The 139097-nt window shown below is 48.3% G+C and overlaps 8 protein-coding genes and 1 long non-coding RNA gene across 22 annotated transcripts; 4 read left to right on the forward strand and 5 right to left on the reverse strand.

The window, feature by feature from the left end:
• The first annotated feature begins 30064 nt into the window (after positions 1–30064).
• Positions 30065–55885, forward strand: CNR2 (cannabinoid receptor 2). Of its 8 annotated transcripts, none has more exons than XR_005081193.2 (5): positions 30068–30604; positions 38425–38507; positions 45711–45850; positions 55185–55231; positions 55340–55885. XR_005081193.2 is itself a non-coding variant. In XM_037135986.2 (5 exons), exon 5 carries the CDS (start codon positions 50170–50172, stop codon positions 51250–51252), a length of 1083 nt encoding a protein of 360 aa, XP_036991881.1. In that variant the 5' UTR covers positions 30352–30604; positions 37887–38090; positions 38425–38507; positions 45711–45850; positions 50125–50169; the 3' UTR covers positions 51253–54305. The 8 variants fall into 8 exon arrangements, 6 of the variants coding, with proteins under 6 accessions (XP_036991885.1, XP_036991881.1, XP_053516325.1 ...); XM_037135986.2 differs by lacking the exons at positions 55185–55231; positions 55340–55885 and adding exons at positions 37887–38090; positions 50125–54305 and having other exon boundaries at positions 30352–30604; XM_053660350.1 differs by lacking the exons at positions 55185–55231; positions 55340–55885 and adding an exon at positions 50125–54305 and having other exon boundaries at positions 30352–30604; positions 38425–38541.
• Positions 55886–56682: 797 nt separating this feature from the next.
• FUCA1 (alpha-L-fucosidase 1) lies at positions 56683–70650 on the forward strand. Its single transcript, XM_037135985.2, has 8 exons — positions 56683–57125; positions 60013–60147; positions 62349–62486; positions 64439–64544; positions 66999–67199; positions 68746–68933; positions 70062–70161; positions 70410–70650. The coding sequence occupies exons 1-8, from the start codon at positions 56743–56745 to the stop codon at positions 70548–70550; spliced, it is 1392 nt and encodes a 463-aa protein (XP_036991880.2). The 5' UTR covers positions 56683–56742; the 3' UTR covers positions 70551–70650.
• A 498-nt stretch (positions 70651–71148) lies between these two features.
• Positions 71149–74046, reverse strand: LOC119042275 (uncharacterized). Its single transcript, XR_005081195.2, has 3 exons — positions 73634–74046; positions 73491–73549; positions 71149–73135 (listed from the first exon to the last, which is right to left on the reverse strand). It is a non-coding gene; the product is annotated as an uncharacterized LOC119042275 (long non-coding RNA).
• A 137-nt stretch (positions 74047–74183) lies between these two features.
• HMGCL (3-hydroxy-3-methylglutaryl-CoA lyase) lies at positions 74184–86497 on the forward strand. Its single transcript, XM_037135981.2, has 9 exons — positions 74184–74269; positions 75810–75893; positions 77447–77554; positions 78261–78356; positions 79520–79668; positions 81899–81962; positions 83278–83466; positions 84661–84786; positions 85765–86497. Exons 1-9 carry the CDS (start codon positions 74210–74212, stop codon positions 85864–85866), a joined length of 978 nt encoding a protein of 325 aa, XP_036991876.2. The 5' UTR covers positions 74184–74209; the 3' UTR covers positions 85867–86497.
• A 234-nt stretch (positions 86498–86731) lies between these two features.
• LOC119042272 (syncytin-2-like) lies at positions 86732–91627 on the reverse strand. 3 transcript variants are annotated; one of them, XM_053660437.1, is made up of 3 exons: positions 91205–91627; positions 90096–90213; positions 86732–89076 (listed from the first exon to the last, which is right to left on the reverse strand). In XM_053660437.1, exon 3 carries the CDS (start codon positions 88278–88280, stop codon positions 87300–87302), a length of 981 nt encoding a protein of 326 aa, XP_053516412.1. In that variant the 5' UTR covers positions 88281–89076; positions 90096–90213; positions 91205–91627; the 3' UTR covers positions 86732–87299. The 3 variants fall into 3 exon arrangements, with proteins under 3 accessions (XP_053516412.1, XP_053516410.1, XP_053516411.1); XM_053660435.1 differs by having other exon boundaries at positions 90096–90308; XM_053660436.1 differs by lacking the exon at positions 91205–91627 and adding an exon at positions 90309–90518.
• Positions 91628–91693: 66 nt separating this feature from the next.
• GALE (UDP-galactose-4-epimerase) lies at positions 91694–96167 on the forward strand. 4 transcript variants are annotated; one of them, XM_053660432.1, is made up of 11 exons: positions 91694–91777; positions 93393–93518; positions 93659–93774; positions 93858–93971; positions 94233–94409; positions 94657–94770; positions 94866–94932; positions 95034–95119; positions 95230–95307; positions 95529–95643; positions 95775–96167. In XM_053660432.1, the coding sequence occupies exons 2-11, from the start codon at positions 93398–93400 to the stop codon at positions 95831–95833; spliced, it is 1047 nt and encodes a 348-aa protein (XP_053516407.1). In that variant the 5' UTR covers positions 91694–91777; positions 93393–93397; the 3' UTR covers positions 95834–96167. The 4 variants fall into 4 exon arrangements, with proteins under 4 accessions (XP_053516407.1, XP_053516408.1, XP_036991875.2 ...); XM_053660433.1 differs by having other exon boundaries at positions 91723–91777; positions 93320–93518; XM_037135980.2 differs by lacking the exon at positions 91694–91777 and adding an exon at positions 91835–92126.
• Positions 96168–96220: 53 nt separating this feature from the next.
• On the reverse strand, positions 96221–100691 carry LYPLA2 (lysophospholipase 2). The gene is made up of 10 exons (XM_037135982.2): positions 100584–100691; positions 99051–99153; positions 98749–98780; positions 98556–98621; positions 98004–98051; positions 97842–97912; positions 97625–97698; positions 97441–97542; positions 97165–97338; positions 96221–97078 (listed from the first exon to the last, which is right to left on the reverse strand). Exons 2-10 carry the CDS (start codon positions 99126–99128, stop codon positions 97028–97030), a joined length of 696 nt encoding a protein of 231 aa, XP_036991877.2. The 5' UTR covers positions 99129–99153; positions 100584–100691; the 3' UTR covers positions 96221–97027.
• Positions 100692–102664: 1973 nt separating this feature from the next.
• On the reverse strand, positions 102665–108992 carry PITHD1 (PITH domain containing 1). The gene is made up of 6 exons (XM_037135983.2): positions 108718–108992; positions 107997–108040; positions 107541–107618; positions 104998–105102; positions 104118–104226; positions 102665–103556 (listed from the first exon to the last, which is right to left on the reverse strand). Exons 1-6 carry the CDS (start codon positions 108913–108915, stop codon positions 103455–103457), a joined length of 636 nt encoding a protein of 211 aa, XP_036991878.1. The 5' UTR covers positions 108916–108992; the 3' UTR covers positions 102665–103454.
• An 8282-nt stretch (positions 108993–117274) lies between these two features.
• On the reverse strand, positions 117275–134868 carry ELOA (elongin A). Of its 2 annotated transcripts, XM_037135979.2 has the most exons (11): positions 134537–134868; positions 128621–128677; positions 127513–127619; positions 125547–126729; positions 125059–125173; positions 124174–124329; positions 123976–124073; positions 120564–120744; positions 120138–120249; positions 119423–119601; positions 117275–117671 (listed from the first exon to the last, which is right to left on the reverse strand). In XM_037135979.2, the coding sequence occupies exons 1-11, from the start codon at positions 134609–134611 to the stop codon at positions 117610–117612; spliced, it is 2325 nt and encodes a 774-aa protein (XP_036991874.2). In that variant the 5' UTR covers positions 134612–134868; the 3' UTR covers positions 117275–117609. The 2 variants fall into 2 exon arrangements, with proteins under 2 accessions (XP_036991874.2, XP_036991873.2); XM_037135978.2 differs by lacking the exon at positions 134537–134868 and having other exon boundaries at positions 127497–127619.
• Positions 134869–139097: the final 4229 nt, after the last annotated feature.

Here is a 139097-nt window from a genome sequence, read left to right on the forward strand (position 1 = left end):
ATCAGCAAATCCAATTAGTGGTTCTCAGTTCAAACAGGAAATGTTCATGCAAACAACAAAAAAGCCCTTAGAATGGAGACCAGACACCAGTGCTGGGAGCCAGTTGCATAATAAGTGTGTGGGTGCACTTTGGCCAAGTGGCTCAGTTGGTTGGAGCATCATCGTCCCATACCTCAAAAGGTTGATTTCTGGGGAGGGCACATACCAAGGTTGGGGGTTTGATCCCCGGGGTGGGGCGCATATGGGAGACAACTGATTGATGTTCCTGTGTCACATCGATATTTCTTTACAAATAAATTTTAAAGAAATAAAAATAAGTAAATACAAGGGTATTTAATACCAAACACTTATTCAACAAAAAATGTATTTGGTGCCTTCTTTGAGGCAGGCACTCTGCCAAGATGTGGGGTACAATAATCAGTGAGACTCCTTCCCAGCCCTAAAGGACCTCAAAAGCTGTTCTCTTTACTATAAGTCAGAGAGGAGAGCTGGTGTCTAGGAGACTCGTTTCCTTAGTTTCCCCCGAGAATCAAGGACATGCAATGCCAGTTGCAAACACAAAAATCAGCCTGCTGACATCACTAAGGAGTGCGGGTCACAGACATGGACCAGACTGTGGAATGGAGGTTAAAAGAAGGGATCCCATACTTGCTGAAATCCTTTCCCAGGAGAATCTGTTTGAATTATGTACCAGACAAAATTAACAAAACCTGTTTCATATACATTACCTGCCTAATCCGTAGGTAGAAGCAGGACAAGAAAGTGTTTCTGAAAGTTCAGCTTTGGAGCACTCGCAGGTTGCAGGCCGATGCTTCGTGTATGTTAGGCTCACAGGGGTCAGGCAGGTGGGGCAATCGCCCAGGTCTGCCAAACCTGCGGAACAAGTTGCTAGTGCGACTGACCGGCTTTCAGGGTGGGTCACTTACCTCCCAGTCTGTCTCAGGCTAGTTTGGTTATTTTTATTCCTCAAGCTCATGTATGAATTCTGAGTACAACTTTGAATGCTTGCAGATCTGTCGGTGGCTGGCTTGTTTCAGTAAGGAAAAGCAAGTTCTCAGAACCTGGCAGAGTAAAGTGGAACACCTGCCTGGCCTTTCGATGTGCCTTAGGGCTGTGATCTCATTGCCAAACTGGTATCAAAACACACAGCCCTCCACACCCTCTGCGTGTTCCCAGTTGCTCACACATTCCTGAGCAACACATCAGTTCTCAGGCATTACAGCCCCTTCGGTCTGGTTACTGAACAGAGCACAGGAAGTCAGTGCTAATCTGTCACACTTCCTGTGACTCCGCCCCGGGGGCTCTCAGCCTTCCCAACCTTTGAAGGATTTCTGATGCTTGGACTCCCACTCTAGATTAGAATCTTCGAGGATGTGCTTGGGTGTCCCAATTCCAGCTGAGCAGCAGCAGACTATGCCACTGCAAAATGTGCCACTTAATTGGCATGAGGATAATTTTGAGCTAAAAGCACTTGAGAAACAGCAGGTACAAGAAAGGCACTCTGACACCACTCTCTTCTTCCTGAAAACAGGAGAGAGAAATGTCTTCCCCGTACCAGGAGGAAAGAAACATTCTTTTTTCCTCACCAAGGACATTTTTCATTGCTCTTGGAGATGGAAGAGGGGAGAGAGAGAAACGTTGATCAGTTGCCTGCCTCGTGGGCCTAGATCGGGGATCATGTGTGCCCTGACCAGGAATCAAACCTTCAACCTTTCAGTTTCTGGACAATTCTCCAACAAATTGAGCCACACCGGCCAGGGCAGAAACATTCTTATCACCAGAGGTTGGGAGTGGGAGGGAGACCCAGAAAATTCTGTACAAACAGACCTTCTCAACATAAGTCTTATGTTCCTCTAGCCTCCCCATGTACTTATTTTGGCTATGTTATCATGATTGTATTTCTTTGTTCAACCTAGTTTAAAAGCATTTAAGCGTTGCCACTTTTGGGGATGTTCATTTCCTTATGAAGGCTCCCATGTCACTTAAAATTTATATTAAATAAATTTGGCCCTGGCTGGTGTTGCTCAGTGGATTGAGTGCTAGCCTGTGAACCAGGGGGTTGCCAGTTCAATTCCCAATTGGGGCACATGCCTGGGTTGCAGGCCAGATCCCCAGTAGGGGGCGCATGAGAGAGGCAACCACACGTTGTTTCTCTCCCTCTCTCCTTCCCTTCCCCTCTCTCTAAAAATAAAATAAATAAAATCTTAAAAAAATAACTTTGGATGCTTTTCTCCTGTTGATCTGTTGTATGACAATTTAATTCTCAGGCCCTGCTGAAGACCCTAAGCAGGTAGAGATAGTTCTGCGTCCCCAACACAGCTGGTTGAGAACTACTGCTCTGAGTTCCGCGAGAGCAATCCCCTGATGGGCGGTGGATGTGCAGGAAGGGGTGTCCGCCTCCACAGCCCTGTAATCCTCAAAGTGGTGATCACACCAAACAAACAATGGGAAAAAGTAAGAAACTAGCTCCTGAATACCCAGAGTTGTTTAAATTGGGTTTTTAAAGTGTCTGTTGCACAGGCTCTACCATCAGGCTCCTTGTTAGTCTGTTGGTGTCCGTTGCTTGGTCCACCCCAGAGTCTAAGCGCTCAGTCCTCGAGGCCACAAGCTGTGTAAACAGAAAGGGGCCGCAACCTTGAGAAAAGCAACCCAAATGGGCTCAGACTGGCAACTGGATTGAAAATAAGAGGCAGTCTGGGACATCCAATACCAAAGGGGAAAGCACAGACTCCGAGAGCATCTCCTTATGTAGGAGACCATAGCAACACCTGTCTCCCAACTGTTCACGCTCACAGCGTGAAGAGCAGGGACACGCCACCCTCAGCTCAGAAATCAGAGAGGCCTCTAAAGAGAATCAAGTCAGATAGGAAAACACTCAAAGGCTACACCGCGTTTGTTTGCCGTGACAAGCCCTGAATTCCTACACACATTTTTGCCTACTGCTTTCTTGCTTTCTCTTCTGTGTGCATCATGTCGTAGCACCCAGCACTTTTAAAACGTTCTAAATATACATCATGAAAGCGCTGTCGAACTCACCCTCTCACTCCGTCTTGGTGTGAGCGCTGCCGGGCAGGCATTACCACCACACTACAGATGAAGAAACTGAGGCACGGCAAGACTTGCTCTCAGGTCTGCAACAAAGATCTTCTACCTCGAACGTTTTTTGTTGGAGTTTGTCTTCTTGCATAAGTGATATGTATTGACTATAGGAAAGGCAGATAAACAAAAATAAGAATTACTCAGCATCTTACCTCCAAGAGGTAGCCGCCGTTAGGTGTTGAGAGTGAGCCCTTCCAGTCTTTTCTCTGTGCCGAGAAGCAGTAATGGCAGGATGAGAGCACAGGCTCCAAAGCCTGATCAGAGTCAGATCTCAGCTCTGTGACTTACCAGCATGTGACCCGGCCAGCTCGTAAACCTCTCTGTGCTTTAGTTTCCTCGATCTGTTAAATGGGGACAATAACAACACCTAAGAGTTAGTGTAAGGAGTAAGTAAATCAACATCTTTGAAGTACTTAGAACAATGCGTGGCATATAGAAAGACTCAATTATGGAGCCTTTTTTTCCCTTTTAATTAAAATGATAATAAATGGGACTTCTGGCCAAGATGGAGGCATAGGTAGACACACTTTACCTCTTCGCACAACCAAAAGAAGGACGACAACAACAATTTAAAAACAAAAAACAACCAGAACTGACAGAAAACTGAATTGTATGGAAGTCGGACAACCAAGAAGTTAGAGAAAACACATCCATTCAGACCCGTAGGAGGGGACGGCGGGTGGCGAGGACTCACAGCAAAGCGGCAGTCCCACATTTGAGTGCAGATAAACTGGGAGGAACAACTGGGGAGCGGGACAGACCACACAGCCCAGGGTCCCAGCGCAGGGAAATAGAGCCTCAAACCTCTGACTGAAAACACCTGTGGGGGGTGTGGCAGTGGGAGAGACTCCCAGACTCACAGGAGAGTTCGTTGGAGAGACCCACAGGGTCCTAGAATGCACACAAGCCCACCCATCCAGGAACCAGCTCCAGAAGGGCCCAGTTTGCTTGGGGGATGTGGGGGAAGTGACTAAAGTTCTACAGACAGTGGAGCAAGCGCCACTGTCCCATCAAGGACCCCACTCCCACATACAGCGTCAAAACCCAGCAATGTGGGTTGCCCCACCCTGGTGAACACCTAAGGCTCCGCCCCTTATAGACATATAAGTGGCGCCAAGACAGAAAAAAATGGCCCAAATAAAAGAATAGATCAATGCTCCAGAAAAAATACAACTAAGCGACCAAGAGATAGCCAACCTATCAGATGCACAGTTCAAAATACTGGTAATCAGCATGCTCACAGAATTGGTTGAATTTGGTCACAAATTAGATGAAAAACTGAGGGCTACACTAATGGAAATAAAGGAAAACGTACAGGGAACCAATAATGATGGGAAGGAAACTGGGACTCTAATCAGTGGTGTGGACCAGAAAGAAAAAAGAAACAACCAGAAAAGAATGAAGAAATTCAAAAAAATGAGGAAAGGCTTAGGAACCACCAGGACATCTTTAAACATTCCAACATCTGAAATATAGGGGTACCAGAAGGAGAAGAGGAAGAACAACAAATTGAAAACTTATTTGAACAAATAATGAAGGAGAACTTCCTCAATCTGGCAAAGGAAATAGACTTCCAGGGAATCCAGGAAGCTCAGAGAGTCCCAAAGAAGTGGGACCCAAGGAGGAACACACCAAGGCACATCATAATTACGTTAGCCAAGATTAAAAATAAGGAGAGAATCTTAGAAGCAGCAAGAGAAAAGAAGACAGTTACCTACAAAGGAGTTTCCATCAGACTGTCAGCTGATTTCTCAAAAGAGACCTTACAGGCAAGAAGGGGCTTGAAAGAAGTATTTCAAGTCATGAAAGGCAAGGACCTACATCCAAGATTGCTCTTCCAGCAAAGCTTTCATTTAGAATGGAAGGGCAGATAGTGTGCTTCCCAGATAAGGTCAAGTTAAAGGAGTTCATCACCACCAAGCCCTTATTATATGAAATGTTAAAGGGATTTATCTAAGGAAAAAAAGATAAAAATATGAACAGTAAAATGACCAAAAAAACTCACAGTTATTAACAAGCACACCTAAAACAAAAATAAAAACAAACTAAGCAAACAACTAGGATAGGAACAGAACCACAGAAATGGAAATCACATGGAGGGTTATCAGTAGGGGAGGGGGAGCGAGGGGGAAAAGGTACAGAAAATAAGAAGCATAAATGGTAGGTAGAAAATAGGGGGAGGTTAAGAATAGGATGGGAAATGTAGAAGCCAAAGAACTTATGTGTATGACCCATGGACATGAACTAAAGTGGGGGAACGTGGGTGGGAGGAGGGTATACAAGGCAGAGGAGAATAAAGGGGAGAAATGGGACTGACTTGAACAGCATAATCAATCAAATATATTTTTAAATGATAATAAATGGTATATATTCTTATGTCACCTTTCATTTTTTGAACTCAATATATTGTAAATATATGCCTGTGTATATATACATACCTACATCACTGCTAACAGCATTTGACGTTACGACCACAGGGGACTTTTACCTTCACCCTACTGTTCGCTCCCCATTTTCTGCTATTCCACACAGAGATAATGCCGGGGCCCAGCCTTGGCAGGGTTCAGGGTCCCCAAAGGATCGATGGCGCAGGCAAATGAAGAGTCAGACACCCGATTAGATGCCAGAGAACTCGTAGAGTTTGATTTAGGCTTTATTTTTATAGATATTGTTGTATAACATTAAAGGAACAGGTGTATGGCGTGATCAGTTAAGCAGAAAAAACCAATACAGAAGTAACCAGGAAAAGTACAAGAATTTCCATAGTTTCAGATATGTTAAACAAAAGTTGTTTTGACCAGGAGAGTCATTAATCAGATATTTGAAGTAGCTCTATGTACAGAGTTTGAATGTCTTACTATTTATTAAAGGTCTTAGAATTTGACATGGGGCAAAAAGGTACACTAGACTGAGCAGAGGTTGGGAAATTCATTATAAGCCTTTGTGATGTCTAACTTAGCTGTCTTTCTGTCTAAAATGCTTCTTTATGTAATATGTGCCGCGGACCAGCCGCAGCAGGGTCCAGGAATTCCCAAAGGTGGGTAATGAGTTGACGATGGGTAACAGATGACAACACACCTCAAAGGACAGTGAAGCTCTGTTCCGTTTATTGCAAGTACGAGCAGGTTTTTATATTTTCATTTTAGGTAGTGATTAACATTTGCAGTATAGCATGATCAGTTAAGCAGAAAAAATTAATACAAAGGTAATCAGGAAAAGTACGAAAGTTCCCATAGATTCAGTTATAATAAACAAAGATTATTTTGACCAGGAGAGCTATTAATCAGACAATTAGAAGTAGCTGTATGTACAGAATTTTAATATCTTATTGTATATTAAAGTTTCTCAGAATTTGTCATGGGGCAAAAGGATACACTAGATTGAGTAGAGATAATAGGAAATTTATTACAAGGCCTTTGTGATGTCTAACTTAGCTATCTAGCCTTTTCTGTCTAAAATGTTTCTCTGTGTACTATAAACTCTGACTCCCTAGTAACCATTTCTACGTGTTTAGTTTGTAATAACTAGCCAGCTTTTGTTATTTCTTTGCCTGTCTAGTTGATATATATTCTTATTCAAGGTAAAGGAGGGGCTATTACTCTAACAACTATTAGACATACAGGGACTTTATTCTCTGGTCAAGTAATTATTTTGTACTTCATTGGAATTATGCGAATCGATGAACCTGAAATACAAGTGTCTAACGATTCCACCACCTTTTGATCACCCAAACAAACATGTAAGGAGAGATAGGCAGGAAATCCAGCCACAGTTGCCTCTGCCTTGCAGATGCATCTCAACCGTCCCGACCACATCAAGGGACGGTTGCAGGCTGGCTCCCAACAGATGAACATCCTTCTAGAGAAATCTTCATTTCCTTGAGGAAATTTCCTTTAGATAAATTACGAGAGTAAATAGACAGGCGAGACTTCGATTTATGCCAGCACCATTGGGATGAGTCAGGTCTCAGGCTTCTAGCTTAAGGGTACTATTCTCCCTCCTCACTTATGGCTGCTTCTCTGGCATTGAACCTGTAAGAGGAGTTGGTGGCTTTACCTACAAGGGAAATAGTTGAAAGAATTTTGAAAGGTTTTTTAAAAGATTGCATGTGATATGTGGCCCTTTTAAGAAGTATGCCTGGGGACAGCGCTTACTTCAGGGGAACGTGAGGCTAACAAGACCTACTTATTCATTGCAGCTGACAGCCTTCATAGCTGTGGGCGTGGCAGTTAATGAGCCACAGGCATCTGGCATTTTCCACTGACTCGGGCAGGCCATTGTTTATCTTTAGCTGATTGCATGGGTTTGGGAGGAGACTGTGTGTGAAACTCCAATGGCCCTGGAAGGGGAACTGAGACTCAGAGGTGGCTGTGGACTATGGTGGTTGCCACGGTGGGAGAAATGTCAAAGGGACTTATCTAAGAAAAGGAAGATCAAAAATATGAACAGTGAAATGACAACAAACTCACAACTATCGACAAATGAACCTAAAAAAAATAAAAGAAAGAAAAACAACAGAAACAAAAACTAAGCGAACAACTAGAACAGGAACAGAATTAGAGAAATGGAGATCACATGGAGGGTGTTCAGTGGGGAGGGGGAGGGGAGGAACGAGGGATAAAGGTACAGGGACGAAACAGCATAATTGGCAGGCATAAAATAGATGGGGAAGGTAAAAAATGATATTGGAAACATAGAACTCAAAGAACCTCTATGTACAACCCATGGTCATGAACTAAGGGGAGGAATGCTGGTGGGTTGGGGGTGCAGGGCAGAGGGGGGATAAAGGGGGAAAACCGTAATAGCATAATCAATAAAATATAATTAAAAAAACAAAAACAACTCCCATGTCCCAAGAGCCTGTGTTTTGCCACAGCAGGAAAAAATACAGATTGGCACACTTTTAAAAGATGATTACAATTTCCTGGCCTAGCTGACACCAAGGTATGATGACTTCCACTCATGGGGACAGCAGGCACCAAGGAAGTCCCCATTAAACCTACAACTTTGAAGGCATGGGAGGTGCAGGGACTTGCCCAAGGACAACAGTCTGATCTCTTGACTCCAGTTTTCCATGGCTGAATTTCCACATCACCTCTTTGCCTTTAAGTGGTATGTCTTTATTCTATCTCATTATAACTGTTACCTTGTACAATTCAAAGTTGTGATATTTTGCATATTCCAAATGTACCTCGTCGGATAATAGCAGTAACTCTCAAGCACTTTACTATGAGCAAGACACTGTACAAAGCAATTTATGTGCGTCGTCCTATTTTATCTCATCACAACCCTACTGAAGTCAATAGTATTATTATCCCCATTTAAGAGAGGAGCAAATTGAGGCGCAGAGAGAAAGGCTCGCCTAGAGTCATGCACTGAGAACTCAAACCTGGGTTCGTGTGATACCAAACCCTTTGCTCGCAGCCACTCTGCTACACCAGCATGGTCTGCGGCATAGTTATTCCTCGGAACTGCTCAGAACACAGCTTGCTCTGGAATGGGAGGCGGCCACCCTCTGAGTCCAGCCTATCATCGGCCCAGTAAACTTCACACATATTTTTTAACTCCTTTTCAAAAGAAAGCAAAGAAAAACTAGCGTATCTGTAGTCCCCCATGTGGGGGCGTTATTTTCAAAAGACTCCTACCCACAGGCGTGGTTCCCGCAGAGAGAGCATCCTTCCAGGAGGCAGAAGCTGTGGGAGCTTCCGCAGCAGCGGGCCTGGGAAGAGCATTGGCCGCTGCAAAGGGGCCGCAGCCTGGTGAACTCCTGAGGAGGGCAAGACCCGGCAACGGTGCCCCCCAGACAGAGAGGCAGCTTTAGTTAGCATCAAGCCAGGAAAACACAAAGCCATCTGACAAGAGCTCTGCTCTACAAGGAAGCTTCTCGCTCTGCTTTCCTTTCTTCCGCTCTGCCTGCAACCCCAGAGATATTAAAACTTATAGCAAAACAGCGGCAGGAAGAGGAATAAGAAAGAACAGAAAGCATTCAACCCTCGATGACGTTCAGCGCTCTGATTATTACCTGCACTGGCCAATTTCATCACTCCATCAGAATTGAGTTTAAAAGTTAAAGTGACATCAGGGTTCTATTACCCAAAAGAAAGGACGATGGTCAACTTAAGGACTGGATAGCACAGATAGGAGGGCCGTTGGGAGCACACTGGCCAGATGCCAGCCCCGCCGAGGGTTACCTTCCCACCCCCACTCCCGTGTTTACATCCAATGGCTGGAGAGAAACTATCAACCTGAGTAGACTTAAAAGAACAGTAAGTTCATACAGCTAATAACAAACCATCAAATATACGATGCAAAAAGTGGGTAGAATTGAAGATAGAAATAGGCATTTCTGTTCTAATTACTGGAGGCTTCAGTACCCAACTCTCAATAATGGATAAAACAACCAGAGAGAAGTAAAGGAACAGTGGACATGACCAACACAGTAAACCACCCGGACCTAACGCATATACAGGACACTCTGCCCAGCAGCGACAGAACACACGCGCTTCTCGAGTGCCCCTGGGACATTCTCCAGGACAGAACATGTTTTAGGGTGCAGATTAAGTCTCAATAGGTTTACAAAGGTAGACATTATTTAAAGTATCTTCTTAACCACACCATGATGAAGTCAGAAATCAAAAGCAAAAGGAAAACTGGAAAATTCACAAAATTGTGGAAACAGCACACTCTTAAAAATCTGATGGGTCAACGAATCTATCACAAAGGAAAGACTCAGAGGCAAGTGAAAATGAAAGCAGGACATCCCCCAACCCATGGACTCAGCAAAAGCAGTGCTAGTGGGGAAATCGACAGGCACAAACATATCAAAAAGTAAGCAAGATCTCAAAACTACAACTCAATGGCAACTTGAAGGACTAAAAGATGAAGATCCTTGTGAGGGATCCTGAGCCAGAGGACTCAGCCAGGCCACACCCAGATACCCGACATAAAGAAACTGTAAGATATAATAAGTCCTGCTGGTGTGGCTCAGTGTATTGAGTGCCAGCCTGCAAGCCAACGGGTTGCTGGTTCCATTCCTGGTCAGGGCACATGCCTGGGTTGCAGGACTCCAGTTGGGGGCATGTGAGAGGCAACCAATATATCTCTCCACATCTTGATGCTTCTCTCCCTTGCTTTTGTCTCTGAAAATAAATATAATCTTTAAAAAAAAGAGACTAAGATAATAAATGTTTAAGCTGCTAAGTTTTGTTATGCATTAATAAAGAATACAGCTGTTGCTATTTTTAGAAAAATGGTTTTAGATTGAGTATACTATTGTATCATCTGCTTACTTGGCAATAGATTTCAAAATTTATCTATAACAAAACATACTTTTCTGGGAAAAAAAAAAAACCCTTGATTTTTAAAAGCCATAATATGGATGCATAACTTAGTTATGGGGGCATGCCTTTTGTGTACATGCATTTGTTCCACCAACTCGTAAATATGGTTGAATAAACTGCATTCAGTCAAAAGACTGGACCGGCACATGGGCAGCCAGCTCTAAACGGATCTTCTGTGGGATTTCAGGAAGGAAAGCCCCTGTGTACAGAACCCGTAACTCTCAGTGTCCCATCCTTGGGAAGAAAGGAAGAGAGGGCGGACTCTGCTCTGACCCGCAGAGCAGTCAACTGGAGCTCGACCACCTTCCTGAACAAATGGGTTGGGGGGACAAGAGGCGCGAAGAATGGCAGCAAGGCAAAAGATTCTGATCAAGCTGCAAACTTTATTTTTCCGAACTGGGCATATATATAGGGGAGGAGGGAGAGGAAGGAGATTAGGTTGCTTGCTATTGGCTAGCTTGAGACAAAGGAGGGTCCGCTTATTGGTTACTTGGGTGTAACGTATACTGGTGGACACCTCATGTGCCTGTAGCTGATTGGCTTGTGGAGCGCAGGCACACAGAGGCTAGCCGGAGGTTGTTTTGAAAGTCCTTGTTGATTACAGGTTCCGGTAATCAAGGCAATGTTTTTAGCTAAAGGCCAGGTGCTGGAGACCTGGGGCAAGGTTCCCAACAGGACTCAGGTGTCAGTTTTGCCGGGCTCCTTACCAGGTAAGGGCTGCCACTGGGAAGACCTTGAGCCCCAGTATTTGTGGCACTTGTGGTCCCCAGGGCCTCACTAATGGAGCCGGCTGCCACAGGACACTAGATGCCTCCGTTGCTCTCTGTTTCATTTCTGCCAGCGTGTAGGGACGTATAAGCAAATGTGGTACCTCCTGGCCCAGGCAAGGGAGGCCCGTGCTCTGGGCACCCTCCATCACAGCCGCACGTAAGATAAATGTGTTGAGTAAGAGATAAAAATGCAATATCTGCCACGTCCACTGCCGCGTCCACTGTTGGATCCCTCTCTCCGTGACAAGGTCCTGAGAGGGGGTGTAAGACTTCAAAGAAGCAGTTTCCAACCTGGTGGACATGGCATGGAAGGCCTTGCAATACCTATTGTGATTGTGCTTGCTTTGGAGATCATGACCTTTTTGCTTTAATCATTATGAATACCCTGGCAGTGATTCAGATAGTGTGCCTGGACCTTTCCCGGGTCAATGAACAGAATAATAATATCATACTAGAACGTCAGGAAATATAGGCACAAGGAAATAATCAGAACAATCTGAGAATTCAAGCTTAATCAATAACAATCATTAGAAAAACACCCAAGATAAGATAGAATACTCTAGGAAATCATGAGATGATCTCACTACTTTCTTAGAAGGAATTAAAGTACAAAACATGTCTATAAAAGAACTCCTAGAGAAACTTAAAAGAAGTACCCTTGAAAGCCCCCTGTAACATAGGAATAGCCCCTCCTTTACCTTGAATAGGAATATATATCAACTAGACAGGCAAAGTAATAACAAAGGCTAGTTAGTTATTACAAACTAAACAGTCACTAGGGAGTCAGAATTTATGGTACACAGAAAAAACATTTTAAGCAAAAAAAAAGGTAGATAGCTAAGTTAGACATCACTAGGGCCTTATAATAAATCTCCTATTTTCTCTACTCAGTCTAGCGTATCCTTATGCCCTATACCAAATTCTGAGAAACTTTAATATACAATAAGATATTTTTAACTGTCTGATTAATGGCTCTCCTAGTTAAAATAATCTTTAACTAAATCTATGGGAACTTTTGTACTTTTACTGATTACCTTTGTATTTTTTCTGCTTAAATGATCATGTTATACTGCAAATATTAATCACTACCTGAAATGAAAATTATAAAAACCTGCTTGTACTTGCAATAAACGGAACAGAGCTTCACTGTCCTTTGAGGCGTGTTGTCATCTGTTACCCAGCGCCGACGCCTTGCCCTCACCTGTGGGACCCCCTGACCCGCTGCGGCCGGACCGCGGCAAATATCCATCACATTATCAAAAATAATTGTTAAGAATGAAATACGCAAGCAGGCGATTTTCATCCCATCTCGAAATGAATGACTCCAGGCGTGAAAAGCAGACTGTCTAAACAAACCTAATTCTGCCCGCCACAGCGGTGAAGGGACTGGTCCCACGGGTTGCTCCGCATGCTGAGAACACGGGGGCACTTCTGACACTCGGCACAGGCGCGTCACAACCCCCACATCCACTCTTCCCACTGCCACTGTTCGGGCCCCACGGAAATGCTTCCCCATGTCCTTTGTCCCCACGACCTCGAGGCAGACAGCAACTGTATCCAAATGCTATGAAAGTCTGCAGTTGCTTTTGTCATCATGAGTGTACATTTGACAAAGAAGAAGAACAGAAAGAGCATCTCTTATTTAAATGTTTGTTCGTCTGTCCCATTTAAGTATTTAGAGAAATGATATGTGGGTAGGTCTCCATTTTGTACCACAAGCCTCAGCAAATATAATGATACGTTGAAAAAGAGGACCCGCCTTTATTTTACTTCTTTTTCCCCAAATTATTTATCTACTTATTGTGGTGAGATACACATAGCGCAAAGTTGAACAGTGTGACCATTTCAAAGTGTGCAGGATGACGGTTAAGTTCACCCGCATTGCTGTGCCACGGTCCCCACTGTCTGTCTCCAGAATTCTTCTCGCAAAACTGAAACTCTGCCCATTAATCAGCCGCCCATTCCCCAGCCCCCACCCCAGGTACCCACCATCCCGTTTTCTGTCTCTGGGATTCTGACCACTGAGGAACTTCGTGAAATCAACAAGATTTGTCTTTTTGTGACTGGCTTGTTTCACTTAGCATATTGTTCTCAAGCTTCATCCATAGTGCAGCCTATGTCGAAACTTTTCTTTCTTTTTAAGGCTGAATAATATCCCATTGTGTGCACACACCCCATTTGGCTTATCTGTTTACTTGGTGATGGACACGGGATTGCTCCCATGTTTTAGCTATTTTGAATAATGCCACTGTGAACACAAGTGAGTATACTTGCTCAAAACCCTACTTTACATGTTTTAAATTCCTCAGAACCCCCTTTTCAGCGGGTGATAGCATTACTGGAGAGAAACTCATCAAAGATATAGACTATCTGAATAATACAACCCAAAGTGGAATTGCTGGGTCGTATGGTGATTCTATTGTTAATTTTCAGGAAAAGCCACACTGTTTCCCACAGTGGCTGCGCCAGTTCCCATTCCCGGCAACAGTGCACGGGCTCCAACTCCTTCACATCCTTGCCAACGATCCTTATTTTCTATTGTTTAAATAGCAGCCATTATAAGGAGTGTGAGGCAGTAGGTATCTCACTGTGATTTGGATTTGCTTTTCCCCAGTGATTAGTGACGATAAGCATCTTTTCATGTGCTTATTGGCCATCCACATATTGTCTTTGAAGAAATGGTTATTCAAGTCCTTTGCCCATTTTTTAATTGGGTTATTTGGGAGTCTTGTTGGCGGTAGTGGGCTTTAGGAGTTATTTATTTTTTTCTGCATATTACTCCCTTATCAGGTATATAATCTGTATACATTGTTTCCATTCCATAGGCCACCTTTTCATTCTGTTGAGAGCATCCTCTGATGCATAAAACATTTTAGTTTTCATGAAGTTCTGATGTTGCATTTTACCTGTGTTGCCTACGCCTTGGGGGTCATAATTCAGCAAATCATTGCCAAACCGAATGTGGTGGAGCTTTTGGTGCAAGTTTTCCTCCTAAAAGTCTTAGCTTTTAGAATGAATGAAGGTCATTTAGGTCTCAGACCCCTTTGGGGTTGTTTGTGTATATGGTAAAGGATGGAAATCCAGCTTCATTCCTTGGCGTGGGGATGTCCGGTTTTTTCAACACCGTTTGTTGGAAAGACTCTCCCTTCCCCAGTCCTGGTACCTTGTTGAAAACCATTTGACCCTAAACGCAAGGGTTTATTTCTGGTCTCTCTGCTCCGTTGGTCTGTGTATATACATCTTTATGCCAACATTACCTTGTTCTGATTGCTCTAGTCTGTAACAAGTTTTAAAATGTGAGACCTTCAACGTCATTCTTCTGTTTTCAAGATTGTTTTGGCTACTTGGGTCCCCAACATCTCGTCACTTTGCTACATTCTGTTTAAACACTTGGAAGATGGTCACGGAGTCCAGCCCACTGTCAAGACGGGATTACACAAAGGGTGTGAACGCCAGGAGGCAGGGATTGCTGAGAGCCACTTGGGGCTGCCTACCACCAGCAGCTCACGGACACTGGCTGAGAACAGAATGGGCTAAGCCGCATGTATATACATTCACTTAAAACCGACAATAACCCCAGGAGGCTGTAACTATCTGTAACTACTATTGTACCAAGTTCGTAATAGAGAGAATCAAGGTTTACAGACACAGCCCCAGCTACTAAATGGTGGCACTGGGACTCAGACGCAGCCTGTGCAGCTCCAAAGCTGTGTCTTTAACCGTTGTGCTATCCGTGCACACTTGCCTGCTTCAGTATCTCAGATGAATATGAAATCCTACTGGTTATAATTAGATGAATATGAAATGCTATTGGTTATAATTAGAGCTTAGATGTATGATTGGCAAAAGTCTCAGATGACTGCTCATGAATAGAAGAATGAGGGTTTTTTTTCAGCTGTATTTAGCCCTAGTCAAATAAATTTGAGAAATCCCATTTTGGTTCAATGTCAGCTTGTTATAGAAGTTTGTTAGTCCCTGTGGAAAAAGCAAAGACAAGCACTAAAAACAAGCCTGTTGAAGAATTTCCCTTCTTGCTACACTGGACACTTAGGTTCTCAGCTCTAGGGAAGCTCCTGGACCCAATTTCACGGGCAGCTGCCTCATAACATGACTTCTCTGAAACTTCCCCAGAGTTTCTGGGGAAGGTCACGCACAAGAGAACTTTGTGAAAACAAGTTTGCACAGAACCTCTTGGCCTGTGGGAGTTCTGCTTTCAAATACTCCCGCCCTGCCTCCTCCCCAGTCAGATTCTGACACTTGTGATATCAGGGAGTGTCCAGTGGAGTCAAGATTCTGCTTCTCTTCCCTCTCCTTCCGAGACCACATCTGCAAACTCTCAGAAAGAACAATGCTGGGTTGAGTTTCAAGCCCAGGCTAGAACCCTCGGTTTCAAAGTGTTTCTGGAATGCTGAAAATGTTTTTAAACGTGCTTTTTAAAGGTGTCCTTGTTTTCATGACGTTTTTATGAGCAGAGGTAATTATCTTAGTGCTTCAGCTTAAAAGAGGAACCCACTTCAGCCTCATGCTTCTCTTTTCTCGGAGCCGTAATTTAGTCCTTGAAGCTGGGTTGGATGCTCCGCAGGTGCAGAGGTGAGTTAGGATGTGAATCTTGTCGTTAGGAGCTTGGACGGTGGGATCCAGACACGTGAGCATCTGGGGACACTGCAATGCAGAACAGGCAGGTGCCGCAGGGGAGCTGTCAATCACAGCAAGGTGGCCCCACCTTTGCACACGGCACTACTGCCCTTTCACTTACTTTCGCAAACTCTCCCCAGGTTTCATGCCGCCTGGCTGGGGCAGCACCATGATAAGAGCACAGGCTCCAGAGCCAGGTGGCCTGGTTTTCGACCCCAGCCCTGCCACTCCCACAATGTACAGCTCTAGACAAGTTACTTAATGTCTCTGTGTCGGTTCCCTTATGCACATCATAATATTCTGTGTCTTACAGTGGGTGGTGAGTGAGGATTAAGGGAAGTGGTGTGTTTGAAGGGCTTAGATTACAGAGTGTATAATAAATGTTAGCAGTTACAACATTTCCATGTTATAAGTGAGGAGGCTGAGGTTTAGAAAGTCCAACTGATTTGCCCGGAATCTTTCAACTAGTAGGCAGTGGGGCAGGGCCTGAACTCAAGACTCCAAGCCAATGCTTGGTCTGTTGCTCGGCAGCCTGAAAGCTGTGGCAGTTCAGAATCTGATCCAGAGGCTGGGTAAAGGGGGGCTGAGGAGGGGTGGGTAGTAGAGATCCAGGAAGATGTCTTAAGACAGTGGGGAAGGGAAATTCTCCTTGAGCTCTGGTATCTGAAAGCTTTCATCTGTAGATTACTTTCAATGACAACTCAGTCTGATAGTGTATCCTCTTAAGATACACCAGTGTACTGTCTTTCTTCATGTAGCATATTCAACTACTTACTTTTAATGGCTCTTTCTTCCATGTTTCAAACACCCAGTATGAATATTATCGTGCCCATCATAGGGTATTTGCACTACCTCCTGTTCTAGTTACTGTTGCTACACAATAAATCCCTCCAAAGCATAGGGTTTAAAGTAAGAGCAATCATTTTATTATCTCTCAAGGTTTCTGCAGGTCAGGAATTCAGGGTGGTCTGACTTGGGGCCCCTCACGTGGTTGCTAGTGCAGTAAGGTGGATGGAGCTGGAACAGCTGGGAGCTGGCTGGGCCCCCCTCTGTCTTCGTGGGCTCTCAAAGCCTCTCCCTGTGGCCACTCCGTGGGCAAGTGGACGCTTCCTCAGAGCATGGCAACCTTGGGGCAGTCAGACTCCTTACATGGTAACTGAAGGCTTCAAGTGCAAGTCTTCCTAGCTTCGAATGTCACATACATCACTGTTGGCGTACTCTTTTGGTTGAAATAATCACAAAGTCTTCCTAATTTTAAGGGGAGGTGACAAAGACCTCACCTCTCAATGGGAGAAGTCATATGGAAGGGAGACTTCATTAAAGTCACATTTGGAAAATACAGTCTCAGACCTGATCTTGTGTCTGCCGTCCCTGCTAGCGCACACGTTCATTCAATCAGCAGGTACGCATTTGTTCTCTCACTGAACATTTGTGGACTGCCTACAATGCATGCCAAGTGCCAAGCTAGGCCCCCACGTATACATCACTTCACTGAATTTCATGTCAAGCCTTAGAAGTAAATGCATTATCTCCGCTCAACAAGTGAGGAATCTAAGGCTCAGAATGGTGCAGTGATTTCCCAAAGTCACACAGTGGGTAGAGAAGCTGTGATTCTGTAACCAGAAAAGACACCAGCATTCAGGCTGCCTGTCACTACCAAATCCAATAAGCAATGACAGAGATTGAATCTCTTATGGGTGCTTTATTCAGATGGCTGGCGATCTGAGAAGATGGCGGGTTCATACCCTAACAAACCATTTTCCCTTCTCTTTCCTGGCCAGATCTTTCATGAGGGGGGTGGGGAAGGACAAACAAGGTGTGGTGTGCGCTTTGAGATCCAGAAGCTGCAATGTTCCTGTCCTAGCAGTTAGCTGTTCCCAAGGGGGTGGGTCTCTGCTCCCCCGGAACACAAAAGGCCCGGATGCCTCCAACTTGTCCCCAGGCGGTGATCGCTAGCAGTGCCCCAGGAGGTCAGCTGTTTTTCTCAGGAGCCAGGATGGGCCTTAGCTGTAGTTTCTGAAACAAAAGCTTTAACGTACATTATTACTTGCTAGACTTACAACTTTTCCCTTAAGCTAAAATTTTCCAAGTCTTGAGTCCGCTATCAATTTGAACCCAGAGCTTATGCCATTCCTTACACCAGTCTACACTTACAGCTTCCACGTCACCTGGTCACCTCTAGGCCCCCTCCATCTGTGCCTTGGTGAACCACCTTACCCTCCATTCCCCCAGGGCAGGTCAGTGGCTGGGGAAACACTGTCTGGGGCCAGTGGGAAGGAACCCCAAGTCCTACACCAGCCATGGGACTTCCGTCTGTGGTTGCAGAGGCTGTGGTTGGTCAGTGTGGGTTGGAACTCATGCCAAGTGAATTCAACTGTTCACACCTGTGGACCCAGTCTCACCTCCACCATTGTCTCCTTCATCAAGCATCCCCCACAGCCCCGTGCTTGTGGGCTGTTTGCTATGTACTCTCACGGGTCCTGCAAGCTATTGTCAGAGGGAAAATTACTCACGACTGTTGTTGAAGACGGCAAGAGAGACTGATGGGGTTTTGCAGTGGGAGAGAGATTGGACTCAATTCTGAATACAGCACAGGCGAGTGGGAAATTATACCCCAGGAGCCGGGTGGGGTCAGAGGATGGAAAATTACTAAGAGGGAACATCCGGAGTAAGGGGGATTCTGGCTAAACTGACCTATCAGGATTCCCACTGAAGGCAGGTCAGGGTGATCAGACACCCCCTGTGGGGGAAGGGGGACTCTGAGAAACTCAGATTAGATACCCACGGTGATCAGATATCTAGGATGGGGGATTCTGGCTAAACTAACCTAACAGGATGTTTTGTTAAAACTGGACAATGCGAGATAAACATGCAAATCCAAAAATGGAAACCTAATTGAAAAGCCCAAGGCAGCCTAAGTAGAGTTTGGCTAAGGAGAAAAGCTTTGTTACTTCTCAGTTTGCAAATAAAAACCATGCAATAAAATAAATAAATAAATGAATAATAAATAAATAAAACCATGACACAAGGGATGAAATGTACAGCACAGGGAATATAGTTAATCATGTCGAAATAACTTTGTATGGTGACAGATGATCACCAGATTTAGCGTGGTGATCAACTGTAAGGTATATAAACGTCAAATCACTATTTTGTACACTGGAAACTAATATATTATATGTTAGAGTAAATAAAATAGCCCTGGCTGGGGAGCTCAGTTGGTTAGAACATCATCCTGATACGCCAAGGTTGCAGGTTTGATCCCTAGTCAGGGCACTTAGAAGCAGCAACCAATGGCCCTGACTGTTGTGGCTCAGTGAGTTGGCTATCATCCTGCCGACCAAAAGGTCCCCAGTTCAATTCCTGGTCACAGGGCACATGCTTGGGCTTCGGGCTAGGGAGGGAGAAAGGAAGGGAAACATCTCAGTGTCTGAGAGATACATTGATCCGTTGCCTCTTGTGCCCCCAACTGGGGACCTGGCCCACAACCCAGGCATGTGCCCTGACCAAGAATCAAACCAGTAACCTTTTCGTTCACAGGCCAGCACTGACACACACAAGCCAAGTCTACAAATAGTATTTTAAAAAATGAAATAGAGTAGATTAGGAGCATATCTATAAAGATTATCACTGTTTCATCAAATTGATGTTGGAATCTTAAATGAAGCATGTAAGTATCATAACTATACTGGCTCATGATGTAAAGTGAATTTTTCATGAATTACAGTTTTTTTTAAGTGTTCTTTTTTAATCTTTCATCAAACCCAGACCATTCATTTCGCAGATGAGGAGACCGGGGGCTCCCAGGGCGGGCTAGCACAGAACCGGAGACCGAACCCCGACTCCTGACTCCCGGTGCTCCTCTGCAAAGAACCCCACCTTCCCAAGCTGAGGAGACAGCTGGAACTCAGCTCTTCAACACTGTGTTATTTTTACTGTCAGAAGGACACTCCATTATATTAATTCAATAAATGCTCGTTGAGGGCCGACCCTGGGGGAGACATTTGTGTGGCGTACCAGGGTACGTGGAGTTTACAGCAGGGCTGCAGGATTTACTGCCTCCTACTGGTTCCTCTTGGGTTAATGTCGACATTTTTTCTGTCCAGATCAAGGGTGTTAAAGAAGATGTGTTCTGACGCTTGTCAAAACCGTAAGAAAGACTTTATTCAAGAATATTGCACTAGCGGGGAGAGGTGGGGCTCAATTCCCCACCCAGGAAAGACAGCTGGGGGTCCACAGCCAAGGAGCAGGATGAGCGCATCTGCGGATGGGAAGTTACCGAGAAGAGACATGGGGGTTAGGGGAGTTCTCGGGGAAGTAACCCAACAGGATTCTCGCTAAAAGCAGGCCAAGGACTTAGACATGGAAAGTGGAGGATCAGGATTTGACCAGATATCAGAAGTGGTGGGAGGACTTAGCCAGGTTCTCTGCTAAGACCAGGCATGGCAGTTCTAGGGCAGGACAGAGGCCAAGATCAAGACCTAGTTGAGAAGAGAGTGCAGAGGAGGCCACCTATAGTTTGGGGAGAATCTTTGTCAGTGACTGCATCTGTTATCTCTCTTATTTTCACTAATTTACTCTCTTGTGTTTGCACTTTTTCCTGTTTACATGGTGCTTTCAATTTTTTTTCACACATAACTGGCTAGGTAGCAGTAGCACAAGGAAAAACTGAGGTTCAAGACTATTAAGGGACTTGACCACAATCACGTAGCTGTTCAATGGCAGACCTGGGAACAGAAACCGGGTCCACCTGACGCTTAACCGCCGTGCTGAGCTGAGCTGCCCCCGAGTGGCCAGAACCCGGCCCGGAAATCTGACTCCAACCTTCCGCGGCTGCGCTGCCCGCTGCCCGTTTTGGAGCCTGGACGCTGCCTATCTTCGCTTGCTTGACTGTCTGAGCCCGACGGTGGGAGCCAAGGCTATTATTAAACGCTCTCTGGTGCCTGAGTCTGGCAGGCTCAGATCTGCCCTCGGCCCCTGCCCACACTGTTATTTATAGAGTTGATTGTTTACCCACTGCTGGGCCATGACACAGGAGCAAAGAGCAGGTCAAAAAACCCTCCTGCTTGGCCTGCGCACCAGAGCCCAGGGTTTGGCCCCAAAGTCAGATTCTGTTGATCCACCCTCTAATTAGTCTCTTCAGCCGTCCCTCCTCCCCGTGGCCCCCACGGGCATTTTGGGGGCTAAATAAGTAAAACTCTTTTGTCCACTCTCTAAGTTCTTCTAGCTGGGCTAATAACCAAATGAACAGATGAACAGGAGAAAGCCAAATTTTAATACGTGTGCATGGGGAATTCACATAAGCATGAAAATTTCAAGGATAGTGAGGCAAAATGGGTATATATGCTATTTTGGATGAAGGAGAAAGGCGGGTAGAGGTTTGAGATTTCAAAGGAAGTAGTCAACTTAGAGGTAGTTGAAGAAGAGGGGAACGAACGTATTTATTGCCGGTCGAAATAGGAATCTTCCCCGGAGTCACAATACACAGAAAGGTGAGGTGTGGCATTAAGATTTATTGGAGCAAAAACAAAGGACTGTCCCGATTGTTCTCTTCTCTCTTGTTAGCATGGAACTAGCTGACTGCCCAACGTAATAGATTCATTGATGTAATGAGTTTCTTTTCCTGCTTTTTTTCCCACCCTACCCACCCCCCACCACCACAGGTAACCTGTCTTGGGCACCTCTTGGATCACTAAGTAACCTTGACTTTAAATGTATCCTTGTCAAATATGCTGTACTGTTTTGTGTGTCTAGGTGTTTCCTAACGTACAAAAATAGCCGGGTGTTAAGAAGTACAAACTGGTGATTACACAGATTCATAGGGAAGAGTCAGAGGACACTCCAGGGAATACAGCCAGCATTGCAATGTCTGTGCACAGTGCCAGGTGGTAGAAATCTCAGGGGGAACACTCTGTAAGGTACATGATTGTCTACCCACTGTGCTGTACCCCTGAAACCACTACAAATAATATGGACAGTAAACTGCAATTAAAAAAGGAAAAATAGTAAAATAATGAAGTAAGTGTACTTCATGTTATGTTAAAAAATTCTATCTTAATGAAACAATCCTAGCATGCTATTGTCCGTCTTCTCTTTTTTCGAGTTGGCACACACGTGGCCATTGTTACTTCTGTTTACTTTCCCAGTTAGAAAAAAAAAAAGTCAAACAAATAGCAAAGGTCGGGTCAGATGGATTTCAAGGGTAGCTGTGAGTGAAGTCACCTGTTTCCTTCTTTTGAAAATACAAAGGCATTCTTTGGAAAAGGGCAGAATAGGTAGCCTTGGGGAGTCAGTCTACTGGAGAAGTTTTCTGGCAGGGGCCGGAGAGGGAGAGAAAGGGGCAACTCGGAAATGCCAGAACCAGAAGGGGCCTTGGCCTAAGGACTGCGAACCGCAGGCCCACAGGATACATCCGGCCTGCAGACATGTGTTGTTTGTTCCTCGTAGTGTTTGATGAAAACATCAAATCCAGATTTTTGGCTTTTCTCGAACACTCATGTGGTTTGGCCCCTTAAGCTCATTTCTACAAAGAGCCATCAGCAGCGCTGAGAGACGGCGCCTCCTTTAGGCAGGGCACGGGCTCTCTGATGTTACACACCTGGTTCTCTACCTGTCCCCACGCAGTGCTGTTTGCAATTCTCGCCTTAGATTTCATCAGTTTTCTTAAAGGGGACCATGACCCCTCAAAGCTTTAAGAATTATATTCCAAGGACGCCAAAACCTCACACGCAGACTACTGCGGCCCCTCTTCCACCACGGCAGACCTCCCTAATCGATCACGACACTTTGTCCTGCTGAGCTTAGACTCGGCTTCAGAATCCTTCTCAACACTGTTCTCTGTCAACAGTCACCAAAGTAGCAGACTCCGCAATCAAGGAAGAAATCGATCTGCCATTCCTGGAAACCCAATCGTCTCATTTTTCAGAGGAGGAGCCTAAGGCTCAGAGGGGAGAAGTGACTTACCCAAGGTCTGCACAGCTTGATGGTAGCATTGCCTAAGGATGACTATGAACACTCATCAAATCTCCTAATTCCGATTTATCTCCCAAATAAAACTTGAGCGACCTCACCACACATTTTGGCTTCAGTGGGGCCAGAATGACGGCCTCTGCCCAGAGTTTCTGCTCCATATTAAAGCACAGCCCAGCACCTGGCGAGCTTAGTGTGTGTTTCCAGCTGCAGCCCATTGCTATGCTGTGGCGTCCAGGCTCCCTCCCGGGGCCTGCATGTGGAGTCCCCGTGGCTATGGAGAGAAAAACACGCAAGTGCATGGAGAGAGTGCAGGTCCTGAGCCAGAGAAAAAGAGAGAGAGAGAGAGAGAGAGAGCGCTTTTTGTTCCTCTGGGGTTATCACCAGGAGCTTGAATTTAGGATGGACCAGGTGCTTTCTCAAAATGACCAGTCAACTCCCAAGTTTTCGTGGGCTTTGGATGGGTCCACACCCTCTAGTGAGACTGACAGGCCTCTATGGTCCAGCACCTCCCCCTGCGGCTCCCAGCAATCCGGTACCTACCAGAGGGGAGGAAGGGAGGGGTGTGAATACCCTTGGAGGAGCAATGCTGTGACCCCCTGGGGTGTACAGCTGTGCCTTCCTGGTCTCATGCTCCCCATTTTATTAAACTCAATGCCTAGTTCCCTCTGCTCCCCTTTCCTAGTAAAAATTAGTTAAATATCAGTGGTAACAAAGGGATTAAGAAGTGCAAAGTGCTAGTCACAGAATAGTCATGGGGATGTAAAGCAGCACAGGGATAGAGTCAGTAATATTGTAACAACTGTGTGGTGAGGGACCAACATTCTGCCACCCGAAGCTGCTTTGGGGGATACTGATCCCCAAAAACTCCTCTTAAAGACTCAAAAAGAACTTTTGACCGTCCCACTTTCCTGCCCAAGAGATTCAGAGAGCACTGCTTCAGGAAGGGGAGTTCAGGATGTCGCCTCAGCCCAGTCTGAATTAATCATGGTCAGGAAGAGGCCCTCGGCAGTGTCTGCTGGCTCGACCCCCTGGGGTCCCATCGTTTCTGACTTGCCTGCCTGTGTGTTCTGCTCTTCCTCAACTGCAACCGACTCTCCCGTTCTCACGTCTGAACCCTAACACCCAGCTCCCCGCTTTCTCCTTTGTCCGAAATGTTTCACATGCACCATGTTGCCTCGCTGTATTCGGAACTTTCATGGAAAGATCACGCCTCTGTGAATCCCCCATGCACCTGGTTGAAACTGATTTTTCCTGTTAAACCGTCTGTTAATTTGGTTATTAGACCAGCTTAGAAAAACTTAGAAGGTGGGAAGAAAACTATTGATATTTTATTAGCCCCCATGGCGGTGTCAGATGGATACTGGGTTTATCAGGGTGATCATTTCATAAGACATGTAACTGTCTAATCATATGTTGTGCACCGGAAAAATATATGATATTGCATGTCATCTGTAATTGAAAAATAAGAAATATATATTAAAAAAAAGACTTTCAACTGTGGGAGTTAGGGTTTTTAACAACTCCCAAGAAGTGGATAAAAAGCATGTCTGTTTCATCATATTCTTGCCAACATCACTATTGGTTTCTTTTGGTTTGGCCTAATTTGCTACGTGAATCACCGTGTTTTCTACACAAAACAAATCACAGTATCTAAAAAGGGTGCCTACAGCAAACATTTGTAAAGATATACAAATCCTCTTCCATGTAAATATCACCACCAAGTTTTGAATTTGGTTAATTTTGATCATTGTATGTGCAGTTTTTAAAAGCAGAAAACAGCAATGACCTGGTGAGAGCAGGTCATCACGCACCTTTGCAGGGTCACTTCCTCTTCACAGCCCCAGGTTCATTCAGCTGCCAGTATCCACAGTGGAGACTGAGTCATCTCAAGGGGTTAGACGTCCTGACCTTACAAAGGCTGCTTCCCCGGGGGTCTGATTGGAAACCCCACCCAGGAATATTCTTCCTTCCATTAGCCCAGAAATGTGGCCTTGCTCCGGGTCCAGCACGGAGTAGATGCGTCCAGTAGATGGCAGTGTCTTACAGTACAAGGGCTGGTGAGGCTGGCTGACTACAGACAATGCAGAAAACCAGCTCCTGGACCTCCCCAGCAGGTGCACCTAGCCCTCCCTGGAGAAAAAGACAACAGACTTCCCATGCGGGCCCTATCAACCCTGCCCAGGGTACCGAGGGGACTTGGAGATCCTGGACCAACGGAGCAAGAAGGGCCCTTTTCCATCATCTTGTCCAGTGCTACCCCAGGTTTGTCCAGGGACAAATGGCATCACCTGGAAACTTGTTAAGGATGCATATTCAGCCTGACTTCTGATCGTGATGGCAGCAGGGGCAGACACGGCTCACCTCTTCGCACAACCACACCAGAACTACAACTAAAATATAGACCAACCATCACTCAGAACCGTCAGAAATTAAACTGAATGGAAATCTGACAACTACAGAATTAAAGAAACCACATCCATCCAGACTGGTAAGAGGGGCACAGACTCAGGACGGGCTAGTCCCACCCATGTGTGGTGAATAAAAATTAGGCAGCAAGATCTTGGGAGCAAGGAGTCCCAGCCCCACACCAGGCCACCCAGCCCAGGGTTCCAGTGCCAGGAAGATAAGTCCCTACAACTCTGGCTGCAAAAACCAGTGGGGATTGGTCAGTGGAAGAAATTGCTGGAGCCGCAAGCAGGTCCTCTTAAGAACCCACACACGGACTCACCTACTCAGACTCACTCCCTCTGAGCTCCAGCACCAGGGTAGCAGTTTGAAAGGCACCAGTGGCATATAGGGAGAAACTGAAGTGTCTGCCATCAAGGTGAGCAGAGTCCTTTTTCTTTTTTTTTTTAAGGAAGCTGTTTTTTTTAAGATTTTATTTATCTTTAGAGGGGAAGGGAAGGAGAGAGTGAGAGAAATATCAATGAATGGTTGCCTCTCATACGTCCCCTGCTGGGAATTGACCTGTAACCCAGGCATATGCCCTGACTGGGAATCAAACTGCGATACTCTGGTTCACAAGCTCGCGCTCAATCCACTGAGCTACACCAGCCAGGTTTTTTTTCCTAAACCCTCCCCCTACAGAGACATCAAGCTGGTGCCATATCTGAGACTCCATCAACCTGGCTAACACTGCTGTATGCACCTTGGAGATCCCCTGAGACTCTGCCCCACCCAATTTACAGGCCCACCCAAGTTGCTTTTCCATTTGAGTGGTTGGTCTTGGCTCTTGATTCACAACTTCCTAAATCCTCTCAAACAAACAACAGCTGGCCTCAGTGAGGCCCAGGCTGGGCACTAGCAAGAGCCAGCCTAGATTTACAGCTTGGCTTCACCTGGGAATCTCCAAGCCCAGCACAAGTAGCAGCCTTCTCAGATTGCTTTGTAGCTGAAGCAGTGTGCCCCAGGCAAAACATAGGTGGGGGCTGACCTTGGCCTGTACCACCCAGGAAACTCTAGGGCCAGTGCCCCAACTGGGGGACAACTACAGACCATGTTGAAGCAGCACCACCCTGCCCCTGCACAGTTGATCTTCCACGGAAGGCGGAGATTGGTCGACAGTGGTCACAGCCAGTCCTTGCAGCTGATTGGCTTGGGTAAATCCTTCCCATTAACCTCCCAACAGCAACAAAGGTTCAACTATAAGAGGAGGGTGTACTGAGCCCACATAAAGGATGCACCTCAAGTACCCAACTTGGGTAATAGGGGAGGCTGTATCACTGAACCCTACAGAACACCTACTACATTAGGCCACACTACCAAAACAGAGTCAAGAGTCAAAGCAGTTCTTGACCTAATACATAGAAACAAACACAGGGAGGCTGCCAAAACAAGGAGACAAAGAAACATGGTCCAAACAAAGGAACGGGTCAAAACAGAAAAAGAGCTAAATGAAATGAAGATAGGCAAATTATTAGATGCAGGGTTCAAAACACTGGTTATAAGGATGCTCAAGGAACTTATTGAGGACCTCAACAGCATAAAAAAGATCCAGTCAGAAACAAAGGATACACTAATTAACATAAAGAATAATTTACAGGGAAACAACAGTAGCGTGGATGAAGCTGAGAATCAGATCAATGATTTGGAACATAAAGAACTAAAAAACAACCAATCAGAACAACAAGAAAAAAGAATTTAAAAAATGAGGATAGTTAAGCCTCTGGGACAACTTCAAGAGGTCCAACATTCACATCACAGGAGTGCCAGAAGGAGAAGAGAAGAAACTGGAAATGTTTGAAAAAATAATAAAAGAAGAACTTCCCTAATGTGGTGAAGAAAATAGACATGCAAGTCTAGGAAGCACAGAGAGTCCTAAACAAGATGGATCCAAAGAGGCCTACTCCGAGACGCATCATAATTAAAATGCCAAAGTTTAAGGATAAAGAGAGAATCTTAAAAGCAGCAAGAGAAAAGAAGTTAGTTACCTACAGGCGAGTTCCCATAGACTGTCTGCTAATGTCTCAAAAGAAACTTTGCAGGCTAGAAGGGATTGGCAAGAAATATTTAAAGTCATGAAAAATAGAGACCTACAGCCAAGATTGCTCTACTCAGCAAAGCTATTATTTAGAATTAAAGGGCAGATAAAGAGCTTCCCAGACAAGAAAAAACTAAAAGAGTTAACCATTATCAAACCATTATTATATGGAATGTTAAAGGAACTTATTTAAGAAAAATAAAATCAAAACTATGAGCAATAAAATGGCAAAAATATATATATATATGTATGTATGTATATATAAACAATTGAATCTAAAAAGCAAATTAAGCAAACAAGAAGAACAGAGACAGAATTATGGATACAGAGACCATTTTGATGATTGCCGGATGGGAGAGGGCATGGGAGAATGGGTGAAGAGGTGGGGGACTGAAAAGAACAAATATGTAGTTATGGAATAGCCGTGGGGATGTAAAGTGCCGTGTAGAAAATGGAGTAGCCAGAGAACTTATCATACGCATGACCCAAGGACATGAACGATGGTGGGGGATTGCCTGAGGGAGTGGGGGGTGCTGGGTGGAGGGGGGCGAAAGGGGAAAAATCAGGACACCTGTAATATCATAATCAATAAAATATAATTTTTTAAAAAAGAATGCAGATTCACCCTGACTGGTGTGGCTCAGTTGGTCGGGCGTCCCCCAGCAAAGTGAAATGTTGCTGGTTCGATTCCTTGGGTGGGGCACTTGCCTGGGCTGCAGGCCCATTTCTGGTTGGGATGTGTGCAAAAGGCAACGTGCACACATCACACATCGGTGTTTCTCTTCCTCTCTTTCTCCCTCCCTTTCCCTCTCTCTAACAGTAAGTCAATAAATAGATAAATAAAATGTTTTAAGAATGCAGGTTCTCAGGCGCTGACCTAGAATACTTTCTCAGTGGGTGACTCTCATGCATTCGAAAGTTATAGAAGCACCTTAGCTGGTTGGAGCATCATTCCGAAGACCAAAATGTCTGGGTTTGATTCCCGATCAGGGCTCAGGACTGGATTGCGGATTCAGTCCTGGGCTGGGGAGTGTGTAAGAGGCAACCAAACCAAAGATGTTTCTCTCTCGCACTGATGTTTCTCTCCCTTTCTTCCTTTCTCTCTAAAATCAATGAGCACTTCCTCAGGTAAGGATTAAAAAAAAAAGAATTCCCTCCAAGTTGTGTATGATATCTTCAGGCATTGCCAAGTGTCCACTTGGGTAGGGTTGCCAGGTAAAATATAACATTCCCAGTTAAATTCCAATGTCAGATAAATATTTTTTTTACTGTATATATGACATATCTGTGTATCTGACCTACATCTCAAATACTGCCATCCTATATTTTTTACTTGCTGTACCTGGCAACTCTATCACAGGGGCGAAAGTCTCCCTTTCGGAGAAGGTCCAACTTTTGGGGTCTGAGATTTGAGCAGTGAGAGAAAACAATCTGCCGGGGTCATCAAAGGTCATGGCCTGGGAGGGCAGGCGCTTTATCACACTCGGCTTTGTATCCCTAGAAATAAAGTGGGTTCTCATTAAATATTCTAACTGACAACAGGTGTGAAAACACTTTGCACTGTATCAGGTACAACACCTGAGGACCCGGCCGAGGGGACACTCCCTGCCCTCGTGGAGTCCGTGGTCTCGAAAACAGACACCGGCAATGGTGTTTGGTCGGACCCACGCAAAGACCCAAATCTTTTTTAAAGATGTGACTTTGCGCTCAACCCTCTAAAATTGGAAGCCATTACAAAGAAGTCAGGATTTCCAGTGTCTCCTGGAAGGTGGGGGGTGCATCTTCCAAACGCTTGGAGCAGCTGGCGCCGGCGGTGGGGCTGCGCCCTCGCGGCAAGGCTGGGCTAAAGCTGGGAGATGCCTCCCCTTTTGTTACCGAACAGCAAGTGGGGTCCTACGGACCCCGCCTCCCTCTGGGCAAAATTCCAGAGGCACAGGAGAGAGGAAAGGAGTCTTTATTCAAAAGCTTCACAATTTTGGAATAATAGCTTCCACATGCATTAGTCACTTAAGTCTATCCAGTAAGGCTCAGCTCTTTAGCACCTGAGTTCTATCACTCCCCTGGTAGTTTTAAATGCCTTATTTCTACAGGGTTAGTTTACAAATTAAACAACGTAGGATACAAAAGCTACACAATTTTGGAAGCATGGCAGGCTTCAACCTCAGAGCCTGTTCCCTCTAGAGCAGGGGTGTCAAACTCATTTTCACCGGGGGCCACATCAGCCTTGCGGCTGCCTTCAAAGGGCCGAATGTAACTTTAGGACTATATAAATGTAACTACTCCTTATCTAGGGGCAAGGAGCTTGGTGCTGCCGCAGGGTGGAAACAAGGTGCCAGGCAGATAAAAGAAGGTGGAGGGCCGGACTCGGCCCTCGGGCCTGGCATTTACCACCTGTGCTGTAGACCACCCAGGGAAGAATAACCCTGGCACCCTCCACCAGGCCAGCCCGATCCTAGCCCACGCCCGGAGTTCTTTCCCACCCAAAATGCCATCCATCGTCCATTGGGAAATGCAGACAGCTGCCGCATGTTCACCTGTGTATCCTCAAGGAAGACAGCCTGAGAGAGCCCGAGAGCCAGAGAGCTTGTCCTTTTTCCACTTCCCTGCGCTCTGGAGGACTGCAGCTTCTCAGCCAATCCCATCCTGTCTATGTCGCCTTGGCGAACTCCTCCTGTGGCCCCTCCCTTCTTCTCTCCAGTGATCTGATCAGATCTCTGTATCACCTTGGCTGGGTCACGTACTCCCCCATTCTCCAAAGTGCCCACCACTCCCGATGGCCCTACGCCAGCATCGGTCAGCTGTTCACGCTGTCCACCCAGCACCTGCAGCTGTCTGGATTCCAAAGCTCTGGTCTGGTGGGGAAGAGGCGGTGGAATGGAATGTCCTTTCAGGTGGTCTGTGTAAGGCTGGCACGGTATCCCCATTTTATACATGAAGAAAGTAGGGTTGAGGGAGCTTAAGTGAACAGCTCAAGGGCATTACAACTGGACTGGATTGGAACCCAAGTCCCTGGACCCCGGGGCCCACACCCAAGCCCTGCACTCAGAGTTCCTCCTGAGAAACAGCTCCACTGCCCTGGCAAGAACCTTGTGGCCATGGGGACCCAGAGGGGAAGTGGTGACAGGGACGGAAGACCAGACCTCACCAGGCTCACTCATCTGTGATGTGAGAAAGAACAAAAGCAAGAGAAAGCTGGTTGAGGGGACAGCTGCTAGCAGCTCCGATTGGGACCCAGGGCCACATCTCAGACACCAGGTCACCAGGATTCCGCAACTCCCAGCAGGTGCGGGGGCTCAGCCACAGAATCTGTGAGTAGCTCTCTTGTTCTTTTATTTGGGGCTTCTTTGTCATTCCAGAAAACCTGTGTGGTTACCATACTCCTTTCCTCCTGGGATGTGAGAAGCTGGGTGGGCCTGCTAGGGTGAGGGACTGATATCATATGAGGACTCCTGGGGCTTTTAAGGACCAGTCACAGAAAGGCTTAGGGCTGGTGTGGTCCTCACCCGGTGGACATGACAAAAATCTTATCCACCAAGGTCCAGGGGACAGAAGGCGATCATCACCGACACACAGATGGCCTTACTGTGTGCCAGGCACTGCTCTAGGGCATTTCATTGTCTACAGAATCCTCACAACCACCGCACATAAGTACTATTATTATTCCTCACTTTACAGAAGGGTGCTAAGCACCTCACCTAACGTCACACAGACATTAAATGACAGTACTGGGCTTGAATGTAGGCACTCTGGCTCCGTGGCTTGCTCTTTAACCACCAGACACTTCTGCCTTCCAAGGCACAGGCTTGAATAGCAGAGGGGGACCAGGAAAGAACCCCAAAAGAAGAGGGCTGGAAGACTTAGAGATCATCTGCTGAGTCCAAGTGCCCTTGATTTACAGGTGGAGAAACTGAGGCACAGAAAGACTTGCAGTCCCGACTGGGGCAGCTCAGAAGTGGAGGGCAGCCTAGTGCCCCCGAGACCCAGGAGACCAGGGGCTCCCTCTTGGAGGTTCCACTCAGTGGGACAGTGGTGTTTAGGAGTGTGCCCTGGGCTGGTGCCCCCGTGGGGGCCCTGGCACTGTCTTCCCAACCCTACAGCCTCGGGTCAACCATTCCACTGCTCTCCCCCTCAGCTGGCTCTTCCGAGAAATTCTGCCCCAGAACATCACGATGAGGCCTGTGGGTTGACTGAATGACGTAGGCGCCGGGATGGGGACCTGCTCTGGGCTCAGAATGACTGTGGTGGAGGTTTGGGTCTTCACCCCACCTGCCCTTGCTGTGGATGGGAAATGAGAATACATGAAGCCATGGCGGCTTTGCCCTCAAATGCGTGGCATGTGGACACCTGGAGCCCCAGGGCTGAGTCAGGGGAGGGACCAGGGAGACCCTGGGAGGTGGCACCCCAAAGACTCTGGCCCCAGCTCTGTAACCACTTTGTGGCTCCCCTGGAGGGGGCCCCTCACCTGCCCTGGGGCCCAGCATCAATTTCTACCAATGAGTCACATCCTTTACCCTTTGGCCAGTTGTGGATATTAAGGTGGTTCAGTGGGGATAAGCTGGCAGCCCAGCTTGGCGAAGCAGAGCCCTTCAGCACCAGTCTCTCCTCATCTGGCTCCACCTTTAATCTCACTGCCTGCTCTCAGATGTGCATAGAAATGTTCTTTTATTCATTCTTATTACAGCACATTCAATAGAACTCTGAGCCCTAACCCTAATCCTAACCCTCATCCAACTGGGCCAGTCGGTGATTAAATCTCAGTGTCAGCTGAGCTTCTCCCACCCGCACGGGCACTTTCCAGGACAGAATGTTGTCTCTGAAGTTCACACGCAGGGCACAGTGTGAGCAAGGCCCTTGATCTTCGTGGCACCCTGGCTCCTCCTAGGATGGATGCCCCTTGTCCAAAGGGGCTTGGTCCCCTAAAGTCCAACCCCATTCATTTCCTTGGCATGCCTAGAGTCCAGATTCTTTGTCAAGATTCAAATTCACTGTGTCATCAATTCAACCTCCAAGGGGTGCCCCCTAGAAGCTCCCCCAGAGGACTGCCATCTCCCCAAGGCCCTTCCAAGAAGCAGAGCCCAAGTCCCCAACTCTCAAGGCACCATGACCTCGGGTCCCTTCCCTCTCCGGGTCATCTCTCCTCTCCCCGCCTGGGCTCACAGATGCAGGCTCCTCTCCCTCCACCCATCAGGGATGCCAGCCTAACCTTCTTGCTGAGCTCAGGTTTTCACAAAGGACAGGAAGAAAGGCGGTTTTCAAATGGCTTCTGCTTTCTACTCCCACCCCCGCAAAAAGTCCCTGAGCCGGGAGCTATGAAGGGCGCTCTTTGAAGGGAGATGCAGCCCTGCCTCACAGTGAAGGAAAACCAAGGCCCACAGGCAGTGCTGATTTGCTCCAGGTCACATGACCCAGGAATCGTGCAGCGGGTGTAGAGTGCAGGTCTATGGGCGCCAAAACCCATGCTCTCTCTCCCGAATCCTGCAGGAGACCTAAGTCCCCTCACCAATTGGGCAGGCGACTTTGGATGAGTTACATCTCCTTTCCAAAACTCACTTTCTCCAACTCTAAAAAATGAAGCTGTAAACAGCATTACCAACCTGCCTCAAAGGGGTGCTTCTTTATTTTCTTAAGTACACATTTATGGAGCACTCACTACACACTAGAGCTCTGCTGGCACCGAGACCCCCCTCGTTCTGTCCTCGCTACAGCCTACGAGGGAGATGCTATCACTGCCTCCACTTGAGAGGCGAGAAACGGAAGCTCGCACAGGTGTAGGGCCGTGTGAAAGTTCACACGGCTCGCGGTGCACCGCAAAGCCAGGGCACAAACCCAGGTGAGCCTGAATCCAGAACGGTGCTCTGTGGCAAGAAAGCGCTGAGGTGCGATGCAGGCTGGAAACGTGGCCAGCTCTCCTCCAGCAGAGCTCGGGAAAGGTAAACCCACTCCCCCTTCCCTCCATCTCCTGGGAAGGGGGAACATCCGCCGAGCATCAAATGTGTCCTGCCCCCAACCCCATGCCACAGGAAAGAAGAGCCCAAAGGCCAAGGAAAGAAAATGGCAGACAAGGGCAGATCCTTGGGGTGGATAGACCAGATGGGGAGAAGCCCCCAGGCATGGAAGGGAAGGCTGCTGGAATCCCATCCAAATGGGGTGGATGTTGGCAAGACCTTGGGGCTTTAGAAGTAGGTTGGATTGGGTGTCCTGTGGGTTTAGCTGTTTCCCTCCTCCCCAGCTGGCTCCCATCCCTACAGGGGAGGCCCCCAATTTTCTGCTCACAAAGCAATGAGAGGTAAAGCCCCCCACCCACCTCTCCCTGGGGATTTAAGCCACCCTGAAGTTCCTCTTTGAGAACCACAGCTGCGTTCATGGTGTTGCCTCTGCCAGAATTCAATGAGTCTGCCTCCTGTGTATCTCATGGACCTGTTTGGGGGTCCTGGGGGATCTGAGAGAGCTGGAAGCATGGATGGGTGTCTGCCGAGAACCAAGGGAGAGCAAGAGGCTTCACCAGTCCTCGCACGAGGCCATTCTTAATAATACTCACTTAACAGATGAGGCTGCCAAGGTTCAGACATGGCAGGTAAATGGCAGAGGCAAGAGTCAAGTTCAAGTGTGTCCTTCCACTACTTCACCAGCTTTTCCCAACAGGAAGAGAGGTATTGCAGAGGGTTCACATCAGGCAGGATCATGGTGCCTGTTTCCATTTTTTAAAAGATTTTATTTATTTATTTTTAGAGACAGGGTAAGGGAAGGAGAAAGAGAGGAAGAGAAACATCAATCAGTTGCCTCTCACACGCGCCCAACTGGGAACCTGGCCTGCAACCCAGGCATGTGCCTTGATGGGAAATTGAACCAGTGACCTTTCAGTTCACAAGCCGGCACTCAATCCACTGAGCCACACCACATAGGGATCCATTTTTTAATTGATGAATAATTATTTTACTATTTAAAAGATATCTTTCCCAGTGTGAGAGTTTCTTAGGATAAATAGAAGAACCAAAAGCAGCAGTTAGGGTATTATTCTAAGTGAAACAAGCCAGACAGAAAAGGGTAAATATCGTATCATTTCACTTATATGTGGAATCTAAAAAAATAAAACAAAGGAGAAATAGACCCTCAGACATAGAGCACAAGCTGAGGGTTGCCTAAAGGGAGCGGGCAGAGGAGGTGGGTAAAATAAAAAGTATATATTTATGTTCAGGGGGAATATTTATATTAAAAACTCATGTATCGTGGTGAGCTGCTGCAGGCCCACTCAAGGTCAGAAATCCATTCCACTCCACCTATTGAACACCCGCCGTGTACGAAGTTGGGTTGGAAGGTTCCGAGGGCATGGAGAGGACAAGACAAGGCCCCCTTCTGGGAAGGAGGAAAAACAAACCAATAAACGCACAAACGCGGCAGCGAGAAGTAACCAAACCAATAATGTTCCCGCGGCCCCTGACCTGCCTGCTTAACATTTGGCCCCTGGAGTGCCTTTGGCGGACATGTGGTCTTATTTAATCTCTTCTCGTGTAATTTATATCCTTAATAAACCAATGACTGAAGACAGGAAGCAAAAGAAACTCTGCCACCCACACCATGTACTCCTCCCAACAGCCCTGGGTGGAGACGCTGTCACTGTTCCCATTTTACAGATGAAGACACTGAGGCTCAGGGAGAGAAGTCATTTGCCCAAGAGGCCACAGATTTAATAAGGGGCAGAGCCAGAACTCACAGCTGTGACTTAGGGCTGCCTCTTAAACCTGCGCATGTGTTTCCCCCTTATCCTTCCCCGTTGGCCGCCTGTCTTCGCCGAAGCAGGTGGTAGAAATTGAGACACCATGCACATTGGGTGGGATGGGCATGACGTGCTTTCTTCTTCACAGCCCTACGGCCCCAAAGCCAAACAAACCCGTGAATGCACACGAATTCATTCTACTCTAGTCAGGTAGATGGAGCGGCCACAAGGATCAGCTCCCCCGAAAGGCAGTCCCCTCTCGGCCGCTCCTCGTTTCTCTATGGCCCGAGAGCTCCCACCAGGTTTAATTTATCATCAGCCTCCGTCCAGCTGTCCCTGTGACACTGCAGCCACTTTGTCACCACTCACAGATCTTAGTGGCCTGGAGCCCCAAGAGTCAGCCACTGGCTCGTGCCAGTTTGCTCCATGAGAAAGTGGAAGCGGTAGCAGCCCCTTTGTTGGCTTGTTGGGAAGGATATATGACTTAGTGTTCGGAGTGTGCGGAATGGCGCTGGACGCGGTGTGCAGTGAGCACTCATTCAGATCAACCTGCTATCATTGTTATACTCACCAGTGTGTTTCAAGAGTTGAGCCTCCAGGGCTCTTCACATCATCCTCGCCTATCACCCCACCTCCTCTCGGGGAACCCGCTGCATTCCAACCCCCACCCCTCTGCTGCAACACTAGAAACAACCAGAATCAAATTTAGAGCAGGGGTCTGGCCAAACCAGGGAGAGGTAGACCAACCTGGAGGAAAACTACAGGTGATTCAGAAAATCCACCCAGAGATGAACCCTTCCTACTCTCTGCTGTATAGAGAAGTCACTGTGAAAAGTTCTTGTCATCATTCAAAAGGCCTCTGTGTCTCCCTGGTTGTAACACCTTATTGTCCTACAGAGAACACTGGGTGAGCAGCAGAGGCGCCTACCACTTCCAGGTGTAATTTTAACAGTGTTCCCCAAACCCAGCCACTCCCCAACCACACACACACACACACACACACACACACACACACACACTTCCCAGTGTCCAGTGGCCGAGTTGTCAGCAGTAGCAAGCTGCCCCTGAGTAAGGAAGATCCAGACACTGTTATCAGTCATTCATACTTTAATATGACTGAGTTTCCAAAATTTTCTGTGCTGAGTTTTATTTTTTTCTAAGAAAGGAACAGGCCTTTTTGTCCCTATTACAGCAATAAAAATAAAGGGCCGAGAATCTGAGAGATGTTCCCTGAATCGCAAGGGACTGAGCACCCTTAAGCCCCTGAATGCTGGGATTTGGTGAAGCAGGAAACAAGGGAATTTGTGTTACTTACAGCAAGTATTTCAAGGGGTCCTCCAGAGGGGACAGCGGTCCCCTGGAGAAGGTCTCAGGAGCCAGCTGAGCAGCTGGGAGCAGGAAGTGTGATGATTATGGCCTGGGCCTGGGGTCCAATGGGCTCTGCCCCTCTGTCTGACCTCGGGCAAGTCACTCATCTATCTGCACTCCTGACTCTCAGTCTGTAAAACAGAGGCCACAATGATAGCACCGCCTTTCCTGGCTTATCGTGAGGATAAACTGAGTTTACATGCAAGTCATTGGTCTTCAGGCACCCTCCCCCAGGACCCCTCGGCCCCCAGACCCCCACATTCACAAGGGGCAAGTTAGGCTCTAAAAATCTGTTCCTCAGCCCTCTCACCACAGGTCCTTTGAGAGGCCCTTTTGAAATAAATAAATGTGAAGCCGGCCATGCCTTTCTTGCTGCTGTGCTTCCAGCAAGCTGCCTCTCCCCCCATAAATAAGATCAGTTGTGCCCACTCTGAAAATCCTGAAGAGCGCAACCGTCCTTGAGGATTTTCACAAGCATCAGGGAGAACCCCTTCAACCAATTCATTCCACAAATGCTGACGGAGCAGCTGCCCTGTGCAGCCAGAGTTCTGGGCACTAGAGATGCAGCAGTGGACGACAAGGCTCTCTATTAGAGCGGACATTTGAGAGTCCTGGCGGCCACGAGTGGCGCTGGACACCATGGTTAGAAAACCCGGCCAAGGAGGAAAGGATGGCGAGCAGAGACCTGGGAAGAGACTGTTGCCAGAGTGTTAAAGACCCCCGCGCCCCTCCATCTTCGGTGGGCAGTGCCTGACACCAGGTGTCGCAGTGGCCAGGGGCGGAGCTCTGATCCTGCCACCTACGAGCTGTGGGACACCTGGCCAGTCCATCCCTCGGAGCCTCACCCTCCTCACCTATGAGATAGTGAAACCAAGACATCTACCTGCAAAGGGCAGTTTGGAGGGCAAAGGAGACAATGCAGGTAAAAAGCCCCTCAGAGTGCCTGCCACAAAGGAAGCCTGAGGGGACAGTGACAAATTCATTCTCTTCACACACTTCAACCACAACGAAGTGTCACAACAGGTTGGGTGCAGAGATGGGTGAAAACCCAGCTGCCAGACAGTTAAGAGATTTGCCCCCGAAAGTTATTTTTATTAAAAATACATTGTTTCTCTTAACATGTGTTAGGTTTATGAAAGACACTTTCTAAGTTGAGAGTTTTATTTGCTAATACAGTCATGACTGGTGGATGTAACCTCCACCAACCGCAGCTCTGCAGGGCCCGAGTGACTTTTCATTTCGGGTTGTACAGAAACGCGGAGAGCGCCGAGTCTGCGAGCTGCCGCTCGGGCTTCCTGAGCTGGTTTTCTCACGCCAGCTCCCAGGCAGCCTGGCAGCCCCCCGCCCCCACCTTGCGTGGGTGGTTCCCTGCACAACTTCCAGGTTGAAAGGACCCCCTGAGATCTCACCAAAACGCCCCTGTGGATGCTGTTTTGTCTGAGGTTCCCCAGCCTCCAGTTCCAGCCAAAACCGGAACTGGAATCTAGATTCTCATGTCCTTGGTCCAGGGCTCTTGTCGTGATTGCAGACGGACAGACAGGTGCTGACCTCCTCACCCCGGGCTGGCGGACAAGCCATCGGGCTCCCCACATACTTGCAGCTTCGCGTTCACTCAACTCTAAAATCCCAAGTGGCAACAGGAGTCTACGTCCATACCACCCTGAACGCACCCGGTCTCGTTTGATCTCGGAAGCTAAGCAAAGTCGGGCCTGGTTAGTACTTGGATGGGAGACCAAATGGCAACAGGATCTTTTCCCTCTCTCCTACTACCCTTCCCCTCCCTCCTCGACCGCCCCCTCCACCAGCCCAAAGCATGACAGAGACGACGTTGTCATTTTCATTTGCCACCAACTAGCAAGGAAATTGGGAAAAGGAGGAGAAAGGTGTAATATGTATACATATTCTATGTGGCCTACACATAAAATCTGCCATCAATGGAAGGCTTACTGTGTGCCAGGTACTATATTAAATATGATGTGATTCCGTTAATCCTCGTGCCTTGCTCCACTGATGAGATAGTTACAACTTGTTATTCCCATTTTACAGATGAGGAAACTGAGGAAAAGAAGGGAAGTACTTCATCCGAGGGCACACAGCTAACACTTTGCTGAGCCAGGACTGGAACTCAGGTCTGTCTGACTCCTAAGCCCGCCAGCTGGAATGGTAAATCCTTGGGGGTGAGAAGGTCAGGACTCCATCAGGCTGGAGACAGGACTAAGGTCTCAGTGGCCATTGTGGCAGTGGTGAGTGAAACTGATCAGAAGAGGGAAAAGGCCAAAAGGAGAGAGAAAAGAGATGCCCCCGTGGGACTAAAGACAAAAGGTTGTGTCCACTGTCGGGGCCCTGTACCCTGCTCAGGGTCACGACACAGTTCCCGGCTCTGGACCAGCCTGACCCTATCCCAGCACAAGGGCTCAAGTCCTGTCACTGGCTGTGGAATTTGGGGCCAGGGACCCGCCCTCTCTGAACCTGTTTGCTCAGAAGACAGTGACCTGCCTCAGCTAATAGCCAGGAGTCTTTTATGCAAACTATCAAGTGTGAAAAAACGTGGGCATTGTTAGTACATTCTTTAAAAGGGAAGTTGCAGAGGGTATGCAGTCATTGAAAAGAGGAAGAAGGTATTTGAATGTATTAAACAAAACTGCCTTGTGAGCAGATTTCAGATCAGTCAAATAGTGTGCTAAGTATTGGCCCGGAGGTGGGAGAGCCAGTGTAGTAGCAAGAGGACAGATGGGACCCCGGTCTTCAGAGGAATGGACAGGAGCATGGGTTCCCAGTGCCCACAGCAAGTCTCTTCCCACCTCTGGGCTCCAATTTCCTCACTTGTGAAAGATGGAAAATAACACTAGCCTCATAGGGGGATTTGGAGGCTTAAATGAGATAACGATGCCTAGCACTCATTGTCATTATCAGCCAATCTTTTTTTCGTGGGGCAATAAGTGACTGCTGCATAGAACTAACTGGTGCCACAGCCGGGGCTCGCACCCTGCATACCTGCCTCCCGTGCTACAGTTCCACCAGGCAGCCAAGCTTCTGCTTAGTTTGTTTGAAATAATTATTTAATGGGCACATGAAGAATGTGAGGATTAGCTTCTCTAGTCACAGATGAAGCAACTGAGGCTCAGAGAGTTTAAGCAACTTTCCCAAAGGTCACACAGCCCACCAGTGGCAGAGCTGGGATTTGAACCCAACAGCATTTCATTCCTAAGCCTTGGAACTTAACCTTCCTACAGTGGAAAGAGGCCTGGGACACCAACTGGCCCCATTCCTCCTAGGAGAGAGGCTGGAGGTGATACAGCAGCTGAGGATGGGAGGTCCAGGGAAAATGTGAATCCAGACATCAGGCGGTGACCCCACAGACCTCTGGGTGGTGAATGGCGGTGGGAGGAGGCTTGGGATGGGAGCCATCAGCCCCACAGGACAGACTCACGGGGACTGGATTTCAGTGACAACCAATAGACATTTGAGAGAGGAATTATAGAGGAGACTTTAGTGATAATCTTCTGCCCTAATTCTGTAAATTATTAATTCTTTCCTGAAATGAGTGGAGGTAGCCTATATTGTGAATTAGGGAGTTGAAGTAAAAGCAAATTTCAGAAAGCACTAATAGGAGCAATGAGTGAATCAACCTGAAATGACCTTACATTGCATTTAGCTCTAAGCGTCCTGGCAGCTGAAGAAAAAGGAAATGCAGACATGTGTCTGAAGAAGCTTTCTTTTTTCCTAATAGACATTTGTTCATTCATTCAATAAGTCAATTTTATTTATTTATTTTTAGAGAGAGGGGAAAGGCGGAAGAAGGAGAGGGAGAGAAACATCCATATGTCATACATTCACGGACCGGTTATCTCTCCCATGGCCCCTACTGGGGACCTGGCCCACAGCCCAGACATGTGCCCCGACCAACCAGAGACCTTTTAGTTCACAGGCCAGCACTCAATCCACTGAGTCACATCAGCGAAGGCAAACAGGTTTTTTTAAATGTGATGGTTCAGCCTTCATGGAGGTTAAATGTCCACCAAGGATGAGTGGAGATCTTTCCATCTGTCTCAGCTCTCAGACAAAGGTCAGACAAGACTCAAGTACAGAATCTTGTAAGAATCCCATAAACTACTGAGGATTTCCTGCCTTTCATTAACCAGGCACAGCACCATGAGCTCAGTAAACATAAAGCACTTAATCTGCACAACAGGGCGATATGGGTAGCATTTCTCCAGGTTCGCAGATGAATGAAACAGGTGAAGTAACTTGCCCAACATCATACTTCCCATGAAGTACAGACCTGATTTGAATCCAGAGAGGTCTGGTTGCAAAGCCTGTGCCATTGGAATCCAACACAGTGAGTTTCCTGGAGGAGACCTAAGAAATCACTCAGTCAACCCACCTGCTTTGAACTGCTTTAAAAAGAGAGACTTCCAGCCAAGATGGAGGTATAGGTAGATACACGTGCCTTCTCGTACAACCAAAAGAAGGTCAACGACAAATTTAAAAACAAAAAATAACCCGAACTGCCAGAAAATCGAACTGTATGGAAGCATGACAACCAAGGAGTTACAGAAGAAATATTTATCCAGACCAGTAGGAAGGGCAGAGATGGGCAGCTGGAGTGGAGAAGACTCAAAGCAAGGCAGCGGCTGGTGGACCAGGGGAGGCAGCAGCTGGCAGAGCAAGTGGTCCCACCTTTACTTGCAGATAAACTGGGAGGAACAACAGGGGAACTAGACAGACCATGCAATCCAGGTTTCCAGCATGGGGAAATAAAGCCTCAAAACCTGCTTGTAAAAATATGTGGGTGTTGAGGCTGCAGGAGAGACTCCCAGCCTCACAGGGGAGTTTGTTGGAAAGGCCCACAGGGTCCTAGGATGTACACAAACCGACTCACCTGGGAATCAGCACCAGAAGAGCTCAATTTGCTTGTGGGTAGTGGAGGAAGTGACTGAAAGCTGGCAGAGAGCTGAATAAGCAGCATTGTTCCCTCTGAGACCCCTCCCCCCACATACAGCACCACAACACAGTGATGGGGGGTGCTCGCCCTGAGGAATACTTAAGGCTCCACCCTTACTATGAAACAGGAGTGCCAACACAAAGAAATATGGCCCAAGTGAAAGAACAGATCAAAGCTCCAGAAAAAATGCACTAAGTAATGAAGAGATAGCCAACCTATCAGATGTACAGTTCAAAACAGTGGTAATCAGGATGCTCACCGAAATGGTGGAGTATGGTCACAAAATAGAGGGAAAAATCGAAGGCTATGCAAAGTGAAATAAAGGAAAATGTATGAGGAACTGACGGTGAAGGGCAAGAAACCAGGACTCAAATCAACAGTTTGGACCAGAAAGAAGAAATAAACATTCGGAACAGAATGAAGAAACAAGAATTCAACAAAATGAGGAGAGCCCTGGCTGGTGTGGTTCAGTGGATTGAGCATGGGCCTGTGGGGCAAGGAGGTTGCCAGTTTGATTCCCAGTCAGGATGTATGCCTGGGTTGCGGGCCAGGTCCCTGGTGGGGGAAACATGAGCAGCAACCACACATTGATGTTTCTCTCCCACTCTTTCTCCTTCCCTTCCTCTCTCTCTAAAAATAAATAAATAAAAATATTTTTTAAAAATGAGGAAAGGCTTATAAAACTCCAGGACAACTTTAAATGTTTCAACATCCGAATCATAGGGGTACCAGAAGGAGAAGAGGAAGAACAAGAAATTGAAAACTTATTTAAAAACATAATGAAGGAGAAATTCCCCAATCTGGCAAAGGAAATAGACTTCCAAGAAGCTCAAAGAGTCCCAAAGAAGGTGGACCCAAGGAGGAACACACCAAGGCACATCATAATTACATTAGCCAAGATTAAATATAAAGAGAGAATCTTTTTTAAAAGATTTTATTTATTTACTTTTAGACAGAAGGGAAGGGAGGGAGAGAAACATCAACGTGTGTTTGCCTCTCACGTGGTCCCCACTGGGGACCTGGCCCACAACCCAGGCATGTGCCCTGGCTAGGAATCGAACCAGTGACCCTTTGGTTAGCTCAATCCACTGCGCTATACCAGTCAGGGATAAAGAATCTTAAAAGCAGCAAGAACAAAGGAGATAGTTACCTACAAAGGAGTTCCCATTAGACTACCAGCTGATTTCTCAAAAGAAACCTTTCAGGCAAGAAGGGGCTGAAAAAAAATATTCAAAGTCATGAAAGGCAAGGACCTACATCCAAGATGACTCTACCCAGAAAAGCTTTCATTTAGACTGGAAGGGCAGATAAAGTGCTTCCCAGAAAAGGTCAAGTTAAAGGAGTTCATTACCATGAAGCCCTCATTATATGAAATGTTAAAGGGACTTATCTAAGAAAAAGAAGAAGATCAAAATATGAACAATAAAATGACAATAAACTCACAACTATCAACAACTGAACCTAAAAAACAAAAGCAAAAACAAACTAAGCAAACAACCAGAACATGAACAGAACACAGAAATAGAGATCACATGGAAGGTTATCGGCGGGGAGAGGGAGTGGTAAGAACAGGAGGAAAAGGCACAGAGAATAAGAAACGCAAATGGCAGGTACAAAGTAGACAGGGGGAGGTTAAGAATAGTATGGGAAATGGAGAAGCCAAGGAACTTATGTGTATGACCCATGGACATGAACTAAGGTTGGGGAACGCTGGTGGGAGGTGGGGTACAGGGTGGAGTGGAATAAAGGGGAGAAAAAAACAGGACAACTGGAATAACATGATCAATAAAATGTATTTAAAAATAAAAAATAAACAGAAGAAAAGAAAAACCCAGAAGAAGAAGGAACCTGCCTGAAGTTACTCGGTAGCAGAACGGGGACTGAAAAAGCAGACCTCCACATTCACAGTCAGAGATAAAAATAATGGCTCTTGGCCTTGAACCTCAGCTTCCTCTTGCAGCTGTAGCAGCCTCCAGGGAAGGGGCATGCTCCTTCTCATCTAACACATCCCAGTGCCTTCAGGCTTTAAACATAGTAGTAATGGTGGGGCCGCCTGTGAGCGGGGCACTGTTTTACTTCACAGTTTCACTTCAGGTCAGAAAACCCCCCAGGGCACCTTTTTCTGAGCAGTTTCCACAGCCCTCCAAGTTCCCTTTGCAGATGCTCAATCTGAGTCGGGTCTCCAGGCGACATCGCTGAACATCCACGGCAGTGTGGACACCTCTGGGAGAAGAGCGTCGAGTGGGGCTTTGGCATTTTTCTTAGGGGGGAAAGCGCTTGGTTGGTTGGTTGATTCTCTTTGAATCTCACATGTGTACGGTGTCAGGTCACAAAATGTCCCTGCATGCCTCGGTGGCTCTTAATATTTGGCCCTGCAGTGGCACACTGATGAAAATGTCTGAACCCCTTCCACCTAACAGATGCACAGAAATAAAGTCTTGCGTGAACTTTGGAAGGACTGCCGTCCCATCACAGCCTACCCGTGGACTGGGTTTACAAAGCCCTGTTGGAGGAACAGGACGGACGTTGTCATTGTCATTTCGCAAATCAGAAACGGGACTGAGAAAGTTGAAGGGACTTGCCCAAAGTCACGTGACCAGGAAGAAGTGGAACAAAAGCCACCTCACAAGGCAGCAAACAGCCAGTCTCTCTCCATGATGGGCACTCAGAGGCGGCTTTGCCCCGAGGAAGACTCTGTCTAGAAGCCAGATGCTCTGACCCTCAAAGGATGTCTGTCTGCCCAGAGGCAAGGCAGGCAGGGAGCTGGTTTTCCCCTGGCTCTGTGTGTTCTGTTGTTGTCTGATGCTGTCTTTTTAGGACGTCCATCCAAATGCCCAGATTTTGTGCCCTGACCTCATGTGGACAATAGCCACAGATTGTTGGCCATGCCAGGGCTGGGTGAGGCACAAACATGTCCACTCCCACCCCAGGCATCCCTGTTCTAGATTGGACTCTGCATGGAGTAAGCCATTCTCTGATGTGGGGAGGGGCTGTTTTCTAAGGGAAATATGAGAAGAGGGTTGGGGCAGAGGAGGGCAGCAGGGGTGCAGGGAGGAAGCTTCCAGAAGTGTCGAGGTGAAAGTGTGGGAGCTGAGAAAGGTTCACATGCCTGTCACTCATTCGTGACCAGGGCTGAGAACTCAGTAGCTGCATTTCCTGTGTCAGCTCAGGTGTGATCTTGCTGACATTCAACAATGAACCTTTGTCCCAGGGAAATGCGCCCCGTCAGCTTGTCTGGGTAGGGTCGTCTCCGAGGTTACTGCACAAGAATTTTGTCTTGTGACCTAGGGGCTGTGGAATCTAGTTCCAGCTCCGCCACTAATTCACCCGCATCGTTGGACTGTTTTCTCAATGGTACAATGATGGAGTTGGACTAAATCAGAGGTTTTCGATCTGTTTCTTGGACCCTGAGAGCTCCACAAAGAAACCTACCTGGGCTGCCTTCAAGACAGCACAGAGGTGACATGGACTCAGATGTTACCGATTTATAAATTGGGGTTCTATCCAGTGTAAAAAGCATGCTGCTCCTGCTGTGGTCAATGTGGCTCAGTTGGTTGGAGCATCATCCCATAGACCAAAAGGTTGAGGGTTCAATTCCTGGTCAGGGCACATACCCAGGGGGCAGGTCCCATCCCCAGCCAGGGTGCGTACAAGGGGCAGCTGATTGATATTTCTCTCTCTCTCTTTCTCTCAGCAATGAACACATGTCCTCAATGAGGATATATTTTTTTTTAATTTTAAAAAAGCATTCTGCTCTCTAAAATTAAAAAAGCAAACAAACTGGATTATAATAATGGCTGCCGTTAAGCCAGCCCTTTGATGCCCAAGGCATATCGTCCTTAAGCTCACAGAGAGTAGGCGCACTATCCCATTTGAAGACGTTTCTGATAAGAATAAGTGCTTCTATGTATTATATTAATTTACTTCAATTAAAATAAAACAAAAGTGAAATTAATTTTAATATTGTGTTTGATTTATCCCAATCAGAAATATGAGTATTTAACATGAATCAATATACAAATTATTGAACATATTCACAAAAACCCATTTTACAGGTGAGAAATGGGGGAAAACAAGGCATTCGGTGTGTGTTAACAAGGCCACCCGGCTGAGACGCGAACCTAGGCGGTGCGCTCCCCGCCCCTTACACGCTCACTCAGGGTCTGCTCCGTTTGAGACGGTGCCTTCCAGCTAAATGGTTGTCGTGCATTAAACAGTTACTGCGTGAACACTGCGCGGCAAGCAGGCTCTGTACAGGGCTCGGAAGACCCCAAAACTGCGAAGGCTCAGTCCCGGCCCTCGGCAGGCGGTGTGGCCTCTGCCAAGCAGTTTAACACCTCTCAGCCTCCGTTATGAAACGACAGTAACCGCACTTCTTATGTCACAGAATCCTGTGGATGGCATTTGACTGTGGCTGCGAAAAAATATTCTGTAAAATTTAAATTCCATACAAATGTTGGTCAGTGCAACTATCAGTCTGGTTGGAGACAAGACTAACTGATGCAGAACCAGCTGCAAGACGTGCAGGTAAGGCTGGGAGCTTGTTTTGTGACCAGGGTCGGGGAAGACTTCCCTGGACAAAAGATGGGCCCAGAAGGAAGGTGAGGAAGGCAGGCGCGTCGGTGAAAGGAACCTCGGGGCAAAGGTTCAGGAAAGCAGACTACCTGGGGGACTGGCGAGGGGACTGGCGAGGCACCAGGCAAGCAGACTGAGGCTGTCAGCAGTGGCTGTTGGTGGCGGCACCGTCCCATAAAGATGTAACACAAGACCATGTCATTTAAGATCTTCCAGTAACCACATTAAAAAATAAATAAAAAGAAACAGGCAAGATATTTAGCCCAATGTATCCAAAATATCATCATTTTTTTTACTTGTAATCAACAGAAAAAGTTATGAATGAGATATTTTACACTGTCTTTTCCATACTATCTTTGAGATCTGGTGTGTATTTTACGCTAAAGGTACATCTCAGTGCAGACTCACCACCTTGACAGCGTGGCTATGGACAGAACTGGAGTCCAATCCCAGTGCCCAGGTTTAAATAACCAGGTCATCCGGGGCCAGGTGCAAATGAGGGCTAGCTGTCCCCAGGGTCAGGCTCTCATCTAAATACGTTTTGTATATTAATTCATTTAAGCCTCATGAATTGTCTGTAAAAACGGGTTATCATGGTTATCCCCATTTTACAGATAGGGAGCCCATAGCGCTCCCAGTTCCTAAGCCTCCTTCCTCCATAAGATGAGGGTAAGCACACCCTGGAGGTCCTTGTGAGGAGAGACTTGAAAATCCTCTGAAGGTCCCCTTACCACACACACCGTGAAACCACCCATTCAGGAAGCCACAGGTCTGTCTGGTCCCAACTTCCCCTCCCTGAGCACTGGAGCCAGACAGGGTACAAAATTTAAATGGGCCCCAAAATAATTATAATAATTCTGTTTGGAGTGTAAATAAAAGATTCAAACTTTATTCAATAAAGTTATGAGGTTTTTAAAAATATTTTATTTATTTACTTTTTAGAGAAGGGAAAGGAAGGAGGGGGAGAAAATCATTGATGTGCAAGAGAAACATGGATTGATTGCCACTCGTGCGCCCCCAACTGGGGACCTGGCCAGCCACCCAGGCAGGTTCCCTGACTGGGAATCAAACTAGTGACCTTTTAGTTCTCAAGCCGGCACTCAACCCACTGAGCCACACCAGCCAGGGCAAATGTCCAAATCGGATACATCCTATTAATTACTATAATGCCTGCTTAATCTGTCAACCTCTGAGAATGGGAGGCTAAAATTACTCAAAATTCAGTTTCATTTCAATTGGACCTCACACACATTCATTGAGCTGCGGTTGTGTAGCAGGCACTATTCTAAGCCCTTATATCAGTGGAGAAAAGGGTCAGTATGTTGACCTCATGGAACTTAAATTCTAGGGGAACAAACAGACAATGAACAATAAATACAATAAATAGGTAAGTTATGGAGGGCAAATTATATGTTAGAAGGTGATAAGTGCTATGAAAAAAAATAGAGTGAAGGGGACCACAAGAGCAGGAGGGTGGTGAGTTGCGGTATTTAATAGTGTGGTAGGGTAGATAGAAAAGGTCAAATTTGAGCCCCCAATTGAAGAAGGTAAGAGACTGAGCCGAGCATGTGTCTAGGGAAGGAGTCCAGGCAGAGGGAACAGCCAGTGCGAAGGCTCTTGGGTAGGAGTTTGGATCCGTCAGAAGGCCGGCCTGGCTCACGCTGATTGACCGGCGGAAGCATGGTAGTAGGGGGGTCAGAGAGGTAATGGGGACTTTACCCTGAATGAAATGGGACCTACACAGGTTTGGGACAGTGGTATGATCTGACCCATTTTTAAAGGATCACATTGGCTATTGTGTTGAAATTAGGCTCAAGATGGGTCTGGCTAAAAGTAGGGAGCCCAGTTAATATTGCAGGCAACTGGGTAAGAGATAATGCCTGATTTTGAAAAGCCTAAATTAGATCAACGCCTTGATCTACTTCCTGAATAAAACCTCAAGTCTGCTCATTTCTCTCTTGGCTTGTGTTACTGTCATTCACAATTGTACTCCCACTTCGTTTTGTTGTTGTTTTTTTTTTAAGATTTTATTTATTTATTTTTAGAGAGAGGGGAAGGGAGGGAGAAAGAAAGGGAGAGAAACATTGATCTGTGAGAGAAACATCCATCAGTTGCCTCTCACGTGCCCCCTACTGGGGACCTGGCCCATAACCCAGGCACGTGCCCTGACCAGGAATCAAACCCACAACCTTTTTGTCTGTAGGCTGGGGCTCAACTCACTGAGCCACACCAGCCAGGGCTCCACTTTCTTTTTATACCCTCCAAATCAGTCAATTATTATTATTATGGCCTTATGCACACATTTTTAAATTTTACTTGTATATTTATCAACTTGCTTGTTCACAATTTCTTCTTGCCCCGCTGTGAAGAATTTCCATCTCCTGATGGTGTATCCTGTAGATACTCCTTCGGCTAAGGCCTGTTAGTGGACAATTCTATTTATTTTTTTCTGATATAGAATCTATATTATATTTTTTCCACTCCCATTTAGTCCCTCATTCTATTTCTATTCCTTTATTCTGAGTGATAGTTTAGGTTTTTTTTTCCCTTTATCTTCTGGGTACTATTGTGGCTATTGGGAAATCTGCTTCTAAATGTAATTACAATTCCCTTTCAGGTACAGCCTCTTTCTGATAGCTTTTAATTTTTTCTCTTCGTCTTTGGTATTCTGGAGTTTTATTATGGTATCTGTAAATGATCTGTAAGTGTAGAATTGCTTTGTTTCCAAAATTCTGCTTGGAGTTCACTGGTTGCTGACTCTGAAGAGTCACCTCCAAAAGAATTCTGGACAATTCTCCACAATCATCTCTTGGAATACTCTGCCTCCCCAGTGCCCGCTGCCACTTCTATGATTCCCTTTTGAAACTCCATTTGGAGCTATTTAAACTTTTCATTTGATCCTTCGTGTCTCGTGAGCTCTTTCATGTTTTCCATCTCTTCATCTCCTGGTGCTGCATCCTGAGAAAGCCCTTCGGATCTGCCTTCCAGATCAATGCCTTTCAACAAGTGTTTGGTGCTCTTTAACCTGCCCCTACGGATTTCTTTTTTCAATGACTTTATTTTTCACTTCCAATGTTATACTTGATTCTTTTTCACATCTGCCCAGTCGCTCATTATGTATTCTAGTTTTTGATTCCTTACGTTTAATAATATTAAACATTTTTAAAAGATTTTATTTATTTGTTTTTTTAGAGAGGGAGAAAGAGAGAGAGACATCAATGCGTGGATGCTTCTTGTGCTCCCTCTACTGGGAACCTGGCCTGCAACCAGGCATGTGCTCTGCCTGGGAATCCAACTGCCAACCCTTTGGTTTGCAGGCCAGCAGCACTCAATCCACTGAGCCACACCAGCCAGGTCTAATATTAAACATTTTGATAACATATACCCAAGAATTATATGAAGTTCCTGGGAGTCTAATTCTACTGTCAGACGTTTCTGCTAACTCTTGTTCATGTTTCCTTATGCATTTTGTAATTTTGCATTGTGAGCTCAAATTCCACAAGCCTTTATACAGGACCTTTATGTATAGTTTGTGGAACTCTTGTGTGACCTGGATAGAAATCGTATTCCTCTAGAGAAATTTTGAGTTTACTTTGTAATAGTGATATCTAATAACGCCCCATGTAGTATTTAGGTGATTTATTTTTTCTCAATATTTAAAATATACTTATACTAAAAAGTGACTAATTACCTGACATTCAGATTTATCTGGTCTCCTATATTGTATCTGGCAACCCTACTGGTGTGAAGCCAAAGTCTTGTCTCCCATCTCTAAATAGGTGTTTAAACTTCCACAACTTACCAAAACTGGCACACAAAAAAACAAAACACCAATGCAACACAACAACAACAACAAAACCCCTCCACCTTATCATTCTAGATTCTGTTTTTTCTTGGTTTTGATTTCCTCTTGGTTTTTGACCACTGGAAATTTACCTTACTTTCAAAGGGAAGTCTTAGGATTAGTCTGTTTGAAAATAAAAGGCCAAAAAGTTTGCAGGCCACTTCTGCTTCTTGACTTCCCACATACCTCTCCTAATGCAACCCATACAGACCTGGGCCCCCATTAGAATGGAGAAAAAGTGAAACAGAGAAGAACGAAATACAGATTGCTATTTTAACACAAGGATCTGCACAGATAGAAGGTTGGCTAGAGTCAGTGGTCACGTGAGGTCCTTATTGTGCTGGCTGAAAAAAATTCATTTCCTCTTCTCATTGTACCCCAGTAAAGACTTCTTGGCAAGTCCAGCAGAACCTGAAGGACTCATTCCATGGAGAGATGCTCGGTGATGAAGGCAGCCAACGGCTCCAAGAACGGCTCGGATTTCAACCCCATGAAGGATTACATGATTCTGAGCAGACAGCAACAGATCGCTGTCGCGGTGCTGTGCACCCCCCTGGGCCTGCTAAGTGCCCTGGAGAACCTAGCTGTGCTCTACCTGATCCTGTCCTCCCAGCGGCTCCGCAGGAAGCCCTCATACCTGTTCATTAGCAGCTTGGCTGGGGCTGACTTCCTGGCCAGTGTGGTCTTTGCCTGTAACTTTGTGAATTTCCACGTGTTTCATGGCGTGGATTCCAAGGCTGTCTTTCTGCTGAAGATCGGGAGCGTGACCATGACCTTTACTGCCTCTGTAGGCAGCCTGCTGCTGACCGCCATTGACCGCTTCCTCTGTCTGCGCTACCCACCTGCATACAAAGCCCTAGTCACCCGTGGGAGGGCACTGGTGACCCTGGGCATCATGTGGGTCTTCTCAGCACTGGTCTCCTACCTGCCTCTCATGGGATGGACTTGCTGTCCCAGCCCCTGCTCTGAGCTTTTCCCTCTGATCCCCAACGACTATCTGCTGGGCTGGCTCCTGTTCATTGCCTTCCTCTTCTCTGGCATCATCTACACCTATGGGCACGTCCTCTGGAAGGCCCATCAGCATGTAGCCAGCCTGGCTGAGCACCAGGACAGGCAGGTGCCGGGAATGGCCCGGGTGAGGCTCGATGTGAGATTGGCCAAGACGCTGGGGTTGGTGCTGGCTGTTCTCTTCATATGCTGGTTCCCGGCACTAACCCTCATGGCCTACAGTGTGGCCACCACTCTAAGCAACGAAGTGAAGAAGGTCTTCGCCTTTTGCTCCTTGCTTTGCCTTGTCAACTCCCTGGTCAACCCTATCATCTATGCCCTACGGAGCAGGGAGATCCGTTCCTCTGCCCACCACTGCCTGGCCCGCTGGAGGAAGCACCTGAGAGGCCATGGGCTTGAAGGAAAAGAAGACGTCCCAAGGTCCTCAGTCACTGAGACAGAGGCTGATGTGAAAATCACCCCATGGCCAGATTCTAGGGGGTCTATCCTCTCTGGTTGCTGATGAGGCCTGTTTCAGAGTTTTAAACAAGCCAAGTCAGAAATCATTTCACTCCCTGGAAGAAAGAGAACAGTCTTCACCCTCTCATCCCACTGGAACCAGCCCCAGAGGCCTGAACACTTAAACTTCTTTGCTGATGAGCGTTGGCACCGACCCCTGGAGCGTAGCCTGCTTGTGCCTATCTGCACACAGTCTGCTGGACAGCTAGGTCCCGTGAGGAGTGGCAAGGCGAGCAGGAGGAAAGACTCCTGGGACAGGCTCAGCACACGTCAGGTCAGGAAAGTCTTCTCAATAAGATGGCCCAGTGCCCGCATTCTCCAGAGACCACGGGACCCAGAGGGAGCCTTCAAGCTCAGCAATGAGGGGCTCAGAGAAAATGTGAGAAGAATGGCTTATTCTCCTGGGATCTCAGGGTACAGGTCAATGGCTGGCCAGCTCTTATTCCTGCTTAATTGTCTGGGCCTTTTTGATTCTGGGTCACCCTTGTTCACTGAGGACCTTTTTAAGTCACCGTACCCCGCTGAGGACCAAGAACTGTGATGTAATGAAAACCACAGGTGTTGGTCCACCTCGTTCGGAAGTAACTGACAGCCCTCCACTTAAAGGCGTCTTATTAGGGCAGTGGCCCTCCTGGACCACTGAGAATCCCCACTCATGGCTGCTGTGACCGCTTAGGTCTCTGGGGAATATGGCAGCTGGGATCACTGGAGACACAGGATCTTCAGAGAATTTTCTTGACTCCATGAAGTGCTATGTGGTGGCACCATTGGAAGCAGGCTGTGTCCCTGTCTAACTGAACTCCAAGAAGAGGAAGATATTCCCAAAGATTTTATACATCCCCCAACCGCTCTCCTTTCAGGCCCTTCTGTCCCCTCCATACCTCTAAGGACAACTAAGAAACAGAGCAAGTAGGAAGAGGGGGAAGCGCCTTTACTATGTGCTAAGCACAGGGCTGACAACCCACAGTCCATTATCTCCAGCAAGATTACAGCCCCAGTGCTTTTGAAAATCCCAGGACACTATATTTTACATATCAGGGAGGGGCTTAAAACAGGCGGGCAGATTGCAGGAATTCTAATGCAGTTATTTGGGACTAAAGACAGAATAAAAGGAAAGAAATTATTAAATACATCTTCATTTAATACTTTATAAGACGAGGTGTCTGCTATTCATTAACTCTTTCACCCATCTCCTAAATACATGCCAGGGTGTGTGCTAGGTCCTGGATGTTCATAAATAACACTCTTCCCCATCTAATGGGGTTTACATTCTCCATTCTGGTGGGGAGAGAGAGCCAATAAATAAATAAGTGATTTCAGGTAGTACAATGAAAAACATCGTTAGGACCAAGTGATAGGGATTAATTGAGGCAGGATAGACCTACTAGGTGCTCTTGAGTCTTTACTATGTGCCAGGCACTGGGCTAAGTGCTATTTAAAAAAAAAAAAAGGTTTTGTTTATTCGATCATTTGCCTCTCGCATGTACCCCAACCAGGAACTGAACCTGCAACCCAGGCATGTGCCTGACCAGGAATCAAACCAGTGACCTTTCACTTTGTGGGGTAACGTCCAACCCACTGAGCCACACTGGTCAGAGCGTGGGCTATGTACTTTCAAGTGAGGTATTTCACTTGGTCTTTACAATGACCGTCCTCATTTTACAGACGAGGAAACCACTAAGAGGCAAAATCACTTGCCTGAGGTCACACTGCTAATATGTACCCGAAGCTGGGCTTTCCAAGCCTGTTCTGTCTGACTCTGAAGCCTGCCCTCTTGACCACTACCCTCTTGACCTCCTTCAGTCAAATTCAATTTGATTAGAAGTAATGTTCAACTTCTGTAACCTTACATTTACAGATTGCACCCTGGCTGGTCTGGCTCACTGGGTTGAATGCCAGCCTGTGAACCAAAGGGTCACTGGTTTAATTGCCAGTCAGGGCACATGCCTGGGTTTCGGTCCAGGTCCCCAGGAGGGGATGTGCCAGAGGCAACCACACATTGATGTTTCACTTCCTCTCTTCCTCCCTCCTTTCCCCCCTCTTCAAAAATAAATAAATAAAATGTTTTTTTAAAGCTTACCAATTGCTGCAACCTTAAATCATCATTATTTCTCAATGTACTTCCTTTTATGCCCTGTATTACTTTCCTGCAATAATTTTCCATAAACCGAGTGCCTTAAAACAACAGAAGTTTATTCTTTCACAGTTCTGAAGACTAGAAGTCTAAAATCAAGGTGTTGACAGGACCATGCTCCCTCCAGAGGGTCAAGGGGAGGATTTTTTCTTGTCTCTGCCAACTTCTGGCAGCTCCTGGTGTTCCTTGGTTTGTGGCAACGTAACTCCGCCCTCTGCCTTAATCTTCACATGGCTTCTCCAACCCCTTTGTCTCTTTGGTCTTCTTTTAAGGACACCAATCACTGGATTAAGGCACATCCTAACCCAGTATGATCTCATCTTAATTAGACAAGTGACATCTACAAAGACTCTATTTCCAAATAAGGCAACATTCACATGTTCCAGGTAAACATGAAGTTCTAGGGGACACTACTGAACCTAGTTGAAATGGCATACATTTTTAAAGGTAAATTTGTGGTTATTTAAATTGGGGGCATGCATTTCTTCATTCATTGGTGGGTTCTTTTTTCATTTTAGCAAGGGAAATTCTCAAATGCATGGCATGAATTGATACTCAGTTAATATTTCTTTAATAAATACAAAATTGCCCTGGCTGGCGTAGCTCAGTGGATTGAGCGCGGGCCCGCAAACCAGAGTATCACGGTTCGATTCCCAGTCAGGCCACATGCCTGGGTTGCAGGCCAGTTCCCAGCAGGGGATGCATGAGAGGCAACCAACCATACATTGATATTTCTCTCCCACTCTTTCTCCTTCCCTTCCCCTCTCTCTATAAATAAATAATTTTTAAAAATAAATAAATAAATACAAAATTTACAGCCCTGGCTGGTGTGGTTTAGTGGACTGAGTGCCGGTCTATGACCAAAAGGTCATCGGTTCGATTCCCAGTCAGGGCACATGCCTGGGTTGCAGGTCAGGTCCCTGCTTGGGGGCGGCATTCAAGAGGCAACCAATCGATGTCTCTTTCATACATCAATGTTTCTCTCCCTCTCTTAAAAAGAAAAAAAAGGAATTTAGAAATCATTGCATTAAATGCACTTTCTCACTTTCTACTCTTCTCCTGTCCACACTTTCTACTTTTCTCCTTTCATAATCTCTTATTTAGGCTCTAAGTAAAGCACTAGAGTTTATGAAGGAAGAGAGTAAGGGAGCAAGGGAACTTGGATGTCACTGAGAACTACCCGCATTGTTTAAATGAGGAAACAGGCCAAGGCTGTGGACGAGACTTGCCCAAAGAAACCCCACAAGGTAGTGTCCAGTGCTAGAAACCCAGGTCTCCCAACTTCAGTACTGTCCGCTCTGTCACGCCTTTCACCTGCTCCTACAGACTTGCATTTTGGTTATGAGGTTGTTGACCTTTAACAAATAGACAGCCAGCTATTTCTCCAGCAAAATGGGTTTATTCAGGAACAACAAAGAATTGCAATTCAGGACCCGTGGCTTAACGGTAAACCATGCTCAGGTCCAGAGAGAAACAAAGGAGAGGGCTGCTCTTTGATGGACTTCAGAGAGCCCGCTGTAAATGAAGAGTCCACTGGAGGAAACCAAAAGTTTGGAGTTCAGTGACTTTTCATTGACTGAGTTATAGCAGTCTCCCATTGGCTGAGCCATAACAGGGCAAGGAGGAATCTTCCCTTTCTCATGCTCAGGTAGTAACGTACAATAGGATCACCTCTTATTGTAGATGCAAGGTATGTCTCTTCCTATGGGGTTAATAGTCTGGGTTGAGTGACATGTAAGAGTTCTCTCTTCTGGCCTCCTATTCCATTTTAAAAGAAGTTTCTGTTTATTAATTTTCACAAGGTGAAGGAGAAACGAAGGTCACAGTGTCCCATTACATCTTCCCCAAGGTGAGTTCTGTATTATCAAAGACCATTACTCTGATTGTTATAAAGTGTGTGAAGGTGGGGTTTGTTTTTTTAAGGTGTCTGTGCTTACTGTTTCATACAATATTTCAGCATAATCTTGCAGAGGGAGGAAGAAACACGGAAGATGAGAAAATAGCTGTTTATTCAGCAACCGCCACTGCATTTCCTTATCACTGCTGGGATGAGGAAGTGCTTGGTTCTGTCAGCATAGGCTCTGACGCCTCCTGGGGTGCAAGAGAGCAGCAGCATGGAGAGAGGCACAGGCTCCACCCCTGAAGACCTGGGTTCTGGTCCCACTTCTGACCCCAACCAGCTGCATGGTCTTGAGCACCTTCCATCTCTTCTCTGGGTCTCAGTTTCCTCCTCCCTAAAATGTAAAGAGTAGGAAAGAGGATTGTGTAGAGGATTTCCAAAGTCCCTTTCAACCCTGACATACTGCAGTACTCTCACTGATATGTGGGGACTGGCTTTGCCACTTGGGGCCACTTTGCCTCCCACACCTGATGGCCTCACTTCCTGTGTGAGCATGCCCAGTATGTAGAAATTGTGGGGGATTTGGTGACCACCCTGCCAGGTGAGGTTCACACAGGTACCACTAGGGCCTGGGGCTCTTTGTTTTGTTTTGTTTTAATTTTTTTCAATTACAGTTGACATTAAATATCATTGTGTATTATTTTCAGGAGTATAGATAGCATAGTGGTTAGACAATTGTATAATTTACAAAGTAGTCCCCAAATAATTTCAGTACCCACCTGGGGACCATACATAGTTGTTACAATATTATTGACTATATTCCTATGCTGTAGGTCATGGGGCTCTTAATTTTTCTTACCCTACTCTAAAAACGTTCCTTTGTGGTGGCTTGTATGTACATCGGTCTTGTTGTGCCAATTAGATATTAAGCTCTTTGAATGGCTCCAGAATTCCCAAAGCAAGTATTAGGCAGGCAAAATGGTCACACCTGCTCTTCCTCTTTCAGCACCCACTGTTCCCCCTCCTTTTCCTTCATAATACGTATACCATCATTTTTCTACTTCGTTATTTCTACCTGGACTGCTACAATGTCATTGCATCTGGGATTCCTGCCTCCAGGCTTAGTCTTCTGTACTACAGCTTAAAAAGTCCCCTATGGCTCCCAACCGCAAAATGCACTTACTCCCAGTTCTCTGCACATATCGGGCCTTCCACAGCCCCACGATTTAACCCCGCCAAGTCTCTTCTGAAGTTTTTCTAAGACCATCAGCGAAGCGCTGTCTGCGCCCCCTGGTGTCTTTCTCTCTTTAAGCGCCGGAGGGCGCGACAAATTCGGCGGACTGGAAGGGATGGGACTCTGTAGCGGAAAGGCGGGGGATGACCCGCCCCTTTTTCCTTCCAAGCCAATCACTATTTAGAGTGGGCGGGGCCTCGCGCCGGCCCCAGCGCCTGCGCGTTAGAGGGAATGGTGGAGACGGTGAGGTGGTGAGGTAGTGAGGTGAAAAGGTGGGAAGGCGGAGATGCCATCTCCCGAAATGAAGTCGCGGGCGGTGGAGACCCAGCTTCTCCTGCTGCTGTTGGTTCTCGGAGCGGCCCAGTCGGCGCTCGGGGCTCCGCACCTCTACACTCCGGACTGGCCGAGTCTGGACTCCCGGCCACTGCCGGATTGGTTCGACAAAGCCAAGTTCGGGGTGTTTGTGCACTGGGGCGTGTTCTCGGTGCCGGCCTGGGGCAGCGAGTGGTTCTGGTGGCACTGGGAGGGTGAGGGATCGTTGCAGTACCAGCTTTTCATGAAAGACAACTACCCTCCAGGCTTCAGTTACGCTGACTTCGGGCCGCAGTTCACTGCGCGCTTCTTCGACCCAGACGACTGGGCCGACCTCTTCCAGGCTGCCGGGGCCAAGTGAGTGCCGCTGCGGGTGCCGGCGGAGCGCCTCCTCCCGGGATCAGAGCAGTGGGACGGGGGTTCGGCAGGTGGGAGCCAAGCTGGGGCGACTCGCGCAGGCTCACACAGCAGTCTGTCAGACTTAAGATACCCCCAGGTCATGTGTTTTGTCCCCTGAAGGATGCAGAATTGAAGGTGGCATGCCTGATCATAAGGAGAAGGTGCGTCTGGGTTGAGGATTAGAAGAAAATAAAATTTTCAGGGAGGTGGTGGGCGGGAAAGCCTTCAGTGTCAACACCTGTGTATTGAGAGGATGGAGCTAGGTGATGCCGCAGGTCGACAACTCTATCAGGATTTTAAGCAAGTGGTATGGAGTGTGATCCTAGTTCAGCTGTGAACTTCAACACAACATTTCACCTCCCTGCAGCCCTCTTCCAAGGCTACAGAAAGGAATTGTACTAGTTCCTTTCAGTTTTAATATCTGTGAGCGAGACTGGGAAGGGAGTCCTGGCGTGCAATATTTTAGGGCAACAGTACAGATTCTCATTCATCTGCTCTTCTCACGAAGAGTCCTCGTACATGAAAGCACTCAGACGTTTGAATTGTTTTGGGAACTGTTGGAGCTCTCGTGTGAACGCATAGAGAACTGAAAGTATAGCGAGCTGAGGTGGGGAGGAGAGAGACAAGGACCCTGCGGTTGTTGAAGGCTGGGGCCAATCTTGAATGAGTGCTGATCCTTGAGGGCAGTATGTGGCCAGGTGTTAAGTCAGGGAATAGTTACCCTTAGCTTCTAGCAGGATTAGTTTGGCTGCTGGGAGGGCCGTGGGTTGGAGAAGAGTAAGAATGGAGACAGGCAGGTCTTCTGGCTCCTGGCTTGGAGGAACCTTTGACCCTTGTCTCTTCGGTCATCTTCCAGATTTTAGTTCCTCTTGGGCTTTAAGATTTCTCGTAGTAAGCAATTACAGTGACACTTAGTGTATGGGAATATAAGGCTGGAATAAACAGAGGGGGTGTGCTCTATCTTCTAGGAGCCTTAGAGATCCATAATTCAAAATCAGGAAAAAACATTCTCTGTTCAGGCCTCTTTTCAGGGACCAGGTGACCGGCCTAGGTAGAGGAAAGGAACTGATGTCCAAGTCTCCAGACCTCACCTCTCCAAGGTGAAGGTTCTTTCCCATACCAGAGGTTTTGGACATGGCCAGAGGGATTGGTCCTCTGCCTGTTTTTGTAAGTTCCATGAGATGAGAATGATTTTTACATTTTAAAGATTTTATTTGTTTATTTTTAGAGAGAGGGGGAAAAGAGGGAGAAAGAGAGGGAGCAAAACATCCAATGTGTGAGAAATACATGGATCAGTTGCCCCTCACACTGGGGACCCGGCCTGCATCCAAGCATGCAACCTGCAACCCTGACTGGGAGTCAAACTGGCAACCTTTCAGTTCAAATGCCAGTTTGCAGGCTGGCGCTCAGCCACCAAGCCACACCAGCCAGGGGGATTTTTACATTTTAAAAGCATTATGGCCCACAAAGCCTGAAATACTATCTGGCCCTTAAAGTCTTAGAGCGCCCCCACTAGCCAGTGACTAAATTATCTCAGGGTTTGTTCCCCCTGGCCATAAAAGCAGATGACATATTGAGTCATTTAACAAGCAAATGACATAATTTGGCAGTTATTCCAACCCGTGTCTTTCTCCCCAGCTCATTTAGACTTTTGTCACCTCTGTAAATGAGAGGCAATTCATGTGGGCTTGGTAAAACAAATGGCTTACTTTTTTATCATCTGCTATTTCCTGTAGAGGTTTCTTTCTTCTTTAGAGCAAAGACTTAAGAAAAGCTAACAGCCCTGACTCGTGTGGCTGAGTAGGTTAACCATCATTCCCACAAACCAAATGTTGGCAGGTTCAATTCCCAGTCAGGACACATGCCTGGGTTGCTGGCCAGGTCCCTGGTCGGGGGCGTGTGAGAGGCAACCAATCAATGTTTCTCTCCCTCCCTCCCTCTCCCTGCCTTTCCCTCTCTCTAAAAAATAAATAGAGGTGTTTTTTTTTTAAAAAAAGAAAAGCTCATCATTAATTCCCAGAAGGGTTGAAGAAGGAGAGCTGAGGTGCTCATCTTTTCCTGCTGGGCTTCCTCCTGGGCTGGGGACTAGGGACTGTGGCCTCTACGGAAGTTTGCTTCCATTTCTGGAGCAATGACCATGGGGGGCTGAGACTGCAGCAACTCACGTTTCCTGTAGGCGAGTATATGGATGTTGACGTGAACAAACCGAATCCATCTTTGTAAGCCCCCCACTCTCTCATTCAAGCTTTAACTTTGACCAAGCTCACTGTTCCTGGCCAGCACTCCCAGGCCTTGTAGTTAATGACTGCTGTGTTCTGTAAGCCTGTACAACGTAATCATCCAGATTCCGGTCAGTAAGCGTCCAGAATGGCACAGCAGCCCCAACAGACATCAAAGCAGGTGTCAGCGTCAATGCTAAGCAATTATCCACTGTAAGACCACTAGGGGGCAGGGTTCCTGGCTCATGCTGCGTTCTTCGCCGCTTGGCCTTGTCAAGCATGACTAGTTCAACTACATGGTAAGACATTTACTGTAGTAACTACAGCAGTGGAGAATGAGCCGCGCAGAACCGCCAGGGTTGCCCACCCACTCCGACCCTACATCCCTGTGAGTAAACTACCCTAAAATAAGTTCTGTTACATTCTGAGGAGTTGTGCACTTTGTCGTGTTTTGTTTTGTTTTGTCTTAAGACAGCTTTTCAGTCTTAAGCTGGTGGTCACTGTACCTCCGTTCCATGTTCAGAGAGCCAGTTCCAACCATTTCCAAGGCCTCGATCATGCTGGATAGGTTCGTGTTCGTGGCCCACTGCCCACTTCCTCTGCTCATATGGTTTTGATGTCCACAGGTATGTAGTCCTGACAGCAAAGCATCACGAAGGCTTCACAAACTGGCCAAGTCCTGTGTCTTGGAACTGGAACTCTAAGGATGTGGGGCCCCACCGAGATTTGGTTGGTGAGCTGGGAACCGCCATCCGGAAGAGGTGTGTGTCCGCAGACGGTTGATCCATCATTGCTTTTGATCTGGCAGCCGTCCGCCATGCCCTGCCTTCTCCACTCTTGGGTATTTTTGAAATTTTCATTTAGTGAGGAACCTGAGGGGCTTCTGGCCTTGGAATTAGCAGAGCTTGATGCTTGACAGTTTTTATGTGACCAAAGGTGACACCATCAGAGAAACTCCTGGCTCTGTCTGGCTGGGGGAAGGATACCCAGCATAGACCACAAGGGCCCATTTGTACTCTGAGGAGGATACTTTTTGGAAAGCCTTCTGACCCAGGCCCTTTTCCAGTGTCCGATGGACGCCAGGGACTGGGTCTGTCATCTTTGTGTCCCACTTAGTCATTAGCACAGATCCTTGTAGGCATGGGGATGGGGGTGGGGCAAATGATAGATCAAGAGGGAGCTGAAAAGGGCAGTTAAAGCAGCAAAAAGTAAGGTAAGCAAGCCACTGGGTTGATTCTGGTTAATGTTCCCTAATATTTGACACTAAGAAGTGCCTTCCCAAGATGGAAGGGCTAGGAAGTGGCAGTGGTGGGATTTAAAATCGGGGATTCTGGTTGTAGGCCCCACAGTTCCAGGTGTGTCTGCCTGGAAGGAGAAGAGGCGGTACTTGTCCAGTCTCAGCTCTGTTGTGGTTTGGTAAACTCGATGTCCTACTGAAGGGGTGGGCCCGCTGCCTGTGTGTGTGAATGAAGTTTGATTGGAACGTGGCCATGACCATTCACTTACATGCTGTCCGTGGCTGCCTCCATGTTACCGTTTCGGGGTTAGGACAGAGACCACAAGGCCTGCGAAGCCTAAAGTACTGCCTGACCCTTTAGGGAAGTGTGTGCTGACTCCTGCCCCCTGTGCAGTCCTGTTTCCCAGTGCTGTGTGTAGATAATTGTCCTGCTATAAACCTCTGAGGTGTGGATAAGGGTCAGACTCTCGGGAACTTGATTTTTATCTTCTCTGTATTTAGTTCCGGAGTCACATGGTGAAATAACTCACCCCAGCTCTGCCTGCCTGGTCTGTGCCGTTGCAGTGCAACTCCCTGCGGACTTGTCTCACAGGGTTTCTGTTCCTCTCACCAGTGTTAACTCCAGCAAGCTTTTTTTAAAATTTATTTTTAGAGAGCGGGGAAGGGAAGAAGGAAGAGTGGGAGAGAAACATCAATGTGTGGTTGCCTCTCATGTGTCCCCTACTGGGGACCTGGCCTGCAACCCAGGCATGTGCCCTGACTGGGAATTGAACCTGCGACCCTTTGCTTCACAGGCCTGTGCTCAGTCCACTGAGCTACACATTTCGCTTTGGGCATATGAAAAACTAATAGTCACATTAGATAAATAAAACAATAAACCTATAATCATTCCTTTCAACTACGTGGAAAATGTTACTAATGAATTTTTTTTGAGAGAGAAGATTTTGGATATGTTATTCTTTATGCTTTTCTCTATTTTTCAATATCACTACAATATGTACTCTTATGATCGACAGAGAGAAAATGTGTTTTTATTTAATGGTCTCTATGTTATTATTGAGATAATTGACTTAAAAGTTAAAAGATGGTTTAAATGGTATTTGATGTTAAGATATCTGTGTATAGCCCTGGCCAGGTAGCTCTCAGTTGGTTAGAGCATCGTCCCAATAGGCTACGGCTGTGGGTCTGGCCCCTGGTCAGGGCAGGTACAAGGACTGATCAATGAGACAGAGGGCAGGGTGACAACCACGGCAGTGATGGGGGAGGTTAGGGGGCGGAAGGATCAAGCAAAAAGGAAGAGGACTCATGGACGTGGACACCGGTGGTGATTGCAGGGGGAGGGGTTATAAGGGGGCTAAGTGGTAATGGGAAAAATACAATAAACACGTGTAAATAAATGAATAACCTCAGGAAAGTGGGGGAAATCAACCGATGAATGCATAAATGAGTGGAACAACAAACTGATGTTTCTCAAGTGAATAGATAAAAAAGTTTTAAAAAGTATTTGTATATAAAATGTAGTTATGCATACTATCAAAAATACAGTAAACCAATCATTTCGATGGACTGATAAGAGATCCTTGAATGGTTTTGAATTCCCCCTACATGCCCTCACGCAGGTGTGTCTCACTGAGGTGTAAAAATGCTGCCACTGATGTTTCGTAAAGTAGACTGTGTTCTCTTTGCTACGTACGTGACAGCTGCTATCCTGTTTTTCGGTTTAAGGAACATGCGCTACGGCCTCTATCACTCGCTCTTCGAATGGTTCCATCCACTCTACCTACTCGATAAGAAAAACGGCTTCAAAACACAGTATTTTGTCACTGCAAAAACAATGCCAGAGCTATACGACCTTGTTAACAGGTAACACACAGGAATATTTTGGGGCTAGGGCTTTTCTAAATAAAATCAGAGCTCTCTCTAGGGTACTGTACTGTTGGGGGGAGAGAAGTCAGGGTGGAGGTGGAGCATGAGAAAAATCCAGAGGACATCAGAGCAGTGAAAGTGGTGGTTGTGTTGAGATAACATGTATTTCTCCTCCTGCTCTTCAGAACTTCTGTGATGTGGCCATATTACCTTTATAAATTGAAACACTCAAACAGAACCCTGGATGGTAGTAAGTCAGATCCCCCCTAAGGGGTCCCTTGGGGTGGGGGTGGGGGCCTGCCATTCTCTTTGTCAGGACCTAGAAGAGGCCACAGGTCCTGGCTGGGAGTTGCCCTCGAGCAGATTTGCATTTGAATCCTGGCTCCTGTTGCTTAAAAAGCCTTAAGCAGATCACCCATCTGAGCCCCAGATTCTCACTGTGCTGTGGAGATAATAATGCCTTCTTGTGGGGCTCAGAGTAATATGTGAAAAATATCTGTCACCGTGCCTCATATAGAGGGTTGTTATTATTATCGATATTCTTAAAGGGATCACTTTTACTTTGGGAGTTGTCTCTCCTTGTTTCATTCCTAGCTTGCCCCTCTCACACCTGGGGGCTGCTGGAGGACAAGGAGCAGCCCTTCCTGCCTGGGCTCTCACTTACAGAGGCCTCGGACTTGGACCGGCCTTGCAGCCACGTGGTGTCTCTAAGGAAACAGTTCCGCTTGTAAGAGACCAGCGGAGGCTTGGAGTCAGACAGAGCTGAATCTGGAATCCAGTTCTTTTTCCTGCTGGCTGTGTGGTCTTGACCAAACCACTTCATCTTCCTAGATCTCTGTTTTGTTTTTTTTTTTGCTTGCGAAATGGGGATGATTTACACCATAGGGTCATTGCAAGAACTAATGAGGCAATGAATATAAAATGCCAAGTACAGTTTCTCACACAGAGTGAAATCCAGATTATGTTATATTTTGCCTCTTAAATGGGCAGTCTTTTTCCTGGAGTTATTTGCTGTCATCATTATGGACATAGGAATTGGCAGCAGGCAGATTTACATTTGAATTCCAGCTCTTGTTTTCTGACAAGCTTTTTCACCTCAAACCAATTGCCCTGCTGAGCGTCAGATTCCTGCTCTCTGAGGTGGGACGAATGATGCGCACCTCACAGGTACACATTCACACTCACGCCTCAGGACTCAGTGATGACACGTGGAAGTGCGGCTGTGGCTCAGGTAGTTGTACAGACCCTTTGTGGTTGCAGCTCTGGGCTGTCCAAGGTACGCATTGGACACAATGGTCCAAACTCTTCATACATCCCCAAAGTAGAAACCTTAATCCTATAGTTCTGGAGCACCATTTTTTGAAAAAGATTTTATTTATTTACATTTAGAGAGAGAAAGGGAGGGAGGGGGAAAGAGAGGGAGAGAAACATCGGTGTGAGAGATACATTCATCTGTTGCCTCTCACATGCCACCCCCCCAACCAGGGACCTGGCCTGCAACCCAGGCATGTGCCCTGATTGGGAATCAAACTGTTGACCTTTGGTTCACAGGCCAGCACTCAGTCTACTGAGCCACACCAGCCAGGGCTGGAGCATCATTCTTTTAGTTGGAATTAGTCGCTGGAGGGAGACCGAATTGTATAATACCGATTACAACTCTACTTTTTAAAAAGTCATTAAAAAAAGATAAGGAGGAAATATTCCAAAATGCTGCGTATTCAACTGTGGTTCTGAGAGCAGAGGCATTTTTTTGTGTAAGTGGTGGCACTTGTCTCTTTCGTTTTCCACAATCTGTACCTTGTGGTGAGTCACGGTACTTCCAAAGTGGAAGAAAGTTAATTTTTAGTTATTCTTTTGCAGTCCTGACCGTACTGCAAAACACGAATCATAAGACTTCACTGCGAATGGATTCAGGCAGTGAGCCTTGTGGGAACTGCGGTGTCTTGCAGGTATAAACCCGACCTGATCTGGTCCGATGGAGACTGGGAAGGTCCCGACACCTACTGGAACTCTACAGGTTTTCTGGCCTGGCTCTACAATGACAGCCCAGTCAAGGTACGTGAGTGTATGGCTTCTCTCTTATTTATCTGCTGTGATAAAAAAAAAATGTAAAGAGACAAGCTCCATAGTGACGAGACCAGCAGCAATGATGCACAGCGATGTTCTCACAGGGTGCTGGGACCCAGGGACTTCGTGGGTGGTGAAGTCCTTTCACTTGTAATTCTTCCCCCTTCCTTTAAGTAGAAACTTTCTTTTTCTCCTTTAATTCTTGATTTTGACCACACAGGTTTAAATCTTGTTAAAAATTAATATACCAGACCAATAAAATTAAGTGATAGGCGTAAAATGCAAACATCTACAACTTCATCTACTCTTTGTTGATTACATAGTTTACCTCTCAAGGGGAAATTTTATTTCCTTTATGTCCAAATTCCTGAGGGAACTTTGTCTCCCTCCCCCATCCCCCGCCCACGCTGCACAGAGTAGCGGTCCTTCCGCAGTTCATGCTGCGGTGCTCGGCAGAGCAGCAGCACAAGTCCTAGTCCTCACTGTGGGGAATTTCAGAATGGTACACATTCTGGATTTGTCGTGGACCTAGAAAAATCTAAGTATAAGAACAGTTTGAATTAAGCCATCTTGGTAGGCTCGTAAACCTCTTATTGCGTAACTATTACTAAACTCAGAAAATGGGAAGAAAGGGAAAACAAAAGAGATCCTATGTGACAAATAGGGACACATTAAGAGTGGTTTTCTGGGACTTGCCAAATGCGTGGGGACTCTTAGTGGCACAGCGTCATGGTTCTCTGCCAAGGGTCCTCACACGGGGTGGCCAGGCTGTGGACCTCTGGGTGGGATGCTGTAGACAGACCCTGGTTCCCCACTCTTGTTCTGAATGCTGTCTTTTATTTTTAAATTTTTTTACTTATTGATTGATTCTAGAGAGAGGCATGATTTGTTGTTCCACCTATTTATGCCTTCATTAGTTGATTCTTGTATGGGCCCTGACTGGGGATTGAACTTGCAACCTTCGCTTACTGGGACAACACTCTAAACAACTAAGCTACCCAGCCAGGGCTCTGAGTGCCTTCCAATGCATTAGGAAAGACTGATATTATGGAGCAATAGTCACTTTAGGAAGGTATTTTTGGGAGAAACAGACCCTTCTCCTTACCATCCCCTCTGTCTGTAATTCCTGTGCTCTCTGCAGACCTTCACTCTCCCTCAGTGTAGTGCGGCCGCCCCTCCCGCCCCCCCCAGGGTTGCAGGGCACCCGTGGCGCCGCATGTCTTTCCCTGTCTGTCAGCACTCACCTGGTCTAACCTATTCCAGAGGTCGTTTACATTGTCTATTATGTCTTTCTCTCTCCGAAGTGTCAACTTTATAAGGGCAAGGGTTTGGGTCAGTCCATTGCTATCCCCAACCCTGAGAACAGCGTTGGCTTAGTTAGGCACATAATAATATTGATGGAATGTAAACCAAATCTGGCTCCTGACGACTTATGTTCTCTCCTGGAAGTGTTAGGGAACACCCTGGGCCGGGTTCTTCCATTTATGTGAATCCCTAGGCAGTGAACCCAGGTGTAATGTCATAATCGTCCACACATCTGTCTCCTCAGCTGGTTTCTGCTGGGTCTCGGAGGGCAAGAACTGTGTTTTATTCACCGTAGCGGCCCCAGCGTGAGCCTCCCAGTGGTGGGAAACATTTACATTTCTATATCCCCTGTAATGATTTCTCATAGTTCAGCTAAACCTTGAAGGGAGAAAAAGAATATTTGATTTTTGGCTTTCTTTACCTGAGTCAAGTAGGGGAAGTGTCCTGGGCCAGGCTCAGATACCTGATTCGCAGTCTCAGCTTTCCTAACCGGCCTGGGTAGGTCTTCTTGGGCAGGTCTTCTCTCCGGTTCTCCTCTAATAAAATAAGTGGATTACAAGATAATCTTTTAAATGGGCCGCCCTGGGGTTTCTCAGCCTCAGCACTATCAATGGGTTGTGTATTTCTTTGTTGTGATGACGCTGTCCTTGACGTTTTAAAAAGTTTAACACGATCCCTGGCCTTTCCCCACTAGATGGCAGTAGTGACAGCCCCAAATGTCCCTTAGGCTTTGCCAAACTCCTCTGGGGCAAAATGGACCCCAGCTGAGAACCACAGCTCTGGAAGACCAGCAGTTTTCAGCCGGCGCGCTGCAGGAACATTTAAACATGCCGTTCCTGACCTCTTTTCTCTTAGATTATCACATTAAAAAATGACAGCCCACACAATAATCGTAACATGTGAATGAATCAAAGTTATACCTATTTTTGTCAGTTTGGCAAAAAATATACTTTGTGGCGTGCCGCAGAATTTTAGTAATTAGTTTCTGGACGCCACGAGATGGAAAAAGTTGAAAATCGCTGCTCTAGACTAAGCCTGCGCCTTGCTTCCAAATAGACCCTTGACATACCGCGCTGCGTTACGCAGGGAAGACAAAGCGTCTTCCCCTCGATGACCCGGTACGCGTCCCTCCTTTAGGATGAGGTGGTAGTGAATGACCGGTGGGGTTTTAACTGCTCCTGTCACCACGGAGGATACTACAACTGCGAGGATAAGTTCCAGCCGTCGAGTGTGCCGGACCACAAGTGGGAGATGTGCACCTCCATCGACAGGAGGTCCTGGGGCTACCGTCGCACCATGTCAATAGCCGACACCTCCAGCGAATCTGAAATCATCTCGGTAAGACCCCTGTGAGCGAGGTAACCGCCATCAAAGTCGCCCTCTAACGGAGCGTGGTGGGAACACTCTGGGTGAGCCGCAGGTGGGTAGGGCCTCTGGGCCGTCCAACGCAGGCAGAGAAGCCTGTCCCGAGGGAACCACTGTAACCACAGAGGAGAGTTTTATGTACAGACACGTTCCTCCCAGGGCTATTTTCAGCTGGACGTATGGGGTCGTTTCCATCTCCTGCAACCATAAAGGGATAGTTAAGTAGATTTGGGGGTCGTCCTTAATCATTAAAATATTTATTAATGTAATATGGGTAAATGCTTAGAGGATTGAGTGGAAAAATAAGTTACACTCACAACTACATAAAATTAACTACACAGAAAAAAGACTGACAGGAAACATAAAAAGTTAATGGTGTGGTGTCTTTGGGGTACAGTAACAAATTCTCCTTTTTAGAATTTTCTGTATACAACCTTCATTTTTCTAGGTTGCCCTGAAGTGCACCTGTTGTTCAAGGTCACAATTACAAGTAAACCCACACACATCCCACTAGAAGCCTTGAAGAATGTACCTTAGTCCCTCCTTATTCTCAGGGATATGGTCCAAGACCCCCAGTGGATGCCTGCAACCAAGGATACTACAGAACTCCCTCTCTCTCTCTCTCTCTCTCTCTCTCTCTCTCTCTCTCTCTATATATATATATACACACACACACATATATAAAATGTTTTATCCTACACTATACATACCTATGGCAAAGTTCAATTTATAAATTAGGCACAGTAAGAGATTAAAAGCAATAAATAATAGAACAAGTATAACAATATACTGTAATAAAAGTTATGTGAATTTGGTCTCCCCGAATACCCGATTGTATGTCCTCACCCTTCTTCTTGTGATGATGCAAGATGACTCATTGCTTACTTGATGAGATGAAGTGAGGTACTTAAAACTTACGAACTGCTTATTTCTGGAATTTTCCATGTAGTATTTTTAGGCTGCAGTTGACCCTGGATAACTGGAACCATGGGAAGCGGAACCGCAGATAAGCGGATCTCTTGACAGGGTGTTTTCCCGGTGGGGCAGCGTGCACATTCATATAGCCCAGCACACACAGAGCATCCTGAAGGTCCTCAGATCGCTTCTGTCTCCCCAACGCCTCCACAGCGCCCCCTCAAATCTCTGATCCCCACAGTCTCTCTATGACTCCATGTAACCCTTTCACGGCCAAGTGCTTTGTTCTCAGCTTTCCTGCACGCACTTTGTGGCTTCTGACACATTACCCTTTCCTCCCAGGGAAATGCCCATGATCACTCCCTGGAATTCGAGTTAATATAGCTCTCCATCTTATAGCAGGATTTTTCAGTTTCTTAATAATCCTGTGCTGCTTTTATAATGACAAAAATATATAGTATTTTTCAAAAGGGTAAAGGACATTCACAAAGCAGGGAGAGAAGGTGCCCTAGATTCTTTTTCTTCTCTTAATATCTGTGTGTTCTAGGCATTATGCCAGGCTTAGAATTCATAACTAGGGTTTTCTTGTTTCTGCTCTCTCCAGGAACTGGTTCAGACAGTGAGTTTGGGAGGAAACTATCTTCTCAACATTGGGCCGACTAAAGACGGACTGATTGTTCCCATCTTCCAAGAAAGGCTCCTTGCCGTAGGGAAGTGGCTGCGCATCAACGGGGAGGCTATCTATTCCTCTAAACCGTGGAGGGTTCAGCTGGAAAAGAACGAATCTGTATGGTGAGCCTTGTCTTCGGTCGTGTGCAGCAACGGGTCTGCGGCCCGTCTTGAACTGGCATCTCCGTGGGTCTGTGATATTAGAAGCCACACTGGAAGTCATCTTGAAGAGTCCCAAAAGCTGTTCTTTTGCTACTAATTTGTACCCCAGTTTATGGTTTAAGACACCAGGATATCTGTGACTAGTGAGGGCTGAGATAGGCTTGGTGCAAAAAGCATCCGTCAATTTACTTGGCACTTTACCTTGTCTTCCTAAGATTAGTAATAGCTAATAGCTGCGTAGCACCTACGACATGCAAGACTCCATTCTAACTTCTTTCCACCTATTTAATCCCCTCAACAAGCCCACCAAATGGATACTGTTATTACCCCCACATTACAAGTGAGAAAGGGACCCAAAGCGGTAATGCCACTTGCCTAGGACCACAAAGCTAGTAAATGGAGAAGTCACGGTTCATACTTGGAATTGTACATCTGGTTACTCAGTCTGGGACCTGAGTTTCTGCAGCTGCAACGTGGGGTGATGCTGCTTAACTTCCTAGAGCCCTTGTGAGGGTTAGATGAGATAATGGGCGTAAAGCTTCCAGCAGCGTGTCAGGCACATATGGCACGTTTGATAAGAGACATCTGCTCGTGTCGTACCGTACAGCACAGGTCCTTGGATCAGGGCGAACACGTCCACCCCTCAGTTCCGGACGAGCTCCCGTTGAGTGGTTTTCCTCCTCCTCTCCAAGCACGGTGAAATCTCAGAACAAAGTTGTCTTCATTGCACACCTTGCCCTGGCGATATCCTGTCACGTTTTCACATGGAGTTGGAGTTGAAAAAATGTTGGAATAATAAGGCAGCTGGCTTCAGTGGGAAATAACTAGAATAAGAGTTTAAAAATTTTTCAAGAAAACTTATAAGCCAATAGAGAAGGAAAATAGAAGCTATCTCAGGAGAAGGCTGCTTTCTTCCCATAGATCTTAACTGTTATTGAGTCATTGTGCCTGGCACTGGCATCAGTGATAAACACAAGGTGTTGGAATGGGTAGTTAACAGAAAGGGAAGTGTATCAGGTTATGTGTGACAACCTTGGGTGTCAGGGTAACAGGCCAGTTACCTCTCATAACGATGCCGTTCTCCCCTAGGTACACCTCAGAAGGAGAAGCTGTTTATGCCATTTTCCTGAAATGGCCAGAAAATGGAGTCTTAAGTCTTAAATCCCCCCAAACTACCTCCAGTACCCAGGTAAGGAGCCTCAGTCAGTCCTTGGCAGAGATGTAACAGTTTTGGAAGGAATTGGCAGGTCTTCCCTACTTCTTTTTTCCTCCCCAGGCTTCCCCTACGTCATTCCCCCTTTGGACCGCCTTCCCTGCCCTGCCCTTCCCTGCCCTTCCCTGCCCTGGCCCAGCTTGGCTGTTTTCTCCCATTTTCAGGCCGTGTTCTGTACTCACTGGTGCATTCCTGTTTTCTCCACTGCCCTTTTCTTTCTTTAGATAATTATGCTGGGAATCCAAAAAGATCTGAAGTGGTCCAAAAATCCCCATGAAGATCTCCTCATTTATCTGCCCCAGTTACCACCCTCTGCTCTCCCGGTGGAGTTTGCTTGGACCATAAAGATGACGGGAGTGGAGTGATCATTGGAGTTCAAGAGGAAAGGGACACCATCTGTTGTACACTGTTTTGATTTTCTTCTTACAGTACCATCGTTGCAATAAACTCCTCTTTCCTACCCAGCGATGGCTTTCCAACATATTTTAATCACAGGAATTGAATGCCTTACTCTGATGTCTCAGTGGCTCGGAGCTTGGAGACACCTTGCCAGCATGTCTCTCTCTCTCTCTCTCTCTCTCTCTCATCAGCAGAAGAAAGAGCCAAACAGTTAAGCTCTGTTTTCATCCTTCCCAACTTTGGAAATTATCTGCAAAGCAACCTTCTTCCCTCCATTCTCTGTTTGATGACTGGCTTACTCAATGACTTCAGATAAAGAATAAGCCAGTTCACCATGTTGCCTATGGGAGGAGATTTAAAGGGTTTGTCAGGTTTAGTCGCCTGCTGTTGATTTGGCATCGATGTCACCAGCACCCCCTGGAAGAGCTGGAGAGCCCTGAGGGGAAGGGGAAGGCTTGCGAGGCTAACAGCTCTTTGGAACTGGCCAAAGGCAGCTGAGGGCTCTGAAATTCAATCTGTGTACAATGACACTATGAAGAAAATGGATGTGATTCTGCCCTACTTTTAAAATAGAATCCAATACATTTTAATGTCAAATCATTTCTACCAAAAAATGTGGTAGCTTTCTTTTCCCATTCGCTGTATGGGCTGCTCACTGCAGCTTTGCATTTCCCCGTTTGAAAAGTGCTGGCAGCATCTGCTCAATGCAGAACAAATGAAATATCTTTGGTTTTTCTGTTCCTCACTTCTAGTACCATTCTCTGGTTTTTATTCTTTCTTTTTCTTTTTTTAGCATCAAGCCAAAAAAAAAGGAGGGGGGACTTTATATGGAGAAGCCTTAAAAACATTTAATCAAAGAAAAGCATTTACCTTAAAGAACTAAGTACATGCAAACACTTTGGTCATGGGTTTTATTTTAGGTCTGGGGACATTTGGGAAATAAGTGGTAACAGTCTTCATACATACCACAGGTGAAGGAGAGGTGGCTTCTTACATAGCAAATATCTTCTTAAGGAAGAAATAAATGACCCATTGAATTCTTTTTATAAATCACTCTTCACTAAGTATGACTCATTTTTATATCCATTGCATTTATAAACACATTTTCTATTTGAAAAGGGTAAATAAGTAATTTCGGAAACTCATAGTATGTCATTCCAGGCATTATCATGGAAAAGTGTACAGGACAGGAATTTGACATCCAGGCTGGAAGGGCCACCCTGGCTGGTGTGGCTTTAGGGGGCTGCGCACCGTCCCACAAACAGGGTCACTGTTTCCATTTGGGTCAGAACACACGCCTGGGTTTCAGGCCAGGTGCCCCACTGGGGGCATGTGAGAGCAAACCAATTGATGTTTCTCCCCCTTTCTCCCCGACTTCCCCTCTCTCTAAAAACAAATAATGGCCCTGGCTGGTGTGACTCAGAGGATTGAGTGCCAGCCAGCCTGTGAACCAAAGAGTCGCTGGTTCAACTCCCAGTCAGGTCACATACCTGGGTTGTGGGCAGGGTTCCCAGCAGACAGCACAGGAGAGGCAAGCACACACTGATGTATCTCTCCCTCTCTTTCTCCCTCCCTTCCCCCTCTTTAAAAATAAAATCTTTTTAAAAAAATAAAAACACAATTTTTAAATAGCTGGAAGGGCCTTAGACTTACACTCTCATCCTAGAGAAGGGAAACTGAGGGACATGGTGGGGAAATGGTTTGTCCGTTGTCATATATATAGCTGGTCTCCAGCCAAATCTAGTACAATTCTTTTGAGTTGACTACCAGTTCAGCCTCTTAAATTGGGATAGATCTAATCAAATGTCCTATGACTTATTTAACAGATGTATATAGAAATCTTAAGGAGTATTTTTCTCCAGTGCATACAGGACATTTACAAATATCAATGCCACGGAAGCAGCTTCACGCGGGCAGTAGAGTATGTCTGCAACACAATGAAAAGATCATAAAAACCCGAAGAAAACCTGTATGTTTGGAAATTTTAAAACACATTTATAACACATCAATGACCAAAGAAGTCAGCTGCTCGAAACCCTTCAAATATATTACTGTGCAGAAAACTTTTATTAATATACCTCTGAAGCCCTATAGTATGGTCCCTGCCAATCTCTCTCATCTTAGTGGAAAGGCCCCTTCCTACTCCCTCCCTGCTTTCTAATCATTCTGGCCTTCTTTTATTCCAAAACAATGTTTTACAAACATTTCCAAGTCCTGCCTACAGTAAGAAATTTATTTTACATTGCAACCTAATTGACATAATGGGGAACAAACAAGTTTTGTAAAACAGTACTTAGTACTTACACAGTGCATCCTGATATTGTTTTTTTTTCTTAACCTTTATATCCACTAAGTTGATATGATGACCACAATGTGTATTTTGAAAAATACTGCTCTAAGCATTGAATTTCATTGCCTCGGGATTTGCACGTGCTCGCTGTCTAAAAAGCTTTTCTTGTAACTTCTTTACCTGGATAGAGCTCACTCATCCTTCCAGGTGTTAAATCAAACGATGCTCCTCTCTCTGGAGTCAACTGCCTGCATTTGAATCCTGAAGATGGTGATGAAGAAGTTAATATGTGCAAAGAACTCAGAACAGCATGTGGCAAGTAGCAATGCTCCATCTTATTGCAAATGGTAGTAATTATACCACTGTTTGTGTGACTGTTGTAGACGAAAACGGGACCACAAACTAACCCTGCCAAGCTGGGGGAGGAAGGGACACATGGCAGGCCTGACAAACTGGTGACCGAAAGTAAACATTTCGGAAGGTCTCAACCCAAAAATTCCTAAGGAAAGCAGATCATGGTGGTGAGTGTGTCATAGGCCAATAGCTTCCTCGACCAAGGTCAGTTTGTGTGTTAAGTGAGCCTGTACATTGTCTTTGTGCATCTAGGGGAACATACCTTTGACTTGTCAGAGTAATTTTCTTTCCCAGACCCCTTCCAAGGCACAACTTCTGGCACTAGAGAACCAGAGAACAGAATGCCCCATTGTTACTGTGGGCGTACTATCGCCATGTACTGCACGCGTTCTTAACTGTACCCACCAGTGTAAAAGAAGTGTCTCTCCGTTTCGCTTTTTATCCAGGCCTGGAGATTTCCTCCTGTTCGGCTTTCTCCTGCCTCCTTAATCTACCAACAGATTTCACATAATCCTCCTTACAGCTTCTCTTTTGATTGTAACGTATAAAACAAGCTGCAGAACTGCCATTCTCCAGAGCATTTACTCAATCCATTGATATTTTGCTTCCTGGCTTGTTCTCAAAATTTGTCTCAAATAAGGCTTTTCTATAGATTGGCCATTCTTCCATCGACAATAATATCCGTCTGCCCACACCTCCTTGACTCTAAACCTATGAAAACAGAAACTTTGTTTAATATTTGATCCTCTTCATGGTCCAAGAATCTCACTTCTCACGGCAATGAAACAGGGCTCACACGCACCCCATAAGGAGTACGGAAGAACTGGGCGGATAGAGGGTAAGCTGAGAGGCTGGGGGCGGGGCCAGCGTAGGGCGTCGCACGTCACTGCAGAGGCCCGCCCCAAGGCGAAGCCCTGCCCACCAGGAGGTGAGTAATCACGTGGGACTCGGTGGGACCAACCCCGGGACAGCGGGACCAAGATGGCGACAGTGAGGGACGTGCTGCGGCAGCGGCTGGTGGGCTTGGCTTCCGTCAGGGATGTAAGTGCCACGGCCGGCGAGGGGCGGCCGTGCAGGCACCGTGACGCTCTGGAATCGGGGGCCTGACTCGGTCGGCTCCTCTGAGAGGCGAAGCCGGAGAGCAAGGTCCACCTTTCCCGAGTCAGGTGGACCTTGAAGTCTTAATGTGTACCCCAGATCCCTGGAGGATTCTAGGGAAAACAGTCCCGGAGAGGGGGAGCGACTTGCCCGGGTCCTGGAGACTTGGGACGCCGGCTCCGGTGTCCTAATTTCCTGTTCACGGCTCTTTCTGGTGACCCTGGCACCTTTCTCCGTCTAATTGAGCTTCAGACCTCTGCAAGCTCTTCCTTAGTGAGAAGTCACAGATACCCCTTCAGTTCCCAGTGGGAAAAGCAGTCATTCCCCTCCCTTTGCTTAAATGCTCAACTGTTACACAGTTGGAAACGAGTCCGGACTTCAGGGAGTTGGAAATGGGCCTGCACTGGGCACAGGAATCTCTTGTTTATTCTCGTTTCTAAGGGGCGTGTTCTCTCTGCTCCTAATTCTAAAAGAGACCAGATGTGCATTATTATTATTATTATTATTTATGCAGTCATTGATTCTTAGAGCAAAGGGGAGAAAGAGAGAAACATCAATTTGTTGTTCCCTTTATTTATGTATTTATGGGTTGATTCTTGTGTGTGCCCTGACCTGATCAACCTGTAATCTTGGCATATCAGGACAACTTTGTAACCAACGGAGCCATGGAGGGCCAGGGCCAAATGTGAATTAAGTGGTGAGAACTAGTGTTTGTGGTCTCAGCATTAGTGAGAATGAGTCCATTTCTTCAGGTCCGCTCCCTGGGGGACTTTTTTTCCCTCCACATTTTATGGAGTTTATTTGGTTTCATTATGTAGTATCTACAGTTCACACACAAAGAAAGAAAAGAGGAGCGCAAGTTAGGTGTTTAAATTTGTTCAAGTATTACAATAATGAGTTCCACAATTTAGTCCCACAAAATATGGTAATACACCGTTGTCATAACACAGCAAGCCCCATTAGTCACTGTGGGAAATCAAAGTGCTTTAATTCCTTCCAAACTGTCAAGAAGACAGGGAGGGGTGGGGCAATTGAAAGTGCCTTTGTGACAAATGTTATTGTTAACCCATCCTCACGGGTGGTAGTGCTGGGCTGGGGGTGGGGGTGGCATTAAAAAGAACATTTTCTTTGTAACCCTTCCCAGCTAGGACACTGGATTAGTTTCCTATGGCTGCTATAGCAAAGTCTTAACAAAGTTGGGGGCTTAAAATAACATTCATTTTTTCCCCACAATTCTGGAGGTCAGAAGTCCAAAGTCATTTTCATGGGGCTGACATAAACGTTTTAGAAGAGAATCCATTTCTTGTCTCTGCAGTTTCTGCAGAGAAAAGTGGTATTTCCGTGGCTGGGGCTGCATCACTCCAGTCTTTGCCTCCGTGGTCACATTGCTGCCTCCTCCTGTGTGTCTGAGTGTGTGTGCATCGCCCCAGGGGATCGGGAAGACACATGCCTGTCACTTTTTGTTTTCTCTTTTAAATCAAAGGTCAGCACCTCATCCTTGAGTACTTTCCCAAAGCAGGTGAAAACTGTGGAAGTTGGTCCCCGAGATGGGCTACAAAATGAAAAGGTAAACCTAGAAATCAGTCAAAAAAGTTTTTTTGAACCCTGAGAGTTCCCAGGTGGTAAGTAAGTGCAGCAGGGATGGACAGAGCTATCCAAGACATGATCACTCTGCCCAGTGTAGGTCTGGGTCGGGGGACCAGGTGGGTGCCTGTGACAGTTAAGCAATCTAAGATAGTGGTGCATGGGGCGCAGTATCCCCACGTGCAGTTCAAGGCTGTGCGGTGGCTGGGGAGCGCTGCGGGAGTGCAGCGCGATGGTGAGGGCATGCCTTTGCATCCAGCAGGTCCATGGAAGGGGGTTTATGTAAGCTAAGGAAGCCTTGAAGTCCATATGCAAAGATTTAGCCTTGGGGGTGTTCTCACAACTATTGGTAATAGCAGAAAATTGGAATAGCGCTGTCCAATAGAACTTTCTATGAAGATAGATATGTTCTAGACTTGGGCTGTGCTGTGTGATAGCCACTATCACATGTGGCACATGTGGCTGTTGAGCACTTGAAGTGTGGCTGAGGAATTTTTATTTTTATGTACTTTTGATTAAAATATATATAACCACATATGGCTAGCATCTAACATATCAGACTTCACAGACCTGAAGGTTACATATCAGGGAGGTTTTAAGGGTGGTTTTCTTTTGTTTCTGGTGTGTGTTTTGGAAATAATCATGTATTAATTTTTTTCATGAAGAAAGCATAAAAAAACCCACAACAAGCCTAATTTTAATATTGAGCACTTGCTAGGAACAATAAACTGTGAGTCCCAGGAGGGCAGAATCATGTCTGCCCTGGAACATGGAGGGCCCTCAAAAATCATTTCGTAATGTAACAGATTACATTAAAGCAATGCAAGAGAAATTGTGGGGGAGCGTATGGAAGGGCTTGAAGTTCTTAGGATTTTTTACCTGATCCTATAGGTACTAGGGAGCCACGGAAGGCATTTGAGCAGCAGAGTGAGAGAGTGGAAGCTATTTTAGGAGGATTCCTGTGGGGTGGACTGGTGGAGTGAGACTATGCCATAATGGCCCTGGGATAATGATGCTAGATTTAGAAAGAGAAATCCATAGAGTCTGCTTAGCAACTAGACCTGGTAGGGGAGGGAGGGCAACACCAGGCTGAACACGTGAGAATGAGATCCTCTGCCACTTGGGAGATGGAAGAGAAGGGCGTAATGCTTTGGGGGCCCCATCTCGTAAGACCTGGAGGGTTAGTCATTCCTGCCCTTTCAGGCCATGGTACATGGCCCTCAATTTGCTTAAGACCAGATCATAAACTAACAGACATTTAGTTAAGAAAAAGCCTATATGGCAGAAAACTATTGTTTCCATGTAAATATTAACTCCTTTTCAGATGATAAGCTGCCTGCAATGCACCATGTCTGCAGAGCTTGAAGACACCTTGTACCCTAACTGTCGGCGAGGATTACACGTGAACTCACATTAGTGAGATAGTGAAGTGTTTGCTGTAGCAGACGCCCTGAACCAACAGGCGCTGCTTTCCAAGGCCGTTTGCTTCTCAGCTTGGCTGACCTGTTTGTTCTGGTGTTCGTCTCTCCATTGCAGAATATTGTACCTACTGCAGTGAAAATCAGGATGATAGACATGCTTTCTGAAGCAGGACTCCCCGTTATAGAAGTCACCAGCTTTGTGTCTCCCAAGTGGGTTCCTCAGGTGAGCCCCAGCCATCAGTGAGAGGTGTTTTTCAGAAGAGAGGGATGGAAAGGTTTGCATTTGTCCTGGAAGTAAGTAGAAGTCAAGAGCATAGGTTTCTGGGTCTCTGACTTGCAGAGGTCTTAGGGGATTCATAGCAGCATTACTCAGCAGGAAAAAAAGAAAAAGAAGAAAGGAAGGAAGGAAGGGAGGGAGGGAGGAAGGGAGGAAGGAAGGAAGGGAGGGAGGGAGGGAGGGAGGGAGGGAGGGAGGGAGGGAGGGAGGGAGGAAGGGAGGAAGGAAGGGAGGAAGGTAGGTAACCTGGCAGACGGGAGGCTTGGATTCAGCCTGGGCTCTGCCCCTGAATTGCCTGGTGTCCTTGCTGGCACCACGCAGCCGAGTGTTAGATCGCACAGAGCCAAGCCCAGTGACCGTGCTCTCGGTGTGTTCTCCGTGGCCGGCTGTGGCCGGCCGGTAGTATTGGCACTGCTGTCACCACTGTGTAAAGCTGACAGTATTCTCCATGTGGAGAAACTGGAGCTGCCACCCACACCCAGGGGCCTTCTGGCCCGTCGGCTGTCACGAGTGGGAATGGCTCTGGGGAGACAGCTCTACAGAACTCTTCTTCACCAAGGGTTCTGGAGACCGTGTGATGAAAAGGTTTTCTCTGCCTGAGCTCTCTGCTTGCCCTTGCTGATGACTCCACAGTGTCTCCTTTGGTTCCCAGATGGCTGACCACACCAAGGTCTTGAAGGGTATCCAGAAGTTTCCTGGTATCAACTACCCAGTGCTGGTCCCAAATTTCAAAGGCTACCAGGCAGCGGTAAGTTTGTTGGGGGGAGGGGGGGCCTGCCTTCTCCCTGGGCCTCAGGCCCCGTCCTGGGACTTCATTCTGCAGGGCTGTTTCCAGTGGTGAGGAGCGCCGCCAGCCAGACAGATGACAGGCGGGGGCAGTGCTGGCCACTCCCGGCTCTCCGGTCTGGACAAGTCTGAGGTCCTGCCCGGATAGTACGGCTAGTAGTAGGGTAACATTTTGAGGATTTCAGAAGATAAAATGAACATAAATTAATTAGGAGATAAGTGTTTAATCAATTATAGCTTTTTTGTTCTTACCCATTTCCTCTGTAAAGAAAGGAAAGCAAGATCTCCTCAAGAATTTCAACAGGCCCTGGCTGGTGTGGCTCAGTGGACTGAGTGCCAGCCTGTGAACCAGAAGGTTGCTGGTTTGATTCTCAGTCAGGGCACGTGCCTGGGTTGCAGGCCTGGTCCCCAGTATGAGGCACGCAAGAGGCAACCACACATTGATGTTTCGCTCCCTCTCTCCCTCCCTTTCTTTCTCTAAAAATCAGCAAATAAAATCTTTTTAAAAAAGTAAAAGAGTGACTAGCTTCCTGGGCGATGGCAGTCACAATATTGGTCCCTGGGGGAAGGTCAAGGTTCTTTCTTACTGAGATATGATCCACTGTATTAATTTTCTGGGGTTGCCATAACAAAATACCACAAACGACGGAAATGTACCCTCTCACAGGCTGGGGGGCAGAAGTTTGAGATCAAGGTGTTGGCGGGGCTGGCGCCTTCTGCGTGTTCTGGGGGCGACTCTGGTCCGTGCTTCTGCCCCAGTTCCAGCCAACAGCCATTGACATTCCTTGGCTTGTAGGTGTGTAACTCTAATCTCTGCTTCCACCTTCACTGGCCGCCCCTCTGCGTCTCTTGTCTTCACATGGCCGCTGTCTCATAAGGACACCAGTCACATTAGAGAGAAACCAGTGTGGCCCTGTCTTGATAAATTATATCTACAATGATCCTATTTCCAAATAACAGAGGCTGAGGCACTGAGGGTTAGGACCTAAATGTAACTTTTTTGTGGGGAGACACAATTCAACCCATAACATTTATAGATCCTAAAAGTGGCTGTGGGACTGGGGGTTCTGCTGTTCTGATCTTGAAGAGCTGAAGGCTCAAAGAAGTTCCTCTGGCTGTTGGCAGGTGGCTGCTGGAGCCAAGGAGGTGAGCATCTTTGGAGCTGCCTCTGAGCTCTTCACCAGGAAGAACATCAACTGCTCCATAGATGAAAGTTTCCAGCGGTGGGACCAGGTCTTGCAGGCGGCCCGGGCAGCCGGCATCCCTGTGCGGGGGTGAGTTGGACCACATCGCAGCTGCCTGTCTTTTCCACGCTGCCGTTCTGGACCAGTACGCAACTCTGACCCAGTGGCCCTCCCCCACGCACTCCTTATCCTGGGTGCAGGCAGCCTAAGATCCAGACTGCGACATCTTTCCCCAAGTAAATGTGGTCAGAAGAAACCCTAGCAAGTGCTTTCTCCAAACCTGATTTTGGGGTTGGTTCACCAAAGGAAATCTTAGCAGGACAGAACATTAGGCAGGGCTTGTGGCAGTCGCTTTACTTTTGCCTCCACCACCAGCTCTTCACATGTCCTGGAAGAGTCCCCGAGTCCTCTTAAACCTCCAAGACCAACCACAGCATCAGTAGCAGTCGTACCAGGGATCATCATATGTAGCTTCACAACTGGCCAGCAAGGAGGGAGTAGCCCCTCGTTCAGATGCCAACACTGAGGCTCAGGAGGACGGAGTGTCTGCTGTAAGGTCCCGGTTGCAGCCAGAGTGCTTTCAGAGGCGCACGCACTCCGACCACGTCACTCCTGGTTAAGAAGCTTACAGGGACTTCCCCACTCCAGACTTTTCCACATGGGTCGCAGGCCCTGCGTGGTTCAGGCCCTGCTCTCCGTGCAGCCTCAGTGGTCACTGCTGCCTTCCAGCCCACTGGGACTTCTTTCCCTTTGTCACATGGTCCTACTCTCTCTCTTGCCTCTGGGCCTCTGCACCTGCTTTCCAAAGACTCAGAACTCACTTCCTCCTACATCCTACTTGTCAGGACTAACCGTTGTTCATCCTTCAGGCCCCTCACGGCTGCCAGTTTCTCCAAGAAGCTTTCTCTGTCCCTCAGCTGGAGTTAGTGCTCCCCCCAACCCCAGACTCCCTTAGTCCATTACACATCCTCTAACTTAGCACTCACCTGCTTGGTAAACTGTCCCTTGCCTCCCACCCCCCTGGGCCGAACCCACATCTCTCTCAGCTTCTGGTGTACCCCTCTGCCAGCTCAAGGCCCAGCACATAGTAGGTGCCCAGGATCTGATGGGCGGATGCATTGATGGATGCGTGGATGGGTGGGTGGATGGGGAAGCAGGAGCTTGTCAGGTCTGCCTGATTCCCAGGCCTGGTCTCCTAACTTTTCCTTGCTCAGCAACGATTGGAAAATAAGAGGGAGAATTAAAATGGAAAACCAAACTGAGACCTTTAAGGCTGCAGTTATTTAACCAGCAGCTATTTGTTATGTGCAGAATAGTTTGCTAGACTCTGAAAGGTTTGAGTGGAACCTCGGCTCCAGTGGTGTGGGTGGGAATAGGGGCCACCTATATCCGAGATCCAGACTTCTTACTGTAGCTCGCAGGATCCTGTGATGAGGCTGGCGCCCACCTCTCCGGCCTCTGGTCGAGTCGTACTTCTTTGCCGCTTGCTCTCCGTGGCTCAGCTGGTCCGGCCTTTGTTCCGTCTTGAACACACCCACTCTCCCACTTGGGGCCTCTGATGCACTACCTCTCTCAGCTGCAGCATCTGTCTGTACACGTCTGTCCTGGGCCGCCCCAGCCACTCTTGGCCTCCTCTGATTGCCCCTGTTACGTTCCCTGACCTTTTCTTCACAGCACATCACCTTCTGAGGTTATCTCCTGGACTTATCTGATTGCCCTTTAACCAGCTATCTCCTAATTGAAAATAAGCACGGTGGGGGGGGGGGGCTGTCAGCCTTGCTCATGGAGCTCTCCTAGTGCCTGGCCCAGAGGGGCCAACTCAGTGAGTATCAGTTGGATAAATGAATCATCTGACAGCTCACCAGAGCAGGCCAGCCCGGCTCAGTCCTGCCTTTGGTTTCATGGGTCCCTGGCCCCCTCCTGTAAGAATGGGCCCCAGCTACCCTGGCCCACGTTCTGCTTTACCCGCCCTCTGTACGGCTCAGGCACCTGTTCATGTTATTTCTCCAGGTCCTTCCCCCTGGCTGGTCTCTGGCTGCCTCTCCAGAGACCAGTGCAACTCCTGCTTCCTGAACTACAGGCCCATTAGTCCCCTTACTTGCTGTGGCTCTCCACTGCCCCCTCCCGGCACTACTCAGCACTACCTTCATTCTGGCTCTGTGTCATTGAATTAGCCTTTCACCCAGGTGCTTGGCCTCCTGCCCAGCTCAGGTTTTGCTTGTGGGCTAACCAGGGATGTGTGTCAAACAGCCTCCCTTGCCTCAGCCCGCTGGCCAAAACTCAGGGGCACTGATGCCATTTCCTCCCCGTCTTCCCACAGGTACGTCTCCTGTGTGCTTGGATGCCCCTATGAAGGGAAGATCTCCCCGGCCAAAGTGGCTGAGGTGTGTGTGAGCGCCAGGGCGGGGCTTTGGAGAGGGCTGGCTGCCTTGCCTGCCCCTGCATGCAGAGGTTCCCCTCGCCACCCTGATGTGGTGGGTCACTGGTTTCCCTCATTCATGCCCCAGCCCTCCATCCCAGGATGAAAGCCGCCTCTGGAGTTTCCAGGCTGGTCAGTGGGTGGATGATAATTGAGGCAATAATCCTTTGTGCAGTGGCTCCTCACCCAAGGGTCCCCGAGGTCCCCTGTAGTCAGAGAGGCAATGGGACACCCTCTGAGCAACAGCCAGGTCTGAGAACACATAGCGGGAATTGAGTTTCAGCAACACAAGAGCTCATGGCACTTAGTCCTCAAAACCAGCCTGCAAATTCAGTATTGTTGTTGTTAGCCCATTTTCCAGCTGAGGAAACTGAGACTTATTCATTTGCCACCCAGGTTCCCAGGGTGCACCTGTGTCTCAGCCCCCATCTCGTTTACCTCCAGAGCCCGCTTGCTTTTCCCTCAACACCATGACAGCGTGCGAAAACAAGGAGTGGTAACAGTCACGGCTGCTGATTGAAAGGGAGCGTATGCTCCCGATCTCAGCCTCCTGTTGCCACTGTAGCCCTTCAAAGCCTCATCACCATTTTTTAGAAGCAAAAACTGAAGCTCAGAAAAGTCAAGTTCCTTGCCAAGGCCCCACAGCTAGTGGGATTTGCATCCATGTCACTCCAGAGCCACTCCTTCGGCTGCACCCTCCACCCCCGCAGGCCGCTGGGTGCCAGTCACTGCTCTCACCACTCCCCTTGTCCACAGACCATGGCCAAGTGCCGTCCAGCTCCCTGGCCCTGGCATGTCCTCCCTCAGCTGCATAGCACATAGAAGTGTCTCCCTATGTCAAGCATACACTCTGGTTTTGCAGTGATTTTAGGGGTCTGCCAATGGGCTTCTAAAAATTTAAATAGTTTTGTATTCCTGTCAAAAATATAAAGCCAGCACTTCAGACCCGTGACTTCACAGATCAAAGATAAAGCTGCAAGGAAGGGGTCCACTTCACTGCTTCTAGTACCTGGGTCTGATGCACTGTGTGAAGGGGGAGGCTCGGGTGGGAGGAAGCCAGGGTTGCAGCCCCAGGGTCTGCCCTGTGGCAGCTCCCTACGCCCTGGTCTTCTGATGAGGAGCATGGGGAGTGATCCCATTCAAAGTTGTCAGGAGCCAGCAACCCGGTCTGTCTACCCCGTCATGGAGGTGTTTTGCACAGGCCACAGACCCCACTTCTGCATTCTATGCCACTTGGCTTGGGAGCCTGTATCCTCCAAGCGCCGGCTTGTTTTTCTCAGGTCAGTAAGAAGATGTATGCAATGGGCTGCTACGAGATCTCCCTGGGGGACACCATCGGCGTGGGTACCCCTGGGGTCATGAAGGAGATGCTGTCTGCTGTCATGCACGAGGTGCCAGTGTCTGCCCTGGCCGTCCACTGTCATGACACCTATGGCCAGGCCCTGGCCAACACCTTGATGGCCCTGCAGGTAATCCAGGCATGTCCTAGGAGAAAAGCACGCATCCATTCTCATGATGAACACAGATGAGTGACGCTGCCCCAGAAGTTCTTACATCTGTGTATTAGGGGCAACAATGAAGGGGTTAGGTGACCATCCTAATGCATTATGAGAAATGCCACAAAGGGAGGAAGCATGGGGCGGAGGGAGGTGCCCATCCTGGCTGGGAGGGTAGGGAGGTGCTGCCAGAAGAGGCTTGAAGGACATGGAGAAGTTCAGCAGTCGAGCAGGGGAAGCAGAAAGGCAGCTTGGCAGCACTGCCCAGCAAGGCCGAGGCAGGGGAGGGCTGGTGGGCCCCAGCTCTGGAGTAACATGCTGGGTAGGGAGTATGCAGACACGCCTCTGTGCAGAGCAGCAGGCTGGGCTCGGCGGCGGGGCGAGCCTCTACTGCCGATTTCCGGAGATTGAACTGAGACCTGAGATCGGGCTCCCCTTGAGGTTCGCTTCTCCTGGGCTGGCTGCCCTGTGGAAGCGAGTTCTCAGTGTCTCCACCAGCTGCCTTGCAGGAGGGTTAGTCTGATTCCAGCCTGTTGTCTTCAGGTTATAGAGCAACCTCGGGCCACTTTTTTTCCCCCACTCCCATCTTATCTCCTATAGGCCAGTGTCACAGATGATTCGATTACTTTCTCTTATTTTCTCAAGAGTTGTGGTTGTCAAGGGTGAAATCTGTTAGAGCTCTAAGGAGAGATGAGAAAGTCAAACATAACAAAACACCACCATCCAGGCGAGTGGCAGGTGACTGACCTAGGGAAAGGGTGAGGTCCCTGGGGTTAGACGGCAGCCTTGTGGGGGAGGGTGTGCGTAAGTGAACTGGGATCCCACGTCTCAACAGTGGGCGAGGCTTGCTTTAGGTCAGTGATCAGGAAGGGCCTCTGAGGAGGTAGCTTTTAGGCCGAGACCTTCAGGGTGAGAAGGAGCCTTGAAACCCCTGCAGGACCTGAGGGGGCACATTCCTGCAGAGCAAACGGTGTCTGCCGGAAACTCATGCTGCTCCCGGAGCTAAGGAGAAACTCTTTCAGTGGGGTTTTCACTCAGAATCACAAACCCAAGGAATGACTACCAGTGGCATTTCTGGCAGCAGACAGCTGGCAGGTTTCTAAGGACCAGCTTTGTAGGCTTTGGTCCCACAGCCAGAGCCGTGTTTCACTGTCCTTACGTTTCTAGATGGGGGTGAGCGTCGTGGACTCTTCCGTGGCAGGACTTGGAGGCTGTCCCTATGCACAGGGGGCATCGGGAAACTTGGCCACCGAGGACCTGGTCTATATGCTGTCAGGCCTGGGCATTCACACGGTGAGCCTGTCTGTCCCCTGTTGTGACAGCCATGAACAATCAGGGCTCTGCCCGAAGCCAGAGGATGGAAGCTGCTGGGTTCGTTTAGGGTTATTGTTATTTCCGGGGGGAAGGGGAGCAGTTAATAGGGTGCCAGGGGATTGTTGTGTGTTCTTGAGAACAGAGTGTGAGCGATTGGGCCTCGAGAAGGCCAAGCTGTCCTGCAAGATCGCTGCTTTAGTTTTGAAAGGCACCAGGATGCAAGGGGGCGCCCCAAAAGGGGCGAGGTGCGTAACCTGACATGAGTCAGTCCTCTCTAGACTTCATTCCCTGTCAAATGAGGGTAGTGGGATGAGATGGCCCCTGGGACATTCGTTGAGGATGGGAAGCATAGCACCTGTGCTTTAGGCTCAGAAGTCACTGGGTTTAAAACTAGTGCTGCCACTCACAGGCTGTGTGACCTGACAGAACACTTTACCCCTCGGAGCCTGAGAAATGGGATAACAACACCACCTATCTCATAGGGCCAGTATGAGGATGAACTATGGGAATGTAGAATGCTTAGCCCAGAGCCGAGCACAGTGCACGTGAGTAAACAGGAGCTGTTGATGCGAAGAGCAGGTTTCCCGAGTGGCCCTTCCAGCTGGTGCTCAAGCTCCCTCTGCCCCACAGTTAATCCCTACAGTGTGCCGTGTTTGACCCTGTGGGCCAGGCCCTGGAGTTGGAGCACAGAACAAGACTGATGGGATCCCTGTTCTGGTGGGGGCACTACTAACCGCTACACAGGCTGAGGCATCCTGTACCAGGGGAATCAGAGGGGGACTCAGGTGCCAGAAGGACACAGCCTCAAAGACAGCTAGCTGGTGTCCCCTCGTCACAGGAACGAGCCCTTTGTCTTCACCCTTACTCTTTCAGTACCACAGCTGTCTGTCAGTGTGCTGTTTCCCGGGTGTGGGGGGCGCGTATCATGACTGACTTCATCCTCCTTGTTTCTCAAAGGGTGTGAACCTCCAGAAGCTCCTGGAAGCTGGAACCTTTATCTGTCAAGCCCTTAACAGAAAAACCAGTTCCAAAGTGGCTCAGGCTACCTGTAAACTGTGAGCCCCTTGCCCACCCAAAGCTCAGGGACTGTGGGATGGGGTCTTGCCTGGATGATTCACTGATGGGCTCATGGAAATGGGAACAAATGGACAGGAACGGGCACCTCACTGCCAGCCCCGCACACAGCTCTCTCCTGGTAGAAAGGAGGCAAGGGACAGGAGCTGCTTTGCCTCAGGCCCTCCCTGCCAGAATAGAACTAAGAGGCTTGGGGGCCTGGGGACCTCCCTTCCCCATGGACCCAACAGCCCAGGAGTTGAATCCATAGGGCTGCTTGGGAACCCAGTTCCCTGGCTTGGGTTGATCCTCAGGTCTTAACCTCTGGATGAAATCTGACAGGTGATTACACAGCTCAACCCAACTGTGGCCTTGGCCATTGCTCTCTAACTTCAGAGGGCAAAAGGGCATGGAGGGTTTTTTCCCCAAGCTGGCAGAGGGCATTTGCTGAAGGGGTGAAGGCTCAGTTCTGCATTGGTTACCAGCCAAATTTAGCCTCTCTGGAAAATCACTCTGAACATAGTTTTTTAAAACAGCTATGTAATTAAAGGTTTAATGATGCTGAACCATTCCAGGATCCTACAGATGTGTATATATATGAGAGTGGGAGAATAAAATGTCTTCATTGGCACTCTGAGAGGTAAATGCAGACTGTTCATTTCTGGATTCATTCTCTATTTCCCCACCTGACTCCCAAATTTACAGCGACTGGAAACTGATGGCTTTGGGCTTACTCGAGCTGGCCAGAATGCCCTGGGAAGACTGTTTCTTGCCTCGGCCCGCGAGGCAGTCAACGGGGTCCGCCGATATACCTGTAACGGATGAAGAGGGATGGGACAGGAGGCGCAAAGAATGGCAGCAAGACAAAAGATTCTGATCAAACTGCAAATTTATTTCAAAATGGAGGTAGTTATATAGAGGAGGGCAGTGGAGGAAGTGCAGTGGATAGGTGGCTTCAAAGCGTGCTCTAGCCTGCGATTGGCCGGGGGGTGCATGGTGGGCACTTGATCAAGGCACTGATTGGTGTGCCACCTGCATGTCCAGGAGGGGGAGTTCTATGGCTCCTGACTGCAGCATCCTGTTATTCAGGCACAACCTTCAGGTTTGATTGTATCAGCCTGTTTCAGGCTTATCCCAGCCCCCAACATCTCCTCCCTTATTTTTATTTTTAAGGTGAGGAGTGGACATTAACCAGCTAGGGGAGGCAGAGGTCTGGCTCCTCCCGAGCTCTGAAGCACCCTTTTCGGAGGAGAGGGTTGGGGCGCTGACCTCTATGCAAGCCGACTTGCCTCTCAGGAGACATGGCAGGGCCACCTTCGGGGTAGCTTCTCCTTGCAATGCTTTGCTCTGCACCTAGCGGTATCCATTACAATTTATATGTAAAGTATAATGCCAAGAGTTATACTGTTCTCGTAGGAGGTGGGGGTGTAAAAGGGAGTTTATGTGCGAGGACATTCTCGGAGAAAACGCTGCGAGTCAGTGCCAAGTTCATTCATTTCTAGTTGGTGATAATGTATCTGGATAGGTTTGCCAAGAAGGGAGTTAAGTTGGTCTCGGATGAGGTTTGTGGTGCGCCTGAGAACCCAGGGAGCAAAGGTCAGGAAGAGAATGATAGCTATTAAAGGCCCGAGGAGAGGGAGAAGAAAGGGGAGTAGTCTGTTGAAGGCTGTAAGGAAAGGGCTCTCAGTCAGAGCTTTTCGTCGTCTTTCCAGATCTTCTTGAAGGGTCTTGATCTTGTCCCGGACGATGCCTGACTTGTTGGCATAAAAGCAGCATCGTTCCTGTAAAGCTAAACAAATACCTCCCTGCTCTGCTGTGAGTAAGTGTAGACCTCGTCTATTCTGTAGGACTACTTCTGCTAGGGAATCTAATTGGTCTTGAATGTCAGTAATAGTATTTGATAAGGCTTGGACATCATCGACAAGTTGTTTGGAAAGTTTTGTATAGGAGTGAACTGCAACTCCTAATCCTGCAGTTCCGGTAGCTACCACTCCAGAGACTCCTAGACCAACAAGCAGGGGAATAATAGCTAAGGCTCTTTTGTGTCGTCCTGCGAAGTGGTCAAAAGCAGGAACGGGGACAGGCTCATCTCCTGGGATGATGTCTATGTCAGGTAATAAGGCAGCTAGGGCACATAGCCCTGTCCAATTGGCGGGCAGGGTGGTGAAAGCTAGATTATTACCACAAACGAATGCTCGTCCTGGGCCAGGGCAGAGGGATGTGCTGTAATTAAGCATGTGGCTACAATTGGTAAAGCTAGCGAAACCAACAGAAATATCAAAAGAATTATTTTGTGAACCTTTATAGATACAAGGGGAGGAGTAAAAGAGCATAGGCTGAACTCTAAAGGGTATGCTGAGGGTACAGTTTTGTTCGGTGATATTCAGGGCTGACATGTTGGTGGAGACAGCTAGAGGCATGGGGGTGCCTTGGCTTAAGCATAACTAGCAATCTTGGGCTAGTGTAGGGTTGGAAATATTTAGCACCCGATGGGTGGCTGTCAAAATGTCTGTCGTTTGGGTATCTGGATCTACTCCTCGTGACTTGGGAAGAGCCAGAGGGTGATGGGTGAGTTTAGGGAATTGGTTTTCAATGAGCTGTTCTATTTGGTTCTGGACGGTGAGTTCTCTTATGCTATCTTGAGGCCCACCTCCATCAGAAGTGTGAATAGGAGGAGTTTGTTCCCAGCACACTGACTGTCCTACAGTGCCCTGGCAGGCGGCTTGTAAGTATTTGGTGGAACTAAGGCCAATGGGTGATGAGCTATCTCCCCAGTCCCCTACGTTGGCAGCATTTTTTGTTTTCTGGAGTATGGCAGTAAAATATGCCTTATTGCCAAGGGTACACTCTTGAACATTATTGTAGCAAGAAGAGTGCATTGTTGGATAAAAGGTGGTGCATGGGCATGGTCCTGGCTTTCCATTAATGGCAGGTATGATAGGAGGCTTAGGTACGCAGGACCATGTGGGTTTGGACATCCCCCCTGTTGTTGTGGGTGAATAAGCTAGGTAAGCTGTTTTTGTGTTGCAGTCTACTACCTGAGTATAAGACGAGGGGATGGCATGATCGGTAGTAGTTCCTCCACGGCATTCACACGGTGGCCCAAAGAGGACGTGGTAAATATTGCCAGGCGGCGCTTGAAGCCCTCCATATGTTCTTAGGTGTAAGAGTGCTTGTAGTAACAGGAAGAAGAGCCATTGGGAGAACATGTTTTACCTGAAATAGAAAGAAGAGAAAATCTCTTCAGGGCGTATTATTATTCCCTGGGATTTGATTAGGTTCAACTGGTGGGGCGGGGCGATGATTGACATGTTTTATTAGCCTTTCGGGGAGCCATCGTGGGCCATCTTCTTTTTGATCATAAATGCAGGCTGAGCCTCTCCCCCATATGAGGACGGGGTCTGGGATCTAGTAACAGGGAATGCTAAAGTCTCGTGGGGAGGGGGACTGATCGTAAGAGCGGAGAGTTCATTGGCAATGGTTTTAGTATCTCGGATGAAAGTGAGGGTTTCCTGAAGGAAAGGCTTTGGAAGCGGAGTGAATGCAGCGGTGGCCGCCAGGGGCAAGGTAGTGGGTGCCTTGCACGCCGCGGGTGAAATGGCGGCGGCGGCCAGTCAGGATTATTGTAGCGAGCGGCTTTGTCCTCTAATTCTGCCTGTTCAGAGGGGTCTAACTGGCCGCCGGGGTCCTGGGAATTGGTGGGTGGAGCAGAGGAATAGAACTCCTGAAGGGGAGGGTACAGAGAAGGGACTTGAGGGTCTGTATCTATTCGGATGGAGACAGAAGGACAATTTGAAGGCGCTCGTGAGGGGGGTCGCGAAAGCGAGTCAGCACGAACGTCGGGAAGGCCGTGGACTGAGGGGGCTTTGGAGGGGGCCGGGGAGTGACTGCGGAGAATTTCTTGCCCTTCTTTGCAAAGGCGCTGTATGTCAGGGGAATTATTGTGGTTTTTAAGGATGTCTGTTATGAGGTTATAATAGTCAAAGGCAGTTATAGGGATAGTCTCGGAGCCAAAAACTTTATAATAGTCATTTAGACAGTCGCCTACACGGTGCCAGACGCGGGAGTCAATGCTACCCTCCTGAGGAAACCATGGGCAGATTTTAAAAACGAAAGTGAAAAAAGAATTCAAATCTTTTTTACGAACTCTTATCTTGCGCACCTTGAGAGACTCTTTTCATTGAGCAACGAACAAATCATGTTGTGAGCATGCCTGTCCCATGGCTGGGTCTTACCTTTGAAATGCCGCTGTCGGGGAAATGCCGCTGTCGGGGAAATGCCGCTGTCGGGGAACGGGGGTCGTCAGGGAATGCCGGCGCGCGGTGGAGTAGTCGCCGTGAGCCGAGCGAAACGCTGCGATCGAAGGGGACAGCGGTCCGCACAGGCGATCAGCGGGGCCCCACGTTGACTGAAGCCCGCGAGGCAGTCAACGGGGTCCGCCGATATACCTGTAACGGATGAAGAGGGATGGGACAGGAGGCACGAAGAAAGGCAGCAAGACAAAAGATTCTGATCAAGCTGCAAATTTATTTCAAAATGGAGGGAGTCATATGGAGGAGGGCAGTGGAGGAAGTGCAGTGGATAGGTGGCTTCAAAGCGTGCTCTAGCCTGCGATTGGCCGGGGGGTGCACGGCGGGCGCTTGATCAAGGCACTGATTGGCTCCTGAACGCAGCATCCTGTTATTCAGGCGCAACCTTCAGGTTTGATTGTATCAGCCTGTTTCAGGCTTATCCCAGCCCCCAATAGTTTCTGAGGCCCTTAGCTCTGACCAGGGCTGCTGCACGGGCTCTTTTAAGGCCGCAGGAGCCATCTGCTCCTCTGGGTCTGGGCTAGAGCCCGTGGGTGTGCTTGGCTCTTTGTATGTCAGGCTCTACCAGCCATCAGTCGTCCTTGTGCAGGTTTGGGGAAACACTTGCGCATTTATTTACTGGCTCTGGTTTCATCACACAGTATGACATGCCTTTATACACATCACTCCCTAGCCATACCTTTATGTTAAACAGAAACATGATCATTTTTTAATTCACTATGATAGGCGGGGTGCAGACAAACCATTCTCAGTCCGTGTGAAGGCTGAGCGCAGTCGGCACGCAGTTCCTACTTTGTGTTCACCTCGTTTTGTGTGGACCTTTCAGCGGGATGGGGCTGGGGGAGGCTTCAACATCCGGAGCTGAGTCCAGCGGGAAGCAGCTGGGGAAGGGCGAACTGCTTGGGTTAGGGACTGGCCTAGGAGCCCGGAGGTCCTGATTCTGGCCCAGCTATCACTAGCTGTGTGGCAACAGGCAAATTACTTTATTCTGACTTTAGTATTCTGGTCTGTAAAGTGCCAGTGATAATACCTACCTGATAATAAAGCTTCCAGTTCTTTGGTAGGTTTTCAAGCTATGCTTCCCAGCACCTGCCGCTTCTAAGGTAACGCGCACCGTTTCCTTCTATCAGCACCGCCCCTTACTGTCTTCCTTCCACGCAGTTGTGTGTTCATGCAAGGCTCACGCTGATGAAAGGGTTTAGCAGATACAAAAAGCTTGGAAAACCTGCGGGTGAGCTGGGAGCCCCAGCTCCTGGGGCGCTGCCCTCCGCCTGTTTCCAAGGGTCGGGACAAGCGCTGGATCATGGCGCAGAAACCGGGAGCACCCTCCGTGGGAGCAGATCTCTGCTGCTTGCCTCCGAGACCTGAGTCTGGCCGCGGGCCACTTTGGCACTGGACTGTGCTGCCCACTGCTGGCCTTTGTAGGGCGCGCTCTTCGATCCCCAGCTCCTTTGGTCCTCCCGGCGTCCCGTACTGCGGTCTCCTCGAGTGACGCGTTCCTTTTGGGTGTGAGAGGGCGGGACCATGTGGGCTGTCAGCTCTTAAAGGGACCGAGGCTCCGGAGGCGGTAACGCTAGAGGCAGCGTGGAACCTGCAGTCCCGATCAGGTTCGGGAAGGGAATGTGGGGCTGAACTGTCGGGCTCGCGAGGGGCCGGGTGGTCTACTGGGAGCGAGCGAGAGCTTTGGGGGCCGGGCCGTGTTCTGGGCAGAGTATCGCCAGGGCTGGCCCGCTCCAGCTGCTGCGGCTGGGGCGGCCCGAGGTCATTCATTCCCAGTCTGGGGACGCCTTGTGCGGCCCCCTTCTAGCTGTGACCCCCAGGCCCAGGGCCCCGTCCCACCCATTATGCAGACTGGAAAAACCAAGGAGACATCAGCTAGGGCCCGGGGTGGTTCGCTTCACCAACCTTCCTGCCTCGCAGGGCACCCTCCGCGACCACTTTCTGGAGATCCGCACGGTGCGTGGATCTCAGTGGGATGGGGGTAGGGGAGGTTTCGACATCCGGAGTAGAGTCCAGCGGGAAGCAGCTGGGGGAAGGGCGAACTGCTTGGGTTAGGGGCTGGCCTAGGAGCCCGGAGATCCTGATTCTAGCCCAGCTATCACTAGCTGTGTGACAACAGGCAAATTACTTTCATCTGACTTTAGTATTCTGGTCTGTAAAGTGCCACTGATAATACCTGCCTCATTAGGATACTGGGAGAATTCAGGAAAATAATACAAAAGTTCCCGGTATACTGAGGGTTCTCTGCCAAACTGGTTGGAGCTGGATGAACCCTGGAGGCAATTGAGGCAGCCTGGAGGAGGAAGACTGCTTCTAGCAGGGCTGCCTCGAATGAAAGACCTCAGTGTTTGGTGCTTTCCACCCTGTCCTCCCCCTCTGCCTGTGGAGTTTGTTCAAGGCGGGGTGCATACCTGGCAGTGGAGTAGGCGCCAGGGCCACGTCTACACTGGCCAGCTCAGGGCTGCCTAGAGTTGGGTGGGATCCTTAGCTCCAAACTGCGAGTGCTCTTGCTGGCCCAGGCAGGGCCAAAGGCTTAGCCAGCCTGGCTGACCTGGGGTGGGGTGGGGTGGGGCCAATGCCAGGAAAGCAGTGTTACAGTCCCAGAGCTTGGGCTCAGCCTGCCTGGCAAAGGACCCCACCCTGAGGCTGGCTGGTAAGTTTCCTGCTTCCTCCCTTTTGACCCTGGAGGGACAGCAAGGCAGGAGGGCTGTGTACAGCTGGAGCCCAGGAGCCAGTTTATACCTAGTGGTGGCAGGACTGGGAAAGCCTGAGTCTGAGCAGGCAGAATCCCTTCCTGGGCTCTTGGAGTTCCAGCACTGCTGCCATATCGGTTTCTGCCCAGAACTGTTCAGTTCCCAGACGCCTTGGGGAAGAAGTGTGGAGGCTTAGATTCCACCTTCCCATCCCAGGGCCAGTTGGGTCTAGAAAATACGGCACCTGTGTGGGTCTCTCCACCTGTACCATGTGACAGGCCTTTAAAATCACCTCATTTAAATCTTACACTACCACAAGGCATTTGTACAGTAAGTCCCATGTTATAAAGATGGAAACTGAGGCAAAGAGAAGGTAAGGGATGGTATCTAAACTTGGACCAGGGCTGATTCCAGAGTCACCCTATTAAATGGGACACACTACTGCCTCCCTCCAAGGCCAGATTTCCGTTGGAAGGAGGCCCTGAGTGGCCATTGCAAGCTACCTCTGAGACTCTGTGTCCTGGGCCAGGTGCAATGGCAGAGAAGGTGCTGGTGACGGGCGGGGCTGGCTACATTGGCAGCCACACAGTGTTGGAGCTGCTGGAGGCGGGCTATTTGCCTGTGGTCATCGACAACTTCCATAATGCCATCCGTGGTGAGTGCAGGGGTGGGGCTGGGGCTTCTGGAGAGGTCAGAAGGAAAACCCTGGGGTCCGCCTTCAGGGGGGTGTGTATCTTGGCTAGTCCCCAGTACCCCACCTCCTCTGATTTTGATGGCCTCTGTGTGCCCAACCAGGAGGGGGCTCCATGCCTGAGAGCCTGCAGCGAGTTCAGGAGCTGACAGGCCACTCTTTGGAGTTTGAGGAGATGGACATCTTGGACCAGGCAGCCCTGGAACGTCTCTTCAAGAAGGTGGGGAGCTGGCAGGCAGGCAGAGGGCACTGCCATGGGCTGGGGCCTGTGGAGCAGCATCTGACCTGGCTCTGTGCCTGCAGCACAGCTTTGCGGCAGTCATCCACTTTGCGGGGCTCAAGGCCGTGGGCGAGTCAGTGCAGAAGCCTCTGGACTATTACAGAGTTAACCTAACGGGAACCATCCAGCTCCTGGAGGTGAGATGTGGGGCAAGGCACAGGCACTGGGAGGGCCCCTGGCCAGGTGGGCAGTGCCAAACACAGTGAGTACGGGGGTCAAGTCAGGCAGGGCCCAAAGCTGTATCACCTTGGACACATGTCTTTCTTTACCTCTCAGCCTCGGTCTCCCCATCTGTAAATGGGAGTGCCCATACTTCGGCCCCACCTACCAGTGAAGGAGTAAAGGGCTGGGAATAACTCGGGAGGCAGAGGCCACTGACACCTCTCCTCCACGGCCAGATCATGAGAGCCCACGGAGTGAAGAGCCTGGTGTTCAGCAGCTCAGCCACTGTGTACGGGAACCCCCGGTACCTGCCCCTGGACGAGGCCCACCCCACGGGGGGCTGTACCAACCCCTATGGCAAATCCAAGTTCTTCATTGAGGAAATGATCCGGGACCTGTGCCAGGCAGACAAGGTGAGGGAACCCAGCGCTGGCTCTGCCCCCGTGAGTCTGAGGACAGGATCAGAGGCAACCCCCACCAAGGAAGCTAGGGCTCAGGAAGTGGCAGCCACTGCCCAAGGTCACAGCACCTGGGGGAGGACCCAATCTCCCAGCCCCTTTCTAGGGATAGAGAACAGGGATGGGGGGCAAGAGGTAAAGGACTCTGGGTTGAGTTGGGACCCAGCCTGCACCCTCGCCCTGCCCCCGACCTGTGTTCTAGACCTGGAATGCAGTGCTGCTGCGCTACTTCAACCCCACGGGCGCCCACGCCTCGGGCCGCATTGGTGAAGATCCTCAGGGCATCCCCAACAACCTCATGCCCTATGTCTCCCAGGTAAGGAAGAAGGGGAGGGACGGGGGTTACCCTAGGTTTTAGGGGAACAGTGGGTGCTGAGGGCCTGGGAAGAGCTGACCTGACCTCCACCCCAGGTGGCGATTGGGCGACGGGAGACACTGAACGTCTTTGGCAATGACTATGACACAGAGGATGGCACAGGTGAGCCCAGGATGAGCATCCAGGAGTGGGAGCCACGAGGGAGACTGAGGTGGCACAGACTATACTAAGCCCTCCCAACCAACCAACCAACTCCCCTGCAGGCGTCCGGGATTACATCCACGTGGTGGATCTGGCCAAGGGCCACATCGCGGCCCTGAGGAAACTGAAAGAGCAGTGTGGCTGCCGGGTAGGGAGAGAAAGGAGGATCGAGGGGAGGGAGGTGGAGTTCTAGGAAAATGGGGCCCAGAGGGGTGCTTAGGCCAGCCCCTTCCATTGTACCTGTCCTCTCCTGGGCAGATCTACAACCTGGGAACCGGCACAGGCTATTCGGTGCTACAGATGATCCAGGCCATGGAGAAGGCCTCCGGGAGGAAGGTGAGCGCCTACCCTGCCCGGCCCACTGACTCCCAGCAGTAGACCCGGCCCCTCCTACTGGCCTACCTCCGGGGCGCTGCCATCTCTACTCAGTCTGCCTTAGCACTGTGTGCCTGCAAGAGATCCGGCCCCGGGCTCCACTCCTTGAGGGTCCAGTCAGAAGCTGGCTGGGTGAGGCCACGGCTGGCTCAGCTAAGCTACGACTGTCCCCTCTCTTGTAGATCCCATACAAGGTGGTAGCACGGCGGGAAGGTGACGTGGCTGCCTGTTATGCCAACCCGAGCCTGGCCCTCCGGGAGCTGGGCTGGACAGCAGCCTTAGGGCTGGACAGGATGTGTGAGTGCTAGCCCGACCCCTGGGAGACAGCCAGGGGCCAGGAGGCACTGGCTGGGTCTGGATGTGCCCCGAGGTGGTGGCCGCCCTGCACTGCAGTGTGGATCCTGACCACACGCCTCACCCGATCACAGGTGAGGATCTGTGGCGCTGGCAGAAGCAGAATCCCTCAGGCTTCAGCACACGGGTCTGACACTCTCTCCTACCACGAACCGGAAGGGAGAAACAACTGCCTGCTCACCAGCATCTGGCAGGAACCCAGGGGCCTCAGAGCCTGCCCTGCCTCAAACCCTGTGGGCCTGTCCAGCCTACAGGCATGAGGCCAAGGGCTCCACGGATCAGGAGGCAGGGGTCTCTAACTCTTCGCCTCCACAGGGTCTGGGAACACAGGGCCCATCAAGATCACCAAGACCAGAGTGGGCGAGGTGGGGCCCCGAGACGACAACACCCTGCTCCCAGGCACTAATTTATATTGTTATGAAGGCACTCTCCAAAATGTTTAAAATAAAAGGCTTTCTTACCCTGAAGCATTTTCTCACACATGGTCTCTCCCTACCCCTTGGACAGAACCAGCCAGGCCTGAGAGTTGAAGCAATTTCTTTAATTTTATCGGAATCCAGGACACAACAAGAAAAACACCCAAACCCACATGGAGACAGAAGACGAGACACAACTCCTCCCCCACCTCCCCTGGCCCTGGAGTGGGGACAATGTGAGGGTGACGTGGCTAGGGAAGACCTTGGGCCTCGGTCCAGCCCTGCAGGCTCCAGGCCCGCAGGGGTGGTGACAGGGAGACAGGGCCCAGCCCCCGAGTCAGAAAGGGCTGAAGGAAGGCCCCCTCCAAGGATTCTGCCCCCTCACCAACACTGCCCAGGAACAGGTAGCCCACAGCAGCAAGGGGGCCTGGGGTCACGGACACATTCATGATTGAGAAGCAGCTGGAGTGGAGGCAGGAGAGACGCACGATTATCTTGGGCAGAATCAGTTGGGAGGGGGTAGATGGGGCCTGGGAGGGCCCCTTGGGCCAAACCCTGAGGTCACAGGAGGGGGCCCAAAGCGGGGCTAGTGAGTGAGGTCCTGAGTGAGTGGGTCAGCGGCTGGGCCCCTTCTCCCGCTGCCTACAGCCCCTCCAAATACTGCTGCCGGGGGGCCCACCTCCAGGGAAATGGAGAAGAAAGCAGCCCAACCCCTACTGCAGGCAGCCAGGCAACTACAGCCAGGAAGGAAGGCCTGGCTAGACCTTGGCCTGCCTGCCCCAGAGGCCTGTGGGAAGAGGATAGGTCAGGGCAGGTGGGGACGGGCTCGACCGGCTCAGATCCAAGATGGTGCCACGCGTGCTAGGTCCCCTATGAGCTGGGGGGACTGCGCTGGGGGCCAGCAACTCCGGTTAGACAGGAGGCAGGAGCTTCTCAAGAAACTCCTTCACAGCTGCCATCTCCTGGAAGGAAGGGCGGACTGTGAGAGGCTCCTGGTTGGAGGGAGGAAGGAGAGGGGCAGGAGCAGGAAGAGGCCTTTACCACTGACCTGAGGACAGGAGCCATGCATGACACCTGGGTAAGTCTTGAACTGGACCCTTGCAGGTGTGACAACGGACCGGAGCTTCTCGGCCGTCAGGGCCCCGAACCGTACAGGAACCATGGGGTCCAGCTCCCCATGGCACTGAAGGATGGCCAGGTCCTTGGCACTGCCGTTGGCTGCCTGCGGTCAGACAAGACTCAGAAGGCAACACCAGTGCTTGAGCACAATTCCCAGGCCACAGGGAGACTCAAAGGGCAGGAGAGGGGTCACGGAGATGCTCACCTGGGGGAAGGCCCGGTGCAGAGGCAGCCAACAGCTCAACGCCACGATGCCAGCCAGAGGATGGGGGCAGGTGAGGGCAGTGTAGAGGGACAGGGCCCCACCCTGGAGGGCGGGGAGAATGAGAAGTCAGTCATGAGGGCACAGCTCACCTACCCACCCCCCACCACCCTCGCCCCACTCTCACCTGTGAAAAGCCTCCCAGGACAATCCGATTGGCAGGGATCCCATTCTTCATTTCGTGCTCAATCAAGGCCTTTACTGGGGGGGAGGGGGGGAGAGTGGGTGGGGGGAAGCTGCTAGAGGGGCCCCAGGAAGAGAGGAGAGGAAGGTACTGCCCGACATTTTCCTGGAGGGGTAGGGGCGGGAGCAGGGAGTGTGCTGTGGAGGAGCTGGGGCCTTACTATTCTCTGCTGCTTTCTTGATTCCCGCCTCGTCCTCAGGGGCATCCGGACTCAACCCCATCAGGTCAAACCTGGGAAACAGAGGCGCTGGCAGCTACAGGAAGACCCCAGCCAGTCCCCTACAGCTCCGTCAGCTCCCATTCCATCACTCCCCAAACTCACCAGGAGGGCATCACCATCTTCATGTTGAGTGTCACGGGGATCCGAGGCCTGGGGAGGACAGCAAGAAGGGCCATCATGCTCCAGAGGGATGAGGAAGCCATAGCAGTGAACCCAGGAGGGGGCAGAGCAGCCCCTGGGGGCCCCTTCCTCCTCTGCCCCCTCCCAGCAGGCAGTGACTGTGTTTAAGGTGTTGCCAGGCAACCTGCCACGTGGGGCTGGAAGCTGTGGTTAAAGCATCAGCAGTAGAGATAAGAGAAGCACAACCCCAGCACTCAGCTCGCCAGGGTTCCAGCTCAGTCGGTGAGTACTTGGGGAAGGGGAACAGAGGGTACTGGTTCTAGAAGGACTCGGGTCTCGGAGACCTTGGGCTGAGGCTGCACCCCATTCCCTGGGGGCTCCACAGGAATAAAGGCTGAAAATGATACTTCTGACTGCCCTGGGCCCAGGCCCCAGCATGCAGCTGGCGGGAGAGAACAGACGTGGGACCACAGGATCACCACCCCCACATCTGATTCCCATCCTTAGCCCCTCCCTTGCTAGGGTGACACTCACGCATGGGGACAGATGTACTTGACGTAAGGGAGCCGGATGGTGGAGAGGGCGTCAGCCCAACTGTGCCTGTAGGAGGGAAGGGAGAAAAGGCACCGTTGTGGAGAGGGAGAAAGGGAGGGCACAGGCCTCCCCAGCCCTGCCCACTGGGCCAGGCCCCACCTCCCAGGGAACACCCACTCCTCAGCTCACTCACCCTGTGTCTCCAAGTCCATGTAAAAAAATAACCTGGGAAGGAATGAAAGATAAATGGAGAAGAGAGTCACCATCACCATCTTGCTATAATTTCCTACTGTGTCCTCTAACTTCCTACCACCCCTCCCTGTTCCCCATGGACGTGGGGGAACTCAGGTAGCAAGCTAACAGGTTATTATCCACCCCCCACCCCTGGCTCTAGGCTGCTCACTTCTCATCATTGCCACCTCCATTTTTCCCATACCCCTCTGGCCAGTTCCCCAGCTGGCCTGGGGGCTTCTGTGGGTGGGCGAGGACCCTTACCGCAGCCGTTTCCCGCTCAGCTCCAGACACGGTGGCAGCATCGGTGAGCAGGGGCACAGACATGGTGTTACCACACATACACTGCAGGGCTCCAGGCTGGGGCCTGTGCAAGTTCAGGGGACCGGTCAAGGGCAAGCCCAGGCAGGGGAGAGACTCTGGACACAGGGGCAGAGCCTCAAACCCAGGGCCCACACAGCACCCCAGGTTCTGTCCTAGGCACAAAGAAAAAGGAAGGCGAGAAATCCCCAGCTACAGCAAGTAGGAAGTTTGCCTCTGTTCTAGAGATGAGAAGCAGAGGTGCCCCTTCTAGTGCCCGTGGTACTGGTCACCACACAGCCTGAACTTGCTGGACATGGGCCAAAGGCAGGGTTTAGGGACTGTGGAGGAAGGGAGCCGGGACATCCCCTGCAGCCTTCCCCCCACCTAACAGTCCTCAGCAGGTAGCTGCCTCCTCCCAGCTCTCCAATCATCCCCCTTCTCTAGAGCCTCCAGGTCCCTTCCTCCCCAAATTCCAGCCCTACTGGGAAATGAAGAAGAGAAAAATGGCAGAGAAATAAGCTTCCAGCTTCTACTCCCCCATCCCCACCCCACATACATTTTCTCCAACTTCTCACCCATCCAGCCCCCACCCAGCCTTCACAGCAGTCTCTGGCCCAGCCATTCCCAGAACCCCTGGGTGGCCCATGTCCCCCAAAAGCACAGGGTCCACCACACTTATCCTAACTGGTGGCCCATGTCCCCCTCAGTGGGACTTCAAATGGGTCCCCCAGCTTGACCACACTCTGGGACACCCAAACACACAAAAGAGTGTCAGGCTGGCTGGCTCCTCACCATCCTTAGCATCCTTCAAACTACCCAGAAGCTTCTGCTATCTGCCTCCAAGTGCCTACTTGTCCCAGCAGCTCCCACCCTCCCAACTGGCTTCCACTTTCCATTTCTGATCCCGAGTGCACCTCTCCACAGTGGGATCCCTCACCTCTGACCCTAGGGTCCCCCTTCCCACAAGAGAATACACTGTTCTTTCTAAGCTGAGATTCCCTTCCTTCCCGACTGAGCGACTTCCACCTCTCCCCAGAGTTCCCCCTTCTCAGAGTGGAGCCCCACCCTGACCTAGGGTCTCTCTCCTTATCGTAAAAACTTTCCACCCAATCCAGGATCTCCCACTCCCCATAATGGAAACTTCTGTCCTAAGGGCCTCCCCTCCCTACGGTGACATTTTCTACCTTGACCCAGGACCCACTGCTGCCCACAGAGTGACGGTCTACCGGTCTACCTTCGACCCCGGGGAGCCCCCGTCCCACAGTGGGATCTTCCAGTTTCGAACAAGAAAGTCCCTCTCATCACATCCGGACCCCGACTTCTTACCCCTCTTTACACCCAAAGTCCCCAAGACTGGCCAGCGCCTCCTCACACCTCACTCCCCACCCCCATCTCTCACAATTGCGGCTCCCCCTCCCCATTCGCCTGGACCCTCGTTGTGGTCCAATCTCTCCCAGGGCCCTTGCTCTGCCTGCCGGTAGGGGACCAGGGTACCTTCACTCCCTGGGGCTTTCGAGACCTCTCGGGCGATTCTCCTCTTTCTCCGGCACAGACACACTCTTCCCCCTCCACCGCCCCCGCCGGAACTTCCGTTTGAGTCCCGGGAACCCAGCCATCGCGCTACCGGAAGTGGCCTGGCCAGCGGTACGGAACCCGGAAGGGGGCTTCGGGCTTTCACCAGAAAGGAGTTGGCGTGTCGGATACCGTGGGGCCATTCCCCATCATGAAGCCACGGATTCACCTGCAACATTCAGACAGTGCATCCGAGACTCCCATTTGCTGCCACCGCCCATGCCCCTCCTGGAGGAAGGCCGTCCGGAGGAAGAGGCGTTATTCACAAGAGCATGAAGTTTCCCACCTTCCCATCCCCACAGGCCACACTTTATCAGGGTCTTGGGTATCTACCACTAGCTTTCATGCCCTAACCCTGGGTCACGGATGGAACCCTTAAAGATCCTTAGAGACCATCTACTCCTCCAGTCTTAAAGTTGAGGAAACTGAGGCCCAGGGAGGGGAAGTAAACAGCAATCTCGGGATTACACTGCAATGCTACCTCTCTGCACCTGCTTTCTGGGCTATAAAATGGTGATAATAACCACCCTACTTCACAGCTTTGCTGGTAGGCGCAAATGAGGTCATGAGGAAATGCTTAATACACATAAAATCAGTGTGAGGCCTTAATGACTATTAAAAAGAACCCTGGGAAAATAACACAGGCCTCATAGCAGGACAGCTGGACAGGCATGGGCAGTGTTGTCTCAGCTCTGCCCTGGACGAGCAAGGCCAGGAAGGCAGTGCACAAAATACTACTATCGAGGAGCTTCAGTAATTAAGATAAAAAAGGGCTCATCTGGGCACCAGAGGCACCCTGTGCTCCTTGCTGCACTGGTAATGTGGAAATGCTGATCAGGGTCCACTGAGGGGCCAAAAGGGGAAGCAGAATGAGTTGAAGTACCGCGTCCCTGAGAGAATACGTGGGCATCTGCCAACAGGAAATGAATCATGCTTTTCTCGTAGCAGCTTAGGACTCATTCTTTCAGCATAACCTGTACCAGTTTGTCTTCAGACTGACAACAGTAAACTTTGAAGTTCAACAGAGCACTTTTTCCCAGAGTAAGAGGCAGTTTGGTCTTAAGTGCTCAACAGGTCAGTGACAAAGGATTCTGCACAGTAAAGCTTTGGGTCCAGGGGACCACAGCCAGCCAAGGACCCAGGATCAGAAGGGATGAGTGGGTGGAGACAACACAGCTGTTCCCCCTCTCAACAGCATCCCTGCTGGGTCCCTCATGGAAAAATGAACCATTCCTCCTGCACCGCTCATCACCTGACACCTTCAGCGAAGTCTTCAGGGGCCGCCTGTGATTACTGCTTCAATGAGTGGAATTAATGAAGAAATTTTCTGCTGATATTTTAAAATTTTTATTTATTGACTTTAGAGAGAGGAACAAAAACATCGATTTGTTATTCCACTTATGTTTCCCCTCCACTCCAAATCAAAAAGTAATCCTTTTATTTTTATCTCAAATAGATCCAACAGAAATAAAGAGGCCAAGAAGGAGGATCCTTAGTGCATCAAGAATTCCACTTACATTCTGGTTGATTTCAGGCCTGATTTTAGGGAGGCTGAGGCTGTACAAAGCTTGGTGGCGGCAGGCTTTACCTAGGACAGGCTGGATAAAGTGTGTACTTCCTCCTTACAGTGTGGGCCAAACCCTGAGGCGTTCTCTCAAGAGGATCAGATTCAAAACTCATTCCTATTACCAATTACTTCTATTTTCTGCAAGGGAGAGAATACTGACTATTTGAAATCCTCTTTGTGGATAACTTATACTCTCTCCAATTTCTGTCCTGACTCAAAATTCAAGTCCAAAGTCTTGAGTCCACCTTCAGACTGCAGGTGCTGCTCACTTCCTTTCCTCACTCTCATTTCTTCTGATGAGATCCAGAACCTGTTCCCCCTTATTTACATTTACTATCTACCTGGTCTAAAACAACAAATTTCAAAGTTACATACAGTTCCCAGTAAAGTAAAAGTTTCATCAGCACTATCAAGAACTCAAAAGAATACATAAATATTAAGTCTGGCAAGGATTTATTAGGAAGCGTATTAATCACAGTGAATAAAAAGCCACGGACAGAAGAACTCAGGTCTCCAGATTCTGGCACTGGGCTTATAAAACTAGAAGCTAATAAACACTGAGGATCTTACCTTGACCAGATACCCACACACACAGAAATGAGGTGCCCATGTCCTCCCTGGGCTGCTTATTTAGGCAGCAGGAGAAAAGACCTTCTCCTCAAGCTATTAAGCATCATGAGTCCTGCTCTTCCAGCCATAACCATGGGACACGCGTGCATGACAGACAACTCCAAGCTGGGCACCTTGACAGAAATGCTGAATGATGGCAGGGGGAGGAACAAGCAGGGACAAGTATTTCTAGCTGGAGACCCTTCTGGTGGCTAATATGAACACAATCTTGAGGCTTCACAAAGTTTGCTGCAGCCCAGGAATAGTTTCCATTAAAAAAAAAGTCACACAAAACTCCTGCCACAAAACAAGATACTTGGAACCCCATGGCCACACTGCCTGGAAAGGCAGGCATTATCTAAGACTGCCAGATGCTGACCAACCCAAGACCCAATTTCTACAGGGCCCTAGAGAACCATTGTCCCTTGGCACCCGTACAACCTTCCCGGCGGTGTGGTGTCTTCCATAGGCCAAGTTACTACAGCAAGCCTCAAAGGCAAAGCTTGGCAGAGGCTGTGACAGCCAACTCTCTGTGGAGCCCCATCCCTCTCTCTTTCCCCACAGGTTGTCACACATCTTCACTGACGCGGGGCCTCAGTGGGAGCCTTGGCCAGCCCTTAGGAAATGAAGTGTGTCTGTGGGGTAACCTGATGGACTCTGTGGTCTGCTGGGTTGGCTGATGCTTCATAATTGCAGATGGTCACCTCATGTCGGCGAAACTGCAAGGAAATTGAGGGGCTAGGTCAGCTGGCTATTTTCCAGAAGACACAACGACCTTGTCCTTACTGGCGTCCGTTTCTAGAAGTCATCACCTAGTCCCTTCCCCCTTCTGATACTTTTACTTTGAGAAGGCTGCAAAGATCGTAACTGACCATTCACCCCGTAACTTAGAAGACTCGCTCCCTCACTCTACTGGAGGCATCGTGAGAAGAGGACCTTGTGTATCCTGTCTGTCATTTTATCTCTGCTGCCTGCAACAAGACAGGTTATCAAAAATGTTGAATGAAAAAAAAAATACGTTGACTGAGGACACAATTTTAAAGTGAAAAACTGAACTGATATCACCCACGTTATTTCAAACCCTCTTAAAAATACTTATAGCCTCTCAATCGAGAGAGACAGTTTACAGTGATAAAACCAATAAAAAGTATAAATAGACCGAGAGCAGTTAAGGTCTCAGCTCGCTCTTTTTCCTTTCTTTAAAGCTCCGCCGCCACAGCATGCAGACACACACACACACACTCACTGAGAGGGCACTAACGTCTCCAACCCCATCTTACCTCAGTCCATTCTCCTCTCAGGCCAACATAAAAGACCTTTGTGGTATCTGCTCCAAAGTTTTTTGAAATATGAATTGAGAGATGATAGACATTTGTAAAACGAGATATTCTAGAAAGACAAAAAGAGTGGGGAAAGAAGACATAGTTCAATGAACATCTCATTATAATGTCAAAAACAACAATTCCAGCTCCAGTTTGTGGTAAAACCCAGGCAAACGTCAGAGAACATTCTTGGGGCACGACACCTCGTTTTTCTCCTGTGAACAAGCAATGGATTCCGTGAACATTTACCGAGCATTTGCCAGATCCTGTCCAAGGCCATAGGGATAGAAAAATGATTCAACACTGCCCCTGTCCTCAAGGAGCAGGATTAAGAAATGCTGTACGACCAAGGAGAGATTCCTTATTGACCTCACCTTAGGAAAAAAACTAGTGAAGAAATAAGGTGGCCACATGTAACTGGGCCTGCTATAAGCCAACTACGCAGAGGAATTCTGAAAACATCTTTCCTAAGACCAACCCAGAGGTCACTCAGATCTGCCAATTGCTTACAAGTTAACAAATTGATGGCTTGCATCCAATCTCCGTCTAAAATTGACCAAGCCAAGGATCAAGCTTCCCCCACTGTTTTAACTTGTCTCTGATGCTAAAAGAGCAGGAGGCAGCCAAAAATAAACGGCAACCCCAGCGAGTGTTAATGCACGTACTCTGCAAATGAGGAGGACCTGCTCTTCCTCAGGAGCCACAGAACACTTAAAACCTATACAATTTTATTAACCAATGTCATCCCAATAAATTCAATTAAAAATAAATAAATCCTGAAATTAAAAACAAAAACAAAAAGAAGTCACAGAGAGTGGAAGACAGGCCCAGCGCTTACTTTGTAGCATATTCTAATTCTCCTGTAAGATCTCGGTTCAGACTAAAGGTCTGATCTGGCTCCCTGTCTGTATCATCAAAAGACATCTGTGGAATGTTCTTGTACCTGAGAAAAGGGAAGAAAATAAAGAAATGTGCATATCACATTTTTTAGTTTTTCAGACTTCCCACTGACTCAACTGCCTTCACTCCTATCAAAAAGAGTTCAAATTTTGGAAATGGCATTTTACTGGCATTTAAACACAAATATCTTTAATCCAAGAAGAACTGAAAATTGCAACATAAGCCAATGGCATCTTTGAGTGGGTCAGGATCACATGAACAGAGATACACAAAGAGAGAGCTCAAACTAGGTCGCATGCAGCCAAAGCATAGAGAAAATAAGCAACTCAGCACATTCAGACCAAGCTGAGAATGTTTAAATAAAGCAGCTTACTCTTGGCTGAAACATATTAAACACAGTTAAGAGATAAGATTAGGTAACTCCTCGCTCAAGCATTTTTTTGTGTTCAAAATGATCCCATATACTGAATCATCTTATAATTCTTTAAAAAATACCATTTGCGGAATTTCCGCTTTGAAAAGAGCACAAAAGGCTGCAAACTCACAAAAAGCTCTTGGAAAGTCAAGTAAAATTGCTAGTGAAGAAAAAATTGTTCAAAGACACCACTGCCTCCTCTAACCCTAACTCACAAATTCTCAAGGACTGAGCCACAGCCCTCCCCACAATCTCTAGAGTATTTTATTAACACACCCACGTAGGAGGGAGCCTAGAACTTAACTGCAACAAAATGCATGTGATTTAAGAACTCAAATGTTTGCTTCAAAGCGTTTCTAAGAACGAGGCGCAGAATAATAATAGTGAACGTTTACGAGCAGCATTACGAGAAGCAGTACAGCAGTGTACAGGGTCCGGCAGAAGTACACTTTTAATTTGAACATTTCACCTAAAATGTCATATGGTGTGCTTGAGTGTGATATTGTTATGTTACAGAATTACATGCTTATGATCTTGGGATAAAGCTTTTGTAATAAAAAAGGGGTGTGCTATTTGTATACCAGGCTCTGCAGTTAAAAAGCAGTGTCTCTGGAACCGGACTTCCTAGGTTTAAAGACGGACTCTGTCACTTACCGGCTATATAATTTGGGGGAAGTGATTTAACCTCTGTGTCTGTTTCCTCATCTGTAAAATGGGCACAGTGATGTACATATTCCATATAGTTAATGTGGAGGTAAAAACCTAATCAATTCTAAGACATCTTTTTAAAACAATTTTACTATGAAGAATTTCATACAATTTCAAAATGTGAAGCATTGGTGGTACAGTGGTGGGCACAGCTGCCTTTCAAACACACACCAAAGCAGCTAGAATAATATAATGAATTTCCATATACTTATTACTCAGCTTCAATAATCCACATTATGCCGATTTTGCCTACCACCCCCATTTTGTTTTTGCTTGATATTTTACTTTTTAAAGGACTTTTATTTATCTTGAGAGAGAGAGGGAGAGGCATCAATGTGTAGTTGCCTCTCCAGCAGCCTGAATTGGGGACCTGGCCCACAACCCAAGCATGTGCCCTGACTAAGAGTCAAAAGGACAACCTTTCAGTTCACAGGCAGGCACTCAATCCACTGAGCCACACCAGCCAAGGCCCAGAGCCCACTCTTAACCACATAATTTATGTTCCTAACATTAAAAAAATAGTGTCAATTCCTTACATCTCTTTTATATGGATCAATTTTTCAGAAGAAATGTTTTAATATAAAGTTTTGCTGAACTCTGGCTGGTGTGGCTTAGTAGATTGAGCTCAGGCCTGCAAACCAAAGGGTCACCAGTTCAATTCCCAGTCAGGGCACATGCCTGCCTGGATCACGGGCCAGGTCCCCAGTAAAGGGGCCTGAGAGACAACTAATCAATGTATCTCTCTCTCCCACATTAATATTTCTCTCCCTCTCTTTCTGCCGACCTCCCCCACTCTCAAAATAAATAAAATAAAATCTTTTTAAAAAGTAAGTAAATAAGAGTGGTTTTCCCTTCTTTTAGGTAAATTGTTAAGAAGGGAGTACTAGCTCTGGTGGCAACAAATGCAGTGTTGCAAGAGGTATATAGAATTTTGCTAACTAAAGGCCACACAAACTCCAGTGCAATAATTCCATGCCAACAAAACATATACAAAGATTATAACCGTATGAAACAGCAAGGGGAGATTTTGAGGCTAACCCCAAGAGTAGAGTCATTTGAGATCTGCAGGTGGGTTATTAAGAAAACTGCAAAGTCATCAACAATTGGCGGTTATAGAATGCTCTCTGCATAGTGTCACAGAAGCACTTTGAAAGACAAGCTGTTGGTGTTAAAGATACTTAACCTTAAAGACTCGTTAATTCAGGAAGCGATAAGTGTATCCTGCTGCAGAACAAGGCTGACATTTTTTCAGGGGGGGCGGTATTTAAGCCAGTAGAAAGAAAATATTGTTATCCTGGAATAAGGAGAAAAGAGAAAGAACTAGCTGCGTCTTGAAGGCATAAGTCCTGGACACTTACAGTCTCATCTCAGAGGGGTGTGAGTCATCATCCTCTCCCATTATAATGATGCCTTTGAGCTTGACATTGCCTGTAAATCTGCCAGAATGCAAAAGAGATGGTTGTCAGCCTGGTCTTGAATCTCTGCCGACTCTGGCGGACTCTGGGAAAGACCCTTCCACTTTCTGGGCTTCAGTTTATTCAAGTGTCAACTTATTCTAGGTAATTCCTAAAATCTTTTCTGCCTCTGGCATTCTGCATTTCTAAGAAATTTACTTGATTTTTCAGTTATCATTCCACAAATACATCGTTCTCGTCTAAGCCAAGAAATCTCTGATGCTTTCTTCCTTGAACCCACTACAGTAATTTACCCGGTTTCTAGAACAGATGGTTCTTGACACAACCAATGAATGAGTTCTTATACAGCAACTGGGTAGGGTCTATTTAGCCTGAGGCAAGCGCCAAGAAGATACTTACGGAATATTAAACAGAAGCTCTTCATCTGCATCACTTTCAACAAACTGGAGGGGTTGGGGAGGGGGAGGAGAAAGCAACAAATATTTGCTGAGAGCCTACAATTTCAGGTATCTTCTATCCTGCTCTACAACTGGAGTGCAATGCAAGTAAGTAGTCAACCTCCCTCGGTTTTTAGCACTTACTAACTTGATGTTGGTAAGTTGATAGCCACCAACCATCCAGAGGGTTCTTGATGGAGACCTCATGAATGAACTTCCAGGGCCGACTAAGTCCCTGAAATTGCGTGCAAAGATCTGTGCCTATGCGGTCCACAACTTTCAAATGGCTGTGACCCCGCAATGGTGAATGCTCGACACTGGACAACAAGCTTCATCTGCCTAGGCTGGTGTCCAGGTGATATGATCGGGCAGCCCTTGGCACTAGTGGTGAAATGGTACGGAAAACGCCCTCATGACCATCCTCCCCCACTACCCTCAGAAGCCCCGGAGCAGAATGTTGGTTGTGCCCCTTTCCCTCTCTGGGCCTCAGTTCCTTTATCTGCAAAATGGGGAGATTCTATCCCGTTCGGCTCCCAAAGGGTTGGCAGGAGACGGACACGGGAAAGCGCTTGGCAACCGGGCTGTCATTTTTAACTCCAGGAATGAAGTTGTCAGAGCAGACCGGTGGCCAGAGGCCCCGCGCGGATCCCCGCCTCGCCCTTCCCAGGTCCGGGAAGGCCCACCTTGGAGCGATCGGTCCGCTCCTCCCACGGCTTGAAGACGCCGCGGCCGCTGCCCTCACGGCTCTCGTTGAGGCATTGCAGCCGCTCCAGGTCGATGCGCAGGTACAGGCCGTAGGCCAGGCCCCGCTGCTCCGGTGGCTCCTCACGTTCCGCCGCGCAGCGGCAGCCGCCCCCACCGTGACTGTGGCCGTGCGACATGGCGCCACGGACACCCGCGCGTCCTCCCGACCGCACCGCGCCGCACCGCTCCTGCCGCCAAGCGCGCCTCGGCCGCCGCGTCGTAAAAGGCGCCTTGACGCGGCGCATGCGTCCTGGGAGGAGAGGGGGCGGGGCTCGAAGGGGAAGGTACTTTTGACGAGCTTTTCCAGTTCCCAAGGAATTAAGGTTGACTCTTTCAGTCCTGGAGACAAATGCTGTCGCCAGCCCAGTTTAAACTGAAAGGGTCGGGAGTTTGAGCCTCTTCTCCGAGTAAGTGGTGGTGCTGGGTTTCAAATTCTCCTTCCGCTTAGGCTCAAGTCTGGGCTCTCCTTTTACCGCCGCCGTTTTGCAGGGCTGGCGGAGGAAAGCCTGCGCAAAGATAAGGCCCTGGAGAGCTGAGAGCAAGACGTTATCACCGCCTCACAGGTGCAGGATTAGGCGCTTGTGCCTTACAAACCCACTTTCATAACCGCTTTCTTCACAGTGGGCTCAGCGGTCGCGAGCATGGGTTTTCTGGACGGCTGGGTCTGAAGACAAGTCCTGGGTCTGCTACTGATGGTGTGACACTCTAAGTCATTTCCCCCATCCTGAGACTTCATTTCCTCGTCTGTGAAGTGGGAATGGTAATATCTGCTTCATAGGATCGCAGTGAGTATTCAGTGAAATAATGCACTTAAGGAACTCAACACAGTGGCTGACACACGGTGAGAATTCAATAGCTGAGTCAGATCTTGATTCAAGCCAAGCGCTGCTGCCAGTCACTGGCTGTGTGGCCTTGAGCTCAGTCTCACGTTACCCCCGGTAGAGTGCAAGGATTGGATAAAATGAACTTTCAGTCCCCTCCCCGTGTGCCGTTTCAGAACAGGTTTTTCGAAGGGCTGGTTTGGTCTTGAAGTCCATTCAGAAGGATGTCACCAGCATTCGAAAAATAAAATAGACTATAATGAGAAATTCAGAATGTATCACACATTTTAAGTCTCACTTTATGGAATTTCCATTTCAGTTTTGGGGTCGTGTACTCAGGTGCAACCTAACATTGTTTTTAGAGAGTTGTGGCATATTCTGAGTTTCCCTGCCCCTCACTTTTGGCTCTGGAGTGTTCAGACAAGATGAGACTGGTGAAATACAATCAAAATAGCCATGTGGTCAAGTTTCATTTAGAAATATTTCGATGTCCTTGTTCAGTTCTTTACACAATAAGCAGACTTTGTTCTGGTTCAGTATAGCTCAGTGTCATGAATTATTCCTGCTTTCACATCAGGCAAGAGGCTTGACATGTGGTAGAAGCTAGTAAATGTTTAACTGAATGATACACTCAGCAGCCTTTCCGTGGGGAGATCATGTCCCACGCCAGGACCTGCACAGGCCTTGCTTGGGACTTTTCTTCGCTTTTGGCTTCTTCGTCATTTTCATCATTGTCATTCTTTACTGACTTATTTAGCACCGTTTGCCCGGCATTGTGCTGAGCATGTGAAATGCAGTTCGTCTCAATTATCTGTCACATGAACATTAAGAGATAGGTAGTGTTATCCATTATTATCTCCAATTTGAAGAAGAGAAAAACTGAGGCTGAAACAGGTGAATTAACTTGCCCCAAATCAGGTGGAGTTAGGACCCAACCAGATTTTGAAAATATCTTATATTCCTGAAGTAAAAGGTGCACATGAAGTAAATATGTTGTATCAATTAGCTTATGCTGTGTAACAAATAACCCCAAACGGAAGTTTTAAACAAGCATTTATTTCTCATGATTTGTAGATTGCCCGAGAAGCTCTTTTCTGGGCCATTTGGCTTGGACTAAATAGTATGGAGTGGTCTCACTCACATTTCCCATTGATGATACTGCCTTTCACCTGAGGTAATGGGCCACATGTTTCCAGCAGGCTACCTGAGCTTAATCACATGCAAGCAGTTGCTGAGTTCCAGGAGCAAGAGAAGAGAAGGGAATTGGTGGGAATATCCAATTACACAAGCACTTTTTGACTCTCGGCTTCTATAACTTTTGCTAATGTCTCTTCAGCCAAAACAAGTTTCATTGGAAATTCAAATTCAAGGGTGGATAGATTTCCTCTTTTGATTGGAAGAATTGCAAAACACTGGTTTCCCCCACCCCAATATACCCAAGTTAGTTAACTTTTGTTGTGTAACAAATTACTCCCAAATTTAATGGCTCATCACATTTATCTCACAATTTCTGGCTTAGCTGGATGGTTCTGGCTCGGTTCTTTTGTGAGCCTGAAGGCCTCTGAAAGTTGGACTGGGGCTGGAGGATCCACTTCCAGGATGGTTCACTCACAAGGCTGGCAAGGTACAGGCTGTTGGCAAGAGGCCTCAGTGCCTTGCTAAATGGGTCTTGCCATAGGACTGCTTGAGTGTCCTCATGACATGGTACCTGGCTTTCACCAGAGCAAGGGACATAAGAGAGAGCAAGGTAGAAATCACAATGTCTTTTATGTCCTAGCCTTAGAAGTCTTATGTCGTCAGTTCTGCAATATCCCATGGTCCCATAGGTCAGCCACATTCAAGGTGGGAGGGAACCACAGAGAGGCGTGAATACCAGAAGGTAGAACTCGTTAGAGGCCACCTTAGAGGCAGCTGCCAAACCACCATACATATTAAGTAAATACTAAAAATGTCTTTATTCTTCTCTTACATGAGTATTTATTTGGTTATTTGGGGCGGGCAAGAGGTAACCACACATGGAAGTTTCTCTCCCTCTCTTCCTTCAATTTTCCTGAGGCTTCAGTTTTCTCCAAAGTTTGAAGACATTTCCCTATTTTCTCCTAGCTTGGGGAATTACCATGTCATTCTGATTCCTGATTCTTTCTCTGGGTCCCCCCCCCCCGCCCCTTCCTAGAAGGAGCTTTTAAGATCTTCTCTTGGTTTCTAGTGTTATGACATGTGATGATGTTGCAGCTCTTTTGTCATTTTGTGCTGATACCTGATGGACCCTTTCAGTTTAGAAACTGTAGAACAGAACGTGGGCATACAGGTTAGGATGTCGGCATGCATGGGCACAAGGCCCCTGGCAGGGAAACGTACTTAGGGATATGGAGAGAAGAGGGGTGGGCAAGGGTCCTGTTCTCCCCTCATCCACCACTTTCTTGTGCAGAGTTCCAAGAGACTCGGAAATTTGAATGTGGCTTTCAGGTCATTGTGAAGGTTTATTTTTCAGGGTAGCAGAATAGGCTGTATTTTATTTAATATTTTATTAGCTCCATTTATAACTTAAGTGTGTGTCCTTTTGTACTCTCGATCCAGTTCCACAAGTATTAGGAATGGCCTGCTGAGCAAGTTGCTTAGCTTCTCTAAGCCTCAGATTTGTCATATATAAAATGGGAATAAGAATACCTACTTTTTAGGGTTTTATTATGAGGGTAAAATGAGATAATGCAGGAAAAATGTTTGGGTCTATGGGGAAAGATTCAAGTTCTTCATTGCTATTGCCAAGAGCAAGACTTAAAGCTCAGCGCCCCCGTGTGGTTGGACGTGAAACTGCAATTGCGTAGAGGCCTGAAGTTAGAAGAAACAGTAGCTTAGCTGGTTTGGAAATGAGCCTCTGCTTAGTCTGGCTACCCTCTGGCTACCCCTTCTCTTGCACCCCTGTATTTGTCCGAGGACAAACGGGAGTGCTCACTGACTTCTGGGACTACTCTGGGGCAGGTAGGAAAAAATTTCAATTTTTTTCTTTCTCCTACTACCAGGCTCCATCTATAAATATTTCTGTAGCTCCAGAACTGATGAATTTGTATCTGTTTCCTTTATCTCCTGTCCAAATTAGGCCATTTCATTTCTCTGTTACTTTGGAATGTTTCTTTGTGGCAAACTGAGAGTGTAGTAACAATAATAGCTAACCAGCATACGGCACTAATAATGTACAATTAGTACTATCCCAAAGACTTGACTTACATTGTTATTTTTTAAATATTTTTTAAAATTTATTTTTACACAGAGGAAAAGGGAGAGGGAAGGGAGGGAGAGAAACATCAACGTGTGGTTACCTCTTGCCCGCCCCCTTCACTGGGGACCGGGCCCACAACCCAGGCATGTGCCCTGACTGGGGAATTGAACCAGTGAGTGACCTTTCATTTTGCAGGCTGGCACTGAGTCCACTGAGCCACACCAGCCAGGGCTATCTTTTAACCTTTATAACTACAAGTTTCCTATTATTATCTTCATTTTATAGATATAAAACTGGGGCACAGGATGGCTAAATAACTTGCTGGTTAGTAGTGGAGCTAAGATTTGAGCCCAGGCAGTGGGCCTCCAGAATCTGTGCTCTTACTGCATTGAGCTTTCTCAAAATACTAACATGCATTGAATACTTACTGTGTGCCAAGCTGAGACCCGAGTTCAGGCTCTTAACCACCGTGCCGCACTCAGCAGCTGGGCTGCCTTGGACAGGCCTTTCTGCTCATAGTTTCAGCTCTAACAGCCGTCCTTTACTAGATGCCCATTCCACGTTAGGGACTTCACCTAATTCATCACCAGCATCCTGGCTAACACGTCCTGAGCTCTGTTTATGGGCCACTTTGCTAAGCACTTCACATGTTTTATTTAACTCATTGAATCATTCTAAGGTAGCTTTACAAGATTGATATATTTTTCTCACTATTAGAGGAAGAAACTGAGACAGAGAGAGGTTCAATGACTGGTTCAAGGACACACATCTAGGAAGTGTGGGATCCGAGGCTAGGTGGCCTTGTAATTACACTTGGTACCGCGCTTGCCTTTGGAGTCTTTGCTGCTGTTAGCAAATATTGGATAAACTGTACTTCCCTGTTCCCTTAAATTTAGGTGCAGCCAGTAAAATATGATTGAAATGATGGATGTCACTTCTGGACATAGGGTAGGGGCCAGCCCGAGACCTTGTGTTTGAGAAACAGGGACGTAGCTGTATAAAAGTTCGATGGCCTGAACCAAAAGCACTGAGACAGTAGGCATCACAGAACGAGAAGTCAGGGGCCTGCGAGGATAAACTGCCTGTTTCACCACTTAGCCAATAACCAAGAGACACACAAGTGGATGCGGAACACTAGCAGAGAAACCCTGTGAAGGGGGCATCTGTCAAGGTGATGAGTCAGGGAGAAGATTCTTCTGGGTATCAGTTATGTGCAGCAGAGAAAAAATATCATTCTTAGAAATGGTTAGGGCCTTGGCCCGGGCATCTCTGTGTTCGAGTCAGTTTTGCTGCAGAAGTCTAACATTGGATACGTGTTCCTTTATGAGCTAGTTAAACCTGACTGAGAACATGTGCTTGGGAGTCAGGCCAACACCGAGTACTGCTGCTCAGTGACTGTGTGACCTCGGGCAAGTTCTAGTTCCTCTGTTCTTCAGTTTTCTCATTTTTAAAGTGGGGCCATGACCTTATAGATCATTGGGATAATGAAGACAAAGTACATGAGGCGGAGCGGTGCATGGCACATAGTAGGTGCATAACCTGCGGGGCCAGTTACTCTTACCTGATTGTGAGAGCCAGATTTGACTGTGTTAGTCTGTAGTCCAGGGTCTAATACAGGTCCTGATTCAGCAAGTTGAATTGATAAGGGACAAAGGACTAACAAACTCTGGGTAGTCATCCACCATGTTCCATAATTAACTTCAATGCATAGTAATTTCTAACAGTGAGAATTAGATCCAATAAACAACTGGGAAAAAGAAGTCCAGACTATGTACCAAAAATGCCCTCTTTAGGAGAGAAGGGGCAGCACAGCTGTGTTGCTATGAGATGTGGGTTTCCAGTAAGATCCAACCCATTGGATGTGTGCAGGGGCTGAAACCAAGCCCTCAGCTCCATTAGCAGCTGCTGAAACTTCAGCTGATCAGCCGACACAGCAGGTTCTCATTGATTCCTTGTTGACATGACCTGTCTGCATTAGTGTTCATTATGCTGTCATTAGGAAGCCACTGGAAGACGGAGGGACCTACCAGTGTCTTCCACACCCCTCAAGAAGTGACTGAAAGGTGGAGTGGCATTCCTTGCAGTCAGAGAATGAGTTCCCTTTGCGACTTGCTAGCTGTGTGACCCCAGGCGCATTATTTCACTGTCTGGGCCTCAGCTTCTAACGGGTAGTGGGTTTAATAGCTCAGTCCCAGGGCTCCAAGTAGAACAAAGGACAGCCCAGTCCCCACTAGGTGCTCACTTTATCCCACTTCCTCCCTTTGCTCACAGGGCTCTTTCCCCTCCCTCAGTCCTGCTGGGCCACAGACAAAACTCCAGCCTCCTTTATGACCCAGCCCAAGGATTCAGGTCCCCGCCTCACAGACACTTTGTGACCGACTCCATTCTGGGACCCAATAAGGGAGAAAGACAACAGTAGATAGGATTTTTTGGTTTTTTATTTAGACATGGAGTTTTCTTCCTTTTCATATAACTTATCTAATTAAAATATTCATCTTGGTAGTTACCACAAAAAAGTAACATAGAAAATTGTATTTACATTTTGGGACCAAAATACAAATGAAGAGCAGGATGGTATCTTGCTCCTTCCCCTCCCACTTCCCGGAAAGAGAAAGCCCTAAGGAAACTGCTCGTCACACCATCGATCACAAAGGGTTAATTTGTAATTTGGTGATTTGTATGTAGTGTCGCACAGAAAACAAAATTGCACAAGTTTTCACAAATGAGACCAAAGGTTCAACATCATCCTATGCCTGCTCCGCAGCCATTTCAATAACCCAGGCGAAGAGGTCATTTAGAAACTCAGTTTCTCCTCTTCCCTCCGGACCGTCCTCACCAAGTCACATCCCTGAAGCAGACACGCTCACGGGGGCGGGGGAGGTCCGGCTCTGTGAACAGAGGTGACTGCAGATGTCTGTGGTAGTGACGTTGGGATGAGCATGTGTGTGTCTTTCCCCCTCCCTGCCTAAGGACTCCTAATAAAGGAAATTAACTCGTACACAGCTGAATCTGAAATACGAAGGACGGGTTTCAATGACAGAGACTTGAACACAGAGCTAAGAGACAAATTCAAGGTGGTGGACACCTCGAGGAAGCAGTGGTAGGCACCTGACCCAGATGTTCACTTGGTTTTAGGTAGGAGGCTCCTAATGTTAGATTTGGGGATGGGGTAGAATGGCAATACAGTCAATCAAGAGAAATAATGCTTTACTCAATTAAAAAATACAGTATATTAGAACAGAACGCCACTGATGCCCCATCGCAACAGGCACCCCACACAGCAGTGTGCACTGCACAGCCACTGCTCTGGGTCTTCCAAGTTCGCGGGACTGCCGTCTCCGGGATGGTTAAAAGCAACAGGCTTCCTACTCTGAGCTTTGAGTCCGCTTATTAAAGGGACAGACTGCCACGGTCCTCAGTCTACTTAATAGGTTCTTAAGGACGGGCCCCTCGGTTTATAGCATCTGCTTCTACCGGGGCCACAACAATGGGGTCCAACCAGATCAGCGTTCTTCAGCAGCCAAGAGGGCACTGACACTGTCCTCCTCACTCTGACCTTACCCTAAGTGAGACCCTCCCTTCCCAAATGCGTGGATGCCCTTGTGGTTCTCCCCCATCTTGACACTACAGCTCAGACACTTTCGCTAAGTTGGCCCTTCCCTCCAAATTCTGGCTTAAACACTTGAAAAGAAAGCAGAGAGAGCTTCAGCTGCAAAACTCTCTACAAATCACAGCAAATTGTGTGCTCTTCTAATCACATGATTCTACCTTTTAAAGAAAGCAGAACCAAAACCAATTTCCAGTACAGCATTACAGCTTTTAAAACCATTCACTTCTAGTAGTAATTCACAGGGATCAAGAGGTTAAAGTGCTGGCTTTTAAAACTCTAAAGTTGTGTCAGGGTGGGGGGCGCTATAAAAAGCCCTGCTAACGGAGCAGGAAAAAGAACCCTAAAGTTTTGAATCAGACACTGGAAATTGGTTCTGTGCAAATCAGCCTCCCGAGGTTCTGGGTCCTCTAGTGAGGCTCAAAAAAAAAAAAAAAATAGCGGGAACTGGCAGAAAGGATGGGGGAAAGATTCTAGACCTTTACAAATAACCTCCCTTAGTAATAAATACTATTTCATGAATAAGAAAGAGAGTTTCTCCTGCACAGACCCCAAAGCAACACTGGGGAGGACCTCAGAGGCGGGGGGTCTAACCTGAACGCTTCCTGTCCACACATTGAGGCCCCCTCTGGGCAGGCGGCCCCAGGCCGCCTCGCCCTGCGGAGCAGGCACCGCACCGGCTCTGGGGATGCCTAGTCCTCCCTCTGGACCAGAGTCCATTCAGGAGAGCCCAGATGGGATGGGGAATGGCTTTCATTAGGCTTGTGTCTAAGATGATTAATAAAGGACCCTGAAAATAAAAGGCTAAGTGTGTGGTAGAGGACAAAACACAAAAACAAAAAACCTGGGGGTAATATAAATACAATCTGGGCAATATTTATTAATTAAAACTATCTTATAGTTTACAAAGAAGCTAAGTAACAACAAAACTATAATTGACCTTAAAATGCTCAGTGAGACTGAGGCTTCACATCTTCTTCAGAACTCTGAAGCTTTCTCCAGGTGGGGAGGCAGTGGCTGCGGCACATGGGCTCACGGATGCGACACCTGCACGCTGTGCAGGACTCAGACATGAGAGCTTCCATGAAGCAGAAGACTTGGGTCTCCTTTGAAAGTTCCATTCCCCAGCCCCCACTGTCCTTATCTTCCTCACCCCTAAATTCCACCTCCAAGGCAAGTCCTCAGTTTATCGTCGGGAGAATCTGTTCTTGAAAGCTTTAATCGTCTTAGCCATCATGGGGGCAATTTCTGTGAAAAGAAAAACAAGGTCCTCGTTTCAGATCCATGGCACTTCACGTACACACCACCAGTGCTTTACAGGCAGAGCCAAAGTCTCGGCACTCTTGGTTCCGCACCACCAGACACATGGACGCAAGTAGCAGCAGTCTGCTAACGGCTCGGTAAGAGCATCGGCACAGCACTAACGCCCACCAAACGCCTGCCCAGCACCTGCCAGGCCCAGAACAATCATTCTCTCTAATCTGACAACCTCGCCAAGACTCAGAGACTGGCCAGCTTGCCCCTGGTTATACGTAGGTGACAAACTGGAATTCAGTCCAGACTTCAGAGGCCATGCTGAGCCCTAATTTAACTCTGCCTCACCGACATCCAAACAAGCAGAAAGCCCTCCCTTCCCGGCCCATCTGTCCGCTGTGGCACACGGTCTAACGTGAGCTGGGTGCACACACACCAGAGGGCTGGTTAACCGGGGCTGAGCCAAGGTTAAGCCAGGACTCCCACCTCCCGGGGGCCCTGAAGTGAGCACAGAGTCATGCTTTTAAGTTGGGGCAGCTCCTTACAATCCTGGGCACAGCCTGGTAATCAAGTTAATAAAACACAAAACAGACCCGACTAGATATAATAAAGAAATATTTGGCCCTGGCTGGTGTAGCTCAGTAGATTGAGCACAGGCCTGGAAACCAAAGGACTGTGGTTTGATTCCCAGTCAGGGCACATGCCTGGGTTGCAGGCCAGTTCCTGGCAGGGTACGCACAAGAGGCCACCATACATTGATATTTCTCTCCCTCTCTCCTTCCCTTCCCCTCTAAAGATAAATAAATAAAATCTTAGAAAGAAATAGATGGAGGCTTGGGTTTTAAAGTTATAAAACCTCTGTAAGACAGACGATCATGTAGCTGTCAGTAACAGTTACGAGCCCTATGTTAGTGGTTTACATTTAAGTAAAGTAAAGCAGAGTGCCAAAACGAATATTCACCATGCGTTACAGAAGAGCTACACATGCAGCTGGTGTGGCTCAGTGGCTTGAGGGCCAGCCTGCGAACCCAAAGGTCTCAGGTTCGATTCCCAGTCAGAACACATGCCTGGGCTGCGGGCCAGGTCCCCGACTGTGACAGGCCTACTGACGTGTCACTGTCTCTCCTGCCTTTCTCCCTCTAAAAGTAGGTAAGTAAAATGTTTGGAAAGAAAAAAGCCCCGGCTGGTGTGGTTCAGTGTACTGAGTGCCGCGGGCCTGTGAACCAAGTCCCCGGCGGAGGGGTGTGTAGGGGTAATGTGTCAATGTGTCTGTCACACACTGTTTCCCCTCCCTCTCTTCATCCTTCCCTTCTCTACATAAAATCTTTAAAAAATAAAAAGATACACAAGCAGCCCTGACCAGTGTGACTCAGATGGTTGGACGTAGTCCCGCAAAGGAAAAAGGTCATCAGTTCAATTCAGGGCACAGTGCCTCGGTTACAGGTTCGGTCCCCAGTCAGGGCATATCCAAGAGGCGACCGATGGATTTTTCTCTCTCACATTTAGTGTTTCTCACCCTTTCTTTCTCCCTCCTGTTCCGTCTCTAAAAACAGAATCTTAGAAATAAATAAAAGATGCCCATGCATTATGCACAAGCGGGGGAGGGAGGCACTGACGTGCAGACGGGCTTTGTGCAGGGCGTCACACACGTGCTACAGCCAGTACACACGTGATGCAGGGTGATGACATCAAAGGGCCCAGACACTCATTTTGAAATATCTGAGCAGAAACTCCAAGCCACTCACTCTTCACAGCCGGTTTCCTGGGATCATAGGAAACAGCGCTGCTGACCACGGGCACGAAGTGGGCACTTTTGGGGTTCGGACCGTCATAGGCTGGCTTCTCAGGGCTGGCGTTAAAGCTGCTGCTGCCACTGCTGGAGGGAGCATGGCTGCTTCCTGTGGGGTAAGGGGCTGGCTTAATCCTGCAACACAGAGCAGACCCGGTTAGTCATTCGCCTGAGAAATCTACCTGCAGCGCCAGCGATCTGAAGCTGGTCTTTTTAAGGGAGACTCGGTCATGTGGGCTTGACCAGTGAACCCCAGCACCCTAGATTCTGGAAATGACTCTCAAATGGCCCTTCAGAATGAATGATAACCTCAACTAACTTCGCTGTTTAGGTGCAAATCTGCATTTTGAAAATGCTAGTTGATTTAGGTTAAGTAATTTAGTCATACAGTAAATCCCATTTTTGTTTAAATGGGGAAAGGGGAAGCATAAGTGACAGTGTTTCCCAGAAGCCAGGCCCTGTTTTCCACTTAATCTTGATCTCTCTGAGAGGCAGGAATAATTATCCAGGCTGCACTGCAGTCAAGGAAGCTGGGGCTCTAGAACCCACTCTGCATTGCTGTGCTTTCACCCCCAAAATGAATTGCTTCTAGTGCTTTCTCGAGGTGAGTGACAAGCTCTGGGACTCCCTTCCTGGGGCCTGCAGAAACCACAGAGGAGCAGAGATCGTACTTGATTCTCTCCGGCACAGCTGCTCCTCCTGTTCCAAACTTCTCCTGCCTCCTTCGAACATCGCGAGGTGGCTTGGCCTCAGAGTCGACAAAGGCCATCTGTGCTTGTCGGCCTGTGGAGGAATATGGAGATTAATACCTGCCTTCTTGAACAGAGACCTTACTGCTACTTCAACAACCTACACCATTACCAGATAAAGGCTTTTCAGGTGCTCCCAAAGCTGAGGGTTTACCAACCCTGGAAACCACTGTGTAGGGCAGCAGGACCAGTGGCAGAAAAACCCACCTCCGCCCACTTCTGCAATGCAAGAGGTTTAGGGGCCAGAGGCCCTACAGCAGCTGGGCCCACCAAGACCCTGCTGTGGATCAGAGCACAGGGCTCACTATTTTGCCAGGCCCCACCCTGCTGCCCAGCCCACCCGCTTACCTTTGGGCTTATTGGCATGTGCAGATTTGATATTCTTTGTCAGTAATTGTAGCCGCTGCTCTCGGGCATCCTGAAGCCGCAAGTACATCTCCCGCCACGACTCATACTCTTCTGGCCTTTCCTCCTTAAAGTCTCGGTGACAATGAACTTTCCATAATTGATCTGTTTCTTCAATTAATACCTAAAACCAGAACCAGGACATCATTTATACACAAACCCTCTTACATATTTCTTTTCCACCCTTAATCACCGAGGCTCTCCTAATGATTTTTTGGTCTGTATAGAATTATATTAAAATACCATAGTTCTAGAAAAAAAATCAAATCACTAAACTCGCCCTGGTCGGGTAGCTTAGTTGGCTAGAGCATCGTCCCAATATGCCAAGATTGCGGGTTCAGTCCCTGGTCAGGGTACACACAAGAATCATCCCATGAATGCATAAATAAGTGGACAATAAATCAGTGTCTGTCTGTCTCTCCCCCAGCCCCTGAAAATTAATAAATACATAGTCACTAAAATACAGCTAAATGTGAGGCACTATACTAGTTGCTTTGGGGAGGTTGTGGGGCTAGGAGACAAGACAACAAAAACTTAGTTTAAGATCAGTCTTTTTGGACTTCCGGCCAAGATGGAGGCGTAGGTGGAAACACTGTGCCTCCTCACACAACCAAGTTTAAGGACAACAGAAATTTAGAAACAAAAACACAACCAGAACAGACAGAAAATTGAACTATACAGAAGCCCAACAATGAACCATTCATCCAGACTGGTAAGGGGTGGAGTTGGCGTCCTATAGAAAAGGGTCACGGCAGGAAAAGGCAGTGGTTGGCAGACCCAGGAGCACAGGTGGCATGGGGCTAGCAGACCCCAGGCACAGGGAAGAAACGAGCACACCCAACCCAATGAGACACGCAAGGCGGCTGGCTGACCTTGGTCACACATTCGTGTGCAGATAAACCAGGCAAAAACGGGCAGCGAGACAGACCTCACAACCCAGGGCCCCAGTGCTGGGAAATAAAGCTTAAAATCACCAATTGAAAAAACTTGCAGGGGTTGAGGTGCCAGGAGAGACTCCCAGCCTCACAGAAGAGTTCGTTGGAGAGATCCACAGGGTCTTAGAACATACACAAGCCCACCCACCCAGGAACCAGCACCAGAAGGGCCCAGTTTGCTTGTGGGAAGTGGCAGGAGGGACTGAAATCCAAGAGACAGCAGAGCAACGCCATTGTTCCTTCTCTGACCCCACCCCCACATACAGCATCACAACCCAGAGATTGGGTTGACTGGGTTGCCCTGCCCTGGTGAACACCTAAGGCTCCGCCACTCATACATAACAGGCCTGACCAGACCAAAAAATTACAGCTCAAACAGAAGAACAAATCAAAGCCCTAGACCCAGTAGACCTAAGCAACCGAGAGATAGCCAGCCTATCAGATGCACAGTTCAAAGCACTGGTGATCAGAACTGGTTGATTTTGGGCGCAAATTGGATGAAAAAATGAAGGCTACACTAAGTGAAATGAAGGAAAATGCACAGGGAACCAATAGTGATGGGAAGAAAACTGGGACTCAAATCAATGGAGTGGACCAGAAGGAAGAAAGAAACAATCAACCAAACAGAAAAGAATGAAGAAATAACAATTCAGAAAAATGAGGAGAGGCTTAGGAACCTCTAGGACATCTTTAAATGTTCCAACATCTGAATTATAGGGGTACCAGAAGGGGAAGAGGAACAGTCACAGTGGAAACCTTATTTGAACAAATAATAAAGGAGAACTTCCCCAATCTGGCAAAGGCAATAGACTTCCAGGAAATCCAGGAAGCTCAGAGAGTCCCAAAGAAGGTGGACCCAAGGAAGAACACACCAAGGCACATCAGAATGACATTAGCCAAAATGAAAATGAAGGAGAGAATTCTAGAAGCAGTGAGAGATAAGGGGACAGTCACCTACAAAGGAGTTCCCATCAGACTGTCAGCGGATTTCTCAAAAGAGACCTTACAGGCAAGAAGGGGCTGGAAAGAAGTATTCCAAGTCATGAAATGCAAGGACCTACATCCAAAATGGCTCTATCCAGCAAAGCTTTCATTTAGAATGGAAGGGCAGATAAAGTGCTTCCCAGATAAGGTCAAGTTAAAGGAGTTCATCATCACCAAGCTCTTATTATATGAAATGTTAAAGGGACTTATCTAAGAAAAAGAAGATAAAAAAGATGAACAGTGAATAGACAGCAAACTCACAGTTATTAACAACCACACCTAAAACAAAAGCCAACTAAGTGGACAGCCAGATCAGGAGCGTAGCCACAGAAAAGATCAGGAGCAGAACCCTCACATGGAGGGTTAGCAACAGGGGAGTGGGAGGAGCAGAGTAGGGGAGAAGGTACAGAGAATAAGTAGCATAGACAGTGGGGAGAAAATAGGGGGAAGGCAAGAATAGTAGGGGAAATGTAGGAGCTAAAGAACGTATGACACATGGACATGAACTAAAGAGGGGCAATGTAGGTGGGAGGGGGTGTGCAGGAGGGAGGGAAATGGGACAACTGTAATGATATAATCAATAAAATATATTTTTAAAAAATAAAATCAAAACAAACAAACAAAAGGTCAGTCGTTTCCTTTAGAAAAATCAGTGAAGGGTAGAATCCAGGCATTTCCGGAGTACCACACTGACTTACATTGGCAGTGGGGCCACCTAACAGATACGCTCTAATCCCCTCAGAATTAAAGGAACAGCTAATGGAATCAGATGGGTATGTTCCAGCTTTAGGAGGAGGAGTTTTGGATAGATCTCAATGTTTCTAGGACACACCCAGTCACTAGTGGTATTTTAACAATCTACCAGCCACCTGAGTGTCAACACAAAGCTGTCCCAGGCCTGGATCCCAGATGCTGTGCTGCCAGAACGCTCCCTTGACTTCTGTGACGGCAAATTCAAGGGAGGCGTGGGAAGTGTTCTCTAGCTTCCCCCCCCCCGCCTTTTTAGATTTGATTTATGTACTTTTAGAGAGATGGGAAGAGAAGGAGAAAGAGGGAGAGAAACATCAATGTGTGGTTGCCTCCTGTGCACCCCCTACTTGGGGAGAATTTGCAACCCAGGCATGTGTCCCAACTGAGAATCAAACCCAAGACCCTTTGGTTTACAGGCCAGCGCTCAGTCCACTGAGCCACACCAGCCAGGGCTTCCTGCTCCCTTTGAATCCCACCTTGATTCTAGCCCAAGAGGCCCACTTAAAACACCAGAGACAGATGCTAAAAATATTCCTGTTTAAAGGCCCACTGGCAAAACAAACATGCCCAGAACAGTGACCCAGCAGTGGCCTGCCCTTCAGCTGTAACAGATTCACAGAGACAAAGCTATTTTTGGAGACATAAGCAAGAAAACTGCCCTCTTCCCACCAAAACGGGACACTTACGTGATTGTATTCCTCTATACGATACAACTGATCAGGTGTGCACCTCTCCAAAACGGGTTCAAGAAGAGAATATGGGACACCTCCCACTTCAAAGATTGCTGCGGAGAATGAAAGGTAAAAGTGTTGAGTAGCAGCAGCCAAGCCACCCGGTGACAAGTCCCCGGCTGCTTGAGAGCAAGAGACAAGCACGTGACTTACAGTCGATGTTGTTTTTGAGGACCCGGATGCACTGCTGGTGCAATGTCATCATTTTGGGGAGGTAGGCACACTTGGAACCAGAATACACCTGCATCTTAGAATTCATTCTCCGTCCGGTGAACCCAGCTTCTTCCTCTTCCTGGGGAGAAGAGTGTGCTACAGCGCAAGAAAAGCAGGACAGTAGGTTACAGAATGCTCCAAGCCGTCCTCACCTCCCATCCTGTTCCTCAGCGCACCCCCCCCCCCCACCGTTCCCTCTCTCAAAGGCAACTAGCATTGCCGGTTTCTTGTGTATCCTTCCGGAGAGTCTATGCAAAAGTAAGCAAGTATGAATTTTACTCCTTTCCAACCAATTAATGATCTACTTACTATCACCATCATTTTTCATTTACCACATGTTAGAAACCATCCCTGTCCACACAGAGACTTTCCAGTTCAGTTGCACAGGATGCCACTGTGTGGATGTCAGTTTCTTGCTGAGAAACACTCAAATGGCCATTGATTCTTTTGCTATTAAGACTAGACTTCTTTTAAAGATACAAAGCTCAGGTTCATCATATATAGAAGAAAAGGCTGCTAAAATGAACAGCAACAGCTAAGATTTACCGAACACTTACTATGTGGGAAAACCGGGATGTAAAAGCTTTATCAGCTTTCAATCCACTTAACAGCCCTATGAGACAGAAACCATTATTATTCCCATTTACAGAATATGAAATGGAAGTCCATAATTTGTTAAGTTATAACCCAAACTTGTAGAAGCCAGAGCTGGATTCAGACCCAAGAGCCTGTGCGATTAGGTTTGAAATGCACCAAAATCTGATGACAGTTCCTGAATTAATTTTTAAAATCCTTCTTCCATTTAAAAAAGACACAGAAAATTACCTTTTCGCTTTGGTTGAAAGGAGGACACCAATTCAAGGGAAGGAAGTGGCCGGTAATTGGCCTGTATCATAGGTAACGGGAGGTCTGGCAACACTGGCAGTGCCTCGGTGGGGACCTGCAGAGGAGAGACCAGTGACTGGAGAACCCCGTACAGGCACGGCTTCCCTCCTACAGTCCATTCCCGGCAGAGCTGACGGGGCAGACAAGCCACCGGCAGGTCCAGGCTGGAGGAGGGCGGCAGGCGGGCCTGCCCACCTAAGTCAGGACATCCGTCCAGATGGGCCCGGCCCAACGGGACACCTCAACAAATGCTTTTCTCGGGTGCTCCCTACCCTGGCAGCTACACGGGCCCCAAGGAAATTACTTGGAGCTGAAATTCAACAGGCCACATAAAAGCCAGCCCAGCAGAACAGCAGCAGGGCGGGTCCTGGGGGCTCCGCCAAGTCAATTGCTCTGAACAGGAAGCCACCAAAGGGCGAAGGGGTTACCTTTCTCGGCTTGGCTGAATCAGCTCTAGCCGGCTGGAGTTTCTCTGACTTGTGTTCGTTCACCTTCGGTAATTTCTGAACTGGGTCCGAGTTTTTACTAGTGCTTTTCGAATCATTTTTTTTAAGTCTTTTTTCTCCGACAGTAGCAGCGGAAGTTTTCACAATCTTTTTCTTCTTCTTCCGGGGCTGGTCATAGCTGAGGTATGACTCAAAAGACATGGTGGGCTGCTCAAATTCATCGTCCACGTCTGCCTCCTCACCTTTAGGGAGGGGGTCCGCTGGCTTCCTGTTTGAATGAGTTTTTACTTTCCTCTCTTGAGTCTTTAGGTTGTTAGAAACCTTCTCTTTTGCCTTGGGCAGCAGGTCTCTGGCCCCCTTTCCTGTGTTTAAGCTGTCCAGACTTTGCTTGTTTCTGTCTGATTTGGTTTTCTCTGAGTCTTTGTGCTTTTGCTTTTTGGGGTGGTTATCTGAAGCAGTCTCCAAGGGGGATAAAAACTTCTTGGTGCTGCCCTCTCTCTCCTTCTCTCTCTTGGTACCACCAGAGGGCAGTTTCTCCTTTGTGCCATCCCCTGAGAGAGGCCTCTGGTTTTCCTCTTTGGAGGTGGCCTTGTGGGATTTCTCTCTGCGCAAAGGCAACTTCTCCTCTCCCCGGTCATCCACTGGACGTTTCTCTTTACGGGAAGATTTGTGCTCCTTGTTGTGACTCACAACCCCTTTCCCCTGGGGTTCACCCAGCTGTCTTTCTTGACTGAAGCCCCGTCTGTCCTGAAAGGCATTACTGTGGCCCTTTCCAGGCTTCTGGTGTGGAGCAAAGGGCTCGTGGTCCTCATCTGGGGATCTGTAATGGTCCACGGACACCTGATGAGGGTTGCCAGACGATGGAGGGGACTGAACGTGGCCATAATCGGAAGACTCGTGGTCTGAGGAGTAAATTGGTGAGACCCTGTGGCCCCTCTTTCGCTCTTCTCTCCTCTCCTGACTGTGAGAGCCTTTGTGGGGTCTTTCGAGCTCCGCGAGCTTCCTGTGCTTTTTCTGCCTGTGGTCAGGACTGCACTGCTGGCTGCTGGAGGCGTTCCAGTTCTCCTGGTCATCCCCCTGGAGCTCCGCCTCCTTCCGAAGGGCGTCCCTGGGGCGCTTTCGGGAGCTGTTCTTCTCAAAGTCTTGTTCCTCAGGGTCCGTGTTTCTAAATAAAAGAAAATGCAGGTAAAGCAGTTTAAAATCTCAGTGTTGTCCTCATTTTGAGGACAAAGTCAAGGAACCCAAACCCACAACAGAGCTGAAGAGAATACAGAGCTAGAAATAAGGTCTTGGGAAGAAGGTAAGTATGTTCCGCTAAAAGATGTGCAACTAAGTCTTAAAGCTGGGAGCTCAAATAATAAAATGGAAAATGATGAGTTTAACTACAGGACTGAAAGATCAAATATCTTATGGACATGAAAGTGATTAACAGGGAGTTATATTTAATTGTTACATGGGGGGGGCTGTCATATATGTAGTTTGTGTGCAACTACATAAAAAGCCTTTTAAGAAAAGGTTAGAAAGGAATGTACCAAAATGTTAATAATACTTGTCTTTGATGGTACATTTATAAGAAATTTTTATCCTTTTTAAAAAACTGATTTCTTTAAAAAAACCTATTTCTTTTTTATTCTCACCCAGGGACGATTTTTCGTTGCTTTTAGAGGCAGGGGAGGGAGAAGGAAACACTGGTGGGGGGGGCAGCACGGACTGGCCGCCTTCCCACACACGCCCTGACGGCGGCCGTCACACCCGGGTCAACACTGTGTGCCCTTTCGGTTGCCAGGAGGACGGCTCCAACTAGCTGAGCCACACGGGCCGAGGCAAAAACAAATATTTTAAATAAGAAGGCAGAGAAGAAATAATAAAGGAAAAGTTTTGTCTGTAAACACTCCAAATGTCAGATTTAACCATGAACTTGAACAAACCTACAGAGCAATGTTTTTACCGTTCCACAGGAACCAACTTCTTCCACTGGGCCACGAGGTCCCTGGCAAAGCTTCCAACATGCTCGTGTTTTCGTAAGCTATTTACTGTTTTCCCAACACCGGTCTCCTAAAAATTGGACAAAGGAATTGTTAGACGGTTGAGGAAATAGGTTCACAATCTTCCAAGAAGTCAGACCTGCTTTTCAACAAACCAGTAATGGCCTTCCTAAAATATACCATGCAAGTCTCAGTACAGAGTTACTTTGTTTCTATAGCCCAGACTTCTAATGACACACAGTAGCAAAGCATACCAAAGAGGAAATACTGACCCAAACACTTCTACAACAATAACCAGAGTGACTTTGGCAGCTTTAGGCACTGGGCTAAGAGCTTTGCATACAATACCTGAATCGCCTTTACAACAACCCTGTGAAGTAGGAATCTACCCCATTTTACAAAGTACAACTAAAGTCGCAAAACTTGGATTTGGACCCGGGACTAGTTGATGCCAAAACCAATGTTCTTTTAATTTTTAGAAAAACTTTTTGAGATAAAATTCACATGACAAAGTAAACATTTTACACATTTAAAGATTGTATGTATTTATTTTTAGAGAGGGGGAAGGAGGGAGGAAGAGAGAGACAGAAACACTGATGTGAGGAACATCAACTGGTTGCCTCTTGCATGTGCCCCAACCAGGACCAGCTGCAACCCAGGCACGTGCCCTGACCAGGAAAAAACTGGGACCTTTCACTTTGCGGGATGATGATACCCAACTGACCCACGTACTGGGTCCGGACCCATTTTAACCCTGTCAAAGTGTGCACTACAGTGGCTTCTAGAACACGCACCAAGCTGCGGCCGCCACCATATCATCTAACTCCAGAACACATCTATCACCCTAGAAAAAGTCTTGTTGCTCCTAACTCCTCCCCACCCCCTGGCAACCACAGTCTATTTTCTGCCTATGATCCGCCTATTGTGAACATTTCATATAATGAAATAATTCAATACATGGTCCCATGTCTCATTCCTTCCACTTGCAAAGCCCACGCTCCCCATCTTACTGCACAATCTCTACCAGTGGGATATAGTTTTATATAATGTCTAAAGTTGTACAGCTCTTACCGCAAGGATGTCTACTGTAATAGGCAAGGCGGAGAGTTTCTTCAGATACTTTAATAACTGTAGAGAGAAGAAAATAAACATTAATTTCTATAAAATCATCAGTCACTGGAACAAACAAGAATAATATGGTTAAATACTTATCTAAGTATTACACAGTAACAAGTATGGTTATTATCCCTATTTTACAAGTATGAAAACCGACTCAGAAAAGTTGTTTGTGAAAAGTGTAACAAAAAGTTTTGAAGTTGTTTTTCCCCTCGTGTATGTCCTACAACCTCTTTTTCTATCATATACATTTTGTAGCCTAGAATAGTTAATTTGAGACGTCTTACGATTAAGTGTGGAGAAAATAAATAACGCCTGCTGATTTTGTTCAGAGGTAAGTCATTTGCCCTAAGGCTGCACGTAGGGCCAGAGTCACTTAGGTCTGCGGCTCCGGCGTCCCTGTGTGCAGCACTGGCCGCACCACCGGGAAACGAGACTCAGAGAAGGGAGTCAAACCTATCAGCTCTAGAAAAAGTCACCAACTGTCATCGACCCCCCCGTTTTGAGAAAGGTACCAATCTGGGGAAAATTACCTGTGGACCTGGCACCTAAGAAAACAGAGAACAGGTCTCTCTTTTTTTAAGATTTTATTTATTTATGTTTGGGGGAGGGGGAGGGAGAAAGAGAAGGGAGAGAAACAGCTGGTTGCCTCTCAAGCTCCCCCCACCAGGGACCTGGCCCACAACCCAGGCTTGTGCCCCAGCTGGGAATAGAACCGGTGCCCCTTCAGTTCATAGGCCTGGGCTCAATCCACTGAGCTACACCGGCCCAGCAGGGGAAGAGATCTCTATAAGAAAGGGTATCGTGTTTCCAGGCAGAGTCAGCAGTGTTTCACAGAATTGGTTTTTGGACACAATGGGAAGCCAAGACTAATTTCAAGTTGCCAGAATCAGAGCTTTGCTTTGCCCTTAATGGTGAACACAAAATGTCTGGGCAGATGAGCAAAGCGATCTGAGTTTGGCCACACTTCCTTCCTGTAGTCCCTAAAACTAGGTCAAAATCAGGATCGCATGGCTGTTAAGACAGTTCCGGAGTCAGAGACGGGCTTCAGTTTGGCTCTGTCACCTCCTTGCCAGGTGATCTTGCGCAAGTCAGCGACCTCTCTGAACCTCAAATACTTCATCTGCAAAATAAGAACTGGGCCCTGTTTCTACTTCCAAGTGAGGGGATTAACTGGGATAAATCATGCGTAGTCCTTAGCCATGGGGCCTGGAATCCTACAGAAGCTCAATAAATGTTTACTATTAATCATTTCGTCTATCAACAAACAGATCTTGAGCACGGGTCTGCAAACTAAAGGATCACAGCTCGATTCCCAATCAGGGCACATGCCTGGGTTGCAGGCCAGTTCCCAGCAGGGGATGCACCAGAGGCAACCATACATTAATATTTCTCTCCGTCCCTTCCCCTCTAAGGATAAATAAAATCTTTTAAAAAAACAGATCTTTAAATGTCTAGCCTTGTTCCTCAGCCAATTCCTACTTGCTCCATTTCCACTAAAAGTCATGGCTGGCCACACCTTTCTCTCGAAAATGTGTGTGTACACGTAAGTAGAGGCTTCACAGTACAAGGAGTTCAATATAGGTAACTGTGCCCTGGCTGGAGTGGCTCAGTGGACTGAGTGGATTTCTGCCTGCGAATCAGAAAGTCGCCATTTAGGTTCCCAGTCAGGGCACATACCTGGGTTGTGGGCCAGGTCAATGTTTCCCCTCTTCCTCCCTCCCTTCCCCTCTCTCTAAAAATAAATAAATGAAATCTTTAAAATCCTGGCTGGTGTGGCTCAGTGGACTGAGGGCCCACCTGTGAACCAAAAGGCCACTGGTTTGCCTGAGTTGCTGGCCAGGTCCCCAGCTGGGAGCGTGCGAGAGGCAACTGATGGGTGTATCTCTGGCACACTGCTATTTCTCTCCCTCTTTCTCCCTCCCTTCCCCCTCCTCTTGAAAAGTAAATAAATAAAATCTTTTAAAAAATAAATAAGATCTTTAAAAAAATAGATAACTGTGACTACCTTGACATTTAAACGTTGGATAACAAGCTCTGTCCTTTTCCATGTGCACCCAAGGTGTCAGCGGTGTGTCTCAATACTACTACAGGTGGAGCAGCAAGTGTGTTTTTCTGGTCATTCTACTTCAGTAATGACTGAACAGGGTCGCTAGGCAAGCACCTGGCTCACAAATGGTGATGCTGCTTGACTAGGAGCAAATGAAAAGCCAAATGGTGAATCTAGGGAGTTTCACCTGCATAGCGAGTGAAAATTAACCTCCACTTCAGGTTTGACCACCACCAACATCCAACTTAGGAGAGAGTTTACACGCATTTCTTGTCAGCCAAGCTCTGGATACAAAGACTAATGCCAATTCCTTTTCTTTTCTTTTTTTTTTTTTAATTTAATTTATTTATCTTTAGAGGGGAAGGGAAGGAGAGAGGGAGAGAAACATCAATGTATGGTTGCCTTTTGTGCCTCCCCTGCTGGGAACTGGCCGGCAGGGAACCTGCCTGCAACCCCGGTATGTGCCCTGACTGGGATTCGAACCGCGGTTGTCTGGTTCGCAGGCCCGAGCTCAATCCACTGAGCTACACCAGCCAGGGCCCAATTCCTTTTCTTAAAGGAAAATGTAGAATCATTGTAAAGGTTAAAAATAGGCTGTCTCCCCTAATTACATTAAATACCATCCACTGTGTGTTGGCTACTATGTTAAGTTGTTACATGTTACCTATTTCATCTTCGCTAACCACCTCTATGAAGTGGGTATTATTCTCCCCATTTTACAGATACTTGAGCCGAGCTCAGTGAGGTTAGGTAAGTTGGCCCAGGAGAAACATCCGACACAGTAACATTGTCCTTAGGAAACAGATGTTGCTCCTGTGCCTCTTAGCGCACCCCAAGCAAAGCAAAAGCTCCTCAGTGTCACGTTATTAGACAGTTCAGAGTCCACACGGTAAGGGAGGTCACCATGGGGACAAAGGGTACTTGGGACCTCTGCAAAGCCAACCCGCAGGATGGGCCTCCAAGTCACCGAGGGTGTGTTCTACCTCAAAGCCTCTCAGTAGCTCGGGGTGTCAAACATTTTCACCAGGGGCCACACCAGCCTTGCAGTTGCCTTCTAAAGGCCGAATGTAATTTCAGCTCCTTAACAGTTAAGGAGTAGTTACATTTACACAGTCCTAAAATTATTTCAGCCCCTTGAAGGCACCTGGAGGATGCTGTGTCCCCCGGTGAAAATGAGTTTGACACCCCTGCCCTAGCTGGAGGAGTAAATGCCGTCTTTCTGGTTTGCTTTGGGTTTGTAGACGTGACTTCGAAACAGACAAAACTAAAATCCTGGAGATTTTCAAAATGATTTAGCCCAATGTAAGAGAAAAAGGGCTTCAAAGCCCCTCTATTTTCAACGAGGTTCAAGAAAAAAACAGTAACAAGGAAAAGGCACTACGGGCACCCTCAGGTAGATGGAAACTTGTTGAACCAACAGACCAGTTGTAGAGTTGGCAAGAACTGGCCACTGAGAAATATCAAACATTTGCACAATACATTCAGTCGTCCTTTTCAAACACCTTCAACCCAAAGAGCAAAAGGTGTTCATAATGTTGGCTTCTTACTCTCTACTTGCCATCAAACTGTATTCTGGGTAGTTTTCACATTCAACATGTAACACAATGTAACAAATATAATGAAATTAACAAAATGTAACACAGACAGGTAACTTTCGAACCATGAAAACTGTTTCCCATAAAACAGTAGGAACCAAGTGACCCTGGTCTCTGCATGTCACCTTTTCCCCAAGTAAGCCTCCGCCATAAGATGGACTTAAAAGTGAAAACAGTTACAGTTAAATACCAATGCTTAACACCAGGATATCCATGAACATAGGTGTGGAATTCACTCTTTGGCTAATAATGGTTTGAAATCAAGACTGAGCTGCAAACCCAGTACTACTGTATAATCTTCTCCCGGTTTCAAGAACAACCTGTGGGAGCTTGTCGGGTTCCAAAAGGCTGAGGAGGAGGCCAGTGTGCCGGCCTGCAATTCCCCCTGCAGTTCGCTCACTTCTGAACAGCAACTGCTGCGCCCTTCCCAAAAATGATCTCCCTGGAGATCTCCCAACATTTTTTCATCTTTTTATGCTCACTTCATAACACAAAGCCACAAGTTCAGGGCGATTCCTGTCTGGAAGAGAAAGCCCAAATACTGGCAATAATCGCTCGTTCAAATAGGACAAGAAGTCAAATCGTTTCCTCACTTGAAATTTTGTGCACATCAACTACTAGAAAAGCTACTTCAAATTTACATTCCAGGGGTGGGTCGATGTGGGATCCAATATAAGGGAAGTAAATGATAGTGGAAAAAAATACAATAAGAATTAAAATTAAAAGATTAAATTAAACTTAATTTAATTAAATTCTACTGGGAGAATGACTATAGATAATGCATGGTGCATTTTTATAAACCTGATAGACCAAAACTGGGGTTGGGGAATGGATTTACATAGCACTGCTTTAAGGTTTCAAGATCGGTCACAGACACACAGTGTTCAAGAAAACAAACTAGTGCTCAGAAATAATGAACATTTATTAGGTGCCCAAAAAGGGTTATTGTAAAAAGAAACTTATAAATATTCCTGGCCACTAGGTACTGAAGCCACAGTAGAAAATACAACAAAAACAATGGGAAGGGTTGAAGTTTTCACAGATTTAAAACTAAAATGGCTTCCTAAATAAGTGGATCTCGGCGCCGGGTGTGAACGCGAAGAGTTAAAAAGCGGCCTGACGGGGAGACGCCGCGCGGCGCCTTTAGACTCGGAGGACCGGCCTCCCGGACGCGGGGCCGGGAACCGGCGACGGGGGCAGAGGGGCCTTCGCGACGCGCCGGGACGGGGGCGCCCGACACCCGCCGAGCGCGCGCGTCCCACCAGCCCGGCGCCCCCGCCTGGCCGTTCGGCCTCAGGACGCGAGCAGCGAGGAGCGGAGCCTGTCGCCGGCGTCCGAGACCCGGGTCTCGCGCACCGCGGGGTCACCTCCGCCCCGCGGGCGCCGACCGGGGACGTCGGGCCCGGGAGTTTCCTTCCGCGCGTCGCGGCCTCTGGCATCGCCCGGCTCCCAGCGCCGAGAGGCCGGGCACCTGCAAGCGGGAGGGAGGAGAACGCAGCGACTAACTTACGGGTTTTAAAGACAGAACTGGCCGAGTGCGAGGGCAAATGGTCGCCCACCGCCCGCTGCAAAGCGGAGCGGGTGGCTCTCACCTTCCCGTCCAGGCCCGAAGGAGTCGTCCACCTGCGGCTGCGAACCTCCCGCCGCCCCCTCCCGACCGCGAACTAAGTTTCCAGGCTGCGCGCGGCCGGGGACGCGAGGCCGCCTCCGTCTCGCCTTCGGGGGGGTTTTGCCGAGGACGCGGAAAGGTCCCCGTCCCCGCGTCCAGCCCGAGAGCAGCAGGGACGCCTCGGAGCCGCAGCCCCGCGCGCGAGCCCGGCCGCCGCCGCCGCCCTGCGAACCAACGAGCAGCGGGAGACGCGGGCCGGCGTCGCTCCGGGCGGGCGGGCCCCCGACGGTGAGCAGCCGGCCCGGGACGGCGCCGGGGGCTCGGGAGCAACGCCGACGCGCGGGGTCCGCACGGTGCGCGCCCCTGTCCGCCCGGGGCCCGGCCGCGGAGGCCCCGGCCCGCCGAGCCCCGCCGCCCGCAGGGCGCGGAGCCCCCGTGCGGGCGGCGGCCGGCGGCCCGAACTTCCCGAGTCCCGGCTGCGGGCGCGCCCGGGCCCGGCCCCGGGTCCGAGCCCAACGGCCCCGGGCACCGGGGGCGGCCGCGCCGGGGCCCGCGACCGTTACTGGGCAGCGCCCGCACGGCGCCCGCCCGCCCGCCCTGCGCGCCCGCCCGCTCACCTTCTTCGGGTCCGGGTTCGCCGCCAGCCGCGCCTGCAGCTTCTCCACAACTTGCAGCGCCGACTCCGCCGCCATCGCTGTCACTGGCGCGGCCTCCTCGCCGGAACTGGGCTCGCGTCGCGTCCGCGGGCCGCGGCTCCGCCCTCCGAGCAGCCCCGGCGGAGACGGAAGCGCCACCGGCCCCTTCCGGGCCTCGGCGGGCGGGCAGGTGCGGCGCCCGGGCCCGCGGGGCGGCCGCGCGGGCGGCTCGGAGCGGCGGCGCTCGCGGTCTCGCGGTGCGGGGCCGGGTCGTGGGAGACGCTCCGGGGTCTGCTCGGGACCGACCGAGGCCGCAGGGCCGCGACCCGGCTTTGTAAACGCGGATCCACCCCCGGGGCCGGGCCACGCCCTGATTAACACCTGTCAGTGTGGCGGGCCCGCCCACCGCCCGGGAACGCGCCGGGGCCGCCGGCTGCGGCCTCGCGGGTCGAGCGCGGCCGTGGCTTCCCCCTCAGTGCGGCCCGGTGCAAGGGGCTCCCTCGCCCCACTCCGCCGACGGGGAAACCGAGGCTCAGGAGACCAAATGAAGTTGCATGTGGTCGAGTGACAGGAAGGGGGTGAGGCCGGAATCTGAATCTGAATAATCTGGGTCCACTGTGAAGGCTGGGTTCCTCTGAAAAGAGCGAGGAACTGAGGCCCAGGCGAAAAAGGATTAGTGTAAAGTTAAACAGCTTAGCTACAAGAGGATTTCCCTCAAACCGCGTCTGGTACATAGGCATGAAATAAAGAATGAATGAATGAATGAATGAATGACTCTTCCAGGTCCCTGCTCTGGGAACAGCAACAATGTAAGCTGTTTCTTCAAACGTGCTTTCGAACACTCTCTACGCTGAGAAGCCCTCCACTTAGTGCCGCTCCCTCTGCGGCTGACCCTTTTCGTTGGAAACTGTCCATTTACTTTCCTGGCTTGCCCCTGGGCTGTTTGTCAAATGCAGTGACTGAGCTGCCCAACATTAAGTCTCTGCTGCTGGAACAACCCAGTTGAAGTTATCAGCCTTGGACAGAAAGTCCACACGAGACTGACCACCACCCACCTGGTGCCCTAAGACTCAATAGCGGGTGTGACGGAAAAGGCATCGTCGTGGGCGTCAGGGGGCGGGTTCCAGCCCTGGCCCCGGAGTCTCCCTCCTCTACGGAGCTAATGCGTTTGCATTCTAAACCTTCCATGTTGAAAATGTAGCCGTGGAGCAAAGGAAAATGAACCTATTATTGAAGCAGAATTGCTGACTAACCGACCTGGCATATACTCAGGACACATGGAACATTTTGCGCATGGTGCCCAGGGAGAGCTCAGCAAGCAGAATGAGAAGAGACAGTGCAGGCTGCTGGGGCCTTCGGCGGCCCACCCCACCGCTCCCTGCTTCTGTGTCAGCCTTACCTGCACGGTGAAGGCCTCTTACACGGGACAGGATATACGACTGGCCTCCGATTAGCTAATCATGTCTGTGTCTTTCTGATTAAGAAGAAAGTTTTTAACCATTTCTTCAATTATTGGTTTTAGAGAGAAAGAGAAATACTGATTTGTTGTTCCACTTATCCTATGCACTCATTGGTTGATTCTTTTTTAAATGTTTTTTGAAGATTTTATTTATTTATTTTTAGAGAGAGGGGAAGGGAAAGAGAAAGAGGGAAAGATTGATGTGTGAGAGAAACATTGGTTGACTCTCATGTGCCCCCAACTGGGGACCTGGCCAAGCAACCCAGGCATGTGCCCTGACCAGGAATCGAACCAGCAACCTTTTGGATCGCAGACTGGTGCTCAGTCCCACTCAGCCACACCAGCCAGGGCTCACGGGTTGACTCTCATCTTGTCTGTGCCCTGACTGGGGATCAAACTCACAATTTTGATGTATCAGGATGTCACTAATCAAATGAGCTAGCAGCCAGGACTTTAACCGCTTCTTAAAATGATAGAGTATGTGCTCATTGGGAATTACCATCGTAATCCTTGATTTACACAGTGGTGCTCAACACCCTAGGTCAAGGGTGTTTTGTTCATCTTGGATCAACACCTCACACACACTCCAGGAAAGTTTGTTAAGAACTGAATTCAGTATTAAGGTTAAGGCTAGCCCAGCGTATTATCTGAAAACCTGAGGACGCCCTAGCTCTTTTGCCAGCACAGTAGTGCCCCGTGAGAGGCATTCAAAGCTCCATCTTGTTTGGCTCAGAAGGCTTGTCTAAGGCTACATTTGGGGAGAAAGTGGCAGGGAAGCTCTCGTATTCTGCTATACACACTTCTGAGTGTTTGCAACAAACATGGGCTACTTATTTTAATTTTGGAAAAGAGTGATCCCAGGTTGCCTGGTACTAGAGTCATTTTAAAAAACTGAAAGACACCCTGGTGTGGCTCAGTGGATTGAGCGCCGGCCTGTGAACCAAAGGGTCACTGGTTCCATGCCCACTCAGGGCACATGCCTGGGTTGCAGGCCGGGTCCCTGGTAAGGGGTGTGCGAGAGGCAACTGCACATTGATGTTTCTCTCCCTTTCTTTCTCCCTCCCTTCCCCTCTGTCTAAAAATAAAATAAATACCCTGGCTGGTGTAGCTCAGTGGATTGAGCGCGGGCCTGGGAACTAAGGGATTGTGGTTTGTTTCCCAGTCAGGGCACGTGTGTGGATTGCGGGCCAGTTCCCAGTGGGGGGGCACACGAAAGACAACCATGCATTGATATTTCTCTCCCTCTCTCCTTCCCTTCCCCTCTAAAGATAAATTAATAAAATCTTTTTTAAAATAATTTTATTTATTTTTTAGATTTTATTTATCTTTAGAAGGGAAGGGAAGGAGAGAGGGAGAGAAATATCAATGCATGGTTGCTTCTTGTGTGTCCCCTGCTGGGAACTGGCTTATAGTCCAGGCATGTGCCCTGACTGGGAATTGAACTGCAATCCTTTGGTTCGCAGGCCCAAATGAATAAAATCTTCGTTTAAAAAAAATTAAAAATAAAATAATAAAAATCTTTAAGTAAAAAGTTAAAAAAAAAAAAGAAAAGAAAGACAAGTAGGAAAACAAACCCACCAACCATCTTGTCCTCAATAGAACAAGGAGCCCTTGCCTTTCACGGAGCAGTCCGGTGAGAGTCTGTGAGCTGGATGGTGTGTTGAAGGGTATGGGGGGTGGGGGGTGGAGGCTGCCCCCTGGCCGTCTCCTGGCGGCTCTACCACTCCTCCTGAGGTTGGGTGGAAGACGGGGTGGAAGGGACACGGGGCTGGGGCATCAGTGACAACCGAGCTCCAAGCCCCTCCTCCAGTACCAGTGTTAAGCGTGGCTCCAGGTCCGGTTAGTGAAACGCACTGACACTGTTTCCTCCTACTTCGCAGGATCGTTGTGAGGCTTGTTCATATGTCATATAAAGTAACTGGCATTCAGTAGGTTTGCTGTGTTTTTCTTTTTAGGGCAGCAGTTATTAGGGGAAGGTCATGCCCTCAGCAGAGGGAGTGCTGTGCCCGCCGGAAAGGAGAGCGGGGGACGCTCCACCTGGGCGGGGGTGCTGCACAGCTGCGGCCGCTGTTCTCCTCCCCGACCGGCTTGCCTTTCTGAATTGACCGTATTCATCTTTGTTTCACATCCTTCAAACATGTCCAGTTGGCTATTTACTCAGGGATGGCATCTTTCCGGGTTTCACAGGCTATATTCGTTTGCCTTCCTCAAAAATAATCATATGAGTGGAGACTGCCAGCTCCAGGGAATGGTGTCTGAGGTTCAAAATCCATGCGGTTCCGGGACTGCCGCGCCGCTGGATTCAATCCCCCGCTGACAATGTATCGGGCCTAGACGTCCTCCGAGGCCCTTTGTCTAAAGAGGCCAGTCGGCAGCAGCCCCTGGAGAATCCGTATTTACCAGGAAAAAAGTTACCATAAAAACCAAAGAGTAACAAGTAAATACTTTGATACTTTATGAATTTATATAAACTGTATCCAGGTAATAATCTTAACCAGCAGTTTTTAACTGGCGGGCCCCAAGAAGTTTCAAAACATACAAGAACTGCCCTGAATGGTGTAGCTCAGTGGGCTAGGCATCATCCCACAAACCGAAAGGTGGCTGGTTCAGTTCCTGGTCAGCACGCCCGGGTTGCAGGCTAGGTCCCCGGATGCAGCTGTGCGGGAGGCAACCTATCAATGTTTCTCTCCCTCTCTTTCTCCCTCCCTTCTCTTCTCTCTAAAAATAAATAAGTAAAATCTCTCTCTCTTTTTCCTTAATGTAACACCTGACTATTCAGTCAGGGGCACTGACCTCTTTTCCCTTAGATTGTCAAATTAAAAAATGATAAGCCAACACAACAATAGCCGTCCCGTGTGAATGAATCAAAATTACACCTACTTTTGTCATAGTGGCAAAAAGCCATAATTTTTGGTGTGCCACATACTTTTAGTAATCAGTTTATATGTGTGTGCCATGAAACGAAAATGTTTGAAAATTGCTCACCGAAATGATTTCCCTTAGCTCTTTACCTTGTTTTGTTTTTGTTACAGCATTTATCACAATTTGAAATGACGCAAGTGTTCTTGTTTCTAGTCCTCTCTT

The sequence above is a fragment of the Artibeus jamaicensis genome, unplaced genomic scaffold, assembly GCF_021234435.1.
Source record: "Artibeus jamaicensis isolate MK-2021 breed Jamaican fruit bat unplaced genomic scaffold, CSHL_Jam_final scaffold_847, whole genome shotgun sequence".
NCBI lineage: Eukaryota > Metazoa > Chordata > Mammalia > Chiroptera > Phyllostomidae > Artibeus > Artibeus jamaicensis.

Excerpts from the sequence above, each read along its gene's own strand:
- PITHD1 (XM_037135983.2), bottom strand. The coding sequence starts at position 108,915 with ATGTCGCACGGCCACAGTCACGGTGGGGGCGGCTGCCGCTGCGCGGCG. Across the intron at positions 108,041-108,717 it reads AGCGGACCGATCGCTCCAAG|TTTGTTGAAAGTGATGCAGA; the intron begins GTGGGCCTTCCC and ends CAACCCCTCCAG. Across the intron at positions 103,557-104,117 it reads TGAGAGGAGAATGGACTGAG|TTTCGCCGACATGAGGTGAC; the intron begins GTAAGATGGGGT and ends ATTTCCTTGCAG.
- LOC119042272 (XM_053660437.1), bottom strand. The coding sequence starts at position 88,280 with ATGCCTCTAGCTGTCTCCACCAACATGTCAGCCCTGAATATCACCGAA.
- FUCA1 (XM_037135985.2), top strand. The coding sequence starts at position 56,743 with ATGCCATCTCCCGAAATGAAGTCGCGGGCGGTGGAGACCCAGCTTCTC. Across the intron at positions 60,148-62,348 it reads GGAACCGCCATCCGGAAGAG|GAACATGCGCTACGGCCTCT; the intron begins GTGTGTGTCCGC and ends TTTCGGTTTAAG. Across the intron at positions 67,200-68,745 it reads GCGAATCTGAAATCATCTCG|GAACTGGTTCAGACAGTGAG; the intron begins GTAAGACCCCTG and ends TGCTCTCTCCAG.
- CNR2 (XM_037135990.2), top strand. The coding sequence starts at position 50,170 with ATGGAGAGATGCTCGGTGATGAAGGCAGCCAACGGCTCCAAGAACGGC.
- ELOA (XM_037135979.2), bottom strand. The coding sequence starts at position 134,611 with ATGGCGGCGGAGTCGGCGCTGCAAGTTGTGGAGAAGCTGCAGGCGCGG. Across the intron at positions 128,678-134,536 it reads CGAACCCGGACCCGAAGAAG|TTATTAAAGTATCTGAAGAA; the intron begins GTGAGCGGGCGG and ends TTCTCTCTACAG. Across the intron at positions 127,620-128,620 it reads TTACAGTAGACATCCTTGCG|GAGACCGGTGTTGGGAAAAC; the intron begins GTAAGAGCTGTA and ends TCCAATTTTTAG.
- GALE (XM_037135980.2), top strand. The coding sequence starts at position 92,015 with ATGCAGACTGGAAAAACCAAGGAGACATCAGCTAGGGCCCGGGGTGGT. Across the intron at positions 94,933-95,033 it reads TGACACAGAGGATGGCACAG|GCGTCCGGGATTACATCCAC; the intron begins GTGAGCCCAGGA and ends ACTCCCCTGCAG. Across the intron at positions 95,120-95,229 it reads AAGAGCAGTGTGGCTGCCGG|ATCTACAACCTGGGAACCGG; the intron begins GTAGGGAGAGAA and ends TCTCCTGGGCAG.
- HMGCL (XM_037135981.2), top strand. The coding sequence starts at position 74,210 with ATGGCGACAGTGAGGGACGTGCTGCGGCAGCGGCTGGTGGGCTTGGCT. Across the intron at positions 79,669-81,898 it reads GCCGGCATCCCTGTGCGGGG|GTACGTCTCCTGTGTGCTTG; the intron begins GTGAGTTGGACC and ends GTCTTCCCACAG. Across the intron at positions 84,787-85,764 it reads CAGGCCTGGGCATTCACACG|GGTGTGAACCTCCAGAAGCT; the intron begins GTGAGCCTGTCT and ends TGTTTCTCAAAG.
- LYPLA2 (XM_037135982.2), bottom strand. The coding sequence starts at position 99,128 with ATGTGTGGTAACACCATGTCTGTGCCCCTGCTCACCGATGCTGCCACC. Across the intron at positions 98,052-98,555 it reads AAGTACATCTGTCCCCATGC|GCCTCGGATCCCCGTGACAC; the intron begins GTGAGTGTCACC and ends TGTCCTCCCCAG. Across the intron at positions 97,699-97,841 it reads CAAGAAAGCAGCAGAGAATA|TAAAGGCCTTGATTGAGCAC; the intron begins GTAAGGCCCCAG and ends CCTCCCCCCCAG.